The sequence below is a fragment of the Pipistrellus kuhlii genome, unplaced genomic scaffold (genome assembly GCF_014108245.1).
Source record: "Pipistrellus kuhlii isolate mPipKuh1 unplaced genomic scaffold, mPipKuh1.p scaffold_m20_p_4, whole genome shotgun sequence".
In the NCBI taxonomy this organism is placed as follows: domain Eukaryota; kingdom Metazoa; phylum Chordata; class Mammalia; order Chiroptera; family Vespertilionidae; genus Pipistrellus; species Pipistrellus kuhlii.
This window is the reverse complement of record NW_023425540.1, coordinates 37,836,733-37,958,527: the sequence shown is the minus strand read 5'-3', so window position 1 is coordinate 37,958,527 and position 121,795 is coordinate 37,836,733. Positions and strand designations below refer to the sequence as shown.

The window sequence follows — 121,795 nt, the reverse complement described above, 5'->3', positions numbered from 1 at the left end:
GCTCAGGGAGTTAACCTTGAATGAGCTGCTGCTGTCCATTGCTCCCTTAATTGCAAGTCTCCTGGGCACCCTTAAGCTTAGGAAATGCACACCTGTGGGGGGAGGGAAAGGCCTGGGCCTGCTCCCAGGAGGGAGACTGAGCCAGCGGTGTGCTTTCCAGTGGTCATATCATTAACCCATAGCAGACCTGGATGGGACCCCGGTTTCCCTGTACCACACACCTTTCCTAGTTCTTCTCTCTTACAGGAATAAGTGTATTTCTTTTTTAAAAGAAGGCTCAATTTAAATTAGCTTCTAAAGCTCCAGCAACTCCAGTCAATACCAAAATATGAATTGTCTGTAGAGGAAAAGGAGTGTTCGTTTCTGGAATTACACCATATACACTTCCAAAGTCTGCAATTTGTTCTTGAGATCTACTTACTTAGAAGCTTCATACTTAACAACTATAGTAATGGTGTCAAGGGTGACCAATACAATAGTCAAAGCAATTGGTAAAATTATGATTATTTACAATCACATCCACCCAACATAACACACTCCTTTCTAAAAACAAGCAGAAATTAAAATACTAATTTGGTGATTCAGTTTCAATTCATTTAGCAAATATTTACTGTCTAATATGTGCCAAGAAGATACTGACTGCTAGAGATTTTGAAATTAATTCTAAGCTAATTAGCTTCCTGCAGGAAGGCGTGCACATGGTGAGTAAGAGCGGCAGATGCTGGGGCCATCTCTGGCTTAACTCTTGCTCCATCCTTTTAGATTTAGGTGGGTTTAGGTAAGTCTCAATTTCCTCTCCTGGAAAATGTAACTAATAATATGTAGCTCCTAGTGTTATTGTGAAGCTCAAAGAGATAGTTATCGATACATAACAAACAGGAAATGGTAGTTATTATTATCACTATTTTTAGTCCTCATTCCACCCCAACACCTTGTGTGGTATTTGCACCTAGAGATAGACGCTCAATAAATGCTACTGAGTCACCAAATAACAAATATTTTCATACACCATTCCATCTGTAAACAAAAATATGGTTTTATTCACAATATTTAGTCCATTCTAAATATTAAATACCTTTAAAATGATTTTTTTCTGCTTTATACTATTCAATGAAGTCATATATCTCACTTTCAAAAAGGTTTCCATGTATTCAAACATTTCCCATCAGAGAATGCCCTAGAAATACATGAATCTAGAGGGAAAACATTTCACAGTCTTGGGAATTCCCAAGTGGAAATGGGAAACCAATGCATAGTGCTTGCTGAGATGAGAGTTTACAGGCCCCTGGAGGATATAGTATAATCATGTACCAACAATGACATTTCTTTCAGTCAATGATGGGCTGCATATATGTTGGTGGTCCCGTAAGATTATAATGGATCTGAAAAATTCCTATCCCCTCGTGATGTCATAGCTACAAATATTACTCATGTGTTTGTGGCGATGCTGGTATAAACAAACCTGCTGTACTACCAGTCCTGTAAAAATACAGCACATGCAATTATGTACAGAACATACTACTTAGTGATAATTAACTGCTATGTTACTGGTCGATGTATTTACTATAGTATACTCTGTATCATTATTTTAGAGTGTACATTTTCTCCTTTTGAAAAAACTTGCTGTAAAAAAATGTGTTGTGTTAGGCTGGCGACAGCCTCAAACATCTGTTTCCTGTCTCCTGATTGCATCATTTTCTCTTGTGCTTGATTTAATCTTATATTGTTTTGTACAGTGACACGCTGTACAGGCTTGCAGCCCAGGAGCAGGAGGTTATATCAGATAGCTAGGAGTGAAGCAGGCCAAGCCGTCTAGTGCCCTCTGTGATGTTCACACAAAGATGAAGTCACCTAATGACGCATTTCTCAGGATATAGCTGAGTCATTAAGTGGCGCATAATTGTATTGTCAGCACATTTTTTTATTTTTTATTTTTGGTACCAATTTGGGGGCTGGTACGGTGGTATTAAAGGGGCAACTCATCCCTTTTTTGAGGTGAATCGTCCAAGTCCCAGGCCTTGAGGGCTGTCCCTAGGATCCCTGTCTGTTTGCTCCCTCTGCTTGCCTCTGCTTTCACTCTCCGAGTGTCCCTCCAGAGACAATGCTGCAGTGTGTTGGGAGTAAGAGTCTCACATTCTGTATACATGTAGTACTTTAGCTTTTAACACACTCTTTACATTGACTTGGACCCTACTTCTTGCTCTTAATCATTAAATAGTGTACTGGTTTATTAAAACTTGGAAACGTAAATAAAGCCTAGAAACTGGAGACAGGTTTCTTAATTACGCTGCCTGGTTCCATTAATCCAGTCCTGAGTGTTCTTGAGGAAATAAAATGTAAACTTTCCTTAAAAAAAAATTAAATAGATGTCATTATTTCTAATATACTTCCTTTCATATGCAAAAGAATTTTTGGTTAGTACTTTGGCTGATGTTGATATTTCCCATCTCCTGTCCTATTTGAAAATTTCAGCCCAGCTACTGACTGGTATAAGCAGTTGAAAAGAATAATTAGGCATTTGTTTTGTTCTCTTTCCTAGCTCTGCTTTTCATCCTCTGCATGCCTATTCTTGCCCACAAACCCAAGGCTACAGTCGTCCTCGCTAACACATATTTCTGTCTACAGTGTACCCACTGGTTAATGTACACAGCTCTGATTCATCTTGACAGTCATATGTTTCTGACAGGTGAATACCTCCGGGCAGTCACCTAGAGACACTTTTCTATAATAACACACATATTTTATGATGGTGCTATGTATCACCCTCATTTTCCAGACATAAGATATGACAGATAAAATTCGGGTTTCTTGTCCCATCTCCTTAAGATATTTGTACTTTCCCCTCATTTCTTTTTATGTGTTGCAGCAGTCATATTTAGTGTTTCTAACCTTCCCAATGTTCCTGCAGGTATTTTATTGTTCCTATGGTTTTTTTCTCCTCTTCTAGTTTGTAATACAATAATATGTTGTCCTTGTAATATATTAGTCAAAGATTATTTCTGTCGGGCCATATAAATAAAGTAAATAATGAACCACGAAGCCTGCAGTGAAAAATGTGACAGTTACAGGAACAGAACTTTAACCAAGAAGGAATAGTTGGCTATAGGGCTGGCTGTGTTAAAATAGGTAGAGTGTGTTTTTTGGATTCTCGTTCTCCACTGCTGCTTCATTCTTTCTTCACTACCGGCAGCATCCCCTGTCTGCTTGGAAGCTCGATAGTTTTATCCCAATTTCTAGTCAGGGAGAAAAGCAACCCACGGAGGTCAACCTTTAGGGTTTCTGACACATTCGCTGTATCTCTGCCTGTCCTTTAAATCTGACTCCCTCACTCACAGGGTGGTTACCTGGTGGCCATTATAATATTAGATGATTCACCCCCAGCCAGGGCTGATTGGCCCAAGAGGAAACATCTAATCCAAACTGCTAATTGAATTCTTTTTCCACACGCCCTGATTCGTTTTAAAACTTCAAGTTTGATCCAAAGCTCCCCGACTCCTGTCAGCACAGGAAGCTCGTGGCCCAGTGACTTCTGTGTGATTGTTTGTTGTTATTTTGTTTTGTGTATGTGAGTGATGAAGAGGACACACTTTTCTCTCATAAACACCTACCTTCTTCCAGTGTACTCCTGTAGCATGGGCGGTGGGAGGAGGGTGAGGGGGAGGATGTCTTCTGGGCAGAGTTGTAGTTTGCACTTCTAATGAAGCTCATTGTGTCTGAAAGACATGGGCGGAGGCTCTTTAAGGACTGCAGCCCGAATAATACCAAAGGGAGGTCTTTGCTGGATCTGGTGACTCCAAGCCTGAAGCCTCCCATCACCTTCCTCTTATTTCTTGCCCCTCCAGTCCTTGACTAGCCTGCAGCCTCCAAATGGGTACACATTCCGTGGCCCCCAACTCTGGCTTCTAAGAGGAAGTTCCTCTTTACTCTGAGGAACTGGGAATGTGAGGGAGTGTTCATTGGCCCCTCTATTATGATCAGACCATCACCACACATTTGGCCTCAATGCTTATTCCCTCGCTGGTAACGTAAGGTACATTGACAAGACCAGTGCTTGCCAGTCATGCAACCAAGGACTAAGATATAAAGCTTTTTCTGCCCAAACACCCACCCACTTGCAGTGGTTCTGTTGAGTTCTTCTCCTTAGGCTTTGGAGAGGAGGCCAATCCAGAGACCAGATTGTCTTTCTCCCCCAGGAAAAGAAGTCTAGACGTTTTTATCATAGAACGTGGTGAAGCAGTCTCATCTCTCTAGCCTTGGGAATACAGGTGTCTCCAGTTAGCAACTGGTCCCTCTTCATTTCAGCTCACAGACTTTAATAACCTTCCTCAATACAGCACTAACCCTGCAATGACCCCTGTATTCTGCTGTGAGGAGCAGGACTAGTTTTCAATCAGAACTCACACCATCAGGCTGCTATACATCTTCTTCAAGGAGATCTCTATGTCTTGCAACCAGAGTCCTAGCTATTATGTCATTAAATCAATTAATACTTATTATTAATATATTTATAGTTTTCCCGGTGATATGCATTTGGTAAGATTGTAGGTTCCAATGACCCCTCCTCTGGTTCAATTAATTTGCTAAAGGGGATCACAGAAATCAGGGAAATACTTACTTACATTTACCCGTTTACTTAAGGATTTGATAAAGGATACAGTAAAACAGTCAGATGAAGAGATATATAGGGCTTAGAATGGGAGGGTCCCCAGCACAGGTGCTTCTGTGGCCATGGAATTGGAGTGCATCATCCTCCCAGTGTGGATGTGTTCCCTAACCTGGACGTTCTCTGAACCCCATACCAATGGATTTTATGGAGGCTTCCTTATATAGACACAAATAGTTATTAACTTCATTTTTAGCCCTCTCCCCGCTCTGGAGGATGACAAATGGGAATGAGAATTCTAAGCTTCTAATCATGCCTTAGTTTTTCTGGTGACTAGCCCAGCTGTGACAGCTGTACAGGAGCCCACCTAGAGTAGCCTCAACAGAACAAAAGATGCTCCTGGTGCTCTTATCACTTAGGAATTCACAAGGGTTTCAGGAGCTCTGTGCTGGGAACTGTTACCCCACAGTAGGGAAATGAGCAGTCTGTGTGAGGTGGAGCTGTAGCAGAGTTAGGTCTCAGAGAAGAGCTTGATTCTTCAATATTATCAAGGTTTAGTCTCCAGATGGTTGAGTAAAATTTTTCAGAATTGAGTGAATATTTTGTTTGGGATCCATGGCTTACCCTATGCTGAGCGGGGTCACAAATTAGCTAAACTTGGGCTGATTTTGTTTATATGATACCAGAGTTTGGGAGAAAGTGTTGAATTTGAATGTTTTTGTGCAGAGCATGCTGTCTCCAGTTTACCCTAAGTCCCACCTTTGGGCTTAAAACAGAGATGCTTTATACATTTTTAAAATATTTATTTATTTTTAAAATGTTCAATTAAAGTTGGCATTCAATGAATTTGTGCCGTACTTTACATCTCCATGACTATTTTGTAACTACCAATTTGTATTTCTTAATTCCTTCACCCTTTCACCCAATTCCCACCTCCTCTTCCTCCCATCTGGCAACCATCAGTTTGTTCTCTATTTGTGAGTCTTTTCTGTTTTGTTTGTTCATTTTTTTTTTGTTCTTTAGATTGCACATATAAGTGAAATTATATGGCATTTGTCTTTTTCTGTCTGACTTATTTCACTTAGCATAATGCCCTCTAGGTCTATCCGTGATGCTTCATACATTTATATTACCTGCTTGGCCTCAAGACTTGTTTCCTTAATGTTTAGTATGAAAAATTCCAGAATACAAAAGTAAAGAGAATGATATAATGACTGTCTATATCCCCATATAACATCACCCAGACCTGAGGACTTCTGATCTTGGTATCCCTGGAGAGATAAGAAAGGACATCACACTCAATTCCTTTGCAAAAGTGTTTTCCTTGGAGTGGCACACTCCACTCTCACCCCTCCCCTGACTTATAGTTATTCTTTGTGTTTCTATAGAAGCATGGTCTTTTATACACTTTTCCTCACAATCATTCAGTGCATGTTTGTTAAGCCCTTTAAGTGTTCCAGGCCCCTTGTAGGCACTGGAACTAGAGCAGAGATCAAAACAAACAAGGCTCCTGTCCTCAGAGAACTTATAGAACAGGATGGAGGAGTCAGACAGGATACAATACGTAGATAAATAAACAGGTCACGCGGAGTGCTATGAAACCCAAAAGCAAAGCTATTGACAGAGTGTCTAATGGAAGTGTAGGGGATGGGAAGATTGGGTGGGTGGGGCAATTTAGGAATTCAGAAGGGCTCCCTGAAAGGGTGACATCTGATCTGAGACATGATGAAAAGAAGGTACCACATCTGAAAATCTAGAGGGTACCGTACTCCAGGCAGAGGGAATAGCCAGTGCAAAGAGCCCGAGGTAGGAATGAGCATAGAGGCTATTTGAAGAACAGAAAGAGTGAACAGAATGGAGATATTTTTCAGGGAATCGTTAGAGCACCTTTGCCCTCTCTAACAGGCTTTTCTCTGTGTCTTCACAGCACTGTTTGTAACATCTGTCATAGACTTAGCTCCTTTAGTGAGGACTTGTTTATCTCCCTCATGGTCCAGGGGCTGACCAAAGGCTGAGGGTTGTCATTTTTATCTTCATACCTCCCAGCCCTTGGCCCAGTGTCTGGCCATAGAAGATGCTCTAGATAAATATTTGAGGCATAAATGTGTACATATAGAAAAAAAAGATGGGAATCTGAGAACATGGGTTTTAGACTCAACTATGAAAGCAACAAACAAATCACAAAAATTTTCAGCTCCTAAAACTTTATTTACATGTCTGAGAGAAAACAACAATGATGTATTTTTGTAGCTACTTGAGTTTCCTTCTTTCTAGCAGAAGTCTTTTAAAACATGCAATCATTTTCTTATTTATCAGATATTTATTATATTCTTCCTACAACCAAGCATTATTCTAGACTGGTGGTCAGCAAACTGTGGCTCGCAAGCCACATGTGGCTCTTTGGCCCCTTGAGTATGGCTCTTCCACAATACCAAGGCCTGGGCAAGTCTATTTTGAAGAAGTACCGTTAGAAGAAGTTTAAGTTTAAAAATTTTGGCTCTCAAAAGAAATTTCAATCATTGTACTGTTGATATTTGGCTCTGTTGGCTAATGAGTTTGCTGACCACTATTCTAGGCACTTGGATATGGAAGTGAACAAAGCCAAGATCCTGACCTTGAGGAGTTTATATTCTAGATTGAGGGGAGATGATGAAAAAACAAGTATTTTATGAAATGTATAACAAGTGGTGACAATTACTGTGAAGAAAAATGAGTAGAATAATGTGGATAGAGTGTCAAGAAGAGTGCATTGCTATTTTACATAAGGCCGTGAAGAAAAATGAGTCATTTTGAAGTTCTCTAAGAATTAGATGCCAAGAAAGACACAGAAGCACAAGATGTAAGGGGTGTGAAAATGCCTGTGCATCTTTAAAGGGGAAAGGGAGCAGGAGGAGCCAGGTAGAGCCTTAAACTACAATGCAGGTCTGACACCTGTGGAAAGAGAGGAGGAGGAGATAGGATTGGGCAGAGATTGAAGATGAATTGTAATGAAGATCCAGAAATACCTCGGCCAGCCAGTGGAGAGCTCTGGAGAGAATACTGCCTGTCAAAGTTGCTCTTTGTCAGGTCAAAATGCCAGGGTTTTGTGCCCTTCTTTGCTCAGGCACCTGGTGATGGCTGGAATAGGAAAAGTGTGACCTTGAACAAAAAGGTCCTCTGCAGCTTTGACCTTGAATGAGCTGGACACTGTGATCTTATCACTCACAGCTGGGCACGCTGTCCTTCCTTGAAGGGGCATCTGGGTGGCATAACTCAGTATCTATGACAGGAAGCAATTAGAAGGTTTTGAATTGAGGAATAACATTATGTAGTTTTTAAAAGAATTGCCCAAGATACTTTATGGAGAATAGATCTGAGGAAGACTAGGGAGGCAGCATGGAGACTGATAGAAAAGCTTATTGCGCCATAACCTAGGAGGAAATAAAAAGTGTTTAGATTTTTGGATATATTTTGAAGGTAGACATGACAGGCTTTGTTGATGGTTGGAAAGTGAGTGTAAGAAAAAGAGTCCAGGATGACTTCAAGATTTTGGCTTGAGCCTTGCTGGTAGTTCATTTGGTTAGACTGTCGTCCTGATATGCCAAGGTGCAGGTTTGATCCCTGGTCAGGGCACATATAAGAATCAGCCAATGGCTGAAACTGGTTTGGCTCAGTGGATAGAGCGTCGGCCTGTGGACTGAAAGGTCCTGGGTTTGATTCTGGTCAAGGTCATGTACCTTGGTTGCGGGCACATCCCCTATCAATGATTCTCTCTCATCATTGATGTTTCTTTCTCTTTCTCCCTCTCCCTTCCTCTCTAAAATATATATATTAAAGAAAGACAGATAGGAGATACTGTAGGAGGGGCAAGTTTAGGTGGACAGGGGTAGATCAGGACCTTATCTTCAGAGTCAAGTGGGGCTGCTGTTAGCTGTGAAGGGCTCTGGGAAATACTTTGATGGGAAAGCAATTGTCTATATAAGCAATTTGATTTATAAATGTATTTGACTAAAAAGGTAGTTAAAAATTCATAGGCCCACATGAGGTGCAGTGATCTGCCACATGGATTGAAAAGAGTACTTCTGTGTTTGCTCCTTGTTCAGTTGGTGCATTTGAAGATTACCATCTCTTCTCATTGACAAAAGAGGAACCGTTTCTTGTTCTTTATTGTTCGGTATGCAACTTTCATATCTTCCACTGAGAGAAAAAGAGAGCATTGCTCTTATTACTCCCAATGCCATGGTACTTTGGATACCATTTGTATTGAAACAATATAGGTTTTGTTTCTGCAGCTCCAAAATAGCGTTTATTTAATGCTGGTGACATCAGTACTCCCGACACTACATCATTCATGGTGCAGCCTATGAATACTGGTTCCCACGACTCTCAGAGGTGACTGCTGTGCTTTGTGGATGGCGACCACAAGTGCACGTCTTACCCAGAATATGTGGGAACGTGTGACTGACAATTCACTTTGTGACAAGTTTCTGATAAAGTTACTCTGGGGAGTTTTACAATGTAAATGTAGAGGAGTTCATCTTCTACCCATGTTGGTAGGCCATAAACAGTGTGGTCTCTTTCAGTGTTGATTGTGCTCCTGCCTTCCGGGTACCTCCCTCAGGAGGCAGTGCTGGGCGGGAGGTTCCATTCACTCCAGGAATGTCCATCCCTTGTCTGGCACAACTTGATGGAGACCAGATCATACCAGGTCCACAAGAGGCCAGAGGACATTGATGGGAATAGCCTGCTGATACTGTGGGGCAATGTCTAGAAAACCCTCAGAGGCATGGCCACCCCTGGAGTAGGAGTGATTGTGTGGCAGATCCTATGGAGGGGTGGAGTGACTAGCAGGTGGTGGTGGTGGTGGGGAGGTAGGGAGTGGTGGTGTCTGGAGAGGGACCCACAGGGTAAAGAACATTGCCTCCCCTGCCATCCTCAAGTGCTGTGGACCATGGGCAGCACTGAGGTGAGCGCCCCCACAAGTGAGAGCCAATGCAGGGCCCCAATTGGCCACTCAAGGGAAGGGCTGGCATTGGGCTTTCAGTGGCCCCAAGACCTGAACTGTATTGTGTCTGTCATGAGCCATACGAAAGCCGAGTGTCAGCTCTATCCTGGGCAGCCAGTCTCACCTGATTCTGGGATAGAAATGATGCACCTGCCAGTGGGAGCCATCCTGTCACCAGGTGGCCCTTCTGGAATCGGGGCTAACAAGAATCCCAAGGCTTTGGGATGCATTTGGTCAGCACCAGGAGCGAGGTGGAAGTAGGGACATGGGAAGGGGTTATAGAGGGTCATTGAGCACCCAGAAGGGAAGAAATCAGGACCAGGTCTCATGCTGACCTGTCCAGGCTGGAGATAACTTTCCCAGATGGCACAGCTGGCCCTGGTGGGTCCTAGCCATTAGAGAGGGACTTAGAAAATGTTGAGGCAGGCTACTTTGTTGAGGCAGAAAATATGGCATGGGTTCTGGTGACCAGAACCTTTAGATTAGAACCCACACAGGACCAAGACCAGATTTGGGGCACTCTGCCTGGATAACGACAGGAAGGAGCTCGGGGCCCTGGGCAGGGACAGCCTTGGGTCTAAAGGTCAGATGCTATCAAGAGCACATTTTTGGGAATGATCTAAGCTGGAGATGTAAATCTGGGAGTCATCAAGCTTTAGAGAATGGCTTTACAGAGGGAAAATATTCTGAGATTTCTAGCTTCCAAACTCCACCACCTTAGTATCTAATGGGAGAAGACAGTTCTCTCCCTTCCTCAGTGAAGAACTCTAAATAAGAATTACACGATGTTTCTAGAACTTCCATAGCTTGTGCAAACCTACAAAGAGCTCTAAGTCCTGAAAATAGAAACAGTTCATAATATGAAAAACCACAGACCCAAATTTCCTTAGGAAGCAGCTCCTGTGGGGAGAATGACATTTTCATCCCTGCTGCCAGGCTGAGTGGAAGCTAATAACATTTTCCTTGCCCTCTGAACAGTGCTATTTGTTTTAGTGTGCCATCTGTTTAACCGAGGGAACAATTAATTAACAATTAAGTCTGCTGGAAACATATCACCACGTGGCACTCAGTAATATTTGTTGATAATGATGAGGCTATTGCTTATTATACCATTACATTAGAAACTCAAGCTGGAGGTTTTCACAAGGTGTTAGAGATCGCAGTGAGGGAGAGAGGGCAAAGCTAGAATTTACACCCTGAATTCCCGATTCTAAATGTGTTCATTGCAAAAAATAATTAATGTATTCATTGCATTTTCTACTTACTACATTGCACTAGTGTTTTGGGGAAATGGCTGAATTCCACTAAGCCAAATCATATGGTGAGACATTAACCTTTCCAAAGAACAGTAAGATCTCATTAAGTCAAAATAATTGGAAAAATGGCCAGACTGAATTGGGCAGGGGGAGAGGGGGGAGTTTGAAATATTTTCAAACGGGGTACTTTGAAATATTTTCTAAGATATTCAGCTTTTTCCTTTCAAGGCTATGTAGTAAACTGAAACAAGTAACCACAAAATGGGGCCAAGCAGAGGTCTCACTGAACCTGCTTGAAGGAACAAACAGGAATAATTTATAAATGGTACATTAATGATTTGCATGTAAGTGAAGACAAAAAAAATATTTTAGGCATTTGAGGAAATAGATTTTTTTATTTATGCCAAAACATTTTATTAAGCTAAATGTGCCCCTTGAAAACTGACTTTATGTAGGAATTTACATAGGGAACTTTCACAAATGTGTCCGTCAAACCATGTGTTAAAATTATTGTGCATTTGGTTTAGTGGCATATAAATGAACTCATTTTGCTGTACTCAAATTATTTGGCATTATTTCTATGCTCACAGCAGCACAAATACAGACATCCATCTCTCTCACTTTACATCCCTTAAGTTTTCATCTATCCCAGGCTAACAGAATGCCTTCAGCAGCTTGAGAACTAGAAGCACTTTCTAGCTCTTTCTTTTCCCTCACCACACTCCCACCAATTTTTGCCAAATGACCCTGTCCTTCCTACCACCATCAGTGAGAGGTCTTTGTATTTGGCTGCCTTTCATTTGTTTCCTGTTCAAAAACTGAACATTAATTTGTTTCTGGAGATGTTCAGAGATATTGGGTCTTGATCTCTCTTACCCATGTTCTTTATCACACTCACTTTCAGACATTCTACTCCTGAAGCAGTTTATGGGGCTCCTCTGTTTTCCTCTCTTTAAATTAACTTCTCCACCCTTAATTGTGTAAGAATCAGAGTTGTCTACCTGTCAGGTAACACATGGAAGTTTCCAGAGTGGCCAAAGTTATGTTATTGACTAACAGAGAAGCGATTTGGGAAAGCAGTCTGTAGAATGCTCACAGCTAACCAGTGTGGTCAAAGCTGGAAGAATGAAGCATGCTAGGGACAATGGGAATCTGGTTGGAGACATAAAAGATTTTTCTTGATGGGTGAGTTACCAAGGATATGATTCAAAGGTCCACATATCTTAGGGAAAAGAGTGACCAGTACAAAAAGAGTGGACTACAGATATTTTTGCCATTTAGTGTTACAGTTCATTCTGATGAGACAGCTTAGGTTCAAAGCAAAATAGAGCTCCCCAGGAATTTCCTGCTGGTGACTTGCTGCCCCCCTCTGGAGAAGTTGGGAACTAAAACTTTTAATCCCTTCCAGTCTGGATCTGTCTCACTGTAGGTCTGCATTGGCATTATTCTCTTACCAGAAGGTGCTTTGCTACAGTGTAATGAAGTATCAGGCCAGTGAGCTTACACTGATTCTGAGTAATGCAAGGATCTTTATTTCCTGACCGGAGGATGAACTCTGTGTTTTGATCCATCTGTCCTGACAGGTTCCACTCCTCTTCTATCTAGAATCCAAGCTAAAGCAGCCTTGGACTAGCAGTTCTTCCTGACCTGGTACCCTGCCTCACTTAGTAATCTTATCCTTAAAAGGGAGAGTTTAGACTTATGATCTCTAAAGTACCTTTAGCTCTGCTTCCATAAAAATATATTTACCAGTGAGAAATGTTTAACATAAATAAACAATGAGTTATTATCAATAAATGAGCCTTCCCTTTTAATGAACAATATTTTTTGGAAATAAAATGAATGCACTTGGTGGATAGGCTGCATTTCAAAAAATTTTCAAAATATGAAATATGCCACTAGGAGGCAGTGTTGACATATAGTTTATTCAAGCACCTCTTCAATAGAATTAATTCCTTTTGAGGGAATGTTTTTCAAATCAAAGGATCTAAGAAAGGTTAGAGGTTACAACGTTTTGTGTGGCAATAAAGTTTTGAAAAGAATATCAAAAGGGCAAGCATCTTACACAGCACTAGGACAATAAATCAAATAAAAAGTTTCTATCCATGAATGAAAAAGCATTATATATTTAATCTGATTTGAGAGTGAGAAATGGTAGATAACAACTTTGTAAAAGAAAAAAAAAATGATTTTGCCCTAGCTGGTTTGTCTCAGTGGATAGAGCATTGGCTCGTGGACTGAAGGGTTCCGGGTTCGATTCTGATCAAGGGAATGTCCCTTGATCAGATTGCAGGCTCAGTTCCTGGCTCCAATCAAGGCTGTGCAGGAGGCAACCAATTGATGGGTCTCTCTCACATCTATATTTCTCTCTCTGAGTCTCTCCCTCTCCCTTCCATGTCTCTAAAAACCAATGGAAAGACCGTTTGGTGTGGCTCAGTAGTTGGGCATCGACCTATGAACCAGAAGGTCATGATTTGATTCCTGGTCAAGGCACATAACTGGGTTGTGGGCTCGATCCCAAGTAAGGTGTGTGTAGGAGGCAGCCAATCAATGATTCTCATCATTGGTGTTTCTATCTCTCTCTTCCTCTCCTTCTCTGAAATAAATTAAAATATGTATTTTAAAAAATCAAAGAAAAAATATCCTTTGGTGAGGATTAACAAAAAAAAAGTGGCATTTTATTCTTCTCTAATTTTATCTTAGTCATATGCAGCCTCTGAGAGTTATGTTGCTTTGGTTCCATTTCTGTGCATTGGGGGGTAAGGGATGAATGGCTAACTATCTTTGTAAGAACATTATAGAAACTTCATTTCCTTTTTAATACTGCTGCCTTCTCTTTTAAAATTCCAGCATACTTGTGAAGAAGGAAAGTATTATTACTTTTTTAATTGATGGATACATTGAGGTATAGAAATTTCATATAGGACTTAGCAAATTATAAAATGAAAGTAATAACCTAATATCACCAAGATAGTCTTATTGCTCTTATGTTTTTAATAGTTGAAGAAATTAAAATTTTTAAACAGCTAACCAATCCAAGGATATTTAGAAAGCAGCATGAACTCTTACCTAATACATGAAGAGTAGATCTGGTTATTCTAATGGTCTTGCATCTTTAGGCTTGGGCTCTCATAAGAGCATAGGTATTATCAGGTAAAAACATATTTATCAATCTAGGAAACCTGAATAGAGTTTAGAGATTTTCTATTTTTTTTCTTTAAATTATCCTTTTATTAAGTTACCGAAGTAATACATGCTTGTTGCTCTTCAGGCATACCTACTGGAGGCATTTAAGTGGATTCAGTTTGGGGTAGAATGGAGAGGGCCTAGATGCCAATCCCTTTCACCCCCTCCCTATTGACTGGTATATTCTTAGCAGTAGAAATGGATCAGCAAAAAGAAAACAACTCTGGAACTCTGAGAGAAGGACTCTGGGCTTTGAATACTTATTGATCAGTGATCTAAAAGTAAACTTAAATAGGAAAGTCCCCATAGCTGAAGTGTCCCATAGCAGTGGTTTTCTAACTATGGGCCAAAACCTATAAATGGATCATAAAATCAATTTGAAGGATCTTGACCAGCATATTTTATTAATAAAACTAGAGGCCTGGTGCACAAAATTCGTGCATGGGGTGGGGGGTGGGGTGTCCCTCAGCTCAGCCTGCACCCTCTCCAATCTGGGACCCCTCAAGGGATGTTAAGCAGGCAATCGGACATCCCTCTCACAATCCAGGACTGCTGGCTCCCAACTGCTCACCTGCCTGCCTTCCTGATTTCCCCTAACCGCTTTTGCCTGCCGGCCTGATCACCCCCTAACCACTCCCATGCCAGCCTGATTGATGTTTAACTGCTCCACTGCCAGCCTGTTTGCCCCCAACTTCCCTCCTCTGCCAGCCTGGCCACCCCTAACTTCCCTCCCCTATAGGATTGATCACCTCCAATTGCCCTCCCTTGCAGACCTGGTCCCTTTCAACTGCCCTCCCTTGCAGGCCTGGTGCCTCCCAACTGCCCTCCCCTGCTGGCCATCTTGTGGTGGCCATCTTATGTCCACATAGGGGCAGGATCTTTGACCACATTGGGGCAGCCATCTTGTGTGTTGGAGTGGTGGTCAATCTGCATATTACTCTTTTATTAGATAGGATAGAGGCCTGGTGCACAGGTGGGGGCCAGCTGGTTTGCCCTGAAGGATGTCCTGAATCAGGGTGGGGGTTCCCTTGGGGTGTGGGGTGGCCTGGACGAGGGGCCTGTGGTGGTTTGCAGCCTGGCCATGCCCTGTGGTGACTCAAGCAGAGGCCCTGGTATCTGGAATTTATTTACCTTCTACAATTGAAACTTTGTAACCTGGAGCAGAGTCAAGCCTCCTGCTTGCTCCATGGCTGCAGCCATTTCTGTTTGGATTTGTTTACCTCCTATAATTGAAACTTTGTAGCCTTGAGTGGAGGCCTAGGCTGGCCAGGGTGTGTGGAAAGCTTGGCTTCCTCTACTGCCAGGGAAACCCAAGCCTCTCAACTGCTCTCTGTGGCTGCAGCCATTTTGGTTGGGGTTAATTTGCATGTTTGCTCTGATTGGCTGGTGGGTGTGGCTTGAGCAGAATGATGGTTAATTTGCTTATTACTCTTTTATTAGGTAGGATAAGATGGAAAGAAATGGAACACAAAATACCAGAATAGACCACACATTTTATTTCAGTGGTTGTATGTTTTGTGCCTTACTGGGTCATTATGTGAAATTGTATTTCTTGCTAAGGGTCATGTTCGAAGGAGCTTGGAAGTCACTTCCCTATATCACTGTTCCTATCTGGTCACTGAGCCATTTATGACAGTTCATGTCTAATCCTCCTCACTAGCCTGCAAGCTTCTTGGAGTGGGGATTAATGTCAGACTTACTCTTCCTTAGCCACAGCGATTTCCTTAATACCTTCTACACAGTGGGTTCTTAGTAAACCTGCTTAAGATTTACTTCATGCTTATTTTGCTTCTAAGGAAACTTCCAAAACATACTTTTAAAATAGTCAAGTGCTATCTGTCATTCTATTTTGTTCAGCTCATAGCAATTTTATGTATAGGCTAGCATTGGTAGGAGCATTGTATTTTAACCATCTTTTCCTTATTTGTAAGAACTATGGCCCAAACATAGAAGAATTCACAAAATTGGGTTCCACTGAGGCTACTACGCAGATTTGTATTTCTGTTTTTCAAAGAGCTCTCTCAGCTGTTGCTCAGTTGTGGCTTCTTTCTGCTGCATCAGCAGGGAGGTTCCTTTGGTTACTCCCCAATTATCCGGCTTTGACATTGAAGGGTTGTACGGCCTGCCTGAGGCTATCCGAAGGTTCTCCCAGTATTCCTTCCTGGCCCTGGGTGAAAAAAACACACATTAGACTTCTCCCTGAGCTGAGCTCTGTGTCACTGAAGTAGAATATCTCTGTGGCGCCCTCTTTGCACTCTTGAGACTATTTATCCATTAAAACACACTTATTAATCTGTACTCAAACTTTTCTCCCTTCAGAATCTATGTGTTTAAAATTATTTTGAATTTTCTCTTTTAACATATGCATAGGGATCAAAAGCTAAGAATCAGAATAGGGATATTTTCTATCCGACTTACCGTACCTCCACAATCATTTCCTCATGACCAGCTGAGCCCACCCACATTTGCTGCTCTTCTCACACCAGCATCACCTCCACTCTCTCACTCTGTGGACCTGCCTCCTCCTCCTTTCTCCACTGTCTCTTCTAGCTCAGGCCTCATCACGTCTGGTATTCTAGCAAAGGCTTCCTCACAGGTTACTTGCTAACTTGAAAATCTTGTCCTGGACCACTTGCCACCTTCCAGGTTCCTCATTGCCATTGGGATGAGGTCATATTTAGCTCATGACCATGAGTAAAGGGTTGCCCCCTCTTTCTGGTTTGTATCTCCTACTAAATTCTGTCTCTGATATTGTCAAACTTCTAGTTTTTCAATATGCCATTCTTTTCCACCTGAGTGCATTCCTATAGGCTCTTTCCTTGTCTGACAGTGTAATTCACCCTTCAAAATTTAGCTTGGGCAGCAGCTCTCTTAAAAACCCTTCATTAACCCCTCTGCCTTTTGCCCCTATGGGCCATTAGCGCACACTCCACAACCTGTGCATATCCTTATCTTTGGACTTTCTATGCCAGTTTGAACTTACCTGTTTATCTCTCTTCACACTAGACTGTTAACTCCTTGAGACAGGGTTGTGCCTTGTCCAGCTTGCTACCTCAGTGTCCACAACAATGTCTGACATAGTTGTGCTCAATTAATGTCAGCTGAACAGAGCAGATCTGCTCCCTCTGCTTTGGGTGCTCACCCTCCACCCCCTTCTCTAGCTCGTCCCTTCTGCTAAAATATCTTTCTTTTAAGGCAAATAGTATTTCTCCTCATTGTTATTTTTCCCCATGCTTCTATTATTAAAGCAGTTACCACAGTATAATACATTGGTTTTTTTATCCATTTTCCCCAGTGTACTGTGAGAATCCCTAAGCCAAAGATCACAGTCTTTCTTTTTTCCCTTCCCTCCCCTTCCCTTTCACTTCTCCTTCCCCTCCCCTTTCTTTTTCTCTCTCCCTTCCCCTTCCCCTTCCCCTTCACCTTCTACTACAGCTTTTCATTTCTCTCCTCCTAGTGCCCTAGACACTGTCTGACATAAAATCTGTTTATTATTCATCTTCTCCATTGGACTGTAAGTTTTGAGGGCAAAGACTTTTTCTACCTTTTTCGTCACTTTATTCCAGGCTCTGAGAATTGTGCTTGGCACAGAACAGGCACTTAATAAGTATTTGTTATACTTAAGTCTTAAACATAAGTTTAAGGTCCACCACATGGATGGTGCTTTCTTAGAGCATGAAATCATACTTCACTGCAACTTACATGACTTACATTCTATATATCTAAAGCCTTCTCTAGAAATTGCTCCATCAGGATGCTTTATAGACATCTCTGTGAGATCATTTAAGGAGAATAACTGACTCTTTATCCTCACACAGCAAATTAGTTATACTCTTTAGGATGACCTCACTTGGACATATTCACAATTAATCTACATGAGTTTGGTTTGGCAAATATAGTTTAAAGGTTCTTACCTGGCTCTAATCCAGGGTTTGGTGTGCATGTCCAAACCACTTCCCCAGCTGCCATGTTTTTCTGAAGCTGGTGGCAAAAAGCCCCTTTCTGGGGCCAGCTCCTCTGCAATCGCTCTGATGTGGTAGGGCTCGAATCCACAGCACCCACCAATGAACCGGACCCCCAGGTTGTAGGCCTCTCTGGCGTATTTTTGAATGTCCCACCTGGTTGCGACTCTGGGCTCCAGGCCTGTAATAAATGACATCATGATTAAATTCTTTCTTACAAAATATTTTAAATGAACAGCCATATTAAGTATGTAATCTTCAATAAATGAGTTAAATAAGTCGTCAATATTTAATTATTAACTTTTTAAAATTGTTAGCTATAATATTTTGTGTCTATATATATAGACACTCCCAAAACACACGAAAAGACTTTATCTTTCTGCTTAGGCTGCAAGAGTGCCCTCAGTTCACTGCATGGTCTCTTCATTCAGATTTGTCATACAGTAGCCCAGTGGTATCTTCCCTCCACCCCCAAACCTGAGCAACATTCAAAATAGGAGAAAAGGATCTTGGAGGCTACCTGGTTCTAACCATCTTAATTTTCTCAACCATCTTAATTTTCTCATCAGAAAATTAAGATCAGGGGAACTAAGGGATTTTGCTAAGGTTACACAACTTAGCAACAGAGCTGGAACCAGTATGAAAATCTTTGCTGATCCTACCTATAAGGGCATCCTTTTTGACTAACCCACAAGTATGACTACTTGGTTGCCTATATAGCTGTTGGTTCAGTTTTTATTTTACATTTGAGTTCAAGTCGTCTTTGTTTGCCGATCCCTTTTCCTTTTCTGACTATCTAATAACAAGAGATTTGTGGCTGCAGGAAGAAAAGCTGGGCGCTAGAGTTGAGGAGATAGGCATACATTTCTTTACTGTGGTACAGCTCTATGGAATGTGTCAAACGAAAAGTCATCAGAGATAGTGTGTAGAACGTCTGTCTTACCAAAGGGGAATTCTGGCAGATCTATGAATCCCTGTTTGCCACAGTCCGGAGTGTGGTAGGCCAAAGGCTGACTCATCAGATGGGCTTTCAGCCCAGCAGCCTGCAGGCCTTCTTTCATGAGCTTCACCGTTTGCAAACTAATTGTGGGGTCAAAATGGCAGTTCACACCAACGATGGAAGCTCCTGCAAGTGGGAAGAACATTTTAGCTTTAGGGATTCACCAAAATACACTCTTACTCAGATGAATTTGGAAGTATAGCATTTGATCCCTGCTCTCTGCAAATCCATCTTACCTTTGAGCAAGAAGGATTGCTAACAGGCAGCAAGCACTTTCTGTGAAAAGTGCTTTGAAGAGTCTAGTATAATTGAAGTGTCATTTATGCACACTTGGCTGTACATCTTTTTTTTTTTTTTTTTAATCATTATTAGAGTGTTTTTTTTAACTTCAAATTTTAGTAGTCAGTTTTTCAGTTTTTGACATTAATATTGCAAGCACAATAACTTTTCAGCACTCCCAGCTGCTAGATTGTACCTGTGTTTACCATACCACTGTCTGAGGAATAAATTGATGTTCCCTTTCATCAGGCCAATGTAGTGATTTTGCTAATCCAGCGTCCAGGAGCAGCAGAGCTGATGCCACAAGCTGTGGTATCCAGTGTTTAGTGGTCCTCCCTGGCCTGGGTCTGCAGTTTGCACTTTATTCTTTTTCTATCAGGCTGCCCTCATGGTCATTCCTTTGAATCAGCTTTTGAAGGGGCACTTGTGACCTCAGTCTTACCAAATCCAGTAATCCTTTCTCTGTTCTCATTTACTCTACCTTTCAGCAGCATTCAATCTATTGGATCCCTCCCTCTTTTATCCCTCCCTCTTTCATCCCTTCCTCTTTCACTCCCCTTCTCTTAGCTTCTGAGAACTTCCCACACTCCTTAAGTGTTGCTCCTCTTGCCCTGGCTGCTTTTTGGGGGTGTTACATGCCCACTCCTCCTCAAGGCTGGACCACTCAACCCTGAGTGTCCCAGGATCGCATCTTCTGCTCTTCACCTACACCTTCTTTTCAGCACCAGGGCCTTCAATACCATCTATATGTAGAACTCCCCTAAATTTCTCTCTCTAACCTGACCTTTCCTTTGGGTTCCAGACTTGTATATTCAAAAGGTTACTTAACATCTTCACTTGGATCTTGATTACTTTTTTTTTTCTTTTGGATGATGTGCTGCCAGGATTTTTCTTTCCTTGACTGACTTCATTATGCTAATTAATTAATCATATGTTAGCTATTTATTGGATGTCTATTAGATAAAAGGGTCCTTGTAATTTTATAACTCAGCACAGGGCTCTCAGGTTTACTCCATGAAAATAAGTTCTATGATCCATTAAGTTAGACAGTAGCTGTTTGCTATATCCCCTTCTTGGACATTGCCAATATACCTGAACATATCAAAGGCTCTGAGAAGTTCTGTAGTAAAGAAACTTGCTTAACTTGGTTTAACATAGCATTTTCTAAATCTATTTGACTACATAACCCTATGACACTCTATAGACTACAAAATGTCAACTGAGGATATTCCAAATAACGAGTATAAATAGAAATTGTGATAGTTCCCAAGAAGATGGAATGATGCTTGCGGTAGGGATGATTATATTCGGGTATGTGGAGGTAGAATTTGAACTAACATTGGAAGATAGACTTATTAGATGGATATTAGATAGATTTATTAGGCAGATATTTATTCAGGACCTACTATGAAATAGGCTCTGTGCTAGGACCTACTATGTAATAGGCACAGAGTACTCAATGCTGAGATGAGAGTACCTGCCCTCTTAGATTTTACAGTTTAATGAGAGAGTCAGACATTAAAGCAATATACAAGTGGGATAAGTGAGAAGTGCTACAAAGGATATAAATAGGGTACAGTGATTTCAAACACTGAACAGAATGATGAGAGAAAGATGAGATGCAAGCTAAGAATCCTTGCTAGTTAACAATGGCGATGATTAAGGTCTCTTCTGATCTTTCTGAAACAAGTTCATTTCCACCACCACCCTCCATTTCTATACCAATCAAAAATTAGTATTATAAAACTTTATTCCTAAATAATTGTTATGGTCAATGACAAATAAAAGTGACTTCCATGAAATATCAGGAACTGGATAAAAATCAGAAATTAAAGAACTAGTTAATCAAAGTCTCTTTACAGAGTGAGTTGGCTCTTCCACTGACACTGAGCTCTTCCTTGGGTTTAACACAAGGCAGATTTGAAAACAATCGGTGTTTTCCTGAATTTAAATGAAATACGACATTAGGAATGAAAATTATATAAGATAAATGAGGTGGTCAGTATTTCATACCAAAGGATTTTTAAAATTTATTATGTCAGTTACAAAAAAGCAAAGCATACCAGTAACTTACAAGAGTGGAAAAACTGGCAAAGAGGGCAACTGGATCTAACAGTTACTAATGTTTAAAGACCTCAACTGGAGATAAGTTTGAAATAAAACACAAATTTTCTGAATGCTCCTTTTGAGTTGCTTAAATTCTTTCCCGTTCCTAATTGTTAAACCTTCAATATAAGCCTACTTGCTCCTTTCAAAAGACTGGTGTGTGTGTGTGTGTGTGTGTGTGTGTGTGTGTGTCTTTTTTTTTTTTTTTTTTTTTTTTTTTACATTTTTCTCTTTAAGACTCAATAATATATCAATAGTCCTAAAAAAAAAAAAAAAGGTAATTAATGGTTTTCCTATTAATAAAAGTAGTATATAGTGATCCACAGATGGACCTGCATTTGTATGTCATTTTAAAAGTCTCACTAATTGCACGCGGATGACAATCCGTCCTCACCTGCTTTGACCAGGCGCACTGCACACTCGCCGGGGGTCACGCCGTGCAGGTCTCCCTCGGGGCCAATGCACATGGTCGCTGCCACGGGCTTTCCGGAGGCTTTCAAGGCTTCGACCGCCCACACGGCCTCTTCAACGTGTTCAAAATACTGGAATACAACAAGTGCTTTTAATCTTGTTTCTCTGGAACAATTTTAAAAGGCATTCTATTGCATAATAATTAAATTAGATGAGTGATTTTCAAACTCTGAGTTTGACATGTTTTGCATACTAAGATTTTGAAACTGAATACCATTAGCATTTTTTTTAAAGCAGAATAGAACAGTGATTTCTCACTGTGAACTGCAGTACAAACATTTGAAAAACACTACATTAGATTAACTGAATCAAATTTAATTAAAGCTCTAAATTGGAAAAAGATTTCAAAACTAAATATTACTATTACTAGTCATGATTAGCACCTAATCTCACGTGGTCCTCATGAAAGCAGTCGGCAGGGAAAATGGACTAAGTGCCCTTGTCTCATCTTTGATCATGTCTTTGTTTACCTCTGCAATCAAGAAGTCCACATTCTTCTTCAGGAAGACCTCTAACTGTTGCTGAAATACTTTTTTAACTTCCATTTCACTCTTGCAGCTGAGGTACGAAGGTGTCTGGCTCACGCCTCCTGCCACCAAAGCGTCTCCCTCATCAGCCACTTGCCGGGCGATGTCACAAGCTGCTTCATTGACTTTCTGCCCCTAAAATGGTGAGTAGATGATACATCTACATTTTTATGTGAAACTGAAACAAAATTATTATTCAAATATCCCCATCTAAAGTTGTATATTACAATAGTGATTTGATTCCAGAGAATGACAGTGATGGAATGGTTCAATGCATTACCAAGCTGAGCAATTTACAATGACAATAACATCAATAATAGTGTTGAAAACAAAATAAACCCAATGGTGGTATCTAGGACGTCACATTATACCAAAGATCTATGAGAGGGTAAAAGTCTTTACATAAAAAGATCTGGTATCTTCCAATGCCAAAGTTGCACTTAGAAGAATAGTGGTAATAAGAATGATCATTTGTCTTTAAGACAAATAAAATAAAATTCAATTAAAGTGTCTATAGAAGCCAAAACCGGTTTGGCTCAATGGATAGAGCATCGACTTGGGGTCTGAAGGGACCTGGGTTCGATTCTGGTCAAGGGCATGTACCTTGGTTGCGGGCATATCCCCAGTACTGGGTGTGCAGGAGGCAGCTGATTGATGACTCTCTCTCTCTCCGATGTTTCTAACTCTCTATCTCTCTCCCTTCCTCTCTGTACAAAATCAATAAAATATATTTAAAAAAAATAAAGTGACTACAGAATTCATGTCTTTCTGTATGTTCTCAATTAACAGATAAATGTAACATGAGTGAGGTCTTTTCTAATTACTTAGACATTAAAAATGAACACATCCTCAAGAAACCCCAGTGCTGTAGGTCACAGAGACCCATGAAATTTTGAAACTGTCTTTTCATAGTAGAGATGAAGAGATTGCCCCCTTGATAGGGTAGGTATTACACAATTCATTGTAGCAGAGTCAGGAAGATTCCAGGTTCACTGACTTCTTGTACCTATGACTTTTATCCTATACTATAACATATTTAAAAAAACTGATGATGAAAAAAGTTATAAGGATACCCACTCAGGAGCCTGAAATAATCATTAATCATTAAATATCTTTCTGCCACTTTGGGGAACTCCAGATCAAACCCAAGTATTATGCGCACATATTTCATTGTTGTATTATTTAAAACTAGTGGCCCAGTGCATGACATTCATGCACTAGATGGGAGGTCCCTCAGCCCAGTCTGCTCCCTCTCACAGTAGGGGACCCCTTGGGGGATGTCCACCTGGCTGGCTTAGTCCTGTTCCCCGCAGGAAGCAGGCCTAAACTGGCAGGTGGACATCTCCTGAGGGGTCCTTAGTGCTGATGCAAGGCGGGAGAGGCTCCTGCCACCGCCCTTGCACTCACCAGCCTTGAGCCCGGCTTCTGGCTGAGCGTCACTCTCCCTGTGGGAGCGCACTGACCACCAGGGGGCAGCTCCTGCATTGAGCATCTGTCCCTCGGTGATCAATGTGTGTCATAGCAACTGGTGTTCTCTCATCTGGTCAATTTGCATATTAGGGTTTTATTATATAGGATTAAACCAAACTCTGCAGAGGCTCAACGTTTTTCTCTGTCAGAACTTTGCTGATGATGTGTGTCTTTTGCACTCTTTTGAAAATGCCGTGTAAGGTTTACTCACAGATATTTTCTCTGCCACATAGTTTCCCCTGTTCTCCAGCTTGTCTTCACTTGCATAAAAGGTGAAGGTCTGCATGACATTGGATCCAGCTCTGAGGAATTCTCGGTGAAGCTGGCGAACTGGGAGATTCAATAAGAAAGGCATTAATTGCTATCAGTTTATTAACCCAGGTTCTAAGATAAATATGAAAACATCTTAAATTCCTGGTTGCTTGGCATTCATGCCTCCTGTGGGATAATTGAGAGGTGGATCTGGGATCTCTTGCTAGGAAGAAGAGATTTCTACCATGGAGTGGGGTGAAGAAAAGAGGGAGGTCTCAGAGAGGGGGAATCATTTCAGCATTTTTGCCAGGTGACGAGGTAGGGAAGGGCATTCTTTACTGAGGGTACAGCCTGAGCAAAGACAAGGATACAGAAACAAGCGTAGTCTTTGGGGAACAGCAGGTAGTCTGAGCCCCTGGAGTTGAGGATGTGTTGGAGAAGTGGCAGTAGGTGCATTTGGGAAGGTGGACTGGGCAGACTGTATGAATGGCATAGCACACCATCCCAAGGAGTCTAGGCTCCAGACCACAAATGTTGGGGCAAAACCAACAGCTGGTAAGCAATGGAGTGATGTGATTAGCTCAGCGTTTCTGAAAAATGAGTGGGATGAGAATTGGAGCAAAGAATTGGAGAATTCCCAAACATGTCCATGACGAATGCCAAAAAGCAAAGCTTTCACAGGTTAGAGGAAACATGATAAAAAAAATTTCCCATGTAACAAAGTGTATTCAAGTTAAAGAATTATATAACCTTTGCTCTAAAATAGTGATCCTAACCCCTGGTTGCCCAGTAGATGCCCTGTAAGCTTTTAAAAGTTTATGAATGTGAGGGTAATCCCACAGTATTCTGATTTAATTGGTTTGGGGCCAACCACAGATTTTTTTTTTTTTTTTTTTTTTTTTTTTAAGGTTCCCTAACTAATTCTTATTTCCAGTCTTGAGAACCACCACCATTCCTAGAGAGTGGGAAATGCTCATTTTATAAAATGGTAGATTTAGCTGGTATTTGCGTTGTCAGGGGAATTAACTGGGCAAAGTAAGAAATCAGCGATCTAGTACTACCCTCTGACATTTATTTTGAAATTCCAGAGGCCTATAAAATCTAAAGGTCTGGAAGCAACTGCCCTGGAAGCCAGGAAGTTAGTAGGACACTGGAATTCTTAGCCCTCAGGGGCTAAGACTGGAGAGAGAGATGAGTCTGGCATCTTTGCATCCCAGGTGCCTAGTAGACCACAGAGAACATAGTTTTGGTTTTTAAACGAACAGGTAAGTGAGGCAAAGAAGCTCTTGAATTTCAGAAAATGGGTTTCTAAGCTTGAAGCCAAATCTTTGTTTTTAAATCATGAAAACTTTAGTTCTCAATGGGAATTTAAAAGGATGCTTAAATTAAGGGGTTTGTACTTATTTTAATTAGCAACAGAAGCAATTAGAAGCATCTTCTGTGGAGTCCCCATGCATGAATCATGAGCTGCTGCAGCTGGAGCAGGGGTGCAGAGCCTGTAGGCCAGGTGCCTGTACACCAGAGCCACACGGCTTATAAACAGGAAGCCCCCCTCCCCCCCAGATCGTCCTTGGGTGTATTCCAGAGGCTCTGCAAAAACAAATCCTGGAATGGTGTGCAAATTGTTTGTGTAGCTGTACATTCACAATGCAGAGAGTCCATACACTTTTATCAGATTTTCCACAGGGCAGTGGCCCAACTCATTATTCTTAGTTGATTAGATTGAACCACCATGCTTCTTAAAATTGAAGTGCTTCTCAAAATGTACCCACACAGAGACTCACTGGGGATCAATTATGAATTCAGATGCCCCAAGCCCCTCCAGATCCAGCAAACCCTAATTCCTCGGTGAATTCAATGTTGATTCCGCTGGGTACAAGAACCACAACTTCTGACATGAACTTCAGTAGGAGAATTAGTCTGGTAATTTCTGGGTATCTTTTCAATTTCTATTTTCTGTTTTCTTTCATCCAAAAACTCCTGCATCTTCCTTCTCTAACAAATAATTGGGTGTGACCAGTCTCTAGGACAAGGACACAACCTGTACTAATTAATTATATTCATGTTATGGCTTTAAGCTCTTCGTTACATTAGTTTTATCTTAGCATCATAGAAGCTAAATGCTACCCAGTCTCTTGACTAAGTTGCTGAGTGGGTATCCTTTAAAATTCTTACATCCTCGCCATTTTTTAATGTGGCACTGCGTGTAGGGGGAAAGATCTTAGGCACAAGAGGTCAGTGAACCTGGAATCTTCCTGACTCAGCTACAGTGAACTGTGTGATGTCGGGCAAGCCATTTACCCACCCCATTAAGGCAGCAATTTCTTTAACTCTACAAGGCAAAGGGAGTTTCAAAATTCCATGAGTCTGTGTGCCCTACAGCACTGGGGTTTCTTGAGGACAAATGTCCATTTTTAATGTCTAAATAATTAGAAAAGACCTTACTTGTGATACATTTGTCTGTTAATTGAGAAAATACAGCAAGACATGAATTCTGTAGTCACTTTAATTAAAATTTATTCTTATTAACCATAAATGCAAATCATCATCATTATCACCACTATTTGCTAGGTAGCCTTCTATGTGCCTCACAGGACATCAGGTGTATTTAGTGTTTTGAGGAAATTAAAGGTGTTGAAAGAATGCATGCTCTGAAAGAGAGCAGTGGTCAGCTTTCATGCTATTTTATGTAAAGGACTGTGTGTACCTGCAGGTGCTTTTCTAAATTAAGCTGGGTGATAGCTAGACTTGAGGTAGGCCCTGAAAAGCTTCCCAGAAAACTGGACTACACCTGAAAAAAAAAAAAAAAAAAAAAAAAAAAAATATATATATATATATATATATATATATATATATTAGGGAATCCCCTTTCTTTTTTTTAAAATATATTTTTTATTGATTTTGTACAGAGAGGAAGGGAGAGAGATAGAGAGTTAGAAACATCGATGAGAGAGAGTCATCAATCAGCTGCCTCTTGCACACCCCCTACTGGGGACATGCCCACAACCAAGGTACATGCCCTTGACCGGAATCGAACCCGGGACCCTTCAGTCCCCAAGCCGACACTCTATCCATTGAGCCAAACCAGTCTTGGCACACCTGAAATATTTTTATATGTACCTGGGCTTCACTTTTTTGTGCTGGAAATGGTGAGAAAGGGAAAGTTATTCTACAGGTCTATAATTCCTTACCCAAGGCATTCTGGGACTAAATGCATCTTGGAATCCAGAATTTTGGGGATTTTAGAAAGTAATTATAGTATACAGTATATGCTATATATTATCTAACACTCTCATTAGTGCCCCCCCCCAAACACATTAATACTTATTTTACATCAAAATATATGACTAAGTACATTAAAGGGAATACAGTTATAAATATCCTCACATTAGTGCAGGTCACATTTTGCCTCCAAATGATTTTGCTGCAAATTTATTATCCCACTGAAGAAATACTGCAAAATTTTATTTGACCTTTTAGAGTTTGCTGTGGAATTCCAAAGACTTGCATTTCTCAAGTAAATTTACAAGGGTAATATCTAACTATGCTCTGTGCATATATAACTGGGAGACATTATCTATATACATATAAACTCCCTCAGCTTCCATCCCACCTCCCTCTTAACCATAAAAGATTTGTGATTAAAAAAAGTAAGTGAGAATAGGTGTATGGGTATAGGTGCAGGATAGGTAGATAGTCAAATTTAAATAGGGTGGGCTAGTATACAATGCAGTTAACTAGTTGGCACCTATACAGTGGAGGAGGGCCTATCTGCAAGGCTATGATTGATATTGTACCATGTACCATTTAACTTAAAGTGGTTAAGGAGGGAAGGTGGACATATGCAGGCGAATGGGTAATAAGCACTAAAGTGGGAGGGAAGAAGGACTGAGGGCTTTGATGAGATTGGGGTGTGGCAGTGTAAGAGTCAGTGAGCAGAAAAGATAGGTGGCCAAGGAGTGAGTTCTGGTAATTGAGATTTCAGAGATGGACAGCTATTGATGATGGCAAGGTCTAGGAGTGGGCTGCTGAGAGGGTGGGTGGAGGAAGAGTTCAGTTGGAGATGAGGAGGAGATCAAGGCACTAGCAGAGGGAGTGCTAAGTGGATTATCTGTATGGACACTGAAGTCACCTAGAGAGGTGAGGGAGAGAGGGACAGAGGAAGGCAGAGAGCCAGGTACTAGACTTACCCACAGTGAGGGTCAGAACCAAGTGGTAAACATAGGTGACAGTAATATAGAGGACTGTTTTGCTTACTCAACATGTGGATCCATATTTACATATGTAGCACAGTGCCCAGCAGGCATTAGTAAATATTTGGAAAATGTGGCATGAATGCATCTGTTTGATGGTATGCACCTAGACTTGAGTCAATATAGTGCTCTTTTATAAAAAAGTTTAAATAGAGCAAGGCTGGGGAACCTTTTTTTCTGACAAGGGCCATTTGGATATTTATAGCATATAAAATTATCAACTTAAAAATTAGCCTGCTGTATTTGGTCAAACATTTAATTAACTCACCCCTAATGCCTTGGAAGGGCCAGACCAAATGATTTTGCAGGCCTTACATGGCCTGCGGGCTGGATGTTTCCACCCCTGAAAGGCACCAACCTGCTTCTGGGTGCTCCACAGCAGCTTCCGGGGTCCAGGGTCCTGCCTTCACATAGCCCCTCTTCTCCAGGGCAAAGACAAATCCTCCATCTCCAATCACAACCTCTCCAGAGTTTAAACGTTCAAGGATGCCCTGAAATTACAGATGGGGAAGAGGGGGTGTAAGGAGCTACTTGAGTTTTTTAGACAATTTTCTATCTTTAATTTTAGATAACTTATCTTTAACTTTTGCTGTCATATTCTTGAGAAATGTTATTTCTTTAGAATTCTAAGGAAGTACAATGTAAGTTTATAAATTCATGGTACTGTCTATAAGGCAAACAGCCAACATGCTCATATAATGAAAATTTGTGTATGCATGTGTCAGGGGTGGTGGTCTTTCAGGACACGTTAAAGTGTTTTGAAGAATGTGGGAGGATGTTATGTTTGAAGAAATACCTGAAGAAGGATTAAATAAAGAGGATTTGTTGTAAATCCTCAAATGAAAACTTAAGCACACATTCTTAAAATGGTGAAGGCATTTTGAAGACTGAAAAGTTAGAAGGCACTTGATAAAGACATAAAAGAATACAACCTCAAAGGTGGTCAAATCCCTTAAAGTCTTCTATCTTTGGTGTTAATACTCAGTTTCTGCAATAGCAGCTACTTTATGCTGTCCAAGAGGTTATGAGCATGCGTGTTACACTCTATAAGTGCAACATGACAAGAACAGGAGAAAGACAAGTAAATAAAGTATTTGTAAACTGATTTCCAGCCCAGTCTCCATACTATTCCAATAATTTACAGTACTATGTAATAATTACCCAGACATTATTGTTTAATAGATATATTTTGAACGGAATATTTTTTCTTTATTTTTAATTTTTTAAAATATAGTTTTATTGATTTCAGAGAAGGGAGTAGGAGAAAGTGATAGAAATATCAATGTTGAAAGATAACCATCTATTGGCTGCCTCCTGCACACCTTCTGTTGAGGATTGAGCCCAGAACCTGGGCATGTGCTCTGACTGGAATTGAACTGTGCCCTCTTGTTTCATAGGTAGGGTGACCAGATCGTCCTGCTTTTGGCAGAACAGTCCAGATTTTTAACAATTTTTCCCGCGTCCCACAGCATTTTAAAAAAAGGCTTGATTTTTGGAAAGATTGGAAAGATTCTTTACAAAATTCAGGAATTTTTTAAAATGCTGCGGGACGCGGGAAAAGTTGTTTAAAATCTGGACTGTCCCGCCAAAATCGGGAAGATCTGTTTACCTTATTCATAGGTCAACACTCAACCACTGAGCTACACCAGCTTGCTGACCTGAATATTTTTAAAGGGCTTTGTAAATTAGAAAGTAATTTTCTAGTGTAACTATTTCTTTTTAATTTAAAAGAATCATAGACTTTAACAATAAAAATACCTGCATTCAATTTAGGTCATTTCCCCTGGTTTTATAAATGAAGCATTAAGGCCCAGAATCTAAGAATTTACACAAAGTCTGCCAGGTGGGGAGTATAAGGCCTCCTGATCTTTTATTCGTAAGTGGTATCTACATTCAATTTTAAATGGGGGTGTGGAGGGTTGGACAGCCCTGAAAAGACTATGAAAAAAATAAGTTGGTATGCACTTACCTATTGTGTTCCTATTTATTACCAATAACAGTGGGTAAAACAAATGCCGATGAAACAAGGGTTACATAAATTTGGTGAGGCCGTTCATAAAATTTTGCATCCCAAGTCCTGGCCACCTTATTTTAATCCTCTTCCCCTCCACTGCCTATCCAGTGCCATCTGGTCAGCTAGTGCTCAGAGAGAAGACACAACTAACATTTTCAATTTAAAGCAGTAAAATAGAAGGATCATGCTATATGTTTCCTAATGTCCCTTCCAGCTAGAAAAATTTTCAAGCATAAAAATGCACAAGATAACAGACCACTACAACAATACAGAATTGATCACATGTAATTTTGAAATCCAAATATGTCACGAGTTCAATGTACCCAAATGCCATATCTTAACACAACTTTATGACCCAATTAACAATATAAATATATGTGTATATATATATTTGTGTATATGTGTGTGTGTGTGTGTGTGTGTGTGTGTATTACTAGTCAGAGCAGTTATATAAAAACACAAGCAAAAATCAAATAAATGAGAGATGACTTGCTACTAACTTTCATTTGATTGAAATAACTCATGATATTTCTGTTCAGTCACTTAGCAATTCTCATTGAACATGCGTGTGTTTTCAAATTCTAGTACTACAAATATTTAAATACAAAGCATAGCTAAGAATTTAATATTTTCTGGTGGAGTGCTTAATGGTGATTCCATTACCATGTTGTTCATTAATTGATTGAACAATTACATCTGGAAAAACAATGTCTTAGATTCTAATACATTTGTTAATTACCTGGACTTCAGACATTTTTGTTCCAAAGCTAAACAGCTTTTTTTTTTTAAAAAGTGGAATGTGCTATGAAAAAATTCTCAAGATATGGACATTTTAATGATGTTGATTCTACTAATCCATGAACATGGTATATTCTTCAGCTTGTTTATATATCTTCTTTTATCTCTTTTTTCAACATTCTGGAGTTTTTCAAGTATAGGTCTTATATCTCCTTGGTTAAGTTTATTCCCAAGAATCTTAAGTTTTTTGTTGCAATGGTAAATGGTATTGTTTTCATTTCTCTTTCTGAGAGTTTATTATTAGTGTATAAAAATGCTATCACTTTCTGGGTATTAATTTTATATGCTGCTACATTGCCGAATTCATTTATTATATTGAGCAGATTTTTGGCGGAGTGTTTAGGGTTTTCTATGTACAATATCATGTCATTTGTGAAATATGATAGTTTTACTTCCTGCTTTCCAATTTGGATGCCTTTTATTTCTTCCTGACTGACCACTGTGGCTAGTAAGTCTATTACTATGTTGAATAAGAGTGATGAAAGCAGACATCCCTGTCTTGCCCTTACTCTTAGGGAAAGTGTTTTTAGTTTTTGCCCATTGAGTATGATGTTGGCTGTAGGTTTGTCATATATGACTCTTACCATTTGCAACAGCTTGAATGGACCTAGGGAGTATTATGCTAAGCAAAATAAGCCAATAAGAGAAAGATAACTTATCACATGCTCTCACTTGTATGTGGAATCTCATGAACAAAATAAAGTGATGAACAAAATAGATCCAGAGACACAGAAGCATGGAACAGACTGAGGAACTTCAGAAGAAAGGTAGAGGAGGGGGAGGAGAGATTAACCAGGAAATTATATGCAGTCATGGACATAGACAAAAGAGTGATGAAGGCCTGAGAGGGGCCGGTGCAGGGAGAAGGGGTCAATGGGAAATAAAACAAAGGGGACATTTGTAATACTTTCAACCATAAAGATACGTTTTAAAAATTTATAAAATTCTCAAGATATTGTTTTGTGAGAAAGTATTGCAAAACAGTATCTGTAATATCAGACCATTTTTGTATACTAGTAAAAGTTCATATTTGCCTAGACAGCAAACTAGCAGGATATACACTAAAATGAAGCTGATGATGTTCATAAGTCTTTTCCAAGCTGTTTTCAATGAATATGTTAGCTTTGTAACATATAATTTTAAACTCAAAAGTATAGACATAATATTGTCTATGTTTTAACACTGGCATATACATGAAAATAAGGTTCCAAAGAAACTTTTTTTTTTCCATTTTATGTCTATCTTCTGCTTATATAATTCTTTAAAGATAATCCTTTAAAATGCTTCCTTTTCTGAGTTTGCAGTTGGTTAGAATCTATGGCTATGAGAATGGAGCCAAACTAAAAACAAAACAAAACAAAACAAAACATTTTTTAAAATCTCTATAGGAACCATCCTTTCCAGCCTACATCAACTATTCATTTAGTAGATATATGAATTGGCAAAGATTCTCAACCTAATTTGCCTCTCAACATCTTCAGCATTTATTAATGCTGCATGGCATTTAACATTTATAGGTGAGTTAGCCTTTTCTTTTGTGGAGGTCGAGGGGGGACGGCTGGCAATGAGAAGATGAGAATGGTCCTGCCCTCATGGTCCTCACAGCTAAGCAGGTACAGTTGGCCTTGTGCTTTGACAACTAAAGGTCAAATATATTCCCTCTCCCTGTATCCTTTTCTTTCCTTCCACCCAGCCATAGTCTTGAGGTCGGTCTCCATCCATCTACCACCAAACTAGAGGAGCCTGAACCAGAACACTGGTCCAACAAGAGAAGATATGTGCTTGTTATTAATCAGGCGCTGGAGATGCTGTTTTAAAAATTTTAGTAACAGCCCTTCCACTGTATCTTATGGCCTCTGCGCCCATTTTTGCCCATTTCGAGGCCCTCCTGGTGCACTTGGGTCTTCATTGCTGAAACCAAACCTCCTGGGGCAGGGAACACGCCCACCAGCCTTTTACGGAGGCCTGCCCGCTGCTTGGGAAGCTGCCTTGCTGAGGTGACGCGAAGTGGTGATCGAGATTGTTCTCCCAAATGGGTGAAAACAGCGAGAAGTAAAATTGTCCATTGAAGTAAAACGTACCATTATCCAACGAGGCTGCAAATATAACCGCGAAGGAGGGAGGTACCCGGAGACCTCACAGTGGGGGAGGCGCGTGCTGGAAACTGTCAGAGCCTGCGCCCGCGCCCGTGCCAGCCTGTGGGGCCGGGCCGGGGTGCAGAGGGGCGAACGTGCACGCAGCGTTGGTGGCAGAGACTGCGGGAGAGCAGACACACAGGAACCCCGGGAGGGAAGTCCCGCCTGTGAGCCTGGAGCTCTCCTCTGGGCGAGTGCAAGCAGGACTCAGAATGGTGGGGAGTCTCAGAGCTCAGGGGCGCCCTCGAGTAGGGTGACAAGAGATCTAGGGAGAGCCTTGGGTGTGAGCAGGAATGAGGGTCTTGCAGAAGTTCTGGGAGCATCTTCTCACAGCTGGGCTCGGGCTCCAGGACGGACAAGAGCGCTCTGGGTTCCCCAAGACTCACCTTTTTGGCCTTCTTCCCCCCAATGGGTGCCATCTTCGTGGTGTCCGGACTGAAACTCGGCACGGATTAGACCTGCGAGGCCTGTGTGTGTCCTCCTGCGAAGCCCAGAGCTGCCCCACGCCTGCAGCCGGGATCCTCTTTATACTCGCTGCTCCGGTGTGGGATGGTTTCCCCAGCCTCCTGGCGGTCCAACTGCCGCCTCAGGCAGGAACACGCCCACCGGCCTTTTATTGAGGAGGTGATTGAGATTGTTCTCCCAAGTGGGTGAAAACAGCAAGAAGTAAAATAAGAAAAAATAAATAATGATGATGAGGTCACCACGCCCCCAGGCTTCCAATTACCTGCTTACAGTTCCTCTTTGCCCTTCGTGGGCCCCTGATGCTGATTCACTCCTCCCTTGCCTGGGATCATGCACCATTATTTACATAAGCCACCTGTCAAGGACCCTGCAGATTCCATTCATGCCCAAATATTTGTCCAAGGCCAGGGTACAAGATTACTGGGTGAGGAGGCTTTGCCCTGGAAGTCAGCCTGAGTGTCATGTGTGATATTCGGCCTGCGGTTACATAACGGAACCCAGATACAGCTTTTTGCAGAAAGATCCCATACAACCCTGAATTAGTGGGTATGTTTAAAACTACCTTCTCTCTTTATATCCAAACATGCCTTGCAGTTTCTAATACAGGCGTTTTTAATAAAAATATATTTGCAATGTTTAACCAGGTCAGACTTTTAGCATTTACCCATGATAGTGGAAATGTACTTTAGAGACTTCAAAGTTCAGAGAAAATACTATGTATAAAAACATATAGACTGGTAACAGTAGTTATCTGTTCATGTGGAATTAGGGCTTGCTTTTATTTTATTCGTTATGTTTTACTCTACTTTCCAAAATGTCTTTATAATAACACATTATTTTAAAAATAATTAGAACATTACTTTTTAAAATGTACAACCAGAGAGTAAGTAGCCTAGAAAACAACTAAAAAGCCTGAAACCAAGTACACACTCTTACCCAAAATAAAAGCACAGGAGTAAATTTTGCATATGGGACAACAGTCTCCATTTCAACATATGCAAAGAAGAACATTACTATAGCAAATGATGAATCAGTGCACATTTAATTGTTAAACAATGTGTACTTGATATATAACTGAGAAAGTAGAAAAGTCCTTTTGTTTCTGATAATGGTCAAGTTTAAAATGGGGGGGGAAGGAAAGAAAGGATGACGGATGAGTTACATGTAATATAAATAATCTAATATTTCACCTGCCCAGCACGAGTGAGAAATGAAGTAATGTCATCCTTCATAGTAACTAGATTTTTGACCATTAAAGCATTGGAGTATGCAAGTAGGTACTAGTTTAGTTGGTTAATGTATTAATTACATATAGGAGGAACCTGGTGAGTATTGGTGAGATGAGCATTGAGCCCAGCTCAGGCTGCAGGAAGCAGCCACAGTGGTAGGTATCAGGTGCTAGGGTGCGGTATCAGGGCTCTGACAAGAAAAGCTGAAAACAGACATTCTCAATTTCACAATTCATCCAAACTCAGGAAAACTTAGAAGAGATTTTAGATAAACAGCATTTAATTTAAAAATAAGTTATTCATTTTAATAGATAATGTAGATACACATGGCAAAATGTTTAAGTCTTTCAAGGCTGCTGTTCCCAGTACAAGTCTTCCTTGAAGGTAACAACTCTTGCCTGTGAACTTTCCCTCCGAGGAACTCTGTGTATATAAGTGTGTACATGCATAGATAAGGATTTATATGTAAATGTAAGGAATTGTCGTTACTTAAGCACTTATCTACCCCTAATTTTTCCAAAATGATTTTATAGACAGCTATTGAAATATATTTGTTTTTCCTCTGCCTTTCAGTTTATCTTAATTCCCCACACCCACCCTAGTGAGGGCCATTTTAAAAATTTTCACCTACTATTTCAATAATAAGTAATAATAATATCTACAGCTCACTGAGTTCATAGTTTCACTTACTATGTGCCTGGTACTACGTTAAGCCTTTTACACACACAGTATTACTTACTCTTAACAACTATGTGAGGTGGGCAGCCCCTCTTTGTTCTCCGAACCATGACCTCAGAGAGTTCAAATAGTTATCAGCATGAGCTCTGAGGTTTCTTTGCCCCATTCCCAAAGGATCAAGTCCGCTTGGATACCTGCTGGGAGTGAGTTCTGTCATAACTGTTCTTGGGAGGCTGCCCATGATCTTTGTGCTCTTCTAGAGCAATGGGCTGAGGAAGGTCATAGCACTGAAGTCTTTGGCCTCCTACACAGATGCTTGGGGTGGGAGATAAATCCTGGATGGAAAGAGGAGGGTTAGAGCTAAAGACCAACCCCCTCAGTTTTATAACCTCCAGAGTAAGGTCTTTCACTAGTGCATTGCTTTACTTATAACCCCATTTATTCATTCAACAAACATTTACGTACCGTTTCTACAATGTTTCAAACACCATGTGTTATTGGAGGTAAAGGATAACTCTTTTTTTTCCCAAGGAATGGGGTGGGAGGGCAGATACACACCATCTCATACAAGTTAAGATGTCCCCCTTTCAATATGTAGAGGGGGAAAATATCAGGACTTTTTGTTTTTCACTTAAAAGTTGGAATCATCTTTTAAAGTGAACGTGGCTTTTCATAGGTCTCTTCAGATTAAAAATATTTCATTTAGCCTTTAAAATCTCTGAAGAGCGTTTATGTTTTAACACCATGTAAAATAGTATTTGCAACTGTTGACATGGAAATGGGCCCACCTCTGTGTTTCCTTTGGCAAGGCCAGTGATTTTTAAAAATTGCATGTGAATTCCTTTACCTGGAGCCTTCCCTGTGCCAGTCTGACCAGACCCCGTTGTCCCATACTCTCGTTCACACATTTACCTTGACTTAAAGGCATTTGGTTTTTCAACTGTAAATGTATTTGGGGTTATCAAATACATATGGGATGTCCTTTGGTCTGAATTCTACCAAATAGCCCCCAAATTGAAGGTTTTACTTTCCTTATGTTTTCTTCTTGCTCTAACCCTGGTTACTATTGCCCACAGTGATACTAAAGAGGTGGTAAACATGGGCTTTTCACCTAAAATCCTCTTCCCTGGGTGCACAGCCTTTTCTCTATCTTTTCTGATGGCACTTTGTTCCCTCTGTCCATTGCCATGGCCACACTCAACAGTTATCCCACCCAGCACCTCCGGTGTATCAAACCACCTGACACAATTACTCCCATTTTAGGGCCTTGGTTTCTTCATTTGTAAAATTCAAGTTGAAGCTAAGTGACTTTCCGGATTTTTTTGGAAAGTGGTTTCACCTGAGGTTGGTTTGGCATAAACTTACATAAGATAAACGCCTTTTCCCAGGGTGCTCTCTCTGCTTTCCCCTGGCAGGTCACACGTCTTCCTTAGGCTGGCTCCGAGGGTGCCTCAGTTTGTGCCTCCAACTTCTGCTCATTCCTAGTTCCTAGAGTTTTTCTGTTTGTTTATTTTGTTTTGTTTGCTGGACTATTCAGGACTTCCTTCCACTGCAGGTAAAAGTGCTTTCCTCAGCCCTAGCTGGTTTGGCTCAGCGGATAGAACGTCAGTTTGCAGACTGAAGGGTCCCAGGTTCAATTCCAGTCAAGGGCACATGCCCGGGTTGCTGGTTTGATCCCCAGTGAGGGGTGTGCAGGAGGCAGCCAATCAATGATTCTTTCTCATCATTGATGTTTCTATCTCTCTTTCCCTCTCCTTTCTTCTCTGAAATCAATTAAAAAAAGGTATTTTTTTCTAAAAAGTGCTTCTCTCAGAGCTGGCAGGTCTAGCAGCTTGTACAGTCTCCTGGGTTCCACAGGGGAGCCTTTAAGTCATTTTCCAGTGAGTTCTGGTCACACCCCACCCCACCCCCCAGGTTCTCACACTGTCCTCCCAGCATGGCAATTGCATCCTGAGTTCCCTTTCTAGCTCTGGAAATGTCTCTCGTCTCTCCCTCCTTTCCTCTCATGTTTTCTAATAGCTAATTAGCCTGTTTTCTGTGGTCATGCGTCATTTTGCTTCTTTTATATAACAAGACAAGACAAACCGGGGGTCATACAATTAGTTACCAAAGGAAACAGTCTGCCCTGCCAAGGCCATCACCCACAAATGCACCAGGACTTTTGGGTTGTGTGTAACCCCTGGGTTGTCCAGTCATTCTGAAACTTCGTTGTTGTTCAAAATGGATATTGGAAAGGAAAAGCCATAATTTCCTGGGATAGGCAATCAGTCTGGTTCTGGTGCTCATGTCTAATAGTTTTCTTGTTACAAAAGTAATCCATTTTGAAAAATAAAAATAAATTTAGGACTTAATATATGCATAAAGTACCCAAAATTCAAAAGGTTATTAATTGTTAATGAGGTTAACTATGCAATCATAATCTAGAGTAAACAATAAAAAGGAAAAATTAAAACACTGTTTTAGGGTGTTGGTTTCATTTTTTTTTAAATGACTATTAGCTTAGCATTGCTTAATGTGTAGAAGATGTATTTTTTAAAGTTAATTATTGATACTTTAATTTTAATTAACTAGTTAATTAAAATAGGAAGACATTCACTTGGTTCAAAATTTTAAATGTTAAAAAGGGTATCCTGTCCCGTGGATACTCAGTTCCCTCCACCCAGTCAACCAATGTTTCAGCTATTTTGTGTCCATTCAGAAATATTTTGTGCACATGCAACAAATATACGTAAACATTTTTGGCCCCCATTTAACCAAGCACTGGTGCACCACAGATAGTCCCCACCTTGCTTTTTTTTTTTTTTTTTTTTAATATATTTTATTGATTTTTCACAGAGAGGAAGAGAGAGGGATAGAGAGTTAGAAACATCAATGAGAGAGAATCATCGATCAGCTGCCTCTTGCACACCCCCTATTGGGGATGTGCCCGAAACCAAGGTACATGCCCTTGCCCGGAATCGAACCCGGGACGTTTCAGTCCGAGGCCAACGCTCTATCCACTGAGCCAAACCGGTCCCGGCTCCACCTTGCTTTTTATACTTCACAGTATATCTTCAAAATTACTTCATATTAATAGACAAAATGCTTCCTTTTTTTAATAGCATAATATTTTATTGTGTAATATATCAGGGCTTATTTAGCCTGTCCCTACTGATGGACAGTGACATTATATCCATCATGCTTTGCTACTTCAAATAAAGCTGAAATAAGTAGTTTTCCACATACATTATTTCATAAATTTGAATAAATGTTTGGCAAATATGGAAAACTAGTTAACTGTGTATTACCAGGCATTCATTTCTTTCTCCTGTTTTACTCTTGGTTCTTTAAGCTTCAGGTCAAAGTTTTCCTTGGGAAATCCTTCCCTGACCATTCTTTCCCAGTCGTGTCCCCCCCCCCCCCCCGCCCCAACCTTCCGGTAGAACTTTGTGTGGACTAGGGAACTCAATTTCCCTCCCAAGTAGGAAAATGTATTTCAAGTCTCAAAACATCTATAAATTTGTAAACATACTTTAGAACACAACTAAGCACTGCTTATACCTAAAAAGTTTTAGCTATAAAATATTAAAGAAATCAATATAAAATTAAAGAGCAGAATGTTTAAATTGGGTTCCTGAGATACTTGTTTGGTTTCATGTAGTTTATCTGGGACTCCACTCTGGGAACCCAGAGTGAAAAGGTGGGAAAAGTAAGACAGGGAAGGGGGTAGAGTCTATATGTGCTTTCTGTGGCAGTTGCTAGCTGTAGGCCATTTTGAAAAGTAAAAAATAAATTTAGTGTATTGAATTGTCTACTTGGAAGGTCAGGGTGCTGGAGCACTAATCCACTGAATCCTTTCTCCAGCGATTGAAGGTTGTCCTGAGGACATGAGCTCCCTCACACTTTTGGTTGTTTGCCAGTGGGAAGAGGGGCCTGCAGCTGCACCCGAGAGGGGCCTGGGCCAGTAGGTGGGATGACTCTAGGAAGACCCTGTAGGTGCCAGGTGAGTCTGAACCACAGGGAACTGGCCCCCTCAGCTGCAGGTGAGATTCAGTCAGAGGTATGAAGGGAAAGGGACAGGGCACTGATGCCATCTGCTTTCATTATGTGATGAATTGAGTGAACAAAATGGCAGGCGTGCCCAGCCAGCATGTCTCAGTGGTTGAGCATTGACCTATGAATCAGGAGGTCACAGTTCGATTCACAGTCAGGGCACACACCCAGATTGAGGGCTTAATCCCCAGGTGGGGCATGCAGGAGATAGCCGATTAATGAGTTTCTCTCATCATTGATGTTTCTGTCTCTTTCTCCCTCTCCCTTCTTCTCTGAAATCAATAAAAATCTTTCTTTCTTTTTTTCTTTCTTTCTTTTTAAATGGCAGGCACTGCTGTGGCTTGAAATTCTGGTCTGGAGTTCCCTACAGTGTCAAATAGGGGAACTCGTTCTGGATGCTTAGAACTATTACCTTATTTGTACAAGGCCCCAAATTTTATTGTGTAACAAGTCTGTGAGATACCATTCTCCTGACTCTTCCTCCCTCCCCCCACCTTGTGATAAGATATACATAACTCAAAATTTGATTTTAACCATTTTCATATGTGCAGTTCAGTGGCATTAAATACATTCACACTTTTGTGTCACCACCATTCATTTCTAGAACTTTTTTTATCTTCCCAAACTGACACTTACTAGTAGTGCCCTTTAAACAATAACTTGCCATGTATCCTTCCCCTATTTGCTGACAACTACCATTCTATTTTTTGCCTCTGATTTTGAATACTCTATGTACCTGATATAAGTGGAATCATACGGTATTTGTCCTTTTATAACTGGCTTATTTTACTAAACATGATGTCTTAAAGGCTTATAACGTGTCAAAATTTCCTTTCTTCTAAAGGCTGAATGATATGTGTATACCACATGGTATGTGGTATGTGTATACCACACTTTCTATCCACCTATTTATCCATCCACCTGTTGTTTATCCATCCACCTGTTGATTTAAGCTTGGGTTACTTCAATTTTTTTTTTTTTTTTTTTTTTTTTTACTGTGAATACTGCTGCTTCAAACATGGGTTTAAAGATATCCGTTTGAATCCCTGCTTTCAATTCTTTTGTGTATACACCCATAGTGGAATCATATGGTAATCCTATTTTAATTTTGTAAGGAACCACCATACCATTTTCTATAGTGGCTATACTATTTTACATTCCCACCAAGATTGCACAAGGGTTCCAATTTTACCTTCTTCTCACTGACACTGTTTACTTCTAATTGGTGTCCTTGATATCTCATTGTGGTTTTGATTTATATTTCCCTAATGATTAGTAATGCTGAACATCTTTACATGTGCTTGTTGGCAATCTGCATGACTATTGAAGTCCTTTGATCATTTTTAAAATCAGTTTTTATTGTTGTTGTTGTTGTTGAGTTGTAGAAGTTCTTTAGGGATATTAACCCTAATCACTTATATGATTTGCAATTATTTTCTCCCTTTCCATGGTTTGCCTTCTTTCCTCACATTTTTTTCTGTCTGTTTTTAAAATGTTGGCCCTTAAACTGATTGAGTGACTTGTCAAGATCACAAATATCTTTATTGGAACTATTGGAACTTGAACATGGGCCTCGACTCTTTACCTACTTTCTTTTTGACTATTTTCCCCCAATCCCAAGCATTTGGTTACATTGACATAAAATGTAGTTTGACCTGTGGCAATTGTTACTGTATAAACAAAGTGCAGAGTAACAAAATTTTAGCTTGTTCTTTGGATGACCCATGCTCTTGCTGCTCTCCTCTTAGTCCTCATCTCCTATCAGTCAGTGGTGATGCTCATATAGATATAGAGGGGCTTTCCCCTCCCCCCTGCATGAATTTTGTGAATCTGCCTCTAATAATGTAATAAAAATGATATATATTCACACATATAATTAAGTTCTAATGTATAGCATCATAGGGGTAATTGTACTCAACTGGATATTTGATTTCTACTTATTAATGTGACCATGTTGTCTGACTGCCTGCCAACCTTCGAATATTTTTCTATGTATTGGTATACTTTCCTATTTTAGGAGTCCTGTTTTCCCAAGGGAGAAGCCCTAAAGCTCAATTTCCTGACAGGTTGTAACAGGCCTGTGACCTTGGCCCTATTAGTCAGACACATGAACTTGAGAGTCTGACAGAGAAGCAAGCTGGTGATGAAGTAGGCATCGGAAGGAATCCCTTTTCTGGCCTGGGTTGTGGCCAAGGCAGCAAGTGATGGATGCGGGTCCTCATAGCACTGTCAGTAGTAGGTTCACAGACAAACTGCTGTGAGTGTTGTTCATTGACATCAGTCTGACTCTGGCCCTCCTGGAGGTTCTGTGAACGTCCAGATTACCTTCACTAAATCGTTTTCCTGCTGAAACTCGACAGAGTGGATCCTGGTGCTGGCTGGATCTGGCAAGAGCATTGGCTGGAAGAGTTTATTTCCCAAATAGTCTCTTATACACCCAGGATCGAAGAATTTACTTTCCAAGGCCAAAAAATAATCTTTGTGGTAACTGTCCTTAAACTCAATTATTTAGTCTATAAAGTAATATGACCAGTGCTTTAGTAACAATAATTTATTCATTCAACAAGTCTTGTGCTCAGAGTTGAAAGGCTATGGTGATTTGTAAGACATAAGCCTTGTCTCTGAAAGCTCACATCTGTTTTAAAACTGAGCATCTATTCTTGGGTGACTTAATAATTATAACAATGCTTAACATTAATGAGTATGTACTGTGCTTGCACTTTGTGTTAGCTCGTTGAACCTTCCCAACAATTGGAAGAGTAGGTATGTCTATTATTCCTACACATGAGGAGAGCCAAGTCTCTTGCATGAGGCCATAGAGCCAGTAAGCAGCAGAGCTGAGATTCAAAGCCAAGTGGCCTGGCCCCAGACCCATGTCCTTAACACCCCTCTATGGCAATATGCTCGTGTCGCTGACAGCATTTTTATTAAGATACTACCATTTATATTCATCTTTGAAACTGCTTTCATCATTATAAAACTGAGAATCTATCAGCAGTCACTATTGAACCAGGAAAGAATAAACATTCCTCCCTTCTTTTTAAAGATAAAACTGATGACCCCAAATGGACCATAACCTTTCCCTCAGTGTCCTTGGATACAGCTGAGTAAGACTAAGACTTAAAAAAACACCACACACACACACACACACACACACACACACTCAGAAAAAAAAAAAAACAGTAAAAACAAAACAAACACTAAATGCTTCACCTCCCTGCCCTTGCTCTTTCCTCTTTGTGATTTACTCTTTTTTTAAAAATCTTTTATTAAATTATTATCTCTGTACATATACCATTGCCCCCCCTTCCATACATGCCCTCCCTCCCCAGAGTTTTGTGTTCATTGGTTGTACTTATATGCATGTATACAAGTCCTTCAGTTGATCTCTTATCTTTCTCAGATCTCCCTACCCTCCCCGCTGTAATTTGACAGTCTGCTTGTTGCTTTACTGTCTCTATATCTATCTTTTGGTTCATAAATGAGTGAGGTCATGTGGTGTTTCTCTTTCATTGACTGGCTTATTTCACTCAACATGATGTTCTCCAATTCCATCCAGGTTGCTGCAAATGATGAGAATTCCTTCTTTTTTATGGCAGCATTGTATTCCATTGTGTAGATATACCATAGTTTTTTTGATCCAATCATCTGCTGATGGACACCTAGGCTCTTTCCAAATCCTAGCTATTGTAAATTATGCTGCTATGAACATAGGGGTGCATATATCCTTTCTGATTGGTGTTTCTAGTTTCTTGGGATATATTCTTAGGAGTGGGATTACTGGGTCAAATGGGAGTTCCATTTTCAGTTTTTTGAGGAAGCTCCATACTGTTCTCCACAGTGGTTGCACCAGTCTACATTCCCACCAGCAGTGCACAAGGGTTCCTTTTTCTCCACAACCTCGCCAACACTTGTCGTTTGTAGATTTGTGTGACTTACTCTTAACACAATAGCAGATTGCTCTTGTCCCTTCCCTGTTCAAAGCCCTGCATTGTCCTCTCCTGTTACTCAGAGTGAAAACCAAAATCCTTGTTAAGACATAAATTCTCACATGATTTGACTTTGCTTACTTCTCAGATTGCATCTCCTGTGATGATCTCTCCCACAGTGCCTGGCCCCCAAAAGTCTTAATAAATATTTTTTGAATAGAGTCAATGAGTGAATGAATGAATGAGCAAGTAGGTAAGAAAAAGAACTACTTTCCAAAGGAAGTGTAGGGAGGTATCTATTGCTTCTAAAATCAGTGTACCTGTTCATTATAGCAACTTGTAAGGCTTCTTCAGCAAGGAGAGAAGCCCATGAGAACTAATTTTTCTGAATCTCCTGGCTGGAAAAGTATGTTTTACCAATTTTGTTGTTACTGAAAGAGGTTTGGAATAGTATGTCCCACACTAACCTCTTAGAGGAACAGTTAAAATGGCTGTGTTGGCTTTACTTTTTCTAAGACTTTAAAATGGCATATTTTAAATGGCAATGATGCATTTTAAAATCTTGTTTAATTTTTAAAATGTTTTATTTATTTGTTTAGATTCCACACATGAATGAAATCATATGGTATGGGTGTCTTTCTCTGTCTGAATTATTCATTTAGCATTATACCTCAAGGTCTACTCATATTGTCACAATTGGCAAGATTTCATTCCTTTTTTTATAGGTGAATATATATATACAAGTAGCCCTGTGCACAAATCTGTGTGCCAGTAGGTCATTGCTGCCCTCCTGTAGATACCCTGTCTCCTCCCCTCCCCATAGCTTGCTGCCCAGCCCCCTCCTGTAGCTCTCCGCCACCGCTTGAAGTTCGCTGCCCCACCCTCCTGCAGATCCGTGATCTGGTCATTGCTCAGTCAGTCGTTATGACTTACAGTGTACCGGATAATTAGCACATTCCTCTCTTATTATATAGGATGCCACAATTTCTAAATCCATTTATCTGTTGATGGACACTTCGTTGTTTCCATATCTTGTCTATTATAAATAATTAGAGGCCTGATGCACGAAATTCGTGCAAGGGTAGGCCTTCGTTTCCCTGGCTGCTGGCACTGGCTTCTCTCTGGCACCCGGGACTTGGGCTTCTCTCACAGCCCCAGCTTCATCAGGAAGAACATCCCATCTAATTAGCATATTACACTTTTATTATTAGAGATGTTGCAATGAACTAAGGGGTGCAGGTATTTTTTGAATTGGTGTTTTCATATTCTTTTGATAAATATCCAGAAGTGTATATAGTTAGATCATATGGTAGTTTTATTCTTATTTGAGGACTCTCCATAGTGGCTGCCCATCAACAGTGTATGAGTGTTTCCTTTTCTCTGCATCCTCCACAAACACAGCTTTGTTGAGTTCTACATCCTGCCAGGTACTGAGAATACAACAATTAATAAGATATTCTCTCTCCCCCCTCAACTTAGGGGCAGGTAAGTAAATAGGAATGACCAAGGGAGTATTAAAACTACATAGTATTTGTCCAGCCACCATGGCTCAGTGGTTGAGTGTTGACCTATAAACTAGGAGGTCACGGTTCCATTCCCGGTCAGGGCACATGCTCAGGTTGCAGCTTGATCCCTAGTGTGGGGCATTCAGAAGGCAGCCTGCCCATCAATGATTCTCTCTTATCATTGATGTTTCTCTCTCTCTCCCTCTCCCTTCCTCTCTGAAGTCAATAAAAAAGTATTAAAACAAATAAAAACAAAACTACATAGTATTTATTCATGATACACCTAGGGTACTATGGGAGTTCATAGGAGAAGTATAATGACTAGAAGGCCAATCACTAAGTAAATGTTATTTAAATAATGAATGGATGATTGAGTGAATAAATGAATGAATGAGGGAATATAATTGGTATGAGAGTACAGAACCTGCAAGGCATGTAGTCATCATCAAAGAAGAGATGCTTCTCCAATTTCACTATTTTGAATAAGATGAAACATGACTGCAGGAGGGCCAGCAATGCTACAGTCAGCATATCCAATCCACTTGGCTCAAGCTTCACTAAAATGGCTCTGATGGGCAAAATCACACCCTTCTGAGGCTCTTTTCAGCTTTTTCATAATTAATTAAATAAAATATGTGCTTGTCTTCAGGGCAGCTGACTGTATAGCCAAAATAGATTGCTTCACGTTGTCTATGATTTTGCATAAAGTATCAGATCACAGCTGTGACCACGGCGAAGCAGGAATTGTTTTTCCAGCTGAACTTCGCTCCTTAGTTTCAGCACACCTCTTGGATCCCTTATGTGGTCTCTGTGCCAGTTATTTGCTGGTCTGTATTGCTGATTCTACGCACAGCACAGCAGGGTTTATCAGAGGGACATTTACTCTTGATAAGTCCATGGTACGGTAAACATTTGCTGTGGAACTGGAAAGAACTAGTTCAAGCCAGTTCTTAGTTTCCCTGGTCAGTCTTAAATTTTTATAAACTATTACCTTTTTCTTCACTTCTTCCTACTGAATCAAAGTTGCAGAAATCTTGCCTTTAAAAATAACCCTCATTTTAATATACTAAATTGCTTAAAGTAATTATAAATAAAAATTTAATGTTTTAGTATGCATTTTTAAAAGTTGGAGTTAGAATTGCATGATTTGAAATACTTTTCCCCGATATGTTTTTATTATTATCTGAAGAATGATCCACTCACCATATAATTGTGGGGTCTTTCAATGTAGGAAATCTTTCTCTTAAAGATTTTCCTTCACTGGATACCTACTTGACTCTTGTAAGTTTTATCAATTTTCATCTCATCAAAATTCTATTCCAGGCCTTACATGCACTTTATTCCAAATGAAACCAGCATGTTTAACAGATCTAGGATGACTTTTATCTTATCAATAATGGCCAGACAAGTTATCAAAGCAAAGCAACACACAATAAAGTTATTAAATCTCTTCTTGAACACAATTTCCAGTGGCTATTCACTGTTTCATCAAATGAGTGTAAACTACATTATTGCTCAGGCCAATCTTTATGTCATACCTCATCTTCTTTTATTACTCTGTCTGCATATCTTCTTTTTAAAAAAATAATACATTTTTATTTCAGAGAGGAAAGGAGAGAGGGAGAGAGAAATAGAAAATCAATGATAAAAGAGAATCATTGATTGGCTGCCTCCTGAATGTTCCCCCCTGATCGGGAATGGAACCGTGATCTCCTGGTTCATAGGTCGACACTCCACCACTGAGTCACACTGGCCAGATGGTCTGCATACAAATTCTTTTTCCTTATTAATTTCCTTATTTTCATTTTTTAATTCATGTCATTTCTATGACTAACAAACTCTAAATAATATATTTTAATTTTTTTTGTATCTATCACAATTGTCAATCAGAAAAGCTAAGTGGTTTGACTCTAAAAATCTAAATGAGTTGCTCTTTAACTAATATGGATCTCAAATGATTTTAATTTTTTGTGAGCCAAAAGACTTTGATTTTAAAACATTTCCTTATCAACCACCATATATAATTCCTGTTTATTTACTACACCACTTTTTAAAAAAATATAGATTTTATTGATTTTTTTACAGAGAGGAAGGGAGAGAGATAGAAAGCTAGAAACGTTGATGAGAGAGAAACATCGACCAGCTGCCTCTTGCACACCCCTACTGGGGATGTGCCCGCAACCAATGTACATGCCCTTGACCGGAATCGAACCTGGGACCCTTCAGTCCGAAGACCGGCACTCTACCGCTGAGCCACACCGGTTTTGGCTACTACACCACTTCTAAACTATAATATATGGTATGAACTGAATGGAAGTTTTCATTCATACTAGTGCAGACACAGGAAAGAGATCAGAGTGAAGGATGGCTCCTTCTCTCCATGTAGCCTCTTAGCTCTTACTCTTGCCCTTTGACATGATCTTTATCTACTAGACAAGCTGTTAACTTTATTTACTGGACAAGTGTGAGCATTCAATCTCACACTGAGAAAGAAAAGCAAGAGTCTAGATTACAAATAATAAATATTTGTTATTATTTTCAAGGAAAGAGTATAAAATTTTAAACACTATGAGTTATATTATTTTTACTTTTATTAATTTTCACAAGTTGACACATTATTTTGAAAAACAAAGAGAAATCAGTACATAGAAAATAACACAGAGGTAAGTCAAGAAAATATTAGACCAAGATAGATTTGAACTGACTTTTTAAAAGTCTTCTGAAACTGTTTGTTTTTACTTATTTTAAACAGTATTTATTTGAGCATCTATTTTTATGCCTAGCACAATGCTAATATATTGTAAGGAAAAATATGAGAAATATATCACATGATTCTTGTCCCTAAATATTTTGTAATCTAGCTATTTATTATAAAGACATTAAAAAAACTTTAGACTCTGTCTCCTGTAAGGAAAATCATCTTAAGGTTATATAGTTATTTCAGCAATCCTTCCATTGCTCAAAAATGGTTTTTGCTTCTTTTCCTTCAGTATTGCCTTTGGAATCATTATACAAATCATTTAAGAAAAGCAGACTCGGAGTGTTAGTTCGGAATGCCACTCCATCACCCTCAAGCACCTAGCTTAGTCACCTGAATTAATCACTAGGTTCGTGCTCAGTGACTTCTGGTTGTTGTTTTTTTTAATCTCTAATTCATCCCAAAGACAAGTTTTGCTATTCTTTTTTTTTAATAAAATTATTTTTTATTTATACATTACAAGTTGAAACTCCTAGGTCAGAACTATTATACATGATTGGAATAAACTCATGCAGTAGAGCAGACTATTGTAACAAATGTCTATTAGCACATTCTGTTGATGGCACCTTTTATCACTTTAATAAACATGACAACCAAATGTGCTGAGCACTATCATTACAGCAAACAGGGGCAGACCTGGTACTTAAATTCAGGTCTGTCTGGTTTTAATATTGTGATATCAATTGCTATTCAATTAGCTGCTCTTAAGCTTCTAAGTTTTATTTTATTTTATTTTATTTTATTTTATTATTTTATTTTATTTTATTTTATTCTTGATAACCTTCAAAACATGTACTGCAGAATTCCTGGACAGTAAATACTGAGAACAAGGAGCCCTTCTCATCACCATTGTGTCCCCTGCAGCATCCATCAGGAGTGGGATACTTGCATGTAGGATTTCTCTGAAGGGGCTGCCTCAAATGAGCTGTTCAGTTGCTGGAAACATCACAGTGGGCTGATGGCAAAGATGAGGAGGAGTCCAGATGAGGTTTGAGGGGGATTTCTTTCTGTTCTATTATTCCAGGGTTTTCACTACTTAGAAGTCTGGCTTTGACAGGGAAGGACAGAAAGGTCTGCCAGAAGCTGGCAGCAGATTTTCCCAGTACTCCCTTCTAGCCCTGTGTTTTAAAAAATATATAGTTAATTAATTTAGAGATTTGTATCATATATATATCCAACACATATAAGTTAGGTGAATAATCAGGATAAGCTAGAAATTCGGTTTCAACATAAAGACAGAACAACTATGTTCATATCCATTCATGCCAGGAGTTTTTCTCAAATTTCTGTCCTCACTAACAATCATAAGGCATTATACCACCTGTCAGAAAAAGACAATTTGTTTGAGTTTTATAGACCTATTAGAGGCCTGGTGCATGAATTCGTGCACCAGTGAGGTCCCTTGGCCTGGCCTGTGGGATCGGGCTGAAACTGGCTCTCCAACATCCCCAAGGGGTCCTGGGTAAGGAGAGGGCACAGGCCAGGCCGAAGGATCCCACCGGTGCATAATTGGGGCTGGGGTGGGATGCAGGAAGTTGGTCAGCCAGGGAGGGACCACAGGAGGGCTCCAAGGTGTTTCCGGCCCATTTAGCTCAGTCCTGATCAGCCAGACCCCAGCAGCAAGCTAACCTACCAGTCAGAGCGTCTGCCCCCTGGTGGTCAGCACACGCCATAGTGAACAGTTGAGCAGTGTTAGCATATTATTAGCATATTATGCTTTGGTTGGTTGAACGGATAACCAGACGGTCAGACACTTAACATATTAGGCTATAGGATATTCATTCTGAAAATTCTATCAGGGTTCTACTCAATATTTTAATGCAATGACAATTCTATGAAGATGGGTTTTTAAAAATAATATTTTTATTGATTTCAAAGAGGAAGGGAGAGGGAGAGAGATAGAAACATCAATGATGAGAGAGAATCATTGATTGGCTGCCTCCTGTGTACTCCTACTGGGGATTGAGCCCACAACCCAGGCATGTGCCCTTGGTTGGAATCAAACCTGGGATCCTTCAGTTCACAGGCCAACTCTCTATCCACTCATCCAAGTCAGCTAGGGCTATGAAGATGGGTTATAATGTAACTATATTCTTCAAAAAGTAACTAAAAACAGAATTCAAATAACTTTGTTATTATTTATTCCCTGCTTTTAGAAAGCAGAATACAAAGGTTCCTTGTCACAGACCTTTGTGTTAAATATATTTTTACAGTTATTTTCCCCCTTTACTTATGAAACTATGAATACATAAATATGTTAGGATAATAACAGTGTCAGAAATCTGGGTGCCTACAGGTTTCTGTATAATCACAAGTGTCTGTAAATAACATGTTTGGGAGCTCAGTGTTCCAGGAGTATGTGGCTTTACTCTAGAGAATGATGTTTTCTCTTTAGTGGCTAATGGATTCAAAGGTCTCCTGGACAATGATAATTAAAATAAATGTTTCTTACTTATTGGAAGGGTTTTAATCATCACCAAAGTACGTTTTCCTCCTTTTTTAATTACACTTACACTAGACGCCTGGAGCATGCATTCGTGTACCGGTGGGGTCCCTTGGCCTGGCCTGCACCCTCTCAGTCTGGGTCCCCTCAGGGGATGTTGGAGAGCCGGTTTTTGCCCGATTCCCATAGGCCTGAACCAGACAGGAGGGAGCCTGATTGTGTGCATTGAGTGTCCATCCCCTGGTGGTCAGTGCACATCATAGTGACTGATAGACTGGTCGCTCGGTTGCTCAGGCTTTTATATATACAGATTGAGTACTTTTCCCCTAAGTATGATATCTATAAAAACCATCTTCTCTAATAAATATCCATATCTCCCCAAAACAATATTTGGATAAATGATTTCTTGTCTACTTTTACAATCTAAATAAATTTACTTTAGGGAAATCATTCCAGTTCAAAAATGAAGAGTATTCTAAATCCCAGTGAAATGGATAAAGAAGTATAAAATGGATTAAATATATACTAGCACTGAATAGAAAAGAGGAGACAGCAGATATTATGGCTAGTTTTTGGAAGATGGAAAAGGAATGACATTCTATTGAAGAGAGAGACAGAGAGAATCAAAGATGAAAACAGAACAGTAATTTCCTCCCCTTCTTACCCCCCCCAAATGTCATCAATGATGGAGATTGATTGTAACAAATAGTATAATTTAGAAATAAGAAGATATTAAAGAAGGCAAAACCCTGTTATTCTTCTTTCAGCAATGAAAAAGAAATTAATTAGAAATTTGTAGAAAACAAATGTTGTACAAAGAAAGTCACAGTTCAAGTATGAAGTAAATGAAAATATGATATGGATTTGGACTATGGATGAAATGTAAGAGAAGAAGCTCAATTTGACCTTGATGCTTAGAACTCTCCTACAAGTGGTTCAAGTTTTGTAAAATAAGATTTTAACTCTTTCTCCATAGTTACTGCTTACCACTTGGTTCTGCAGTAAATGTTTAGAAAATCATGGGACCAGGATAATCAGTTGGAAACTTTATTGGAGGCATCAAGAAAAGAGAGATATCGGATGTTAAAACAAGACAGATGCTCTGCAGAAGTTTCAAAGAAGGTGGCTAAGAGCCAGTCAGATGACTCACCTGACTACACTGACCAGTCTGAATCACAGAGACCAGTGGGCCAGCTACTTTGCTTATGAGCAAAGAGGGTGCCGTTAAATTGGGATCAGACCACCCTCTCAGAGTTTGTCTGCATAAAGAAAAGGTGAAAGGGCCTCTAACCAGTCTTGAGTCTAATAAGAGACAGAGTGAGCCAGCCTAGAAGTATTTAAAACCGGGCCCATGAGAATCACCAGGAAGGACAATGGGACTCACTGCCCCCCCCTTCTGTCCCTCCCCTCCCCAATAGGACATATCTGGAGTGACCTGCTGAAAAAGCCAGGACCTGAAGAGGAAGCAGCAGAGAGAAATGCAATGCCTCTGGCATGAGAATTACAGACAAAGGTTCCCAGCAGAAGCCTCTGAAGAACCAGGACTGTGCCCAGGAAGGTCTGCCAGGCCCAGAGAGTGTGGTCTTCCTGTTGAGGCCAGTCAAGAGATGCCAATTTACCCCTCTTTCTATTGTTTGTTCTCTCACTTTGAATCTGAGGTCAGAAACCATGATTAGTAAGTTAGGAAAGGGGAGGGTTGGAAGCAAAAGACTAAGAAAGAGAAGAATTGTCTTCTAGAAAAAGGGGGACATTTTTTTAAGTTTGAAACATGTTCCAACTTTTGATTTCACATGGAACTTAATGTTTAATTATTGAATTATGTTGGTTAAATTAAGAGATCTGTGGGGCTTTCTATTGCCTCAGATGAACTACCCAAAAAAGTCCTGGGGCTTGTCAGTATTTTCAAAGAGAGACAGACGAAAGAAGTCATCCACTGAACAGATTTAAAGAGACAGAGGAAGGCAAAAATAAAGCTGTGTTCTGATTTGTATTTTATGAGTCCTGCTTATTTAATATGACAATTACAGTAATGTTGTAAATGTTATTTACTAGCTTTGCATTTTTAGAATAAACTTACAGACAAATCTTGGAGGACTTAACTATAATTACAGAGCAGAATACAATGGTTATGAATCTTGATAATATAAAAGTAATGGCATAACTTAAAGAAGCCAAGAAGAAGATGAAAAAGTAGAGGGTACCAGGAGTAGAATCAACAGATACTGCCTCATATTGATGGATTAAGAAATAAGTGGTTAAATATGAAATTCAAACTTATAAAGACAACCAACAGAAAAAATAAAAATGTAATAAGTCAAATTAGGAAAAGGAGAACACAGAAAAGGGGAAGATCATGTGATTTAAATTCCTCAGCTTTCACAAAGGGTAATTCCCACTTACAGTTGATAAAACAAGAAGTGGAGGCACAAGACTTCAAAACACAAATGGCAAACAGATGGACTAGGACTGATGTCAGGAGGGAAGCAACTTTTACGTTTCATTTTATACAATTCACTTCCTGAATTTTCATTATCATAGGCATGCATAGTATTTGCAATAATAAATTAAATAAGATTTGAGGAAAATAGTGTTATTAATGTAAAAATTCCTACCTGGCTCTAATCCAGGGCTTGGTATGCATATTGAGGCCACTTCCCCAGCTGCTGCCATGTTTTTCTGAAGCTGGTGGCCAAAAGCCCCTTTCTGGGACCAGCTCCTCTGCAATCGCCCTGATGTGGTAGGGCTCGAATCCACAGCACCCACCGATGTACCTGACCCCCAGGTTGTAGGCCTCTCTGGCATATTTTTGAATGTCCCACCTGGTTGCAGTTCTGGGCTCCAGTCCTATAATACAATAGTTACGGCATTTCTGTTACCATCTCCATTGTCAGATGATAGATGCTCTGATGAGTGTTATTGTGTTTTTTAATTAAAAAACTGTAAATTTTAGATTATACATTCTTCAGATAGCTCATTTTTGGTTAACAATGAATGTTTTTGGCTTAGGCAGTCTTGAACTGTATGTATAATAAGACTGAACCATAGTTGTTCATGATAGCTGTTTCCATTTTGTCACAGTGAGAAATCTCAGGGACCTCTAATACGCGCCTTGAGCTTACCAAAGGGATATTCTGGGAGATCCACAAACCCTCCTTTGCCACAGTCAGGTGTGTGGAACCCCAGAGACTGCACCATCAGATGTGCTTTCAACCCTGCAGCGTGGAGGCCTTCCTTCATGAGCTTCATTGTTTTCAAGCTAACCCCGGGCCCAAATCGGCAGTTCACACCAACGATTGAAGCCCCTATGCAAAGACATAAAAAAAACATTTATATATATTTTTTTAAATATATATATATTTTTTACTGATTTTAGAGAGGAAGGAAGAGGGAGAAAGAGATAGAAACATCAATGATGAGAGAGAAACATTGATTGGTTGCCTCCTGCATGTCCCCAGCTGGGGATTGAGACCCAGCCTGGGCATGTGCCCTGATGGGAAACTAACAGTGACCTCCCGAAGCAAAGGTCGATGCTCAACCACTGAGCTACACTGGCCAGGCACATTTTACTTTTACTTTTTTATTTTCTGACAGTTAGAAGGTGCCTTAGAGGTCACTATTCCTATCTACCTCCCAACTTTTACAGGTGAGGAAAAAAGTTCCCGTTCATTTTTTTAGTTCTGAACTGCCCTGACAACGTTAAGCCAACTTTGCTAAATTTCATAAACAACAACTGAACAGCTTATCACACTATGAGTCCAAATTACCTGCTTTCACCAGCTTCACAGCACATTCTCCAGGTGTCACGCCATTCTTGTCTCCCTCTGGGCCTATGCACATGGTAGCTGCCACAGGTTTACCGGATTCCTTTAAGACTTCCACAGCCCACACAGCTTCCTCAGCAATCTCAAAATACTAAGAGAAATTTCACTGCTTTCGATTGGTGCAAAAATGAAGCAGATTTTGAGTGATAGAATGTAAATGTTACAAAACCGTTGTTATAAAAATACCCAAGTATATAATATGTAATAAAACTTGCTAGGAATGTGTCTCTCTCAGACTGACTAAAGAATACCCTTCTGAGTAAATATTTTAATTCCTTTAACAATACAGGGTGGAGCAAAAATAGTTTTACAGTTGTTTATATGGAAAATAATGCAACACTTAATAAATAATAATACAATAATAAAATCTGTGTTTCACCTACTCAGAACTATAAACCTACTTTTGCCACACTCTGTATATAGATTTCCACTCATATGTCATATAAAAAATACAAGATTTTTTTTAACTAATTGAGTATTTTATAAAACCATAATTTTGAAGGAGCAAAAGTTAATAAATTTTGAACTCATCTTTTATGGAACACGGGTAATAATGAATAGTTTGTTACTGCTTCAGAGTGCTTTTATATTCCCTTCTAGTTAGATAATCATAAATGTTCCATAAAGAAGGCTTGGAAATATGATTATTTCCCCAGATGAGAACACTGAGGCACAGAGTGGAAAGGGATAGCTACTGAGTTTCTTTGTGAATGATAGACAGGACACCCTGTTTGATAAATATATGACATTTGCATGGGTGCCTCTCAGGAACTCCCTTAAGTGCCACAGTCAAAAAGCTGAACTTAGGTGAAGAAAAGCTAGCAGAAATCTCCTTGCTTCTTCCTTCTCGACTTAGAAACAGATTCTGCAGAGGCAGTGTGTGAGAATGACAGAGTCAAAAGATATGGGTGTGTCTGTGCTCTGCTATAGGTGGCCCTGAGTCTTCACAAGGCTGAGGAAGCAGGGTTTTCAATAGTTCAATAGAGGGATTGGGGAAATAGAATTTGGGAGGCTATTGTCCTTGTTGAGGTGAAGGCTTGGATTGAGGACTTGACTCTAGCAATTGTAATGATAAATTATGATGAGGCTTTTTAATTTTTGGAAGAGGCAGGAAGAGAATGTTCAGTCAACCGGTTCTTACTGTTTCTTTCTTTAAAATATTGCTCGCATGTTATAATTTGAGTGGAAAGAGGGAGCAAGGATGGAGGAGAGCAAGGGAACTACTGATAGTGAGGATTATTGGTGGGATCTGGAGGAGCCTGAGCATCCACCTACCCCCAGGGCTTTAATCCCTTCTGTAGCCTGTCCCTCCTTCAGGGGAAGATACTCCCAGAATCACTGTCCCCTTTCTCTGAACCCCATGTTATAGTGTCTCCTGAGAGTCAGCTGCCGCAACTACTCTGATCTAGAAAAGCAAAAGCTAGGCCTCTCCTGGGTCAGTCCTTTGGCTTCACAGAGAACAGAACATCCGAGTGAGAGGATGTTGACTGTGGTGCATTTAAATAAACCTTTGACCATCGGAGGAAATGAGGGCATAAGGCAATCCAAATCTCATATGAAAGTTGAAGACTGTTTAATTATACTTGTCAATAGTTTAACACTCGCCCTATAACACTAGACTTACCTCTGCAATCAAGAAGTCCACATTTTTCTTGGCAAAAACTTCTAGCTGTAGTCGAAAAAGTCTTTTAACTCTTGCTTCATCCCTGTCATGTTTATATATTGCTGTCTGGCAGATACCCCCTGCCACCAAAGCATCACCTTTGTCAGCCACTTCTCGGGCGATGTCACAGGCAGCAGCATTTACATCTTCCCACTGAGGGTAGAGAGCAAGAAGTAAGATGCTGAGCCTGGCATTTTAGAGATGTAATACAATCTATGACAAAGGGGGAAATGAGCAAGTAAGATGAGAAGCTGCTAATTTTAACTAATTCGAGAAGATCAGCAGAGTTGGGTACAATCTCCTCTACTACCAGTGAGGTTTAATTCCATTATTGTGCTTATCTGTACCACATTGGATTTTAGCATATTTGTTGGCCTCCCACACTTAACTGTGAGCCACTTCAGTAAAGGCTCTATGCCTTTGCACACTCTTTGTGTCTGGCATAGGGATGGCACTGTAACAGGCACTCAATAAGTGTTGGTTGGTTGGGCATTAACATTTGTAAGTATTAACACTTTACATTTGCAGAATATCTCACAATACTTCCACATTCTTCACCATATTCACCTTTCTCAACAACCCTAGGCAGTTTAGCATAAGTTATCTCCATTTTTTCAGAGAAAACCAATACTCCATGCAGTTAAGAGTCTTACACAAAGTCACACAGCCAACAGGTGGCAAAGTTGGGTATTCAATTCTCATTCCAAGGCCACTGCTGTGAACCCTAGGACCACCCTGTTTCCAGATGGATAGGTCAAAAAAGAAGAATGTGAAATAAGGAGGTAAAAAAGAACATCTATAAAATGTTCTTTCTTTATATATATATATAAAAAATAGCACAGAAAAATGGCTATGTCCTTCCAATGGCCTGTTGTTTCCCAGTCCTATGCCTCCCCTTCCCCTAGATAAAGAGAAAGAAAAAGCTCATTTATTTACTATATATGCACCTACATACTAGTTAATTACTTAACAGATATTTTATATTTGTAGTAACACATCAGGTCAATTCCACAGCTTCCCATTGAGAGGTTATTTTTTATTATACAGTGTCCCTGCCCAACTCCCCTCCCCTCCCCCCACTCTGTCCCCCAACCAAAGGCACTATTATTTACCTTGCTTTCCAACTTTTCTTCACTAGCAGAAAAGGTGAAAGTCTGCATGACATTTGCTCCTGCTCTCAAGAATTCCATGTGAAGCTGACGAACTACAGAGTAGTTTTTTAAATTGAAATTAAAACATTAAAAATCACATAAGCTATCATTTTCAGCAGTGGCAGCTCACCCACTTCTCTTCCAATCATACACAATTTCAAATCTAGTACTTATAAAAAGAATTGCAGATTAAGGTCAGTAAAATTCAAGGACAGACATAGCAAAGACCATACCAAATCAGGGCTGTTTAGAGTAGCCTCATATTATCCTGCTGCTGGACCTCACAGCGTGGTGAAGACTCATGCAGAGATTGAAGCTTAGTTGGCCAATTGTTCTTGGTCTCTTGGTCTAGAGAGGGCTTATTCAGTTTCCAGTGTCATGAAGAATCTAACTGGTCTACTTACAGTCCTCAAAGTAGTCTGTTATCTATGCTCTGTTAAGCTGGTAGATACCCTTAATCATCCTTACCAAACACACTGTTATAATATGCAAATTAACTAGAAGGATGAATATGAAGCAATAACAGTTTTACTATATTAAGGAAATTCTTAAATATCCACAGGGTAAATATTTATGAGACACATAGTAGGATGTGCATTTTAGTAGTCCCTATATATAAAGATATAAATGTGTGTGCATGGTGGCGGTAGAAGAAAGAGGAAGAGGAGAGAGAGAGAGAGAGAGAGAGAGAGAGAGAGAGAGAGAGAGAGAGAGAGAGAGAGAGAATGAGAACTTTATTCTCCTCGTATTTGTTCAGACCATGTACTGTCACTGTCTCCACATGTTGGCTATTTTGACAAGTGAAACAGTCCTTAGAAAATGCATGCTATTATTTTTTTTATCTTCTCTCAGTCAGATGTACTCAAAATGTCCCCCAGATAAGCACTCCCAGGGACGCTGGCACTGACCTGCGTCTGGATGTTCTACCACGACTTCCGGCGTCCAGAGCCCAGCCTTCACGTAGCCCCTCTTCTCCAGAGTTATGAGGAAACTGCCATCTCCAATCACAACCTCCCCACTATCCAGCCGTTCCAAAATACCCTGAAGGAGAAAAAGAAAAATCATCTAAGGCCCCTCTTTCCCCCCCAAAAAAGCAGTTTCTAATTTTCAGAAAGATAGTATATTGTTCTCAGTGTTTAATAATATTTCAGAAAGATTGGATACACTGTTGTTCCTTGCACAATCCAGGTACTTGTTTAGTGCAGAATGCTGTTACTGTTGTTTCTCCTAACATTTAATCTGAATCAAAACATAGTGAAAATGATGATTTCATAATAGTTATTTTGGTTGTCAATATGTTTGTGGCAGACATTGCTAGTTGCTTAACTAATTTGCATTTTCTCTCCTCTTCTTTGCTAATGTACTTTGTTTGGGGAGACAATGCTTCCAAGTTTAAAACACTTCCTAGGGGTCCCTTGCTGCTGGGGTGGCCATTTGACAAGTGCTGACCAGAGAGACATGGGTGGAAGTACGCTGAAGATTTCTGGAAAAGTATTGCTTTCCTGCCACAGATGTCCACTCCCTTCCATCCTGACACTTTTTCCTTCCTGACTGGAATGTCACCATAAGCCCTGGAAATATAGCAGTCATCTTGCCACCGCTACTGAAATCCGGATGCTAAGGCTGGTGGAGCAGAGGGTAACAGCAGCCTGGTGTCTTAGTGACATCTCTGAGTAGCTGCAGCAGCCATGGGTTGCTAGTCCTCTTGTTAGGTGAGAAAACCTCATTTTTTGTGAGTAAACCACTGAACATAATACACTCAACATTTGATAATTATGCCCTACATTTTCCAGCATGGTTGTATACATGCTATCATTTGGTATTCCCAACAGTTCTGTGAGCAAGGCAGGGCGTTTTGCAGATGAGGAAACTGAGGTTCTTAGAGTCTATGTGAGTTGCCCAAGATCACAGAGCTAAGTAACAAAGCCTACTGCAGATCTTCTAAATTCCTAACACATTCTTTTCCTATTTTACCACCTTTCTCGTTAGCCCACTCGTAAATTAAAGTCTGTATGCAGAGCAGTTATCTAAGGGTTATGGTTTCCAAGATCTAAATTTTGCCTCCCTCAGATTCCTGCATGGCTCCCCCTCTCACCTCCTTCAGGTCTTTGTTCACATGTCATCTTTTCAGAGAGGCCTTCCCTAAACGCCTGGTGACAACTGCAAACACCCCATGGTGATCCCTAACCCTTGTGTATAGACTGCATTAATTGATGATACACCGTTTTAGTGAAAATACAAGGCCAGTTTGTGTCAACTCTGCCTACAGCTGGACACACAGCAATGCATAAATGGGGGAGAAAAGCTTCCAGTTCCTCATCTAATCAGTCATATCTGCCTTTCAGAAGGGTACACCCAACATGATGTTCCAGGCTACCATATCCACACCATCTCCATTTTCCTATGGAGAGAAGCAGAATGGAGCCCTGCTGTGTTAACCACAAGTGCTGTTTGACAGAGAGCGAGTCCTTAATTCTGGTTAGCCTTCCATATTTCATATCTAAAGATGAATTTTAGCTGAATGGGCAAGACATGTTAACATTGACCTGGATTCTCACCTATCTCTCTACTCCCTCCATAAAATACAGTTTGCTCTTTTTGTTTCGCACTTTGAAACATAAAAACGGACTGAAGCTTTAAACGTTCAGTGAGATCTTCCCACATGCCAGTGCAGTTCTAGGCAAGTGGGATAAGCATTGGAATAACTCAAGGTCTGTGCCTTCAAGAAGCTCAAAGTCTGGCTTCTCTGGAGAAGGCCAGTGGGTCAGCAAATTATCTCAAGACATTGTAATAGATAAATGCCTACAGAGGGGTACAGAAGAGAGAATTAGAGGTATAAGTCATCTGTATAAAATACCATCTTGAAAATCTAACATACTTCAATGAACTATCTTAAGAATCAAATTTAATAGTACACATCAATCACTTTTAGAAGGAAAAATATTGGTATACAATTTAGGTATTATTAGTTAGTATCTCACCGCCCATATCCAAACCAAGTGGATCTATTTAACATGTCTTATATATGGCCCCTCACTCACCGTGCCTGAATTATTGAAATGATCTCCAATTCCCTCCAGCCCCCTTTTCTATCTCCCATTGCTGCCAGAGCAAAGTCTTGCCTGGCCCACTCTGATTGGCAATAACCTCTCCCTTGTATCCTACGGAAGTCAAACACCCTCCTTTCCTGCATCCACTACCTGCTCTGCAGTATTTGCTTACTTACCTGCCTCTTCTGTGTGGCTGTAAGATGTTTGAGGCTCAGGTACCTTGTCTCTAGGCCTATTGCCTCCTACGGCACCTAACAAAGAGTAAGCCCTTGAAAAACTATGCAGGGTTCACAGACAGACAAGACCATTTTGAAAATGTCACATGTGTCACATATGCTACAGGTTTGGTCCTGAGAAGAAGAAGAAAAAAAAGATACTCTTAACAGAAAATTTGCTAGGGTTTTAAAAAAAAAAATTATAGTACATATTTTGACAGTGTCTTCATAATACCAAATGAACATTTTCATCTGTTGTCTAGATGTTTGTCCAATATTTTAAATTTGCCAATTTTCTAAAATACCGTTAGCAAAATAAATGAGTTGTTAAGATTTGAATTAAGAGCATCTTTTAGCCCCTCCTTCACTGCTGTACTAAACATCCCAATTACTATACATGTATGATCTAAAGATAGTTTGCGAATGACAGGACTGTGTAAAATAAAGAACTGTAAACTTACAGCACATTTGTATTTTCATTCCATCCTCCCTTTCACTTTGGAGTGATCCCACCTGGGACCTGATGATGAGCTCTGAGAGACAGTTATGCCCCCTTTCTGCAGATATCAGTATGTGCACGTCAGGAATTAGGTTCAGGCTTCAGGGCACCTCTCTTCATACCCAAGGGAGTCCACCACCTTCTCCCTGTGGCAGGAGGCAGCCTAAAATATCACCCCTTATGCCTGAAAAAGGCCACTGCATTTTAGGATTAAATGGGACTGCTTCTTTGGATTAAAGATAAAATTGGAGGTGCCCTCTGTGGCAATTAAATAAACTCTTAAGATGCACCTGTTAGCTGAGAAGAGAAGTGGGCTAACTCCTTCCCACTAACATTTTAATTTTAACTCCCAGGTACCCATTAACATGGATTAGTATGTCATAAGCTTGGTGTTGCAAGAGTAGATGCCAGGAAGAAATTGAACAGAGATGGCATATTTTTAAAACCTTAATAATAATGAACTGTAAAAGTGAACACAGTATTAGAGAAATTAGCACAATGTTCTTTGCTAAGTTTTTATTACACCCATTTTCTTCAATGCCCATATTTTACTTTTATAATCAGAAAAACATGTCCAAAATGATTTTAAGTTTTTAAACCCATATTCCTCATCTTATGTAACTACCACCATTATTGTGTCCTTCCTTACAGGGTGTGTGTGTGTGTGTGTGTGTGTGTGTATATATATATATATATATATATATATATATATATATATATATATATATAGTTGCAATCTCCTTTTGTAAATTAACATTGTCAAAGCACTTTGCCTGCTTCCATACTTAGCTCCTTAATGGGCTAACAACTTGTAAAGTGGATGAACCTCAATTGATTTAGGAAGCCCACTACTGTCCTGATTGTTCCGAACTTTTTAGTGTAAATCAGTCGGTGGCACACATTTCTTTTCCCTGCCAATATCACCCCATTGTTCCCTATCATCTTTTATGAATTTCAGGGCTCAGGTGGGCTGCTTTGAGAGGTTCTGGGCATGTCCCGCATCCAAGTTCATGGCCTTCCTAATTTTATTTTGTCACCCCTTCTTCCCACCACTCACACACCAGGTGTAGAAATGGGTGAACAAAGCCAAGAGCTGGCGACCAGACCTGGAAAGGGGCTGAGAGGAAGAGCCTGGAGACTCGGGCTGGGCTGCCAGGTCTGGTGAGACACAGGGGTCCCCAAGCACCCTCCCTCCACACCCCACTGAGGGTCTGAGCCAGGACTGGTTTCAGGCCAGCCGGCCACCAGGACAGCCAGACTGCGGCCCTTAGGGAACCAAGGGCAAGAAGCTCTGAGGCAGGAGAGGGAATGCAGTGGGTGCGGCCAGTGCGCGGAGAAGATGGGAGTGTGGCCTCTGGGTCTGAAGGCGCAAATCCCTCTCCACTCTGCGTTCGTCCTCTGACTCTCGGGCCTCAGTTTCTCCAGGCGTAAGGGGGACAGTTGTGTAGATGAAGGGATAATTTGCTCAAAGCGCTGGGCGCAGGGCCGCTCCGAGTCAGGGAGGGCTCAACAAACGGCACCCAGGTTTGTTACCTTGTCCTCACACCCAAGACATACCGCCACCCGCCCCGCGATCCAGTAAACGGAGGCTTGAGCCATCCAGGTGCCCTGCGGTGGCCGCAGAGCCCCCAGGGGCTCCAGCGGGGTTTGCACCCTGGGAGCCCCGCAGCCTGTGGGCTGGGCCTTCGCGGACTTTGGGAAACTCACCTTCTTGGCTGCGGTGGGTGCCATGGCGAAGCGGCTTTGCGGTCGCCGGGTGGCCGGAGCGCGCTGGCCCAGGAGCCCGCCCCTCGCCCGGGGGAGGATCTCACGCGGCCCGGCGGCCCGCCAGCCTCCGCCTCGGAGCCCTGGGTGTCCGCGCCGTCAGCTTCGCCATGCTCCGCCCGGGCGTGCAGCGGCTGCGGGGCCTCCCGCTGCGGGGCTTGGGGCTGCCCGGCTCCCCGAGCCGCCCGTTCTCTGTCGGCGGCCACGAAGGGTGAGTGGGAACCCCCCGACTGCAGGGCGGGAGCGAGGGGCTAAGGCGGACTCTGGCCTTAGGGGTGCGTTGGCTTCTGAATAATGGGCATTCGGATTTCTCCTCGATTTTTTTCTTTTCCGTGCACAACTGTACAAAGTGCTACAGAATCGAAGGGTTCCCAGAGCAAAGCCTCTTCAACTCCAAACCCCTTCCCCGGTCACCTATTAATAGTGCCTTTTGTATCTGCCCAGAGAGGATCTGTGTGTCTGCAAATACAGGTGTATGTATATGTTCTTCTGTGGCTCCCTTACACATTGCTTTTTACAATATGCTTTGGAGAGGCTCATGCAAATAAATGTTAAGCCACTGAGCAGTGGTGTTAATAGAGAAGCATATACACGGTGAGAAAAAGTTAAATGAGGAAGAAAGTTTTACTCCATTTGGATGTCTTCAACCTGGAACACAGTGGAGGGAGGTGACCCAAGAATTATGGGTATTAAACTTCATGATGATCATGGTTTTTCATGGGATAAAATGATTGTGAGTATGTCCTTGAAATAGAATGAGAAAAGTTATTCTCTAGGTCCTCTGGGGGGGGAAAAATAATAATAATTCATCTGTTCAATTCTTTAGCTCAGTGTTCGGCAAACTCATTAGTCAACAGAGCCAAATATCAACAGTACAACGATTGAAATTTCTTTTGAGAGCCGAAAACCGACTTTTGTGCATGGGCCACGAAGTTTCAGTCACACTGTGCATGCGCACCCGCACGTGGTATTTTGTGGAAGAGACACTCACGGGGCCAAAGAGCCGCATGTGGCTCTCAAGCCGCAGCAGTTTGCCGACCACTGCTTTAGCTATATTAAATATCTACAACGAACCAGAATTATATGGAAGGGGGCTCAAATGCCTCTTCCTCCCTCCCACAACCAGGTTGCTTAAATTAGATTTTTAAATATATATATACATTTTTTCCTCAGAGAGGAAGGGAGAGGGAGAGAGGGAGAGAAACATCAATGATGAGAGAGAATCATTGATTGACTGCCTTCTGCATGTCCCCTATAAGGGATCGAGCCTACAAACCAGGCATGTGCCCTTGACCCGGATTGAACCTGGGACATTTCAGTCTAAAGGATAATGCTCTGTGCACTGAGACAAACCAGCTAGGGCCTGGGTTAGATTTTAGATGCAAAAACAACAACAACAAAAACCACAACTGTAGCTACTTTAGCTTAGTAGTTCTATCTTCTTCTTTTTTTTTAATTGTCTTCCAGAAAGGACAACCCACCCTTACCTGCAGAAACAAGATGGAAAGACAGAGCAGAGACAGTGATCATTGGAGGTGGCTGTGTTGGTGTGAGTCTGGCTTATCACCTGGCCAAAGCAGGGATGAAGGACGTGGTCCTCCTGGAGAAATCGGAGCTCACTGCTGGATCTACCTGGCACGCAGTAAGGAAAGCACCTCTCAACTGTCATGTTCACGATGTCGTGCACTAGGGCAATCGGTCTCCTTCCCATTCACAACACCCCACTGCTGCCTCTTTAGAGTGCATTCCCTTTCAACAGCGTTCCATTTGGGCTGGCATACTTCCAGGTGGTGGTCAACATTGAAGCTGTCTTTATCTGGAACATACTGCTTCTGGATTCATATCCTAGCTCTGCCATTTTCTACCCAAGTGACTTATGGCAAATTACTTAAGTATCCATTTCCTGGGGTGAATAAGGCACCTGGATGTGTAAAAATAGGATTATTAATAGGATTGTGATGAAGATTGAGTTAATGTGTGAAGTAACTCAACAAATGTAAAGTGTTTAGTAAATGGTGTCCTTTATATAAAAGAACAGCACCTGGGTGTTCCTGAATAAGGCTGAGACCTTCACCTACAGTCCCCTCACCTGGCCGTAGTGGTCCTTTTCGTTGATTTATTTATTATTTTAATTTTGTGTTGTGAGAGAACAGCTTGACTACATGAAGACTGAACTAGGAGGACTGAGAACAGCTTTTGTGTTAAATAATGCATTCAGCCAAGTCAGTCTCACATATTTGATGGTATAAGCATAATTGTTCCAGGGCTATACAATAACTGGACTAAAATGGAAAGCTGCTCAGGTAAATGAGGTGATTGACACTGCTTTTATGCTGTCAAACCAGTTATTTCCGAAGTCAGCTAAGGATGGGACAGTTTTTATGACTGTCGGTACAGATTTCTTTTGAAAGAAATGTTAGGGAGTCTTAGCTCAACTGTCAGTCATTAACTTTCCTTTCTGTCATTCACTTTCTCCTGTTGAGACAAGAGAAAACCTTGCTTTTAGGGTTTCCACCCAAATCTGCTCATCCGGTCCTGGTGTGGGCTGGAAGCTGAGCCCTGAAATGGCTGCCTGCCTATAGTTGAGTGTGGAGGAGAGTGCAGCCCAGATTTCAACCAAGTTGGCCCTAGAGTCTAGTGGCCACAGAGTCTGACCACGGGGTTGGGTGGAGGCCCCTAGAAAAATCGTACCCAACCCATCTTCTCTTTCCTCACCTCCTCTCCCCTCAATCTGGGAGAGAGGCCCAGGCACCTAGTCCTCCTGAGTGTAATTTCAGAACGTTCACAGGCACACTGTATTTTGTTTGGCCAGTTTCCCCTCAGCTTGCTTCTTCCTACCTGGAGACGGGTCCAGGAAGCCACTGACACTCCTGGCTCTTCTCCCCTCCCCGAACTAGACTTCCTATGTAGGCTTTTTGCTATCACGGAAAAGAAAGCCTGTATTTCTCCTACCACTCTCCTATGCCTTCTCCTTGCTAGACATTCAGTCACTCTTTCAACAAACATTTTCTCAGAACCTATGTGCCAAGCCAGTGCTCTTAGGGGAGGACACAGCAGTGAACAAAACAAAGTCCTGCCCCCGTGAGCCACACCTAGGCAGGGCAGACAGAAAACACACAAGCTGCTTGGGAGTGATCAGTACCATGAGGAAGAGGATACAGAGATAAAGAATGGTGGAGGAGGAAGAGTCTGGAGGCTATTTTAAAGAATAGAGACAAGGAAGAAGTGAGTGAGGGGGTGGGGAGGCTGTCCAGGCCAGAGCATGCAGGCAGAGGGAAATTTAGGCACGTGGAAATATCCTAAGTGAAAGGCTTACACCCTTGAACACTTTCAGCTTGTTAAATAATATTAACATTTTAATTACTTATTTTCTCATTTATGTTTGATTGATTTGATGTGGCCTGCATTATAGGATAGATTACTGAATTCCCTGCAATTTTACTTCTTAGACATCCCAAGAATTTTTTTTTTTTTTTAAAGGCAACATACCCTTAACCTAAGTTCTTTTAAGAAAAGTGGGCAACGTTTTTAATATGCTGGTTTCTAGTTAAAAGTTAACTGTGCAAAACAATTTCCCTTAAGCAAAGAGATAGATAACAGAGTGAGTGGGAAAGGCGTTGTCCTGGTTTGTGAACAGAGTATTATGCAACGGTTTACAAAATTGGTTCATGTGGTGTGGGCTCAAGATGGAGCCAGGCAGCAGAAGCTGGGCTACTTGGCCCCCAGAGAAATGAAGGAAAAGAAAGAAAAGAGGGTTGCCCTGGGAACTAGATTCTATGCAGTTTTGCAAGTCAAGGAGGCCTCCCTCTGAGGAGCCACATGAAAGAAATCCCATCTATTAGGAATTTTTAACATAGAAATATTTGCAGCAGATATGAGAATGTGGAAAGTTAGGGAGCCAGTTAAAGGGGTAGAATATAAAAAATATAGGCAGTCTCATTGAAGTATAGCATATGCTCAAGTTAAACTTGTCTGGGAGTATAGGAATCGGTACTTAGGCAGGAAGGCACAGCTTGCCATGTGAGTATTCAAAATGAAGCCACAAATCCAAAAATCCTGAGGGTTTGCTGAATTTCAATGAGACTGCTTTGTCAGCACCTGGCACTACTACTAGTGTGGAGCAGTTCTTGTGGGGTGGGGGTAGGGAGAGGATTGAATGAGAAGCAGTTTTGGAGCTTGGGGTCCCCAGGAGAGGCTGCCCCTGGGGACGGCAAGAAAGTGGGTGGTTTGGAGGGTTGAAGACTAAAGATGAAAGATAATCCCAACAGTGTGTAGAAAGACAATATTAGAGCTTCCTATTTATTTTCAACTAAAAATGTAAGAAAGAAATTAATCGCTCCTAGTGTTTCTAAATAGCCCTTACCTTTGATGTGGGTGATGTGTTGGTTATTATTCCAAGGGATTAAGCAAGGGAGAGGTGGGAAGTTCACAATGGGAGTGTCCTCACTGGTTCTTTGGTCTTTAGTCTGTCATGACATATTGCAGATCAAGTGTTGTAGGACACCACCTTTGTGATTCATTTTATAGAACCAGGGCTTTAAATAAAATAATGGGTGATGAAAGAGGGAGGGATTAACCTTGAGAGTGTTGTACCACATTGAGATTTGTTGGTATCATTGTAATAAAAGAATTGTGAAACACAGTTTTTCTTTTACAAAAACAGAATACAGTCTATCCTTTTTTCCCCCAAAAACAGTCCTGTTGAGAAGAGAAAATGTTGAAAAGGGATCTTTAAACACATTGACATTATTATTATATTTTTCTGGCCAAAACAATATGTATCCTACAAAAACTCTCATATATACAAAAGTTACATTTTTTAGCCCATCTAAAATGTTTTCAACTAAGGAGTTTTAGTGGTATTTGTACCCATTTATTTAAAAATATAAAAATGCAAAACCTTCCAATTAGCTTGTAACAACAACTGATGAACAAGAGAACATGAAACATTAATAGTCTCACTTCAATGGAAACCTTATGTAGGTGTGATTGGGATGGAGGAAGTGGTGTCAAGATGCAGAGTTCAGACAAGACAGGGCACTTCTCCCATGAAGATCTCTGTATCAATGACAGCTAGTTTCCCCAGCTATCACAGCCATTCAAACCAGTCTCAAAATACAACAAACCTAGATAGAAGTCTTCACAGTGCTGTTTTACCAAGGTTAATCCAATATTTATTTTTAATAATAAAGTATATTAACCACATAGCTCTTGCTAATACATAAACTTAATATTCCAAAGCTTTTCTACACAATAAACAAAATAATTATCCAAATGTTTAATTCATTTCTAGTTTTTTTGTGTTTGTTTTATGATCTCTGTTAATTTAATGATACATATCTATATATCACATGAAAATTAGGAAATGCACATATTTTATAGGAGATGCTCAAACTTTTAATGAATACATGGATAAAAAATTTGAAGCCTCTGGGATGTAGGATGGCTTGAGATTGATCAATGGGCTTTTTGAGGCTGTTGAGGTTCATTAAAGGGGGAAAGATTATTAAAGAGATGGTTAGGACTGCTCACTAGCTCAAATGATAATTTTTCTAACTCCATCATTCTTTTCATTAATTCATTATTAATTGTTAGTCTACTATAAAGAAGTTTCCTATTTATTTAGGTATATCATAAGAATTCATGAATCCTTATTTTCTTCTAAAGGCTATAGTTTCTACTGATTATTTGTATCTCTGATTTATCTTTCCTATTTTAACTTCTCTGCCAACTATAATTATCTTCTTTCTTCAAATCAAATGTAAACCTTTTTTCTTATCTTCCTTGAAGACTTCTATGACCTTTCTAGCATCTTTTCTTCCCTTGGTTCTTATGTCTTTATATGTTCCAGCACTTAATCATATGCTTTTGATTGTATTGCTTTAAGTATGAAAGTTTCATGATTCAGTCAGATCATAAAATCTTGAAGGATAAAAACAATAAAAACACAGACATGGTTGACCCTAAATTTTAAACACAGATTAAAACACAAAAACCAGTTAATAAAAAAATGTATAGGATACAAAATATTAATAATAATATTACTTCATGCCTGGCAAAATAAATTGAGCTCAGGACTTATGCCTAACTGTCCTAGCAGCAAGGAAACTAGAGTAGTAGAAGCTTTTCAGTGGAAACAGGTACATTATTTCACTATGGTAGACTAACTTTTCCTTAACCAGGAACTTCTAGAAAAATTTCTTCCCTACGTGAAGGATATGGGGCTAAATTTTTTTGAATAACAGTTTTATAAAAACTAACTCATGTAACTCTTTCAGATGAAAGATTATCAACTCCTTCTATGAAAATAGCTTTCTGTGGTGGTGTAGTGTAGATGTTGTATAACTTTCTGGCTTAACTTAGATTAATATTTAAAGTATCTTGAGGAGTGAACGGTGACCATTCTAGGTCAGTGCCCATGAGTATCCGTTTTCTCAAATGATGGGAGTTATGGGAAAGACAAAAGTGAGTTCTCTAGCAGATAAATGAAAGCAGGGATTCCCTATATTGAAATAAAAAAGTTCATATGCACAAAGATACCAAGCATGTAAAGGAAAGTAGAGCATTTGACTGAAAGTTAAGGAGCCCAACTTTTAGTTCCATCGTAACGGGGCTGTACTATGAGAGAACTTACAAGCTGGGCTAGGATTGTCTCAAAAAAAGTAGCTGTGCATGACCTGGCCAGGTTGGCTCAGTAGTTAGAGCATTGTCCCATGAGCCAAAGGGTCACAGGTCTGATTCTCAGTCAAGGGGCATGTACCTCTGTTGTGAGTTTGATGCCCAGCCCCAGTTGAGAGGCCCAATTGATGTGTCTCTCTCATATTAATGTCTCTGTCTGTCTCTTTCTCTTTCTCTCTCTCTCTCCGTCTCCCTCCCCTGCCTCTCCCTCTCCCTTTCTCTCTTTCTGTATCTCTCTCTCCCCCTACTCCTTCCCTTCCACTCTCTCTAAAAATCAATGGGAAAAATATCCTCCGGTGAGGATTAACAACAAACAAAAAGTAGCTGTGCATACGTCCAAATGTTTGAGCGAATACTGGATAGAAGCCCGAGGATTCTAGTCAATAAGGAAGGATTAATGAACCTTTAAATGGGGCGTTTTTTAGTTCAGGAGAACCAATTGTCCACCACTATCATAGAAGAACCTTATAAATACTCCTAAACAGATTTTATTTGATGAACTTTCCAGGTTACATTAGCAGCAATTTGGGGCCCTAAACACTTAACCAAAAGAACTTGCTTCATATATTATAATTGCTTGGGATTCTTTATCCGGATACTACATTGCATCTGTGTTGATAAAAGGGTTTTTGGCATGCTAACATTTAGATATTTTTTTCCCTGGGAGTTGTTACTTAGTATTTATTCAACAAATATTTGTGGGGTACAATCTATGTGCTCATCAAACAGGTAAAGCTATGACAAAAGTCTGTTCATCAAATCACTAGGCTACAATTTCCAGGAACATTCCAATCCTTGAATTTTGGAAATTTCAAAGGAAACAGGAGGTCTGCTGCACTCAAGGGAATGGTGGGGATTGGGTCAAGGAAAACTCTGTTAGGCTATAGTCCTTCCCCTTAAGGGAACACCCATGATTTGCTGGTTTGAGTTCACATTGTATACCATCTCCCCATATTCTTCCTCATGGCACATGTTCCTAAACTTCCTACCTAAACCATCCCATTCCTAAATCTTCAAACAAAACTTTTCCTAATAACTTGTAGATATTTAATATTTTTGTTCATTGGTTGGCTCTGACATTACTGTTCAAATGTTCTTACAACTGTGTAGTAAGCCTTATGCTCTGGATTTGCTTAACTGCGGCTGATGTGTTCTCATTTCAAGGGGCTGGCTGGTGCTGCTCCATTTCTTGCCAGCAATAAGTTCTTCCTTAATAGATAAGCTATCAACATTTTCAGAATGTTAAATTTTTTTTTCCAGTATTTTCTTTCCTCTTCACTTTTAAGGCAGGTTTAACAACTTACTTTCATCCTGGAATAAACTTGAAGAAAATACACTATGATAGCATCAAACTTTATGAGAAACTGGAAGAAGAAACTGGACAGGTAAATTAAATGCATTTAACTTGAAATTGACTTTTAGGTGAGTGTCTTAGCAATATGTAAGATCTCTGAAGGATTTTGACATCATCATATATATCTGTGTGTGGTGGAAATGTTTAATATGGTAGAGAAATCAGAAAAGAGTTTAAGGTAAGAACCTCTGAAGTTTGCTCTCCAATCAGTTTGAATTCTTGAAGTGTATTACCCATGTAATTACCCACTATTCTTCCCCCCCCCCCCTTTTTTTAATGAAGGAAGAATACAAAGCAGCAGCTTTCAAAAATACCTTGAGTAAGTTACTATATCTAGAAACTAAGAAATTATAGCCTTTCAGCCACCGGATGACAAAGGATTTGACAACAGTGCCTGGCATACTGTCACATGGCTTTGAAAAGTACTTCATTAAAAGCCCCTCACTTTATTTTTATTTCTTCTCACAGTTATTAGCATTCTGAAAATAAACTGGCAGGCTGAGAATATCCATAGGCTAAGACGGAAGTCTCCTTAAAATCCTCAGGCCATTTCCCTGCCTAAAGCCATCCAGTTGGCTCTGCATGGCCAAAGGACAGAGGAGGAGGACCTGCACAGCTGAGCTGTGCCTGCCTTTCCAGCATTTGCTCTCACTGCTCTTCGCTATGCTCAGATGCTTCAGCTCTTCTTAATTACTTGCAGTTCTGGAATGTGCTGAGCTCTCTGCCTGAAACAACATTCCTCTGGCTCCCATTTCAGCACTTACCCTGCATCTTCTCTGGGGGTTATGAAGCTGGCCTTGACTTTGCCCACCCAGGCAGAGCTGAGGGACATGCCACTTGGTTCTAAGAATGCTGGTGTATCCCTCTCTATAATGCCCATCTCTCTATGGTGGTTGTTGCTTTACTGTTTGGTCTTCCCTACAGAGTATGAGCAACCTGAGGGCAAAGATTGCGTCATTTATTTCTATAACCCCAGGGCCACGCTGAGTGCTTGGCCACCTGAAGGACTTCGATTAAATGTCAAATGAAGGTTTGTTTCACGTCACAATCTCATCACTGCAGCATTCTGATCCTTCATATTCCTGCCTCAGATCCTCTGTTGTTCTCTTTTCCACATAATTTTCTTTCACTCTGTACATTAACACTGTCTTGTGGTATGGTATTATGCATTTAGCTCTCTGCTTCACCTGTAAGCTCCATACAAGCCAGGGTCTTTGCCTCTCTTGTTCATAACAGCATCTCTGGGGCTTAGCATAGTGCCTGGCACAGAGCAGGCAGTTAGTAAATAGTTGATGAATGAATGTTTCTTTATAAGATTCAAATATGTTTATGTAGTTATCTCTTTCACTGGATAGTAAATCTCTTATGTTATATATCTGCATTTTCATTGTATAGAAGAAGAATCATGTTTCAGTGCCAAATAAGGATTTATTGACGTGTGTTTATTGGCATTATTACAACAGGTGGTGGGATTCCATCAGCCAGGTAGTATCAGAATTGCTACAACTCCTGTAAGGGTAGATGAATTTAAATATCAAATGACTCGGACTGGCTGGCATGCAACAGAACAGTATATTATTGAACCTGAGAAAATTCAAGAGATGTTCCCTTTACTCAACATGAACAAGGTATTTATCCTAAGGGCATTTGCACTATTTGTTGACTGGAATTAAGATTAGAAAAAGTTATTTGAAGTTGTTAATTAAAAATAGAAAAACTTTGAACACACATTTTAAATGGCAAAATTAAATGATTAATACTGGAATTTGGGTAAATTACAAGCTGAGCCACTGTGTATGCCAAATGAAATATGAAAAGGTAATGAAAAATTTTATTAGTTTTCCACCTATAACAACTGAGGAAACATATTCAATACCTTTCTATTACTGTGTCCCCCAGATCTGGGGATTTCCTTACATAAACCTTCAGTTTGAGAACTATAAATAAAATAATAAACTGGAATGATTTTATAAAAAATTTTAATAACACAATAAAGATTGTGTTATTAAATTTTTTTATAAAATCAAGTGTAGAAATACTACTATATTGCTATACAAATATCCCCTAGCTCATATGTATGCTTCCCTACAAGGCTCTATGCCATGTATTTATCTAGTTTTAACCAGATTTGACAAAAAGAATTCATTTGAGAATTAAGTGCCTTTTTTTGCTGGGTGATAATCCAATTTTCATAATAACAATGACTGATTATACTAATAAAAGGGTAATGTGCTAATTAGACTGGGAGACCTTCTGGACATCCTTCCAGACAAAGCCATGGTGGCAGGGCCAAGACAGAGATGGTTAGGGGCGATCAGGCCAGGAGGGAGGGCAGTTGGGAGTGAGCAGGCCAGCAGGGGGGGTAGTTGGGGACAAGCAGGCTGGCAGTGAGGGGCAATTAGAAAAAAGGCCAGTGGGGAGGAGCAGTTGGGGGTGAGCAGGTCAGCAGGCAGAGTGGTTAGGGGTGATCAGAAAGGCAGGGGGGTTAGTGAGGGACAACCAAATGACTGAACAGCAGGCTACGTGGCGTGACCGGGCCAGCAGGAGAGGGCAGTTGGTGGCGATCAGGCCAGCAAGGGAGTAGGTAGGTGTCAATCAGGCCAGCAGGGGAGCGGTTAGGGGGTGATCAGGTTGGCAGACTGAAGCAGTTAAGGTCAATCAGGCAGGCAGGCAGGCAGGCAAGTGGTTAGGAGTCAGCAGTCCCAGATTGTGAGAGAGATGTCCAACTGCCGGTTTAGGCCTGATCCAGATCGGGCCTAAACCGGCAGTTGAACATCCCCCAAGGGGTCCCATATTGGAGAGAGTGCAGGCCAGGCTGAGGGACAACTCCCCCCACCCCTTCACCCCCATGCATGAATTTCAGGTACCGAGCCTCTAGTATGTTTCATAAACAGAAAACTGTAGCTGCTGTAGCTTAGATGGTTTACATAGTGGGTCTAAGCTCATCCAGCTGGAAACAGCTGAGCAGAGATTTGAACCCAACTCTCTCCTTTGTACATACTACCTAAAGGTACCCAGTAGGGCTGTTGAGGGAAGCAGAGGGTTATGTTTCTCCCTGGACTCCTGCAACATCTCTGATACCAAAGGCTTTGTATCATTGATTTGGGTGCTGGGGTTGTTTGCCTTGTGAGTCTTTACAGGTTATTGGTACTCCCTTGTCTATAGTGTTGTGTGATGCCACTGTGATGGCAGACTGGTGTGGCATTGCATTGTCTACATTGAAATTCCATCACCCCTCCTAGAGAGGATGTGCTTATATGTTATATCTTATGTATATGTTAATCTTGGAACACTTTGCTGGAAGTGCTCATCATCAGGTTTTTTTCAAGGGCATTAAATATGGAGACATGTCTGAAGAGTATTCTCCATATCTGGGGCAGGATGCCAAATTAAATAGGTATAGGATCACTATGAAGATGTACCCATTATAAAACACCAGTGTGACATTTGAAAGGTTACTATAATATGAACTGCATTAAAATGGAAAGCCTCTTGCACTAAACCTATAATAAGAGATTGGATTAGTAATCAAAAACTTCCCACAGAGAAATAACTAGGCCCAAATGACTTCACTAGTGAATTCTATCAGACATTTAAAGAAGAATTAATACCAAGTCTTCACAAACTCTTCCCAAAATAAAAGAGAATTGAACCCTTCCCAACTCATCTATGAGGCCAGTATTGCTGTGACGTGAAAACCAGACAAAGATATTACAAAGAAAGAAATGTCAGTATCCCTTATGAATATTGATGCAAAAGTTCTCAACAAAATACTAGCAAACTTAATTCAGCAACCTATAAAAAGGATTATGCAGCATGACCAAGTTGAATTTATTCCAAGAATACAGAGATGGTTTAACATCTGAAAATCAATCAGTGTAGCACTACATTAATAGAATAAAAGGCAAAACAGATGATCATCTCAATAGATGCAGACAAAAAAGTTGGCATTGCCTGGCTCACATTTGGTACACAGTAGATTTTTGTGTGATGGCTAAGACCTAAATATACCACTTCAGAGTATTCACTCCTATTTCACCTGAGCTTTGTTCTTTGTTTCTCCCATAGTACTAGCCTCAAGCCCTACCACAGAGTAGTATTCAAGAAATAGTTGTTGAATGACTGAATTAAGTTTATATTTTCCTGACACCAGGCATATATTTAGCATGTGAATTTACTAACAGTATTAAAAATTAAATATAAATATTTGATCAGTTAGTATTAGATTTGACTACAAATGTCAGAAACCAGTAATATTTAGACTAGATAGAAGTTTATTTCTCTTTTACTTAGACAGTCTGGATTTGAATGCTAATTGTTTTCCATGAAGAATTCAGGGACCCAGTCATCTTCCAAATCATTGCTCTGTCATTCCTAGGGTGTGACTCTTCTGTACTTATTCTAAGTGGTAGCTAGGACTCCAGCCATCCTGTCTGCATTGCAGACTGGGAAATGGAGGAAATGGCACAGAAGAAGGGAGAGACAAAGGACTTATGCCAGTTGCCTTTTTATAATGGTTTGTGGAAGCTGCCACATGACACTTTCATTTGCATTTTATTGACCAGAATTTAGTAATAGTTTTATCTATCTACTAGGGCTAATATCTGCCAACTATGGGAAATTGTTCTTAGCATCCATGTGTCTAAATAAACATACCATTTTTATTTCTATGAGGGGGAGGAGAGGATGGATATTGAAGATAATTGCTAGGCTCTCTCAGCCTGTCTACTTAACTTTCAGTGTACATCCTGCCTAAGTCTGAGCTTTGATACAGGAAAATGACTGATTAATCTGATGCCTCAATGCATTTTTTCAAGTCCAGTTTTTTAAACATTTGCTGGTGGATATAGTCACACTGAATAATGAGTACATATTCATTTGGGTATTGATTTTTTTATGGTCAATTTAGATTTTAGCCGGACTGTATAATCCTGGAGATGGTCATATCGATCCTTACTCTCTAACTATGGCTCTGGCTGCTGGGGCTAGGAAATATGGTGCCCTTTTAAAATATCCTGCACCGGTGACTTCTCTGAAACCCAGGTCAGATGGAACATGGGATGTTGAAACACCACAGGGATCTATGAGAGCAAATAGAATTGTGAATGCTGCAGGTAAGTGTCATATCATTTTTTTTTAATTAATGAGATTCTTTAAGTGGAAAATAAATAATATATTATACCATAAAGTAATGTTTTACACTATGAACGTTGTTATAAAACACAGCCAAGGTAAACATTTTGGCTGTTTCTAAGCTCCAAAGCCCTCCCTTCATCACTGTGCTCTCGGTGGAGCTACCACTCTGTCCTTAAGATTACCCAAATCCTTTTACTTACACTTTAGTCAACCAGTACCCCTTCTGCCGGTAAATCGACTTCCCAAAAAGTTTGGTTCCCAGATTTCAAAAATATTCTAATTAGATGGATTTAAAGGGAAGCAGTATTTTAAACAAGTACTGTATTGTCTGTACTAGATGGTCTGCAAGATATGTTTTGAGGAACACTGCTATAAAGATGTTCCTACAGGAGAGAGGATGCAGTGACCTCATTCTTAAAAAAGCAGAGCTGAAGAAGAGTTTATGACACTCCTGCTCTCTTGGTGTACAATCAGCTAATTTGTCTTTATTGTTGCTTTAAAAACTGCTTCATTCTCCCTTCTTTTTATCCCTCCTGTCAGGTATTTATTATAATGCAAGCGTTTTCTTTGCATAGTGATGTATGTTTCTCTTGACTTCATTTCCAATTGCCTCATTATGCCTGACATAACTTTGTAAACTTGACTTAAGAATTTTCCTGACATGACAAATCATAAATGTGACTGGATCATGCCAATATGAAGTCCAGTGTTCAGCCCAAAAGAATTGCCTAATTTTGCCTGATACTCTGCGTCAATGAATGTCACTGTATAAACCATCAGTGCCACTGTATAGACACTAGGACCAGGCTCCTTTCTTCCACAAATTATCTGGTTCCATCCTTTGCAAAGGAAAACAATCACATTTGTTCCCACCAGCAGGACAGCCCCCCTGTGCACTGTGAAGAGAGAAACATTGCAGCAGGAATCCCCACTGTAAGCCCACTCCCCTTGGCTGTGGTACCTCTTCCCTCCATCCCTGGATTCCTGGTGCCTTTCTGCCCTTTCTTTGAAAGGAAAGATCTTACAAACATATTCAAATTAAACTTTTAAAATAACAGAGAAAACTTAATGTTATCTCTCCCCAAGTAGATACACGTTCAAATTTTAAAATAACAAAACAATTCTGTATTTGTGGAATTTTAGGCATCTACAGTTTGGGGAAAGGAGGGCCTGGGGAACAGAGGGAGCTGACCTGCAGGGCTTGATTCATGGGTGTGATGTTTTACATTGCTCACATCCACACGGGGCCTTTTCCATGCTCATCCCTGTGCTACAGGTCCAGTCAGCTCATTACCGTCTTTCTTACCAACATTGGTACATTTTATATACTCGGATTATTTCTTTTTTTCCTTCAAATATATTTTTGTGCATTTTTCCTGCTCACTTTTGCTTGTGGGCAAAATACTTTTTCAGGAATAGAGTTTTCTTAGAGTTTAGAATTATCTTCAAAACTCTGGACAGTGGTACAATATTGTCTTGTCTCCTCTTTCTCCAATTTTGCAATGACAAAGAAAAGATCATTATGACATTGTTTAGACTTTGCCATTAGTACTGAAGTCCTCTAACTGTCTTATGCTGGCAGCCTCTCCTCCAAATAAATGTTGAACAAATGTTTAAATAATTGCAATTGAAGGGAAAACTAGACTGTTCGCTGGCCCTGAGCACCCACATGTTTTGGTCCAATCCTGCTGATCTGTGGGTCTCCAGGCCACTGACCCAATATGCAGTCCATGGGAGGAACAGGAAGAAGCTGGCTGGCTGCTGTGTGGGAAAATCATCAGTATTGGTAGACACATTTATTTTTTTAGAAGGTCATCTGTGGCCCTGCCTTCAGCCACAGTGCCTTGTAGGACTGAGTAGATGACTGCACTCCAAGCCCTCGGATATGTCTGGGAGCGGGCTCAGGGAGAGAGGCCTGCTGAGAGTTAAAAGGGGTCTGGAATCCATCATCTTAGATCGGTGTTAGATGTGGTGACACTTAAAAATGACTTTTTATTTCAGGATTTTGGGCTCGTGAAATTGGTAAAATGGTTGGACTAGAACATCCTCTCATTCCGGTTCAGCATCAGTATGTTGTTACTTCGACTATCCCTGAAGTAAAAGCTTTGAAACGAGAACTCCCTGTGCTCCGTGACCTGGAAGGCTCCTACTACCTCCGGCAGGAAAGGGATGGGCTCCTGTTTGGTCCGTATGAAAGTCAGGAGAAAATGCAACTTCAGGACTCCTGGGTCACCAGTGGAGTCCCTCCAGGTAAGTGTAGCCAGTGGAAGTGTGAGCATAGCAGGCATGTATGTTTTATCTCCCCCGTGGCTGAGGGCTGGCCACAGAACAAGATGATGCCATAACACTAAACTATTGGATATCTGGGATATTGGGGGTGAGGGGTTTGAGGTAACTTCTGTTCTCCTCTCCCTTTGAATAATCACGGCAGGGAGTAAGGAAAGATAGAAGAGGCAGGTGGTGGTGAAGCTGAAGAAACACGCTCCCCGCTGCTTTGGAAGTCTCTAGGTAATTTTTACCTGCCCATGCCCACCTCCAGCATCCCTGCTCTTTCCTCACTCCCCCTTCTGCTGTGTCTAGTGTCTAGATTTAGCTGCTACTGTGCTTTGACAGTTGGAAACAGGACAGATATCAGAGACAGGATATCCAGCCTGCTGAGAAAGGAAGCCTTGGAGCCTGTCATAGAGCATGTAGGTTACGACTACACACTGAAGCCAACCTACTGCATCAGGTGACGAGGAAAAGGCTCAGGCCTCTGTGCTAAACAGGAGGCACTACTGTTTCTCTTTCAAGTTTGGGAGGGAAAAGGACCTCTTTCTGGTATTCATGGGACATTTCCACAGAGCCGGGCTAAAGATTGGGTCAATGAAAGAGGTAGTTCAGGTCTTAATCTATAAAAGAAGTCAAAATGTCACCGCGACACAATTATTATAATGTGAAATGGAGGGATTTATACTTTTTAGAATTATACTTTGATAAGCTACTTGAGGCAGGGACTGAATTCCTCCCTACTGTTCTTCAAAGAGTGCTTCTGCCCATGGCACAAGTGATCCCTAAACTGCCTTCAACAGAGGTTGGGCCAGTTAGTTACCTAAGGGTTTAGTTTTACTGATTTGCTGTGTACATTTGCACCTGAGCAGAATAGCTCCTGACCCCGAGGGATGGCTGGTCTGCCGCCTGGGAGCCTCCCTCTTGGTTCTGCTCCATGCTGGCAGCCTCTCCGCCAAATAATTGTTGAACAAATGTTTTAGTAATTGCAGTTGGAGGGAAAACCAGACTGTTCACTAGCCCTGAGCACCCACATGTTTTGGTCCAATCCTGCTGATCTGTGGGTCTCCAGGCCACTGACCCAACATGCAGTCCATGGGACGAACAGGAAGAAGCTGGCTAGCTGCTGTGTGGGCAAATCATCAGTATTGGTGGACACATTTATTTTTTTAGAAGGTCATCTGTGGCCCTGCCTTCAGCCACAGTGCCTTGTAGGACTGAGTAGATGACTGCACTCCAAGCCCTCAGATATGTCTGGGAGTAGGCTCAGGGAGAGAGGCCTCTGTGCCATTCCTCCCCTGCTGAGACTTAAAAGGGATGTAGAATCCATCATCTTAAATCCCAGAGTAGTTTTCCACTTAACTCAGTGTCCTGGCATGGCTTACTAAACTCCCATTTGCCCTCACCTGGGCAGATAAAGCAGATTTTTTGGTTAGTTGAAGGATAAAAGGTCTCTCTTAACAAACCAAATAATCGCTGCTTATTTTTTAAAATTGTGATTGGATTAAATACTGCAAACTGTTATCATGTATAAATTTAAATTTTCTATTAATTAAAAAAGTTAACTTTCATTATCTTACTGTGTTAAGAAATAACGTTATTGTTCTTAATAATATAGTGTTTACCCATCTGTTAATAGTGATTGTCAAGTTTAGACTTAAAAAGAAAAAGAAGAGCCTGGCCAGCACGGATCACTGGTTGAGTGTTGACCCATGAACCAGAAAGTCTCCAGTTCCTGGTGGGGGCACATACCTGGGTTGCAGGCTCAATCCCCAGTAGGAGAAGGCCGATTGATGTTTCTTTCTCATCAATGTTTCTAGCTCTCTATCCCTCTAAAATCAATTTAAAAAAACCATTTATTATTGTATTATTGTATCATATATAATTAAAATATATATTAAAACCAGAGGGAATCCTTCCTAACAGGCCATCCTGAATTGTATCCCAGTTCAGAGATTTAAATCACATTAGAGAACTTGTCCTTGAAGCTGTGCATCCTGATCAATGGTGTGTCCTTTCAGGGTTTGGGAAGGAACTCTTTGAGTCAGATCTGGACCGGATCATGGAACACGTCGAAGCTGCCATGGAAATGGTTCCGGTCTTGAAGAAGGCTGACATCATCAATATTGTCAACGGTCCTATCACCTATTCCCCTGACATTCTGCCTATGGTGGGTCCCCATCAAGGGCTCAGAAACTACTGGGTGGCTATTGGCTTTGGGTGAGTATCTCCATGTAATTCAACCTGTACTCCAAAGTCTTGTCCCATAATCTCAGGCCAAAAGAGGAATGGGGGAAAGGAACAGAGCATTTTCCCTTTCATGACCAATGGAATGGGAGTAATAAAAAAATGTTAGTCTTAAATGGTTTCATCACTTGTATAGCTTTTAAAGATTTGCACATAGAAAGGCAATGATTTCCTGGAACTTTCTCTTTGCATATTTTCTGCCATTTCCATTATTTGGGTCTCTTTAGGGCAGTTTGCCCCAACTTACAAGGATGTTTTTATAATACAATGTGACACAGATAATACAAAAAAATCAAATGTATAACATATCTGATGCTGTTTTCACCATAATTCATGTTTGTCCAACATGATTTGCTTTTTCTTGTCAACTGGGCATCCTCTGTTGTTACAACAGCCACCATGTATTGCTTGCCTACTATGATCCCTCCATCTATATCACATTATTTGCCTCCATCTATATCACATGTGCTTTTAAATGCCACGTCAATTCATTCTTCATCAACACTATAAAGAAAGTGAGCACATAAAGAAAATGAGAAGATTAAAGCTCAGGGTGGTTGCACAACTTGCCCAAGGTCCTACAGCTAGGAGTGGCAGAATAAAAATCATACCCAGATCTCCTTATTCTATGCTTTTAGCTACTAAAACAGGGCCTTTCAATAGAAGTTTCATAACACTTAGTTATGTGGCATTTTACATATAAATTGGTGATGGTTAGAAAGTGGACATTATTAAAAGTTTTACTTTTTAAAAAGAAATTAGATTTGATTCAGGATTATCCCCTAATACTATCACTCTGCCCCATTTGTTTGCTCATGAGCATTGCTGAGAGGGAACGAATTTGATGGTATAGCAATGAGACCAGAGGAAACCGAAGTACAAACCTGGCTATGCTTAAGGAGTCTGCCAGGGATGTGAGTTCTGTCACGTGTGTCTTGGCTGAAAAAAAGATAGAGAACCATCAAAGTCAAGTCCAATAAGAGGGAGTATACACTGTGGTTAGATGACTGAATTTTTATACTGAATCTGCCCTTTACTGTTGTGTGACCTTATTTCACACCTATGTGTGGATAGATTTTCTCGCTGGCAAAATAGTTGCTAAAGAATTAATCAGTTGATACATGTTAGATGGAAACAATGCCTGGAAAATGGTAAGCACTTTCAATAAATGTCAGTAAAAGTTTATACAGTTTCAAATCTTGTATACAGTACCTCTAGCTCTCAAAGATGGCAACTGTTGCCGAAACCGGTTTGGCTCAGTGGTAGAGCGTCGGTCTGCAGACTGAAAGGTCCCAGGTTCGATTCCGGTCAAGAGCATGTACATTGGTTGCGGGCACATCCCCGGTAGGGGGAGTGCAAGAGGCAGCTGGTCGATGTTTCTCTCTCATCGATGATTTCTAGCTCTCTACCTCTCTCCCTTCCTCTCTGTAAAATATCAATAAAATATATTTAAAAAAAAAAAAGATGGCGACTGTTGTATTGCATACATTGGACCTGGGTAAGTGAATAAACATTTTAAGCATGTCTTTCATAATTATTTTAAGTACATATTTAATAATTTTTCTTGCTTTCGTAAAACTTAAATTGTTTGTGGATAATTTGGATGGCCTTTCTTCTTAAACCTATTGCTGAGTTTTTATTCTGCTGGAGAAATAGCCTTCTAACACATTTAGGCACTTGCTTTTATCAAATAACAAACCTGATAAAAGTTAATTGGCATTTCCAGTCTTTGCTAAGTTCCTCCCAAATACTTAGAACCTGGCTGTTAAGGTGGTGTGATCTGAGTCCTGTAATTTCTTGCATGTAGAGGTCTGCTCATGAAGGTCCTTTTCGTGGTCATCTCTCCATAGCCCCTGCTCAGTCAGTTCCCCAGAAGCCTCTCTTAAATCACAGATGAACCCACAGTAAAGTCCTTCATTAGGCGAGAGTGAGTGTGAAGAGCTAGACACAGCCAACATTAAATTATGATTCCTCCATCTAGATCACAAAATTTGCCATAATCGTGTTCTTGGTTTTAAAGGATCTTCATATGGAAATAAAAAACAAGCCCATCTTCTACATCAAGTGACCCATTAGTTACAAAATACAGGAGCCAGTCTTCCTTTCTGCCTCCTCCCCATAGGTCCCAGGGTGAGTGCCTCTTGTGTGAATGCTTCTAAGATAATGGCCCAAGATCCTAGCACTGAACTAAATTGGTCCAAGAAGAGATGAGCATCCCACTCCACAGTGTACAAGTTTCTGCAAATCTCCAATCAGGATAATCACAGCTCAATAGGGATGGTTAAGTATCAACTACATCTGCCTATGGCTTCCTTCAGCCCATTTTCCTAAAGTGAGCATCCTTACTAGCTAAGAGTTGCAGGCCACTCTGCATGTATTTATCTCTTGAAACTGGAAACAAACTAGCTACAAAGTTAGCTGCATTTCACTTGGATGCCTAAATATGTTTTCTTTTTGAGGAAAAAAAATATAATAGCCTAAAGATTATGAATAGCACAGAACACCCCCATTTTAAGGTCCTATAAAATACTTGGACATGTTTTGTTGTTTGAAAATAACACGTGTCAGTAACAGCATATATATTTCTGTATTTGAAAGATATGGCATCATCCACGCCGGCGGGATAGGGAAATACCTCAGTGACTGGATCCTGCATGGAGAGCCTCCTTTTGACCTAATAGAATTGGATCCCAATCGATATGGCAAATGGACGACCACTCAGTACACTGAGGCCAAAGCAAGAGAGTCGTATGGATTCAACAATATTGGTAAAGTGCAAATTCACTGTGTCTACAAAGTGTGTACAAAATGGACTCACAGCGCCTCTGACCCTAGATGCTTTTTGTTCCGTGCATTTTGGTGGGAGTGGTTGGGGAGTCTGGAAAGTGTTGTGCCTCTAAAATGCAACAAGAAATCTATATTCATGTATATACTTCATGTGTGGAGTGCGTCAGTGATTTTCGGCTTTAAATTCATTTTGACGTTCCCCTTTGATGATCAATGTAAAAATGACAGCATTGTGGGTTTTGTTTTACATCAGTTTAATACAGGTATATACTTTTGGATTTTAAGTACCGTTTCCCATTTTGTGAATCCCTTCAAAGTATTTGCTCGCTTTGGTTTTATGCTGTTAAAGTCCTGGATTTCCTTTTTCAGTTGGGTACCCTAAAGAAGAACGGTTTGCTGGGAGGCCGACTCAGCGAGTCAGTGGGCTTTACAAAACCCTAGAGTCTAAATGTTCCATGGGATTTCACGCGGGCTGGGAACAGCCACACTGGTTCTACAGACCGGGTCAGGACACCGGGTACAGGTAAGTAAATGACTTGACCTGCCTGGGGTTCTGACTGCAGAATGCAATATCAGAGGTGGGATGGAGGGACATCAGTGCCGATTCCCCTCCCACCCCATCGTTCCGCCTCATTCCTACAACATTTACTTTCTGGCAGTGGAGCCATTAGTCTATCCCACATGACACTGGCCCACCTGTAAGACCCATTTGGCCACACGAGCCCTACACCAACCTCCGCTTGGCATTTCCCGGGAGCTCAGAGGGACCTTCTCACCCGCTCTAAATCCTCACATGCCATCGGTTGGCTCCTAAAGGTTTGTCGTCCCAGCTTAGGATGCCTGGTTGAGTCACATAGTATGGATATAGTATGGAAGTATGGGTCTTCTAGTTAGCAAGGAATAGCTCAAAGCAATTACCTCCCAGTGTGTGTACACCAAGTCATGTAAATTGTATGCATTGTTGATAAAGGAGGAGAAAGGATCATTTACTTAGCATTTAAGGTTAATCTAAAACCTAAAGGCTGTCACTAAAACAATTCTGTGAACTCCTCTAAAGTTGTTGCTTTTGTTTTACTTGGATTACATGTCATCACTGTACTTGGGATTTATAGTGATTACTTTTTTTTTTTCCTCATGAGAATTCATAACCCAAGAGAAGAAAAATAGCAAATCTAGAAATTAAGTTACTTTTTTTTAATTGTGTATTTAAAAACAGTTTTGATGTCCACTTTAACACCAAACCTAAATGGTGCAAAATATAGTAGAGGGCTAGTTGTTGATTACTTTATTTGGGCTCCCCAGGCAGCCAGTCTAGATTATCTGGGGGCAAAATGTTGGTTTTGTTTTCCCTAAATGACTCAGATAAATGCCAGATCTATTCTTGACCTTGTACTGTTTGGATCTGGCTTGTTTCTTTTACTAATTTAATAATTAAACTACTGAAAACTCATTTTGCAGACTAAGCCTGCTCTGAAGTTAAAATACCACATTAGGAGTTCACTTCATCAAGTGGAAGGGACCCTGCATAATGAATCAGAGACCTTTGTTCCAGGCCAGCTCCGTCAGTAAATAAGGCAAAGCCTTGGAATTCATGTTTTGTCTTTTGTCTAAGAAATGAAGATGTTGGATCAGATCCTTGCCTAGTCCAGGTGTAGAGCCTGTGAATGCAAAATATGGCCCCACTGAGACCTGCTGTGTCAGAAGCTGTGTTTTAATAAGTGCAATGATTTTTTTATTAAATTATTATCTGTATACATATTTTACCATTGCCTAAGTGCAATGATTTTATTTGCATTAATGTTTGAGGAGTGCTGGACAAGATAGCTCCACCCCCATATGTTTTGAATTAGGTAAAAAAAATTAGCATTTTTAAAATGCTCCTTAGATGACAAGAGATTGATTGAATTCTATGCTCTCTTCCAGATTTTAAAGCCCACATGTCCTATCTTATTTTCTAGTTAATAAATAATTTATTCACTATGAAATGGGTTAAAAGGGACATATGAGTAGCTTTAAAAAAATCAAATTTCAACATAAACACATGATTTGCAGAGCAGAATTTCAGGTTGCATTTTTTTTCCAAATAGGATTTACTAGATGAATATGGTTAATTAAAATATTCTTATTCTGTAATTTTCTAAAAATGTATGACAGTTGTTTTATGACAAACTTTGTGTTTCAGGCCAAGTTTTCGCCGCACAAACTGGTTTGAGCCGGTCGGCTCTGAATATAAACAAGTTATGCAAAGAGTAGGGGTGATTGACCTGTCACCATTTGGCAAGTTTAACATCAAAGGCCAAGATTCTACTAGATTGTTGGACCATCTCTTTGCAAATGTCATTCCAAAGGTAGATAAGCTTAAAATGGTACAAGGTTCAAGATTGTAGCCTGTTTAACTCTATCCTCTCATTTAAAGCAAAAAAATAGAAACCCCCCAATATGTTATTTTAGCCCACTATTTTGAACACTAGAACTCTTTTTAATTTAAACTTTTATTGAATGAGTTATCATCCAAGAATGTTATGAACTTTTTTTTTAACATATTTTATTGATTTTTTTTACAGATAGGAAGAGAGAGAGATAGAGAGCTAGAAACGTCTATGAGAGAGAAACATCGAACAGCTGCTTCCTGCACACCCTCTACTGAGGATGTGCCTGCATGCCCTTGACCGGAATTGAACCTGGGACCTTTCAGTCAGTAGACCCATGCTCTACCACTGAGCCAAACTGGTTTCGACCGAACTTTTCTTAATTGTGTCAATAGGAACTACAACTTTGACTGAAGTATAATTTTTAAGACAAATAATTATAATTTAAACTGAGAACTTCAAAATTAATCTTGGACTTAAGTTTGTAAATAATTCATACCAATCATATAAATGATAAGATTTGCAAGTTTTTCATTGTTGACACTCACATTTTTATTTCCATGTTGGTTTAAAAGGGATACATAAGTTTTTTGTTTCATCCTGAGATAATTTTAAATTCTCTTGTGCAGGTGGGTTTTACAAATATAAGTCACATGTTAACACCAAAAGGTCGAGTGTATGCTGAGCTGACTGTATCTCACCAGTCTCCTGGGGAGTTTCTATTAATAACTGGTTCTGGATCAGAACTTCATGATCTTAGGTAAGTGTGCACCTAGTAAGATAATTGTATATGGATTAAACATTGACTCAATCTTAAACTGAGTTTTTCTTTCACCAGTAGTCGAAAGTACAACTTTAATTCTTAAACCTTGTTGATTCAAATAAACTTCATGGCTATACCAAAATTATTTAAAGTGAGGGACCCTGTCTCCACCCCCTTCCAAAAGGGAATTCCTGTACTGGTCCTAATAATATCAACTCCTATTTATGGACATCATCATTGTGTCAGAACGCTTTTTACATATTTATATTAATTAACTCTCTTAATAGATATGCATTTGCATGGTATATACTGTTCCCATTTTCAGATGAGGAAACTGAAGTTTGCATTAAAGTAACTTGCTGAAGCCAGTCTTTCTTATTCTGATGCCCACATTGAGTACAGGAAGCTGCCTCCCTGGGTTATCTTCTTCCTTTTTCATGCTTTGTGCTCTCTGGTCCACAGTTGGCTTTAGATTGTTGACCTGTCAGGTTGATCCTTCACATGAATCTTTAGAATTTTGAATATTATTGTTTACTAAATGTCAGACTAGCAATGAATAGGCATAAAAATTGGGCAGGAGAAACTTGATGCTGACAGATTCTCACTCTAGTTATAAAATGCTGCAAAATAGATCCTCTTATCCAGGATGTATTGGGAGCCATTTTGGTAACAATCGACCTGTGGAGTTCTAGGGACACTCAATAAGTCATAAACAAACTCTATAACCAGGTTCCAATAACTCATCAGGACAGAAATTGAAAATAGTCTTTAGAGTTTTTATATTTTCCTTGCGATTGTCAGAGTAATTCTGTGTCTGATGGCAGGCCCATTATTGACTTTTGGCAGCATGAATGTGCCTTCTGTGTACAGGTATTAGAGAAAATTTGGGTTTAAATTAATTTTTCAAGATTGAGTCATTAGTTTAAATACAATAGGGCTGTCACTATTCGAAGTAATTGTGTGCCAGAACTCATTTCAATTGAAGGATCCTTCTGTACTGTGAAAAATTACCCTCAGCTTATATAAGCAGGTGGTTTACAGAGAATCACTTAACATGTCTGGGACTCAGATTCCTCAACTTTAAAAATTAGGTGATTATATGAAATGACACCCTGGAGACTTCCTGGTAATTCTAGACATCAAGTATGTCTTCAGAGAAATAATATGTTACCAACATGCATTATTCAAGCAAGATTTAACACAACGTTTATGACTCAAATGCAGATGGATTGAAGAAGAGGCAGTCAAAGGTGGATATGATGTTGAAATTAAAAACATAACTGATGAGCTTGGAGTCCTTGGGGTTGCAGGGCCACACGCGAGAAAGGTCCTTCAGAAACTGACCTCTGAAGATCTTAGTGATGATGTCTTCAAGTTTCTTCAAACCAAGTCTTTAAAGGTTTCCAACATTCCTGTCACTGCTATTAGGATATCTTATACTGGTAAGAATCAGAAAATAATTTAGAGTAAAATTTAAAAGAAGCTACCAAAAATGGTCTCTCTCTCATCAGTATAATTTTGGAGAAAGATTTCTCCTGCCCAACTTTTGTGACAATTCTGTCTCTGCACTTTTAGCCTGAGGGATCATTCCACAAGTTTCAAATTGTTCTATAGCTGCCTACCACTTGTAAGGGTGTATGAAGGATGGGAAGATGATGGCTGCTGGAACAGCTGGAAGGGTGGACAGAATATTTAGGTGGACAGACTCTATCTGGGATCATTCAAGATGGTTCCCATAGAGACCATGTTGAATGTATCAGGCACCTCTCTTGCAGCATTCCTGTTTTCCATCTTTCTTTCTAGGCCCTTAGTGTATTGAGGAAGTCTTCATATAGTACCTCACCTCGTACATAGTAGGTATTCAGCACAGAGTTGGATGGATTTTCTTCAGCTCCCCATTGGTGCTCCGGGCTCACATCTGACTTCCTCATTTTCACAGAAGGAGCACTTGGTGCCCAGGCATTTGTTCAAGTGCATGCTGCTCTTGCTCTAGTGGTGTCCTGGAAGGCACATCACCACTGGCCCTCAACATTGGGGAATAAGGAGAACACACAGTCCCTGACATCTGTGTACCTCACCCGCCCCTCCACCGCTTCCACCTAACCTTGGCAAAGTGGTGACCAGAGTAAAGCACGAGCAGAATGAAAAATAAGCAGACTGGGCTGGGCTTCATTTCCTTTGGTTTTTGCCTATAGCTCTAATGGTGAAAGAAATGACAAAGTGGGAAAGAAAGAGGGAGTAGGAGGAATGAAGAGACTGTGACTGTCCCACAATGAACACCATTTGAATAAATGTCAATTGGCTATTTTTTTTTTTTTAAGTCTTGTGATTTTGGGGCAAGGAGTTGAGTGTAGAGTTTCCTAAACCTTGAACCTCCCCTTATCTGGATAAACTATGCCATGCTAATTGCTCAATATCATGAGGCCGGGCAAGGGTCAAGATGAACTCCTCCTGCACCATAGTCTTTCTACGTCATGTGAAGCGGTGTCCTGGATACCGCCCTCTCAGTGAGAGACAGGATTGGGCAGGAATTTTGCAGTAGGTTTTTGTTGCCTTTTTTTTTTTTTTTTTTTTTTTAAATGAACTGTTCTTTCAAAACTCAGCAATGTCTATGTTGCACAAATGGCATCTCTCCACTTATTTATGTGTTTTAGCTGATGTATACTATACCTTGTGACCATTATTCTTACTCTGAGGTGGCACTTGTGGGTTTCTTTTAGGTGAGCTGGGTTGGGAGCTGTACCACAGACGAGAAGATTCTGCGGCGCTGTATAACGCCATCATGGATGCAGGCCAGGAGGAGGGAATTGACAATTTTGGCACATATGCCATGAATGCCTTAAGATTGGAGAAAGCTTTCAGAGCCTGGGGGTCCGAGGTTTGAAATGCCAGATCTTCTTAAAATGTTGTTTATCATATCTGATTTTTATAAAAGGGCTATTTTTATTTTTATCATTCTTTTCTTTATTTTTATAAGGACTAGTTTTAACTGCCTTAACATGGGCTCTGACTGTAAGAGAAGTTATGTATTATTAGGCAACTTTATTTAATTAGAGGAAGAGGTTTTTCTTTCCAATTTCCCAGTTGAAAGTTTAGTGTAATTATGATGTAATGTTTATTCTGCCTAATTCCTCCTCTTGGCAAAGAGCCCTGGACACTGTCTCTGACTGTGTGTGGAGCTGTAGCTGCTCTGAGGGAGCCTGCCTACCCCCCACAATAGGAGGACCACCTTTTAAATTTCCTCTCCTCTTCCTCCTCCTCCCTTTCTCCTCCTCCTCCTCCTCCTCCTCCTCCTCTGCCATGCTGCCCATTCTCATTTTCTTCTTAGCCTGTTCCTTTTGGGGAAATAACAACAAACAGTTTTTTTCTGAAGAGCACAGTTGATGGTCTAGGTCTAGCCTACTTCTATCATTGATAATGGGAACTAAGGATTTCCATTGTATCGTTACACACCATTTTCATATGCATAATGTCATGTACCTTCTCAGTTCTCCTGATTACTGCTGATTCTTGGACAAGGGGTTGGGGCTCAGGGTATCCCCATTCTGCACCCAATCACACTAAGGAGCAGTAAGCAATGTTGTCCAGGTTACATGAAGTGGCCAAACTATGGTTTAAATCTTTTCTCCTATTATCTCCAGCATGGCAGGCTATCTCTGGACCCCTTAATTTTTTCAGATTCCTAGTTGTTTCCTTGGAAGACATTGAGGTTTTAGGCTTGAGAAGTGAGATGAGGAATAGACGTAAAGGGTGTACATTAGAGAGGACTCTCTTGGGTCTGAATTTATCCTCCAGCACACATGTGGCCTTGACTCTCCAGGGCTTCTGTACTTTTCTATAAAATAGAGATAATCTTTCTCCTACAGAATTATAGATATTAGTCTATAAAGTGCCTAGCATATAATAGAATGAATTCAACTGAGAGCAAAGGGGGTTGGGAAGCCCAGGCAGGGCCCCCTGGGCAGTTAAACTACGGGCAGAAGCAAGTGGGCTTTGAGGTGGGGAGGGCAGCCTCCTGGAGCCTGTAAGAAGGGCCGTGGGGCAGGTGGGCATTTTGCAGGAGAGAGGTACTATCAAGGGGTTCCCAGTCTACAACCAGGGCCTTAGATAAGGATGCAGCAGGGAGAGTCCCCACACTGCTCCCCAAGGAATGAAGCCACAGAAGCAGTCCTTGGAGTCCAACATTTCTCCACCTCCCTCCACCCTCCTGCCTTTTATTATCTTCTGCCTTCTCTGGGAACCATCCTCTTAACTTTTCTCCATCCCAGGTCCTTGATTTCCCAGCAGTGCCAGCACGCCCTCTAGTGGTATCATGGCAGTAAATATTCTGGTCTTTGTTTTAATCCCTCCCCCACTCTGGGGAGAAATTCTAAAACTTTGAGCCGATAAAAAAAATAATTAATTCAAATTAATTAGAAAATATGAGACCACATTTTATATAATGTGAAACCAGCTTGTATTACACATTTGATTTAGGTTTGTGCTGATGTCGTTTTTCTTAAAAGTTTGCCTACTTTTTATGAGGTTTAGACAAGTTCTCTTAGAGCAAAAGAGATAAACACCAACAGAATAAATAAACAGGCAAGAACATTAACTTCAGGCTTAGTCTCCAGAAGTTGTGTTAGCTTTGACTGGAAGTATACTGTAATAACTCAGCTGCATTAGAAAAGATTGAGGCCCATCTCCGTCCAGCCTGCAGGCTCCGGATCCAGGAGCCATCCCTGGCGGCTCATCCTAGCAAGCAGTCACCACGTAGAGGAGACAACGTAAGGAATCCATCTTATTACCAGTGGCATTTAAATATTTATGAGTTCTGATGCATGGATCTTCAAAGAAGGCAGAGAACATAGGGGCAGGTTGGGCAGATTTGAAGACAGACTAAAACAGTAGCTGGAAAGATAATGGTGAAGAAAACAGTTGGATCCTGCTCTCACAGAACTTGAAGTTTAGTGAGGAAGATGAAACCAAAGAAGCAAGGAACTGTTCAGTGTGAAGACCTGTTTGAGATGCGGTGGTGCCAGGAAGGCCTTAGTTTCCTGCCTTCAGCCCATGCAATTGGACGGCTACAGCTTTCATACTCTCATACATGACTGTTGTGACTCTCCACCATGCTGCCCTGTTTGCCTCATATCAGTGACACCGGCACAGTAGCTCCAGAACAATGCTTGTCTGTTAAATTTCACCACAGTTTTATGCGTTTCTGCCATTTATGTTCATTATAAGCAAGTTCATGCTCTGAATTTCTAAGGGGAGTTTATCAGCCTTGGACTGGGATTGCTGAGCTGTTTAGGACTTTCTGTTGCGGCAGACTTCCAGAGAACCACCTTTTTTTGCTGCACACGTGTGTGGAGCAGTGCTGCCTTTGGTATAGGCTCTCTGTGTATGCTTGTTCAGACCGTCGTTTCCTACCAAATGCAGCCACAAATTCATGGCAAACAAGTCTTCTGGCTCACACTACTACTGGTCATCTGGCATGGAGCATGCTGACTTGCTCACCACTTTTGTAGTGGCAGTTTGGGCTCAGATGTAACACAGAAACTCCACTGGAACCTTAAAAACGCAGGTGATGATCACTACTCAGCAGAATGGTCTAGGCACGTGGTCGGCAAACTCATTAGTCAACAGAGCCAAGTATCAACAGTACAACGACTGAAATTTCTTTTGAGAGCCACATTTTTTAAACTTCTTCTAATGCCACTTCTTCAAAACATACTCACCCAGGCCATGGTATTTTGTGAAAGAGCCACACTCAAGGGGCCAAAGAGCCACTGGTGGCTCATGAGCCGCAGTTTGCCAGTCACAGGTCTAGGTTATTCCTCCTTTGGTTTTCTTCCTGACTTACATCCCTGATTTTCAGAAAATTTGTTTACTGGTGGAAGCCAATTTACATGGATTAATCCTCTAGGACAGGGGTGGGGAACCTTTTGTTTTTCTAAAGGCCATTGGATATTTGTATCATTCCCAGGCCATACAAAATTATCAGCTTAAAAATTAGCCTGCTGTATTTCGTCAAACACTTAACTCACCCTTAATGCCTTGGCAGGGTCAAACCAAACGATTTGCAGGCCTTATATGGCCCATTGGCCAGTCCTGCTCTATACATTACTCCTTGTCCTATTAACAATGAATGAATACATCTACTTTCAGGAAGTGTATGATGAAAGGATAAAATAGTCCTGAGGTGATTATGATTCTCAGGGATTGGGAAAATATTCATAAGTTACTTCTTCTGTTCTGAAATTTTGAACCAATTAATCAAGGCTGACAGTGACATTGATGGGTCCTGATAACCAAGAAACCTGAATTAAACCATTTTATAAATTATTTTAAAGGATATCTTTAAGAGGATCAAGTGAAACATTTATGCCTATATTCTTTTTTAATCCCAGAAAATAAAACCAAAAGTATCTATATCTATATCTATATCTAATCTCTCTCTCTCTCTCCATATATATACATAATTGAGAGTCCTCGTTTGCTTTTTGCTTTTCTCTTTTCCTGAATTCCATAAAAATCATTTTTCTACCATCTGCTTTCCCCTCTACTTATCCTGAATCCCGGCTAATTGTAAGATAAGCAAGTTACTTTCATAACTTTTCAAAACCTAATTATGCAAAATTATTACATGAAAGCCTTGTTTATGGAAGGAACATCATGTTGTGGCATCACTCAGCTATTTATTGTAATAAAAGTCATGAAAACAAACTGAATTTTAGTTTCTACTTTGCTATTGAAATAACTGAAAGGCTACATTTGAATTTTAGATTTTAAAAATCACTTTAAATAGTTAATCACAGTAAATAATTATCCTTTTTCAGAATTTATATTTAAAATAAAAAAGTATTCTCTTTCCAAAATAACAACACGAAAACAAAGAAACAAAACCAGGAAAGTTACTGAAATTATTTGCACTCATCTAATATTTAAAATGTGTGCTTCTCTTTTAGATGAACTGCGATACAAACCCCTTGGAAGCTGGTTTGGAATATTTTGTAAAGCTCAATAAGGTATGTTTACATTCCAAAGTGCGCTTGAAGTAAATCTTAAAATTATGCGGTTTCATGACAGAACCTTGCTTTAAAATTTAACCAAATGTGATTATAGGACAAATGAGTTGAACAGAAATGCTAAGCATTGCTTAAGTGCGTCATATTAAGCTATCTCAAAATCTGATGTCAGGTCAAACTATTGCCATGTGCTTGTCGAGGTAAGATAGCTGAATCCAGCAACTTCAAAGACTCAGTCTACATTCTAAGAAAAAGATTAGTCAGGATCGGATGTCAGCAGACATCCTTGAAAAACCTGGAGACTTGTGCAGCCGCACATCAGCAGTCAAACATGCTGATGAATGGGCTGTCATTGGTGCTCACAGCACGAAGCAGCCTCGCCTCAGCACATCTGTCCATCTGCTTCTAAGCATCTTTGTATGTAACTGCAACATTTGAGTATAAGCCAATGACACATTTCAAATGTGTTCAGCATAAAAATAGGTATTTACTGAGAAGCCAATACAGGCCCAAAGAAGCAAAACTGATACTGACATTCTAAAGGGAACCCCTGTATCAGTGGTTTTCAAAGTGCATTTAGCAGACAGATCACATGAGCAGCATTTGGGAGTTTGAGAGGAAGGCAATCACTTGGGTTCCGTACCAGACGTACTAAATCAGACTCTCTGTGGGTCAGGCCAAGAAAACTGGTTTACCAAACTGCAGGGGGCTCTGGTGCACCTATAGTTTGAGAAGTACCACCACCTTACTTAAATATTGTGGAAAAACATATCGAGGACAATTTATTACAGCTTAGCTTAGCTATATAAGCCCTATAAAATATATGTATGAGGTTATCCCATTGTTTGGATGGAATGTTGTGTCCCTCCCTAATTTGTGTGTTAAAGCCCTTAATCCCCATAATGCCATTTGGAGGTGGGGACCTTGTGAGGTCATTAGGTTTAGGAGATCCTGAGGTGGGGCCGCCATGTTGGAATTCATGTTCTTATAAGAGAAAAAGAGCCTGGAAGCCCCCTCTCTGTACATGTAAGGACACAGCGAGAAGGCCAGGGAGAGGACATTTACAGGGAGACTGGATTGACCGGCACCTTGATCTTCCCAGCCTCCAAAACTGTGAAAATCAATTCCTGTTGCTGAAGCCATCCAATCTGTGGGGCTTCATTGTAGCAGCTTAAGCTGACTCACACAACCATTGAGCAGTGTTTTGGTCACTCTGAGAACTTGATAGAGTTGCAGTTAGGCTGTAGGTTGGAATTGCAGCTTCTGCTGCTGTTTGGGATACTAGTGAGAATTCCAATAAGAAGCTGTTCTGCCTTAGGTGCTAATAAGCTAAATTAAAGGCTATTCCCCATCCTATGGGAATATGGGAACACATGCATATGAATCAGGCTAAGGACCTTTTTTAAAAGGATCTTTATTGTTGAGATTGTTACAGATGTTCCTTTTTCCTTCCCTGTGTCCCCCTCTACCTGGTTTCCACCCCACCCCAGGCCTTTGCCACCCTATTGTCTGTGTCCATAGGTACTGCATATATGATTGTAAAATCTTTGTTTAATCTCTTCATGCCACCTCAACCCCCTTCCTCTGAGAATTATCAGTCTGTTCCACTTCCTTACCTCTGATTCTTTTTATTCACTGGTTTTTTCTATTCATTAGATTTCTTTTTTGTTTATTTTATTTTTAGATTAAATTGTTGATAGGTATGCGTTTGTTGCCATTTGTTGTTCATATATTTTTTTTAAAATCTTTTTCTTCTTCTTCCTCTTCTTAAAGAATACCCTTCAACATTTCATTTAATACTGGTTTGGTGGTGATGAACTCCTTTAGCTTTTTCTTATCTATGAAGCTCTTTACCTGACCTTCAATTCTAAATGATAGCTTTGCTGGGTAGAGTAATCTTGGTTGTAGATCCGTGCTATTCATCACTCTGAATATTTCTTGCCACTCCCTTCTGGCCTGCATGGATTCTGTTGAGAAATCAGCAGACAAGTCATATGGGTTGCCCTGATAGTTAGCTATCTCCTTTTTCTTGATGCTTTTAAGATTCTCTCTTTGTCTTTAGCCCTTGGCATTTTAATTAATCAATTAATTAATTAATTTTTTTATTTTTAAAATATATTTTTATTGATTTCAGAGAGAAAGTGAAAGGGAAAGATAGAAACATCAATGATGAGAGAGAATCATGAATCAGCTGCCTCCTGCACAACCCCTACTGGGTATCAAGCCTGCAACCCAGCATGTGCCCTTGACTGGAATCAAACTTGGGACCCTGTAGTCTGCAGGCTGATGCTCTGTGTCCACTGAGCCAAACCAGCTAGGGCAGCCCTTATCATCTTAATTATGATGTGTCTTGGTGTGATCCTCTTTGGCTTTCTTTTGTGTGGGACCCTCTATACTTCCTGGACTTGTAAATCTATTTCTTTCACCAAATAAGGAAAGTTTTCTATCATTATTTCTTCAAACAGGTCCTCAATGTCTTGCTCTCTCTCCTCTTCTGGCACCCCAACAGTGAAAATGTTGGTATGCTTGAAGTTGTCCCAGAGGCTCCTTATACCATCCTAACATTTTTGGATTTTTTTCTTTTGGTTCTTCTGGTTGGTTTTTTTTTTGCTTCCTCACATTTCAAATTGTTGATTTGATACTCAGAATCCTCCACTCCACTGTTGAATTCTTGCATATTATTCTTTATTTCAGTAAGTGTATGCTTAATTTCTAACTGGCCCTTTTCCATTTTTTTGGAGGTCTCTAGAAGATTCCTGAGTATTCTTATAATCATGGTTTTGAACTCTATAACCAGTAGTCTCCTCTCTTCCATTTCTTTCATTTGCAACATGCCTCCCGGTCTCTGCATTTTGGCTGCGTCCCTGTGTTTTTTTCTATTGAACAGAGCTGCTATGTCTCCGTGAGTTGGTAGAGTGGCCTTGTGTAGTAGGTGTTCTATAGGGCCCAGTGGTTCAGCCTCCTCAGTCACCTGAGCTGGGAGCTCTAAGTGCACCCCTTTGTGGGCTGTGAGCACAGTCTTATTATAGTTGAGACTTGATTGCTATTAGTGTCACTGGAAGGAATTGACCTCCAGGCCAATTGGCTTTGAGGACCAGCTACAGCTATAGTGAGAGAGCTGCTATGCAGGAGATAACCCTATGAACTTGCTTCAGTGGGGCTTTGGTTCTCACTGCATCTGCCCCTTGAGTGTGTTGCTTATGGATGTAAAGTTATAATCTGGTATGGTCTGACACTGACTACTGAGTACACTGGCTCTTGGGTCTCCAGGGAGTGCAAAGTCAGCCACTCCCTGGGTTCACCCAGCAGAAGCTCAGAGAGATCTGCTGATTCCTCCTCTTTGTATCAGGTTTGAAAGTGCCCAGACGAGGCCCAGCTATGAAGCAAGGCAGGCTGGTGCTGGTGCCAAGTCTTGGGCCTTTTATTGATAAATTTGGACTCCCTTATCCAGCTGCAGCTTGTTTGAGAGATTTTACCCTATGCAAGGAAAGGCCATTCATATGTAAAAGCTACTGCACACAGCTTAGGTGGAATTGTAAATTGGATGAGGCTGGGTTTTTAGGGATCAACCAGGATGAAGCAAACAAATGGCTGCCAATCAGCCCTGCAACAAGGGAGGTCCCAGCATAGAAACAATGATCCTTGTGAGTACCTCCCTCTGGGAGAAGGCCCCGTCCCCACTTCCATGTTCCTGCCCTAGTGTCAGACAATCCAGTTCCTCCTTATATGTGTGTGTGTTCCCCAGAGCCTCGCCCTGGTGCTGGAGCTCAGAGGAGGCAGGACCTGGTAAGTTCAGTTCAGTTCATGGTGTCGGCCTTTTAAGAGGAACAGCTGGGTCTCTAGCAGCCTCTGTGTCACTGAGCCCCAGCACTGGTTTTTACAGCCTGTAGTTCTTACTGCTGGTAGGGACTTCTTTTCCCAGTTCTGGGACCCTGAGCTGGGGGTCTGGTGTGGGGCTGGGACCCCTTGCTCCTCTGGGCAGTCTCCATAGAGATGACCTCCCTTCGGATTAAAAAAGCAACACACATGGGTGCTGGATCAGCTCATTCCATGCCTATGTACCTCCTACCAGTCTCAGTGTGCTTCGTTCTTTACTGCTCTACTTGTAGGAATTCCATTCAGCCAGCTTTCTGGCAGTTCTGGATTATGGTGGTTCTGTATTTTAGTTGTAATTTTGATGTGGTTGTGGGAGGTTGCAAATACAGACGTGTACTTATGCCGCCATCTTCCGAGATCCGAGCCTGAGGAATTTTTTAATGCCCTGCATCAGTTCCCCAATTCTGAGCTAAGACATTAACATAAACATGTATATTTACAGTATTAGATTTTAGGAAAAAGAGCCTCCTCCGAAAGGGTTTTAAAGGGACTATCTTTTTGTGCATATTCCCCTTGACTTTTATTTTTATGACGGACCATCTGCCTCCAGACCAGAGAAAGCAGGTGCTTGGAATTTAAGCAGACCCTAGCAGCAGATTGAGCCTCTGCTCACAGAATTTAAAATATGAATAAAAATGGCCTGGCTCTTGAAAGCACTAAAGTTCCGTTGTTGGTCACCATTAGATAAACAGATAACTCTCTCTTTCACTTCAGTGTTTGGGTATTACTGTTTGGGAATAAGGCACAGATAAATTATCTCTTTGTATTGAAAATTGGTTTTAGAACTCCCTTTATGGTTATTAACAGGTGTGGATTGCATATTTATTAGTTTCTCTAAAATTATTTTAATAACTAAAGCCCAGCTCAGAACTAAGTTAGTTTAACAGATAATGATTTTGATTTAGGGTGTGTTTTTATTGTTGCTCCTCATTCTGGTGTCACAAAGTTCATTTCTAATGCTTTCATTGGGTGAAGGTCCATGTAGCACAAGGACCTGGACCTCCCTGAGCCTGTCTTCTTCAGTTATGTTGACTCAGGTGGTCAGTGGGTATCACCCTAGCCATATTGATGTTTGCTCATTTCTAAACAGATGAATAGGTTGAATCAACTTTGTTTAGATCCTACATACTTGATTTTATTGCTGTTTACTTTATTGCCCTTCACAGATGTTGTTTTTTTTTTTGGGGGGGGGGGTTATTTGTTTGTTTTTACACATGGAAGGCAAGGTCTCAATACTCGAGTACTCAAGTAAGTTGTAATCTTTCCACTGGTAGAGAGCCTTGCCTTCCATGTGTAAAAACACAATTATCAGTAAAACCAGTAAAATCAGCAGTAAAACCAGGTATGTTTCCCTGGAGAATTCTCTGCTTGGCCCTTAAGCATTTACACAAGGACCATATACGCCATAATAATGAGAAAAATGTAGAGATGTCACAGTGGCGAGGGCCTCTGAAGATCCCTCAGTCCCACTTCCTCATTTGAGGACAAGGACACTAAAGCACAGAGAGGCAAAGACAACTACTGTCAGTAGGGTCAGCCCAGGTTGAACTCTGACCTCATTGTAGTGCTTTCTCACCCATCACTTTTCCCAGCAAGGTCCTTTCCCATGACAAGTGTATCAGCCTTGAATAACTGCCCAGGAATTCCTTTTCCTGGGAATATATATTATAGAACTATACTTCACTAATTAAAATCCCCCATAGTCATCTTTTGTTATAACAAATTCTGTGTTTTATGGTAGGATCAGAATAGCTGCTTTGCCCATTTTAAGAAGGAAAAAGTGGACTGAGGAGATGGATCATTAGGCTTCATTAGAGTGAACTGAAATCTTGTCAAAATTAGTATAAAAGTAGGGAAAGAAAAATGGAATATGGAAAGAAATCTTGGATGGCCAAGGAAGATGGTGTGACAGTACTTTCCTTCCTTCCTTCTTTGAGTTGTTTGAGCTTCAGTTCCCCCATGGCATTGGCTTAACTAAAGTAGGTAAACATGTGCACACAATTCACGCATCTGGCCAACATTTATTAAGTTTCATTTATTAAACCCCTTGATAGGCCACAGGTCTAAAAGTTACAGCTATAGCTCCTGGGTGCTCTCAGACCTCGTGAAGCTTGAAACACATGGTATTTCAGGAACTAATGTTATAGGAAACATTCTTAACATTAATTGTGAAAATACCGTATGGCCTGCAGGAGGAGTTCAGCTGAACAAAACAGTGCCATCTTGTGGAGAGTGAGCACAAGGCCTGGAAAGCAAGTGTTAACCAGAACTGTGATGCAGGTGAAAATAAAGAATGCTTGTATGTACTTTGAAATTTCCTCAGCTAAAACCCCTGTGCCTGAAACAACTCATATTATTGTTCTTATTGGTGTTACATTTGTTCCAAAAGAAGTAACTTTTTTTGGGAAAATCTGTTTGTTTTTTTAAAATTTGGAAATGGAAAAATGCATTCATCAAGAGCAAAAGGAAAATCATCTGCCTTAAAATGGAGTTATATGTATTCTCGGAATTACTGAAGCTTTGTTCATTTCTGGAGAACCTCAGCCAAGAGTCACAGGGATTCAAGTACTAAGTGTAACGTGTTTAAGCAGATCACAATATTTTTTCTGTAAAACCCCTTTTTTCTCTCCCTGTCTTTTCCTCTCTTGGGTTTCTAACCAGAGAAATGGAATGAGATGTAATACATATTAATCACAAATTAGAAGACAATGTTAATTCTAGAAAATGCAGGGTCTCTGTTTGTAGAAAAATTATTTAAAGCATAACTATTCATGAAGCAAAATAAAACAAAAACTGATATTGTAGCAAAGAGCTTGTCACCAGCCCTACAATATCCCTAAGTATTCAATAAATATTAGCACTTTAAAAAACATCAAAATGGAAATAAATCATGTTGACAGACAACAGGTTAGAAAGGAATTTTTAATATGCTATAGTGGTAAAAGTACCCAACTCTATTGGGGATATTTTAGGTAAGTAGGAGTAGGAATTGAGGAGGCAGAAAATTTTCAGTGTTTCTCAGTCTTGACTGTGTGTTAGAATCATTAGGAGTATGATTCTTTTAAATTATATGATGATTTTTTTCCTAGTTGCAAACTATATTTGCCACCGTGCTCCCCCAGTAAATGGAATTATAATTAGAGGCTTGGTGCATGAAATTCATGCATGGGGGGGGGGTCCCCCTCAGCTCAATCTGGAACCCTCTCCAATCTGGAACCCCTCAGGGGATGTCCAACTGCTGGTTTAGGCCCGATCCCCAGTTGAACCGACAGTTGAACATTCCTCTCATAATCCAGGACCACTGGCTCCTAACTGCTCACCTATCTGTCTGCCTTATTGCCCTTAACTGCCCCTGACCCCCCCCCCCCCGCCCCCCTCCAGCCTGATCATTCCTAATGGTCTCTGTCTGCCAGCCTGGTTGCCTCCAACTCTCCCCTGTGCTGGCCTAGTCTCCCCCAGTTGCCCCCCTCCTGCTGGCCTTGTTGCCCCTCACTGCCCCCCTCTGCTGGCCTGGTCGCCCCAGGCAGCATGCTGTTTGATCATTTGGTCATCTATCATTAACCCCCTGCCAGCCTGGTCGCTCAACACAGCCTGCTGTTCGGTAGTTACTTGAAGGCATCCTGACCAATTTGCATATTACCCTTTTATTAGTTTAGTATAGATGATATTGCAAAGAAGCAACCAGCATTCTGCACACTATGTTTATCAGCACATTCTTTTATTTTTAAAATTTATTTAATTTGCTTATACCCTTCACCTTTTCACCTAGTTTTCCAGTTCCCCTCCCCTCTGACAGTCTGCTCTCTGTATCTATGAGTCTGTTTCTATTTTGTTTGTTAGTTTATTTTGTTCATTAGATTCTACATATAAATGAAATCATATGGTGCTTGTCTTTCTCTGACTGGCTTATTTCGCTTAGCATACTTTCCAGGTCCACCCATGTTGTCACAAAGGGCAAGATTTCCTTCTTTTTATAGATGAGTAGTATTCCAGCTTTTTTTATCCACTCATCAATTGATGGCACTAGGTCTGCTTCCAAATCTTGGCTATTGTAAATAGTGGTACAGTGAACAGAGGGGTGCATATATTCTTTCAAATTAGTGTTTTGGGTTTCCTCCAGTATATTGCCAGAAATGGAATTGCTGGGTCATAAGGCAGTTTCACTTTTAATTTTTTTGAGGAAACTCCATACTGCTTCCCACAGTATCTGCGCTAGGCTGCATTCCCACCAGCAGTGCACGAGGGTTTCTTTTGCTCCACATCCTTGCCAACATTTGTTGTTTGTTGATTTATTGATAATAGCCATCTGACAGGTATAAGGTGATATCTCACTGTGGTTTTAATGTGCATTTCTCTAGTGATTAGTGACATTAAGCATCTTTTCATATGTCTATTGGGCATCGGTATGTCCTCTTTGGAGAAGTGTGTACTCAAGTCATTTACCATTTTTTAATTGGATTGTCTGTTGTTGTTTTTTTGGTGTTGAGTTTTATAAGTTCTTTGTAAATTTTGGATATTAACCCCTCATCAGATGTATCATTGGTGAGCATGTTCTTCCATTCAGTGGGCTGTCTTTTCATTTTGTTAATGGTTTCCTTTGCTGTGCAAAAACTATTTTTAGCTAGATGTAGTCTCATTTGTTTATTTTGTTTGTTTGTTTCCTTTGCCCTAGGCGATATATCAGAAAAAATATTTCTACGAGAAAGGTCAGAGATTTTACTGCTATGTTTTCTTCTAGGATTTTTATGGTTTTGAGTCTAAGATTTATCACCAGCCCTTCAAAATCCATTTTGAATTTATTCTTGTATATGGTGTAAGAAGGTGGCCTAGCTTTTTTTTCTTCAGGTATCTATCTAATTTTTTCCAACATCTTTTATTTAATAGATTATCTTTATCCCATTATAGGTTCTTGCCTCCTTTGTCAAATTCAAAGGACATAAAATAGCTAAAAAAAAAACTTTCAAAAAGAAAAACAAAGTCTTAGGACTATCACAACCTGATTTAAGCTACAGTAATGAAGACAGTATAGAATTAGTATCAAGAAAGACAAATATAGGCCCAGCTGGTGTGGCTCAGTGGTTGAGCTACAACTTATCTACCAGGAAGTCATGGTTCGATTCCTGGTAAAGGCACATGCCCTGATTTTGGGCTCCATCCCCAATAGGGCGTGTGCAGGAGGCACCTGATCACTGAGTCTCTCTCATCATTGATGTTTTAGCTCTCTCTCCCTCTTCTGTCCTCTCTGAAATCAATAAAATATATACTTTTTAAAATTAAATTAAAAAGATAAGCCAAAGTTATTTTTAAGCTATACTCTCAGTGCCCTAGAAATTTGTTTCGCAAAGACATGAATAACTACTCATATAATTAATTTGGCAGTGACTCATTAAAGAAATGTATTTCTGTTCTCAGGTCATCTTGAAAGCACCAGTTTCAAACACAGCACTTACTTTCAGACATATTTTCCTCTGTCACTCATAATTAAGAATTTCCTTGGGAGGAAAGCCCCGTAAAATGAGAATGAGATGCCACTGCCCAACTTTAAGTCTTCCCATTGGACACCAGGTTAGCTTGGGAGGGAGACTTGTCTCGAGAGGCAGGTGTCCCTCTTCTCTGTGTTATACATGTGTGTTCCTTATATTTAATTAGGTTTCTGTTGTTTGTTGCAGTATTGTTTTCATCCTTTCTTAGAATACTATTGTTGACCAGATCACTTCTTATTTCAGGGATATGTAGTTGTAGGTGTCAGATTTCATTAGTATTAACCTTCAGGGTATTTTCAAATCCTTGCATGTGGTACAAAAATATTGTTGGGTAGTGAATATATTTCAAAACAGGTTTGGGCTACCTTGGAATAATTTAACAGAAATATTCTTTTGAGTATTTATATCAGCTGTGTCTGCCAATGATAGTCTCCAGGTACAGTCATTAATAAAATATATATGGATAAAATCTAAAGGTGCTGACTTACGCTGCCATGTAACTGAGTGTAGACTTTGCTGGGCCTTTCTCTCCCATAAACTGGGGTAAAATTGTCTCTGTCATAGGAACGTCATGAGGATTCAAGGAGCTTGTGAATGTACAACCCTCAGGGTACAACTAGCACAGTGTCTAGCACATCGCAAGTGCCTAATAAATTGTAACTATTACTAATATTATTTCTTTTTTTACTGCTTATTTAATTTTTCTCTTATAAAAGTAGTATTCTGGGGTTGTCTCCCCTTTTCCTATTTTTTGTGATTAGTTGATACCGTATGTCCCTGCTTAGACTTGGGTAAAATTATGTATTTGGCAAAAATTGAGTTACACTCCCTTCCAGTGCATCTCATTCCCGTCAACCCCTTAGCACCTGCCCCAACAGCTCTCATCCAGCACCCCCAAAAGGACCCATTTCTGAAAGCTCTGGTTGTGGCCAACTTTCTCACAGTCCCCCCCCCCCCCCCCCCCCCCGCCCCTAAGGTGTAGCAGATACTGGCTTATGTGGCAGGGTGGAGGCCCCTCACAGTAGATGAAAATAACACAGCTGGAACTCCTGGCAGCTTCATTCTTAACCACTTTGTTGATTTCTTTGGCCAAGTTCATTCACTTAGATCCCAAATCCACCATCTATGGGTTCTTATAAAGATCAAATTATAACGTAAGTGCAAGGACTTTTAGGAAAGGCTATGTATATAATACCCATTATGAAATCTCGTCTTTAACAATTCAGTTCAAACTTCTTCTTCTACAAAACTTGCTGACAGAAGGCTGCCCTGGCCCCAGTCTCCCACCCCAGAATTGATCATACTCATATATATATATATATATATATATATATATATATATATATATATATATATATATATATTTTAATTGATTTCAGAGAGGAAGGGAAAGAGAGATAGAAACATCAATGATGAGAGAGAATCATTGATTGGCTGCCTCCTGCACACCCCACACTGGGGATTAAGTCACAACCTGAGCATGTGTCCTGACTGGGAATCTAACTGTGACCTCCTGGTTCAACGCTCAACCACTGAGCCATGCCAGCCGGGCGATCACACTCTCTCCCAAGCCCCCGCTGTACAGACCCCTCTCATAGCATCTGCTTGTTTGCATTTCTGCCTTCACACATTAGACATTCTTGTCTTAAATTTATAAAATGCTGTGATTTTTACACTCCCACTGAACAAACAGAACCAACATTGAGTCATGTTTCAAACTGGTATAGCCAATTTGTATGCTATAATGTATCCTGTCCTACCATGTTTCCAATAACCTCAGACTGTTCTCCTTTCCTCTGATGTATTGAAACAAAAAAGGAGGGACATCAGTAAACTTTCAACAATAAAGATACATTTTTTAAAAACCAAGGAGATGCAAATAATTTCAAGACCTGACCTGTTGTGACGTGGAAGGAAGAGGTCACATCTTAGCAGGGCCTTCCAGAAACCATGAGACCATGTTCTATTTAGCTCCAAACAGCCCGTGCCTGACACAGTGTATGAAACATAGCAGGGCAATAATAACTGCTGAATAAATAATTAAAATAAAATTATTTACTAGGGACTCAGGAAGACCCTGAACTTTTAAGATCTAAATGAATCTCTAACAGTAAAGATTCTGATTTCATAACAGGAGACAAAGAAACAATTCTCCTTTTCCTCCTCCTCCTCCTCCTCCTCTTTCACCTCCTCCTTCTCTTCTTCCTCCTTTCCCGCCTCCTCCTCCATCTCCTGACACTCCATAAGTCATACTATTAGTATGTATTGGCCTCTCTTATTATTGTAAGAGCTTTTCCACACAAAGTGTGAGGCCATATAGGAACTCTAAAAAGCACACCTTGTCATGTAAGTCTTCTTTTAAAAAGATAGAAAAAAAAGTGTTGCTGGTGTTATCAAGTTCTTTCTGTATTTAGATATCCAAGTTTGAACTGTCATGAACATTGGTTTGTTATAATTTTTATCATAAATTTTTCTTACACATGAATTCAAACGAATCAAGCTTTTCCTATGGGTTTGTTTTGTTTTTTTCCCTAGCAGTCCTGTCTTAAATAACATGGGGTCTAGTATTCTTTGATTTCTTCTCTGGTTTCATAATGAAGCTCTATGATTGGTTCTCACGGTCTGGATCATACTGGGGAAGGGGAAAGAATTGGACTTTTATTTTGAATTATTTTTAACCTTGGCCAATGGAAACTTTCTTTAGCTTCCAGGGAAGGTCAGCAATTTTAAAGCTGCAATATCCATAGAAATCATATTTGTTGTCCTGTCCTAGAAGTTTTCCTAGAAGTTCTTAGTACAGGGTGGAACTGGGGTCTCAGGCAGAGTGTGTGAGGACCCCTGCCACTACTTAACCAAGAGGTTAAAGGGACTTTTGCACCCAACCCCAAATGATGCGTATGCAGGAAGAGCTGTATAAATCCTAAATGTTGGGTTTAGGATTTATACAGCTCTCTTCAAATCTTAAATGTAAGAGTGCAGAAGACATTTTTGGCATGAAATGTTTTCCTCTCTTCTTGGCCAATGGAAAAATTTAAGTTCTTGTTCTCTGTCTTTTCTTTTCTTTTCTTTTCTTTTGAGTAGTTAGTCTCTATATGAGAGTTGTTTTGAGAATTTTATTTTCCACATTGTAACTCTAATTAAAGCTCATCCATAGAGATGTGATTTGTGTGCCACAAACTCCCCCTTTCCCCCATTAAATAGTTGAAGCTTGTTGAAGCACACTTACTGTGGACTCTTCACCCCCGCGTTCCGTCCTTTGCACTCTTACTGCTCTTAGCCCCTGACTGGTTTCTCACACTTACCTGGCATTCTGGTTGGGTAGAATTGTATCTCCTGTATTTGCTAAGTGTCCCCACAGGGGAGTCAATGCTCACCTGTTTGTTGTAAGGTGTTATGAATAGATGTGAAAGTCCTGAAGTTTGCATGATTCCTACTCTTTTTTTTTTTTTCACATATAAGATTGGACTAAAGGTTACTCCTGGAACAGTGTCACTCTCACTCACTCGCCTTGCATCGGGAACAACCCTGAGTGTGCCCAGAGGGAGGTGCCAGGAATAGGAATGCCATCTGTCATGCGTTGCGTGGAGGGAGAAACAAAAGGTTGAAAAGCTCAGTGTTAGAGAATAAGCTCTTTGATCAAAATGTCTGCGTCTGACTAATTTTGTGTCTGACAAATTTCCCAGATGAATTAATGAGTACAGCCCAATAGGTTATTACGTTCCCCAGACCATTATTCCAAAGAAGGGAAAGACGTGAGGCACTTTGCAGTTGTTTTTGGCATCACATTTCGAAAAGTGAATTTCCTTCTTGTGAAAGGCTCACTGCATGCAGACACTGAGGAGGGCTTTGCTCACTGCCAGCCGGGCCCACCATCCAGAGCCACTAGGTACAGGAGTCACTTTCATAACCCACCATTGCAATAGCACACCTTCCGTTTCTCTGCCTCGTGGTCCTGGTGAAATTGTTATCACAAGTTATTACCCTTACGTCTAACTTAGTCAGGAGGAATAAGGTGGCTGATATTGTCGTTTGAGGACTGAAAAATATTTGTCTAGACATTTGATCCAATCTGTATTTTTATTGAATGTGTAATTGGCGAGAAAATAGCAAAGACAAATTTAAATGCTTGCATCTCTAACCTTGTCACCGCGTCTGAGCATTCATTCATCATCATTATCTTGGATTTCTGCAGCCCGCAGACTTCATAGGAAAGCAAGCACTGAAACAGATTAAAGCCGAGGGGCTGAAACGGAGGCTGGTCTGCCTCACCTTGGCCACGGACGACGTGGATCCGGAGGGAAACGAAAGCATCTGGCACAAGGGCAAGGTGAGAGCGGAGGCCCTCGGTGCAGGGGCCCTGTGGCTTTTCCGCAAGGGAAACTCTCCTTGTCTGTTTCCTGTTAGAGCTTTTGCTCTTTATTTATTGCTCTGAGGATTTCTCACTGGATTTCTCAGCTGACATTCGAGAAACAAATCAATTAACTAAAAGAAAAACAAAGTGCTACGCATTTTTGAAAACATAAAATTCATATGCTTCGTTTAAAGAAAATAAACCCAAGAACGTGAAATGCGTTAGACAATGAGGAAGGTATTTTAGAGGATAAAGTCATCTACTCGTTCGCCACATCCCTTTTGTGAAGGCAGGAGATAGATTTTATATAAAGAATTTGGCCTTCTGACTTAGCTTCTTTCAGAAGAAGGCAACTGTAACCTTATCACATTAGCAGAAAGAAATTTCCAATGAAAGCTTCTATGACAGTAGAAGGTAGAACCTTAGAAAGTAAGGTGAAAGGAGAAACCACTTGGCTCTTCGGGAAGAGTAAAATTACCTTCTTCTCACTTTGGAATGTTACATTTCATCCTTTCTTCAGTAAAATTGGGTAACTCACCGGGAAACTTCGTGTCCACCACTACGATGACTGTTTGTAAAACCCAGTTTGCCTCCAGATGTGCTGGTGTTACCAGGCAGATGGAGGGCACTCAGCTTAGACCAAAGGGCAGACACAGGGCCTTCACCTAAACAGCTGGTCCGTATTGAGCAGTGTCTGCTTGGCCAATACCCACATCTAAGAGAGCCGCTGTCTGGATTTTTTTTCTCATTTTTTTTGTTTCCATTTCCCCCATCTTTTCAAAACAAAAAGAGCACTGAGGAAGGCAGTGGGGTCAAATATCGGCCTTTGGATTACTAAGGAAATGGCCATGAGCTGAGGTGTGGGTCAGCTGGACATAGAGCTAACATCTACAGAGTTCCTACTATGCGCTGACTGTCTTCTATGTACTCCCAATCTGGTTTTACCACATCCTTCTCAGATACATGTGATCCGCTTGATTTAACGAGGCTGATCATTTGGATGAGGCTTTGGAGCTCAGAGAGGTGAAGTCAGTTGCCTGAGGTTACACAGCTCGTGATTGATGGAGCTGATTTCTTACCTCCTGCATAGCTGGACTTTGAATTGCTTATCCTGTCTTGTAAGCCACGCTGACTACTTCAATTTACTCTCTTTTCTGCCTCTGCTGATGTCTCACTGTGTTCTCTGCAGTACAAATTATAACACAACTCTTGTGATCCGAGTAGCAGGTGGATGTTATTAGATACTATGAAGCCAACAGACTTTTCTCAGATCTCAATCTCTTTCTTAAGCCCCTCACCTAGAAATATGCCGAGTTTGTTCTTCTGTTTGCACCATTCCTGCTCTTTCCTCATTGCTGCTTCTTCCTCTTTCTGTTCTAAACGGCTTTGTCAGCCCTCTTTTCCTAATAGGCTCTTCCTCTGGTCTCAACCAGACTGTTAGCCACCTTAAATATGATACCCAAATTAAAGTAAAAAAAAACAACAAAAAACCTGGACACCTTACCCTAAATATACAGATTATCACATATTACTTATATCTCAAAGCTGGAGGGAGAGGAAACCTTGGGAAGCCCAACTTCTGTTTTTGAATCTTCCTTTGCCATGTCTGTGCACTGAGTTTGTATGCTTTACTGTTCATCTTTCCTACTGTATGTCATCTGCTTAATCTACTTATAGGATCCTTTATTGATAACATATCTCTTAAATTTGGTGCTTACTAGGGTCATGGACCACCCTCTTTGATCCTCTTTCATACTCTATTATAGAATGATAGGAAATCATTTTTATTTCCTGACTTTGTCTGGACTTAACAGCCTTTGATATTTGCTATTCCATTCTTGCAAATATTTCCATTTAGAGAGATAGGGTAGAGATGTATTCATATACTTATCAAGTTTTAATCAAGTGTTTACTAGGTGCCAGCAATATTCTAGGGATGCTGCGGTGAACAAAACAGGCAAGAATCTCTGCCCCCGTGGAGTTTAGATTCCGGGGGAAAGAGAGAGACAATGAACATGATAAATTAAGTAAGTGGCACGTCAGAGAGTGATTAGTGCCCTGAGGGAAAGTGAAGTCCAGCCGGGAGATGGGCAGTGCCAGACAGAGGGATTATAATTTTAAATAAAGTTTATCTGAAAACAAATCAAGGCCCAAAGTTGGGAATGAAAAGGGGTTTCATTAGTTACAAAAGCAGCTTTGCAGGAAAGTAAGTTTTGAAGAAGTTTATGAAGAAGGAAGTTTGAGAATTTAGCAAGTGTTTTTCATTATTCATAAACTAAAATACAGCAAAAGAAATCAAAAAACAAAACAAAACAAACAAAAAAACCCCCACTACAAATAGCATCCAGTTTAAATTATGTGACCGCTTTCAAAGGCCATTTACCATGTTATCTTCTCTACGTCAGCTAGAGGCGTCTTCAAGTCTCAGAAGAATGAGAAAAGGGTAAAAATAAATGTGGCTTGTTCACATTGGTAAAAAGAAGGCCAATATTCGATTTCAAAAGAGTATGAGAGTGAGGGTGTCCTAGGCAGAGGGTGAGGGCAGGTTGTTCTTGGGATTTGCTGATAAGAAACAAGCAATGAATTTAATTGAATTTGGAGGATTTTAAGGTAGAAACAACATAAGATGTATGCTAGAAAAGTCTTTTCCTGGCTATTTACGATGTTTCCCTGAAAACAAGACATCCTCCGAAAATAAGACCTACTTACAGGTTTCCTTCTGAGTGAAATATAAGGCATCCTCCAAAAATAAGAGACTTGTCAAGGCCTCTTCTTGTTTTCCTAAGTCGCCCAGGCAAGTCAGGTTAACTTTCCCAAGAATCCAGTCACAGATCTCTGTTTTACAGACTGGGAAGCAAAACCAAAGTTACCAGAAAGACTTTCAAAAAGCCATGTTTAAAACTCCAACCTCCCTGATCCAGATCGCTGTCTTAGATCACTTATCTATGATCTAAAGGAGAAAAGCAATTTTCAAACGTGTTATCTCAGCAATACTTTGGCAGTTAATAATTTGCAAGAGAGAAGCCTTTACTAATGAATGAATACATGGATGTTTGTTTTTAGCCAACCAGTTCTCACCATAACAAGTTGGGAAATGATATGGAGAACTTCTGATTTGGGATTTCAACAAGATAATTAACAACTGGGGCTGCAGAGATAGTAGTTTATATTTAATGTCATAAAGTGTAGCATCTAAAAGACTAGACACACTATCATAAGACTGTTGACTAGTGGGTTCTTTGCGGAGGCAGCTGAACGACCACCAGGCTGATGCATGTCCATGAATGTTTGGGGTCGCCAGCCCTCTGTGCTAGGCAGGGAGGCTGGGAGGATTGGTGCAGCTGTGCAGCTAGGAGAAGTCTTGTGGAGCAGGGCTATACACCAGGTTTTGCTTTTGTTGTCTTCATAAACAAAATGGTTTCTTCATAAATATAGACTCCTATCTCCTTATACATTTTTAAATGTGGTATTTTAACCTGACATATGCATTTACATTTTAATCTGCTTTCCCTTCCCTTTCAACCTTCCCTTCAGCTCTGATTTCCACTAATCTTCTTATTTTCTAATCAGGCTTGTCTTATAGATTTATTTCTTTATTTTTGTAGCTTAAAGCTTTGTTTTCCTCTCCTGAGTTTGATTCCTTGTCCAGTATTGTTCTCTGTTGCCTTCCCAAGTTATCCTGTTTCATCCTCCTTAATTTGGATTGTTCCTGCCTAACACTGTATTTCCATTCGCCCTGAAAAGTTGTCATCCTCCATCTCAACCTAGTTTCACCGCCTTGAAAGTGTAGGACAAATCCTGGCGTCATTATGTTGACAATCTTGATTTCGTGTTATATTTTCTTGTATCTGTGTTAATTCCTTGACAAGGCTGGAACTAGGCCTCTGTTAATTCTCTAGAATGTACAGAGTAGAGCTAGAGAGGGTAAAAGTTAACATTTATTTAAGTGCCTCACAATTGCCTGGAATTGTTAAATGCTAGCTGTAGTCATAAGGAATGTTCACTTTCCATTGACTATATATATTTATTTGTTTTTTGTTTTTTTTATTAATCCTCACCTGAGGATATTTTTTCCATTGATTTTTAGAGCGAGTGGAAGGAGGGGAAGAGATAGAGAAATATCAATGTAAGAGAGACACATTGATTGGTTGCCTCCCAAAGTGCCCTGATTGGGGCTGGGGATCAAGCCTGCAAACAAGGTATGTACCTTTGACTGGACTCAAACCCCAAACCCTTTAATCCATGTGCCAATGCTCTAACCATTGAGCAACACATTACCTATCTATCTATATATATATAAAAAGCCAGAGACTGTAACACCTTAATGACTGTAATGACAGGTTGCTATCATGCCTACTATGGCCAGCAAATAGGCAGATCAGGGGTTAGGGCCAGCCAGCCCACTGCCCACAGCCCCTCCCCATGGCTGGCCCTGCCCACAACCCTGATCAGGGGCAGGCCCTGACAGACAATCACCTGCAGCCCCTTCCCTCCAGCCAGCCCAGCCCTAATGGGGCCCCATCAGAGTTAGCCAACCTCCTGCCATCTCCTCCTCCTGACAGCCCAGCCCCAATTCGCCCCAATTGGGGCTGAGCTGGCTGGACCCCACCCATGCACAAATTCGTGCACTGGGTCTCTAGTATATTAATAAATAGTTTAATTGAGCACCATTTTGAGTACATTTTCTGAACCCCCTCAGGGATAGTTAACTAAGTTTGCATTTGGGTTTTTAGATTTTCTCCCATTTATTTATTATTACCATACTGTTGGAAAATAGAAGATAATTTTTTTAAAGTTTAAATGAAAATATTTTATTCTTCTTCCTATTAGATTTCTTGGCATGAAATGAGCAAAATGATGCCAGGCACTAAAAAACTAGTTGTAATTATTTAAAAATGAAAAATGTCAAAGTAATATAGACATATACTTTGAAAATTACTTTTCATAATTTGTGCATTTTCTTAATTAATTTTTCTCAAAAAAAGCAACGTTCTCCTTCTGGTGTTACACCCGCAGACGGCATATCATAAAGCTTTCAGATTGGGAGTTGAATCTATAATGTGTTTCCACCGGGAGGGGGTTGTGCAAAGCTGTGACCCAGCTGCTAAGATCGCTAGGTCTTGTTTTTCAGGTGGTTGGAAACACGACCTCTGGAAGCTACAGTTACAGCATCCAGAAGAGCCTGGCCTTCGCATACGTCCCTGTAGAGCTCAGTAAGGTAGGACAACAAGTGGAAGTTGAGCTACTAGGCAAACACTACCCAGCAATCATCATCCAAGAACCCTTGGTATTGACGGAACCAACCAGAAACCGACTTCAGAAAAAAGGTGGAAAGGACAAAATTTGAAAAAGACCTTCAGCAGCTAACTGAATTATGGTTGCTACATGACTGAACTCAAAATTATAATTGATTTGTGGGTAAACAGGAAACAAAGAATTCATTTCAAAATCATCAAAATCCAGATTTAGAATCTTAAAAGCTTCCTCCTGTTTCCTCAGCAAGATAGAATAATTGATTAGAGCTTGCCATTGTTGTTTCAAATGAAGAAATTAGAAATGACCATTTTTATTATCCCATATTGTTTCTTACGAAATTCAATCAGAAAAACATCTTGGCATTTGCTAATTAACATACAATCATTGTTACAACAGAATTAAAGAACTAGAAGAATTTTAGGAACATATACATATGGTTCTTATTAGATGAAAACAAATTAATAAATTATGTTTTATATAAAAACAAATGCAATACTGTTAATGGATTTACTGCATTGGGAAATATTTTCTTAGTTGATAAGGAATAGTTTTAATTTCTCATAATACATCTTTGGTGAAAATAGTATAATTTAATATTGATATATAACACTTTATTCAATTCTCTGAAATATTTATTTTCTTAATAACTTCACTGAAAGCAGCTTTATGGTACATTATTATCGTCCTTTCAAAGCTTGTTTTAGAAGATAAATTGAATAAAAAAGAACAGCCTTTCAAAGGAAGTGGTACTTATAAACCTTCTGAAATGAAGCTGAAATATAAATAGGTTGTGCCAGTACAAACACAGTTTGAATACTGAACACCTCTCTTTGGGAAAGAATTAATGCAAGTTGACATCACTCTGTGCTGTAATGAATATCATTTCTCAAAGTATTTGACAAATCAGGTCAAACGAGCTTAAGAGTTGTGTACAGCAAGGAAAAAAATTCATTTAGAAATGTGTCTTTGATATACTTCTTGAAATTATTTGGCTTTAGTTGACTGAGTAGGTCACATTTTTTTTTTTATAAAAGGTAGTTGATTGTTTATAATTTGTTATATACTTGTTATACATTTATTGAACTTTCCTTAGATATTCAAAAAAGCTGAATATGAAGCATGATAAGATTTTGTAATTATTACATGTTTTCAAATAATTTCTTGCAAGTTTGAAAAGGTGTCAACTTTGTATTTTAAATGTTTCATAACAGTAATTATATATTAGAACACCTCAACATGTCATTCATTTCTCTTTGGAATGTCCTTTTAAATAAGAAAAGGTAACAAACATTTCCTAATTATCAAGAATTATCCAGACCTTATATCTTAGTTCTGGTGTTAGGTGCTGGTTAATGATGTTGAACGGGAATCAAGAGATCCCTATTCTCATTTTCTGCCTTTCTGTAGCCCTGTAACCTTGGAATATCCACTTACTATCTCTGGATTCCTCTTCTGCAAGATAGACTCTTCTAGGTTCTTTTTTTTTTTTTCTTTAACAAAACACTATAATAACAAGAGGCAATAATGAAAGTACAGCATTGAATTCATCTATACAGTTAATATAGCACTAAAACAGAGCAATAAAAGAATGGAATGTTTAGATGAATATTAAACATTTAACGAAATCCTATCTACCGTATATAAAAGAAATTTGCATCCTGATTGCATTCAGAAGTTGCCCCCATTCCTTCTTTGTTGTGTGCTAGTTGCGGTTAGGTTTTGCAGGTCACCCCAGCACCCCACTGCCACTCAGCCAGTGGTCCTGGCTAGGTTTGACCAAGGACCTACAAACAACTTGGCAATGGAGAGATGAGCCAAGTTAACCATATTTTCTCCCACATAAATCTGAATTTTATATAAAAGGGAAACCCTAGTGTGTGGGGGAGCCGTGTCTACAGCTTAGAAAAGGGTTCTCAAGGATATGATGGCGAATGATGGACACTTGCTTCTCTTGAACTCAGAAGCTTCTTGGAACTGCGCAAGCATTTCCAGTCCACACATTCTCAAAACGTTTATAGATGTTGTGTTACTAATGGTCACATCCTAACTAACCTTTCTTTATCCTTTTCTACAGATAGGGAAGGTGACAAAAAAAATATTTTAAAGTAAACTGTGTGGGACATTGAATAGGAGACAGATTAGATTTGGGAATTTTAGTGCGAGGACTTTGTGCATACTTGAATTGAGCAAAAAGAAAGTTTGACATTAGGGAACACAGCAGCTATGAAGAGAAGAAAGTTTCAATTACACAGATAGCATCCTTTAACCAAGGTCTCAAAAAAGCAGGGAACCAAAAGTTCAATTAATTATACTTTCGTCTGATGATCTTCATATAAAAATTAAAGTGATCAACCTGTCTTCATTTATCTCTCTGCCATCAGTGAATCTTTAGGCCAGTAGTTTACAGATGCCAGGGAATATAAAAGGGAAACACATTATTTAATTATATTGTACCCAGGTATGATTTTGTGAATATTAGCATGTCACGGAGCGAGATGGCAAGGTGGACTGAAAGATGATTTGCTTTTCCCAGCTCTGCCACGAACCAAGCACAAATCACAATCACCTACTAACGCCTTCTCTTCATTGGAAGTTTTATAAGTAACTACTTTCCTTGGTAACATGTTCATTAGTCTACACTGCAGGCCAGGCACTGGAAAGCAGTGAACAGACATGGTCCTTGCCTTTATAGAGCTTACAAAGTAGAGAGATCAAACATTTAACCAAAACAATAATAGCAACTGGTATATTTAGTCACAAAGGTGCCATGGAAGCTAAGGGGAGAGAACATTTTGAGACGAGAATGGCGAACAGTGTCAAAAGATGAAATATGTGAGATTAAAGGTTGAAAATGCTCACTGGGTATCAGAAAGCAATTGCTGCAAGTAAGAAAATACCCCATTAATAACAGTTTAAGCTATTATTTATTTTGTTAAATCATACCAGAAATCTAGAGGTAGGCTTAGTGATACCATTAAGTATCTCAGTTCCTTTTTTTTCTCCTCCCCACAAAACAGTTTAGTATAAATCTTTTGTTGTTGCAATTATTGATGTTTTGGTCATTTATTTATCTACCTATCTATTTCAAATTAGCATTTTTTTTATTACCTACCTTTATATTTATTGTATTCTACATGGAAATTAATTTAAAGAACCCCAATTATATTGAGATAGGTTTGCATGGTGACATATGATTACAAGACAGTGGTGATTACATTTTAAGGTATATAAATGTCAAGTCTTTATACTGTACACCTGAAACTAAAAAAAATATTGTATACCAATTATACTTAAATAAAAAGAAAGAATCCTTAGTTTTATACCATAGGCCTATAACACTCACAGTCTCAGCTGTATATATTCATTTCCAAGTAAGTGCTTTAGTGCTGGAATCATTCATGTTTCTTCAGGCATAGTTTGGGCCTTCAATGCCCATGGAACCAGTTATCCTTTAAACAATAGGTTGGAAATAAGGACAGCAGAGTGATCATAAATACAAAGAGATAGGTTCAGTTTCTTCAGTTCTGTCATTCTATGTGATCACTTAGAGTTTCTATTTATGTTTATTATTTGCACTATGAAACAGAGGACAAATTTATGAGGCATAATATTGTGTTCAATAAGTAAAAATTTTTAATTCATACATTAAATATCTTACTGACTTTGAATATCTTCAAAATTCAAATTTCTTTTTTTAAATTGTTAATTGGGTTAAAGTTAAAGGAAGAACTAATAAAATATAATGCTACATCAGTAATACATTTTAATAGTTACCTAAATTGTAACTTTTTAGTAAATTATTAGTGACTAGAAAAATTATTTACATAAAATTCTATTATATCAGATTCCAATCAAAGGAACAGTATGTAGAAACTGTGGAGAAGGCAATTAACTAGAAAAAAAATATAAGGAAATAGTTGTTTATTCAGAGAAAGCAATTAAATTTCAAAAAATGCCAGGAAAAAACAACAAAAGATGCTGGCCTTATACTGCTAGAAGAAGTCAAGAGAGCAGTATTTGAATGTCTTGATCTTTTTCATCAAATAATGGCAACGTTTATTATCATTCATCTGAATGATATCAGCCATCTTCTCTGATTTTAGAAGATAAGAGCAACTTTAGAAGTATTCATCATATATAATAGAAATGTATGATACATTTTCTGATGAGGACATTTCAGTGGGAAAATTTTAACTGGAGATATTTAAGTGGAGATATTTGAAAGTTACTATGATTGTTCCCAAGGGAACAAAGATGTAGACAATACTACAATTTCTGGAGTTTGTTGTTAAAGGACATTTTTATGAATCTCTGCCATACTTATTATGTTAAAGTTTTTTTCTAATTATTGTACATCTGTTGGGCATTTAAAAGAAGCTTTAGAAATTAAAAGCTTAAAATGTTCTGCAATCAACTATGTACAAAGATAACTGGCAAACCTGGCTCTCCCATCTATTAAACATTAATATGTGAAGCAGATTCATTTCAGTGAAGTCACTGCAAAGCTTAAGACTTAAAAACAGAAAAGGTACTTTATTACTTACAGATACTAGACCAATTTATCACAACAGTCCAATATGTAGATATATTTTCCTTTAAAAAAAAACAACACATTAAATTTGCCCAGCCATCGTGGCTCAGTGGTTGAGTGTTGACCTATGAACCAGGAGGAAATGGTTCAATTCCTGGTCAAGGCATATGCCCAGGTTGTGGTCTCAATCCCCAGGGTGGGGCATGCTGGAAGCAAGAGATCAATGATTCTCTCTCATCATTGATGCTTCTATCTCTCCCTCTCCCTTCCTCTCTGAAATCAATAGAAATATATATTTTAAAAACATTAATTTAAAAATATTAACTTCTAGCTCTTTTGTACTATAGTATTATTCTATGTCTATTTTTCTTATTTGTTGTTTTTTAATAGGAGAATATTTTTTACACTTTGAATTTCTCTTCTGGTCATTATTAATTTTATTTCATAATTATTACTAAAAATAATTGTGTCATATGAAAAACATAGGACTTTTAAAAAAAGTGATCCTCACTTAATCTAGTCATCTCACTAGCTGGTCATTCAAGATGGCTTCTTCATTCACATGTCTGGCTCCTCACCAAGGGTGACTGTAACAGCTGGGGCTGGCAGAGCTTGTCTCTCCCTGGGCCTCTCCATGTGACTAACTTCCAGGTAGGTCAAAGAAGGGAACTTAACCTGGAGAACCAGTAAGGGATGCCCTCAGGGGGTGCCAAGGTGATACTTGGACCATAGACAGAGGAGCTGCGAGTGGGATCTGGAACCACAGAAGAGATACTGCCATGCTGCTAAAGATGCCACAAAGCAGAAAGAATGGAAGAAACACCCTGACTTATCTCTTCCTCCCATTCTCCCAGCTCTCAGCAGCACCTCCCATTTGCTGAACCTAACTGGAGCCAAGGAGGTAAAGGAGCCCGGGACATGTAGTTTATAGGATTTGACCTCTCCTCTGATACAGAGCAGAGCAGAGCAGAGCAGAGCAGAGGAAAATCATAAAATAGATTATATAGCAATAGACAAACACCATCATATAACACAAACATAATCCTTTCAGTATAAAAGCCAAAGGGGTCAGGTCAAGAGATGCAAACATGTCTACTAGGATGGAGGGAAGCTGTGGCATGGCCTAATACACTAGTGTTTCTGGGAGGTGTTGAGACTTTTCACTGTATGCCTCTTTAACTTAACATTTTAAAAAAACTATGTACATGTTTCACTTTTTAAAAGCTATGTATATATAAAACTTTCTTATCTAGCAAGAGTAGATTCTTACCTTTTTGGTCATACAATATGACTATTTTAAATACAGTGCTCACATTGGTTGAGATATTGAAGCATGATTGGAGTTAGCTTAGAACTGCTTAAGATGTTGGTGTGTGGTGTAAAAAGTTCAGTACAGAAAACATGAATGTAATTCAGTTGTATATAATAAATATTGTGTAAACGTGAAGGCTTAGGTTGTGTGAAAAGTAAGGAGAAGGAATGAAGAAGTGAGACAAAGTGCAGACCAACGTCGTCTTTCTCAATTTGTTAACGCAGTGGTTACATGGGTGCATTCACTTGCTGAGAATTCTTTGACTGATGTGCACTTTTGTGCGATCTCCTACACAAAAACATGCCAAAATCTCTCTATATGGTACTGTTTCCACTCTCTACTCTTGCCTTGTTGGTTTCAAGGAGGTAGGAGGTGATAAGCAATGGACAGGATGAGAGGGGTCAAAGGAGTTTTAATTTGAATTGGCCCCAAGCCATTCTTTATCCAGATTATCAATTTCTGAAAGTTGGAGAATATTAGAGCTAAAAGAAATCTTTCATCTTTTTTTTTTTCAATCTGACCCTTTCCTCCTAACACACACACATACACCAACACACAAAACAAAACCAACACTAAACTGAAGATGCTTCTTTCAGAGAATGAGCTTCCTGTGTGCTTGGAACCTTGATGATTGTTTAATGCAGTGATAGTAGTTTGCTCTGAGAGTGGCTATGACTTAACGCTCATGACTACTGACAACTAGGAGAACACTCATCTGTCAGTCCAATATATGACCTTACAGGCCTTTAAGAAGGTCCTCTCCCCTCACCCCCGGTGCCTTACTAAGATATGGTAGAAACATATCCATTCTAGATCAGTTTCCAAATGTTTGTGAAAATACTTTCATAAGCTGGCATCTAAAGTATCAAAGTTTGGCTATTCTTTCTGATGTTTGAGTCTACCTCCTTCTGGACTGTTCAGGGTAGTAAATGGGCCAATGAGGAACACAAACCACAATTTACCACATTTGGTTAGTGAACTTCAGGTTTTCTCTCTAAGAAAGACCTCTTGCCATCCTTATCTCTACTGCAACGGTTAAGCGTTTCGAGATAGTGTTTAAAATTGCCTAACCTTTGTGTGCAACATTTATGATATTCAAAGGCACTGAACCAAAAACAGGTTGAGGGAAGCATGAAGCACAGGTATCCTGACTTCCGAGCACAGCTTATAGCCAGTTAGCACCATGCCCAGAACTAAGGGCCCTTGAAACCAAGAGACAAGAGCATCTGTGTGGTTTTCTTAGTACATGGCCTTGACAAACATGTTCATTGAGGGAGATTTATTCTTGGCACCCTGTTCTCACTTATAATGCATTTTACTTTTTGTTTAAATGTAAATTATGTTACTAAGGTTACTACTAACAAAATACTTTTAGAAATAGGTAATATATGCACAGACTTAAAATTTAGAAGGCATAAAGGATATATAGTGAAAAGTTATAGTCTCCAATCCCTGTCCTTAATCAGTCTACCCAGAGGCAACTAATGTTCTTTAGGTATTCTTTCTTCTATGTCCTTCTTAAGATACTCTATAAATATGTAAGCATCTCTCTCAATATGAGTGTATATATATATATATATATATATATGCACATATATATATATACACACCACATATTTTTAAGCAAATGAAAGCATACCATACATAATGTTCTTTGCTTAACTTTTAAAATTTAATGGTGCATCCTGAATATTATTCCATATAATAATTTTAATTGATTGTTTAGTTTCTCATAATTAATTGGACCAGGCCCTACTATTTGCCTTTTTCTAATAAAATAAAGACTAAAATGAATATCTTGATATATATGAAGTTTCTTACATTGAGTATATTTGGAGGATAAATTCATACAGCTGGATTTGTTGGGTTAAAGTGTATGTGCATTTTGACATATATGCAAAATGTTTGCCTTAGAGGTTGTGTCAAATTTCATTTCTGTCATTAATATATAAGAGGGCTTGTTTCTTTACATCCTACTAAAAGCCATATGTTATCACTAGTATCCATGTTATATTATTGAAGTTTCAATTTGTATTTCTCCTTTTGATGATATTGAATATCTATTCATATATTTAATGACCACTTACATTCTTTTAAAAATGTTATTGATTTAGAGAGAGGAAGAAAGAGGAAGAGAGATATAGAAACATGGATGAAAGAGAAACATCAATCAGCTGCCTCCTGCATACCCTATAGTGGGGCTTGAGCCTGCAACCTTGGCATGTGACCTGACTGGGAATCCGAACTGGCAACCTCCTGGTGCATGAAACAGTGCTCGACCAACTAAGCCACACTGGCTGGACTATATTTACTTCGCTATAAACTATTATGTTCCTGTATTTTCCCTCTTTAAACATTAGATTGTTGGTCTTTTCTTACTGACTTTAGGAATTAACAGACTTTAATTATGGGTTAAATAGGTTTGTGTAGGTGAGAATACAAGCCGTGTATAAGATCCTTTCCATATAGAAAAAATACATTCCAAGTTCCAAGCACCCCTCCTACCAAACAGCTAACTTTTATACCCAGTTGTGAATTGGGAGCTGCTTTGATTTCTGACCTAACTTTTGCAGCTTTGAACTGATTGGAAGGTGTGTTTTTTCTGATAACATCATGTACTGGGGAAACCCTAAAATAAAATCAATGATTACACTAACTCAAACAGTAAAATAATTCAGTACTTGGTGAAATGTAAGTCACCACACAGAAATCAGTAGTCTTCATGTCCATAAATAATAACCTGTTAAAAGATACAATGGTAGAGAAAGCCCCCTTTCAATAGCAACAGGAAAGATAAAATATTTAGGAATAAATTTAACAAGAGAGGCACAAAATTGATATGAGGAAAATCTTAAAACACTTTTAAAAGATACAAACATAGACTTTAATAGTCTCTGGCCAAGTAGTTCAGTTGGTTAGAGCCCTGTCCCGATGTGTCAGGGTTGTGGATTCGATCCTGATCAGGACACACTCGAGAAGCAACCAATGGATGCCCAAGTATGTGGAGCAGCAAATTGATGTTTCTCTCTCTCACCTTCTCCCCCTTCCTCTGTCTCTAAAAGAACGTTTTTAATTTAAAAAGTAGGCTTTAATAAAAGTTAACATTTTAAACAAATAAAATGTTAATATCATAAAGACTTCAGTTGTCCTTAATTTATAAATTTAACGTATTTTCAAGAAAAATAAATATGCAGAAATAGCCAGAAAAAAAATTAAAAATATAAAGCTGTAAGGAGTCACTATTCATACCATACCTTAAAACACAATGTAATGCCTGTAACTGATACAGTGTGTACTGGTGCAGGAGTCAACAGAGAGGCCAGTGGAATAGAACAGAAAGTCCAGAAAAAGAGCCAAGTATTTATGGAAGTTAAGCATATGAGAAATAGAACTGAAGGTATTCACTATGAACTAGTGGTGTTTTTTTTTCCCCCTGTAGATCTGTACTGATACGGTGTGTAGGTGTGTATATATACTTATGTATGTGTGTCTGTATATACTACATACATCCTAGTTCCTATCTTTGTCTAGTGAGATAGCCTCGAAGCATTGACAGCCTGGTAGCAATGAGCACACCTATAGCACAAATCTTTGTTTCTTGGTGCCCGTGTCTATGAAAAAGAATTGAGGTTCCTTGGAGAAATGTTTGGTTCCAGGATTGGGGAAGGAAAAGTACAAGATGAACCTAGACTATTTTGTTGTATCAAAAAGCAAGGACATGCTCCAGGATTAAAGAGGACAAGGCAAAAGGAAGTGAGAGCCAGACTGAAGAGGCGCCACTGCCCAAGTCAGAGGAAACTGGCGCACTGAAGTAATTATAGCAAAGTATTTTAGCATATTGATGAAAAGAATTGATGAGTTCATGGTGATATAAATGAG

General features: G+C 39.9%; 3 protein-coding genes and 1 pseudogene across 4 annotated transcripts; 2 read left to right on the top strand and 2 right to left on the bottom strand.

Moving 5' to 3' along the window:
- Positions 1-15,502: 15,502 nt before the first annotated feature.
- BHMT (betaine--homocysteine S-methyltransferase) lies at positions 15,503-33,873 on the bottom strand. Its single transcript, XM_036410391.2, has 8 exons — positions 33,683-33,873; positions 28,708-28,840; positions 24,056-24,174; positions 22,318-22,509; positions 21,771-21,918; positions 18,935-19,117; positions 17,944-18,172; positions 15,503-16,196 (listed from the first exon to the last, which is right to left on the bottom strand). Exons 1-8 carry the CDS (start codon positions 33,713-33,715, stop codon positions 16,013-16,015), a joined length of 1,221 nt encoding a protein of 406 aa, XP_036266284.1. The 5' UTR covers positions 33,716-33,873; the 3' UTR covers positions 15,503-16,012.
- Positions 33,874-48,657: 14,784 nt separating this feature from the next.
- BHMT2 (betaine--homocysteine S-methyltransferase 2) lies at positions 48,658-62,572 on the bottom strand. Its single transcript, XM_036409938.2, has 8 exons — positions 62,442-62,572; positions 57,879-58,011; positions 56,932-57,023; positions 55,781-55,972; positions 54,100-54,247; positions 53,455-53,637; positions 52,948-53,179; positions 48,658-49,010 (listed from the first exon to the last, which is right to left on the bottom strand). The coding sequence occupies exons 1-8, from the start codon at positions 62,463-62,465 to the stop codon at positions 48,929-48,931; spliced, it is 1,086 nt and encodes a 361-aa protein (XP_036265831.1). The 5' UTR covers positions 62,466-62,572; the 3' UTR covers positions 48,658-48,928.
- Positions 62,464-113,563, top strand: DMGDH (dimethylglycine dehydrogenase). Of its 2 annotated transcripts, none has more exons than XM_045571660.1 (16): positions 62,464-62,709; positions 63,966-64,140; positions 70,437-70,561; positions 71,994-72,158; positions 75,440-75,644; positions 77,668-77,916; positions 79,956-80,154; positions 82,780-82,949; positions 83,338-83,491; positions 85,151-85,316; positions 85,967-86,097; positions 87,325-87,542; positions 88,821-88,978; positions 93,048-93,107; positions 106,659-106,793; positions 111,949-113,563. In XM_045571660.1, the coding sequence occupies exons 1-16, from the start codon at positions 62,464-62,466 to the stop codon at positions 112,162-112,164; spliced, it is 2,772 nt and encodes a 923-aa protein (XP_045427616.1). In that variant the 3' UTR covers positions 112,165-113,563. The 2 variants fall into 2 exon arrangements, with proteins under 2 accessions (XP_045427616.1, XP_036265830.1); XM_036409937.2 differs by having other exon boundaries at positions 62,517-62,709; positions 70,463-70,561.
- LOC123651209 lies at positions 90,449-92,198 on the top strand (annotated as a pseudogene).
- Positions 113,564-121,795: the final 8,232 nt, after the last annotated feature.

What these genes read in the sequence shown, in the direction of transcription:
- DMGDH (XM_045571660.1), top strand. Translation starts at nt 62,464, where the DNA reads ATGGCGAAGCGGCTTTGCGGTCGCCGGGTGGCCGGAGCGCGCTGGCCC. An exon ending in TCAGAACTTCATGATCTTAG is followed by an intron (nt 86,098 to 87,324) that starts GTAAGTGTGCAC and finishes ACTCAAATGCAG; the next exon opens with ATGGATTGAAGAAGAGGCAG. An exon ending in ATTTTGTAAAGCTCAATAAG is followed by an intron (nt 93,108 to 106,658) that starts GTATGTTTACAT and finishes GGATTTCTGCAG; the next exon opens with CCCGCAGACTTCATAGGAAA.
- BHMT2 (XM_036409938.2), bottom strand. Translation starts at nt 62,465, where the DNA reads ATGGCACCCACCGCAGCCAAGAAG. An exon ending in CACCCACCGCAGCCAAGAAG is followed by an intron (nt 58,012 to 62,441) that starts GTGAGTTTCCCA and finishes TTTCTCCTTCAG; the next exon opens with GGTATTTTGGAACGGCTGGA. An exon ending in AAGCCCTGGATTAGAGCCAG is followed by an intron (nt 49,011 to 52,947) that starts GTAGGAATTTTT and finishes TTTAAAACACAG; the next exon opens with GGCTAGAAGGGAGTACTGGG.
- BHMT (XM_036410391.2), bottom strand. Translation starts at nt 33,715, where the DNA reads ATGGCACCCATTGGGGGGAAGAAGGCCAAAAAG. An exon ending in TGTGGAGCACCCAGAAGCAG is followed by an intron (nt 24,175 to 28,707) that starts GTTGGTGCCTTT and finishes TGAATCTCCCAG; the next exon opens with TTCGCCAGCTTCACCGAGAA. An exon ending in TGGACTTCTTGATTGCAGAG is followed by an intron (nt 21,919 to 22,317) that starts GTAAACAAAGAC and finishes GTTGTATTCCAG; the next exon opens with TATTTTGAACACGTTGAAGA.